The sequence below is a fragment of the Monodelphis domestica genome, chromosome 4 (genome assembly GCF_027887165.1).
Source record: "Monodelphis domestica isolate mMonDom1 chromosome 4, mMonDom1.pri, whole genome shotgun sequence".
NCBI classification, from domain to species: Eukaryota; Metazoa; Chordata; class Mammalia; order Didelphimorphia; family Didelphidae; genus Monodelphis; species Monodelphis domestica.
In genome coordinates, this window is record NC_077230.1 from 18164263 (window position 1) to 18296919 (window position 132657).

Sequence of the window (132657 nt, forward strand, 5' to 3'; positions counted from 1 at the left end):
TTGGAGTCACTCCAGATAAATTTAGGAGAAAACAATGTATAGACATAATTAGATAGATATAGCTATAGATGTCTGTGTCACCTCTACACAAAGTACTATATAATATATATATATATATATAATATGCACATATATGTAATGTGAGATTATGATTTTTCTATGGACATGAGATATTGTAAAAATTAAAATTAAATCTCAATAGTAAAAAATATTATATTTTAAGAGGTTTATTAATGATCATTAGAAATCAAGGAATAAAGAGGATACAAAATAAAAACCACATGTCCATCACTGATTAGCCCATTTAAAATACTAGCTCTTAGTTTAGCACCATGCTTGCTGCATCATGCTAAAGAGAGAGAGCAGGACTGCCCACTGAATATTTATTCCCTGTCAACAGGAAGTACATAATGACAGGAAGTCAGGGCTTCTGGGAAATGTAGTTCTTTTTTAGGGTAGCAGATTTTCAATTATACAATATTAAGTGGCATGCCTGGGATTTAGATCATGGGCTTCTGTCTTCAAAGCCAGGGTTCTTAAAATGTTTTACATTGCCTCATTATACTGGCTATTATAAAAAAAAAATACTCATTAATTCCAGCAAGTAGATTTGGAATTTGAGAGATAGCATAGGGAAATGAGACAAGGTTTTAGCCATGTTGAAAATGGGCACTGGAGGTTGTTCCAATCCCCATGGAATTCCTCCACTTTATTATTCCTTTGAGCACAATAGTATTCCATCACCAACATATACCACAATTTGTTCAGCCATTCCCCAATTGAAGGGCATCCCCTCATTTTCCAATTTTTTGCCACCACAAAGAGGGAATAGTGATCTATTTAGAGGTGACTCTGTACAAGAAAATTGTTGTTCTGTGGTGTCCAACTCTTCATGACCCCACAGACCAGAGCATACCAGGCCCTTCCATCCCCCACTATTTCCCAAAGTTTGTCAATCTCATTTACTGATTCGAGGGCACTATCTATCTCATGTACAAGAAAATACAGACCAAAAAGGTTCATTGAATTACTCTTGAGATAGCAATGAATTAAAAATATATCGATATCCTCAAGTCATGTTTTAAAATCTTTTATTTGTTTGAGGAAATGCACTATAAAATTAGATTTTCTTTTGGGAGCAGATATAGGGAATGAATAATCTAGCACCCAACAGCACTAAGATGTTAGACTTAAATGCAGAAAGGGACCTTAGAGATCATCTAGAAGTCAAGACCTTTCTTTCTATATATAGGCATCCCTCACTTCCTAGCCAGGGCTACTTCCCTTGTTCCTACTTAAATTAACTGGCTGGATCTTCAGAGTTTGTTTGATTATTACTTTCTTTAGGGATCTAAATGTAACCCAGAGGGATTATTTTTATGGATTTTTTTAATATTGCTGCTCACAATCCCTGACAAATATGGTAACCATCAATTATAAGGCAGTCACCTCTACTAGCTATTAGTAAAGGTATTTACTAAGATGTTATAATAACAATTGGCACAAAACATTCCTCCCAGACTAAGATCATACATATTCTCTTCATCAACATACAAAATCTCCAATTAAACTAAATATCAAGTTAAATTTAAGTATAAAGGTATTGAGGTTCAACTTGCATATATGGCAAAGGTTAACTCATTGGGAATCTTTTTTCCCCTTTATAGAAGCCTCTTGATGTTCCCTCTTAGTATGAGAAGCTCTGAGCTCTATAGAGTTCTAAGACTCAGTGACTATGGAGATTACATGGCTGACGCTTCTCTTCTGGAATAATGGGAGTTAGTCTTTGAGGCTACTTCCTCCATTCCATGACTATCTGCATGTCTATTCCTGGCTGAATATGTTCTCTGATACTGGTCCAGTCTCTCTATAATGCGATCAATGAGATTGGGTGGCCATTCTCTGCTCTTGTGCCTCCTCAGAGTGTTCCTGAACCTGAAGCCCTCCGTTGCTTGAATAATCCAATGTTGAAATGAACAAGTGCTAAAATTTCTATCATTACTCAGGAATATACTTAGTTCAGTTAGTTAACTAATCACTCAGTTCCCTTCTTAACCCAACTGTAGAGAAATTCACACCTTATAAAGAGTTTAGATAATCTTATTTCCACATTTTTAAAAAGCCTATTCACTTTGTTGAATGATTGATGATTGATTGATTGATTGAGGTAGGGGGGTCTAGCCCAGTCCTATCCTTATATAGAAGATCCAGTGAAGTTAGGAATTTTCTAAGGTCCTACTGATATTAAGTAGCATATCTGGGATTCAGATCTTAGGTTTCTGGCTTCAAATCCAGTGTTCTTCATGATGTGTCACTTTGCCTCAGTTTACTGGGTATTAGAAAAATTATTTATTTATTATTAATTCCAGAAAATAGGTTAGGATTATGAGAGGTTGCATAGGGAAATGAGACAAGGTTGTAGCCATGTTGAAAATGGGCACTGATAAGAATGACAGCAGGAGAAGAAGAAATCCAGATCCCAAATGGTACTTGACATTGGACATAAAATACCCCTAACATGTTGTACCTGTTAGTGGGCAACAATTCTACTTGCAAGAAGAATGCAAATAAAAAGTCTCTAGGTTAATAATATTAGGAATAATTTTTACAAGTGAGCCAAAGAGGCAGTTCCATTGAACGTAACCTCAGTTGTAACTTCTTTGTATAATTTCTGAATTTTATCAGTCTCTCCAGAAGCAAACTGTTTCCATATTTATTAGTCCTTTAAACAAGTCCTAAAAGTCACATGTGTGCATTAAAATGTACAAAAGGATCAGAAGACTCAAATTATAGTATTAAACCTTAAATTACATATCAGAATCACAATCTCCCTGGAGCAAATTTTCACAGCTTTATTATGATTACTTTTTAAAAGTTTCCTTTATAGCTAATAAAAATGCCTTTCATAACATGATGAAAAGACAGATGCTAGTATGGGCCAATATAGAAAACCAAATGGATTTTTTGAATCTTACAAGTAAGCACACACATACACAAACACACATATATAGCTAGATGGTCACAATCATATAATGATAGAGTTTGAGAGAACTTTTAGAGACTTGTCTTGCCTGTTCATTGAACACATCAACAAATCAGTTAACCAATAAGTATTTCTTAAGTGCCAACTTTGCCCCAAGCATTATTATTCTAGATTCTGGGAATGCAAAGACAAAAATGAAATATTTCCTGCCCTTAAGGAACTTTTATTCTGTTAGGGAGACAACATGTACTCATATAACACACAGAATAAATACAAGATACATTCGTGGGGGAAGGGAGAATCTTACTGAAAAGATCAGGAAAGGCTTTCAATATATGGTGACATACAGAGCACTGGAAGAAATTTGGGATTCTATGAGTAAAGGTAAAAAGGGAGTGCATTCTAAGAACAGGATATGAAAACATAGAGGTGGGAAATGGGATATCATGTGGGAGGAGCAGTGAGCAGACTGGTTTGACTAAATTGTAGAATTTGTGAGGGGAAGTAATATATCAAGCTAGAAAGTTATGTTGGAGCCAGATTTTAATAGGTCTCAAATGCCAGTCAAAGGATATTGGATTTAATTCTGGAGGGAATAGATAGTCACTGGAGTTGACTGAGCAGGTGAGTGACATTTTGACCTGTGCTTTAGGACAGTTCACTTTGTTGTTGTTGTTTTAATTTTATCTTTACTTTATTCCATTAACAAACTTACACATAAATTTTCCAGAGTTCCATGATTCATGTTGTCTCCCTCCCTTTTTTCCTTTCCCCTCCTGAAGCAATTCCACTGGGTTATATATGTATTATCGCTCAAAACCCATTTCCATATTATTCATTTTAGGATAGTTCACTTAGGCAGTTGAGGGAAGGGGATGGATGGAAGGATGGATGGATTGAAGAGAGGAAGGATATGAAGCAGGGATACCAATTAGGAGGTTTGGGCAATGGTCCAAGCAAGAGGTGATAATGACCAGAAACAGAGTTGTGGCTATGTGAGTGAAATGAAGAGAATGGAAATGAGAGACACAATGGAAACAGAATCAACAAGAGTTGTCAAGCATTCAGAAACATGGCGTGGAAGGAGAGTTAATACTTGAAACTGATTCTGAGGTTGTGAATCTGGATGAATGGAAGGATGATGGTGTCCTCCCCAGAAAGGAGAAAAGTTAGAAGAGGGAGTTCTTCAGTGAGGAAAATGAGGACCAAAGAGTCCATAAGAATGAAACTGAGAAATTAAATTTTCCTGAGAAAGAACCTCAGACCCAAACATACTTTCCTATAACATTAAACTAGTATGACTAACTTTATATAGTATAACCAATATACTATGTATAGCATATACTACAGCAGACCTAGTGTAACCAGGACCAGAATCCAGAATCCTCATTGTAAGATTAATAATTTAATGGATAACTCCTGGATTATCAGCTGCCCCACTTTTCCACATACCAGTACAATCCAGGTGGTAGATTGTTTGGTCCCAGAGGTACCATTTTCCCATCTTTGGGCACTGAAGCTTTGGTTCTCTTGGTACAATGGAGATTAAAAAATGTGAAACAGAGGTCTCCAGGAATTCTAGGAGTGATTATTTCAAAGCTCCTTTTCCCCTCTATTAAGGACTGTGACACCACTGGTATATTCCTCTGAGGGATATGGGAGGGTAGCTGCAGTTCTGTCTTGTCTGAGGCAGTTGTAGTCAGGATATTACTGACTTGTTTTTCCACTGGTTACTGAGAGAAGTGATTAAAGTGATCCACTCTTCTTGTGGTCAGATCATATCTGCAGTACCATGTTTGTGTTCAGTAGTGGGCCCCACAGATTAGGAAGGCCATTCCTGAAGAGTATTTAGAAAGAGATGAACAGAATGGGGAAAGGGTTTGATTAAATGTTGTATTTGGAAAATTGAAGTAACTAAGGCTGTTCAGCCTGGAGAAGACTCAAAGGAGACAGGGAGAATTATCTTTAAGTACTTAAAAAGAGTCACTGGAAAAGAAATTAGATTGATTTTGCTTAGCTACCAAGAGCAGAGGGATAATAGGTGGAAAATGCAAGAAGAAAAATTTAGGTTTGACAAGGAAAAGCTTTATAGCAATTAGGCATATCCAAAAGTGGAATTGTTGTATATGGGGAGACAGTGGATTTATTCTCCATTTGAGTTATTCCATCAAAGGCTAGATAACTTCCTGTAGGGTGTGCCATAAGGGGATTTCCAGAATGAATTGCTCTGAGTGACTGTTGAAGTCCTTTCTAACTCTCAAATTCAGAATGCAATAACATCCTCTAGATGCCCCATAAAACTCAGATTTTGCATCATTCTGCCATTTAGAGTTACTGTGGAATCCTCCAAAAGACTATTCTTTCTTATAGCCTAACTGCCAAATGAATTGAATGTGAAAGTTTTAATTAAAAGTGATTAAATGACTAGAAATTAGGACTGGAAAAGACCTTCTATATCATTTAGCTGAACGTCCTTATTTTACAGATGAGAAAACTGAGGCCAAGAAAAGGGAAGTGATTTGCCTGAGATTATGCAACTGGTATGACACCTGGGATTTGATTAAATTTTTCATGGGTGGAGAAATATCTAAGGTTATGGGTCAGTTATCAAATCCATGATGTAAATATAGCAAAGGAGACCTTTCCTTGGATGTACTATTTAAAGTAGAAAGGGGTGCATACCAGTGATAATTTTGCAATGATGTTATTTTTGATGATAATTTAAGTAGATGATTTAAATAGATTAAATAAATAAATGATGATAATTTAAATAGAATTAAATATTTAATTCCATGCTATTGCTTAAGCTTCTAGATGGTAGCTCTTCTGCAAAGTTAATTTAAAAAATATTTCCATGTAAATGTCAAGTTTACACAAGAGACGCTGACAATTTCTGAATACTGTGAAATTTTACAACTTGAAAAAATAAGAAATGACAGAAAAATCTATTCTGTAGCAAGAGGAATATTTTAAATCTAAGTTCAACTATAACTAAAATTGTTAGGTTTTCATTTTTTTAAGAAAAATGTTTACTCTTTTGAACTTGCCACAAGTTTCAAATGACCATAATACTTGAGATCCTTTCACTGCCTAATTGATCATGATTTCCACTATTGACTTCTATAAGGAACCATGTCCTTAGGCTGAATAACCACAAGGTGAATTTGATTTAAAAGCCAAATTCATTTAAAAATGTTTAGTAACTAATACATGGTCAATCTGTCTTAGAATGAAATAGAAAAGGGAAAATAGAATAATCATTTAGAGAAAAGAAACCATGAATTTAATTTTTCAGTCTTATTAGCTTTTATTGGTGACTTTTAAAAAACCATATTTTATTCCAAACTTGACAAACCTCAAACAAAACAAGCACTTTTAACTATATAAACAGAAAAAAGAAGATTGCATATAAAGTTGTAGATTCTCACTATGTACATCTTGCTTTTAAATACATAACAAGTTCAACATGAAGTTTTCAAAGCTGTTTTGCTTTCTCTGTGCTTTTTTTGGGGGGGGGGCATTTCTTCTGTTCTCTACTCAGAAAAATTTTTTAAAAGATGCCCCAATAATACTTTTTTCTCTATCCCTTCCTCCCTCCCTCCCTTCCTTTCTTCTTTTTTCCTTCCTTTCTTTCCCTTCCTTCCTTTCCTTTTTCCCTTCCCTCCTTCCATCCCTTCTTTCCTTCTTCCCTTGCTTTCTCCCCCTCCCTCCCTCCTTCTTTCCTTTCCTTCTTTCCTGTTTTCCTTCCTTCCTTCCTTCCTTCCTTCCTTCCTTCCTTCCTTCCTTCCTTCCTTCCTTCCTTCCTTCCTTCCTTCCTTCCTTCCTTCCTTCCTTCCTTCCTTCCTTCCTTTCCTTCTTTCCTTCCTTCCCCTCTTCTCTTTCCCTCCCTCCTATAATCCTCCACCTCTCTTTCTTTTTTCCTCCCCACCATTATTTCTTTAAAGTCCCTCCCCTCTCTTTTGTTTTTTTGCACCCTAGACATTTCCTGATCTGCACTATTCCCATCAAACCCTCACATGGAACAAAAGAAAATCAGTTCAACACAACCCACTGATGTATCTTCTGCACCTCTCTACCAAAAGGAGATTCGTTTTGTTAGTAGTTTAATAATAACAATAATAAACATTTTATGTAGTCATCCTTCAAAATGGTTTATGTATATAAAGTTAACCAAAAGAAAACCAGTACCAGGAAAATGATGGAGCAGCTGGCTCCCAAAGCCTATTTTAAAATTTTCAGTATGAGCATTTACACCTGAGAAACTGACAAACACTACATATCTGGACTTGGTTTATTGCTTTGTTGATTGTCTAGATTTAAGTAAGTCACGGGGAAAGGTTAACAATGCAGATTAAATTTAAAAGTGTACCATGAAAAAAATTGTCTCTCCAGGCACTAGTTGTTAAACAATTACCAATATAACACTGGTTCAATATCCCTTGTTGGTGGTTGACTATTTTGACTATTTAGTATCTCAAGTATTGGTCAAAATAGCTATGAATATAACAAAGTTTAGGTTGAGCTACCAGAGTAAAACTTTATAATTTGGACCTTAGTAATTGGGAATTTGTAATACTTCTGATATAAAAAAAGCAAAAACTCTTTTTTGGAAGTGTTTTGTAGGCAAAAAACAGAATAAAAATATGGTTAAAATATTTTTATAATGTTAGAGTAGAAACTGATTTCAAGGTTACTCAGGTATTTTTGGTTTAACATTATAATATATGATATGATTATTTGAGAGTCCAGTTTTATGTTTAGCTCATTTTGAGACATGGATTTAATGGCCATCAAAAGTGGCCATTCCTCAGAAAGATACATACATACATCGAAATGTAAAAAAAAAATGCATTCACTCACTAAATCATGATACTAATTTTTTCAATCTGGTCTACTAATTTTTCTGAAGTTTTTGTTTTAAGGTTTAAGCTCAGCTAGCTAATATCTATCTTCCTTGTTGTTAATCAGTTGTTTTTATAAACTAATCAGAAAATGTTGCATCTTTATATTTTTAGCAAATGGATTCAAAACTCACTGAACTTCTTATTTTGAAAGTTTTAAAGTGTTAGAATATTCTCCTCTCACTATGTTTTTAAAGTGTCTAGATATGAGAGTTTTTATAGGTAACACAACATTTGCAATACCAAAAGTTTAATTTTAAAATATCTGATTTATGGTGATAGATATATCATTAGCAAATATCTCAAGGTACAACATTGTTATATTTGGGGTATTTCAGATGGTAGAAACAAATGCATATTTAAATAACTCTCTTTATAATTTCAATTTTTTGGCCAAAATCTTTTCAGAGCTGAGTTAAGAGTTATTATAAGAATGAAATGAGATATGTAAAAAGCTTTGCAGACTTTAAAGTGCTATAAAATGTCACCCTTTCTTCTCCTTACTGAATTGTCTTTTTTACCCTTCTTCAAAAAATGACTGATGGAGAGTTTATCTTAGGTATACAAGAAATGTAAATTCTGCCATTTTGTTGTTTGCTTATGTTCATATTATTAGTGTTATCTTCAATTCATGATTTTTTACAGGAATTCTTTGAAATGATTTGTCCATTTTGTCAGGGTTAGTCTAGTTAAATAATATAATCTATAAATCTACTTGAGCAAGAGTATGCAAATTGCAATATTCTGAAAACATGAATAAAGGAGCTGGCAATGACATTTCTCCTGCACTATAGAAGTCTCACTCTTGCCTCAGAATAGTTCACTGTACAAGAAGGGAAGCTGTGGAAGAGTTTATAGAGTAAGACAAGTGAGCAAAGAATCTCTCTTGATCCTACTTGTAATAGTGACCATTGTCTTATTCAATACAAAACTGACATCCATGGCCATACATTCTCAGCTAGGAAGGTCAGATTCACAATCTGACCAAATGAACTTCCTTATCAGTAGTGCAATGTAGAAAGCTGGAACTGGCCCTTGCGAGACCATTGCTCAATTTCTAGTGTGAATATTTATACCTTGTTGTTGTACAATTGTTATTGACTCATCATGATCCTGTGGTTTTCTTGGCATAGATACTGGAGTGATCTGCCATTTTCTTCTCCAATGGATTAAGGCTAATAGGCTAAGTGCTTGACCAGTGTCACATAGCTAGTAAGTGTCTGAGGACAAATTTGAACTCAGGTCTTCTTGATTCCATGTCCAACATTCTATCCACTGAGCCATCCAACAGCCTTATTTATACCTTAGAAATCAGTAAATTGGGTCTTGATTTGTTGATGGTCTTGACTTAAGAAAGTGATGAAGAAAATGTTAATAAGAAACCTAAAAAATGTCACATACATGTATGTGTGTGTATGTATGAGCTTTGTGTTAAAATTTACCAACATGTAAATATCTGGAGACCTCGGTTCTATGACTCACTAGGTTGCATACCCACTTACTAGTTGTATACCCTTAGGTAGTCTGAATAAAAGGAATTGCTCTAATTAGGTTCCTCAAAGTCTCTATCTGGATCTAGCCACTGATGCTGGGAGGCTACACTATAGGCCATTGTTTTACAGGTTCCTTAGGTGGGTTTCCCTCTGTTGATGAAAATGTGAACTAATTGCCATTCCATAAAAAAATTCTTTTTGCTATCACATTATGGCTCTGTTTGTCCCAGTGAGCTTGTGATTTGAACCCTAGTCCTTGGGGATATTATTGGTGTTCTCATGGCAGAATTATGGGATATGCAGACTGAAGCTATGCCAATGTTTGGACCAAAATAAGGGGAAAGAGAGAAACTGAAAAAGGAGATAATAACAAACTAGTTAGCCATAGTGGCTGCCTACTTATAGAAGACCTTTTGCATCCTAGGTGGATGATGTAGAACCCTGTGGTTAAGACCATACTTGCACTAGAGGAAGCTTTAGTACCATAAAAAGATCATAGGAATGAGTTTATTTGACTTTGCATAACTGACCCCATATTTGTCTTAAGCCTCCATTTTGTGATGGACCTGCTTTGAGCAAATCGCTTAATTTTAAGTTTTTATTCATGAATTAAAAACACACATGAATTAAAATTAACATGAATTAAAAGCAAAATATGATGTAGTAACGTGTGTGTATTCCTGAATAGCTGATAAACACATGTAGATCCTTTGATTAGACAGGTGGTCTCAGGGGGAAAAATAATGGAATCACTTTATTTGTAATTAGAAAGTAAAGTACCAGTCAAATTGTGTGGTAAACAACTTTAGTTAAAAGTATAAAAATGCACCTGATAGTCCAGCTTTCAGCCGGGTTCTAGGGTGTGACTAGGACTGGTTTCTAACCTTCCCTACCCTTGAGACTCAAGCAGCCTGTGTTGGCTTGAGGGCGATGATGATTGATGGAGAAATGCCAGATGACCAGCTTGAAGGGAGATAAAGGGCATCTAGCTGGGCAGAGAGGGAATTCTGTTGCTTGGTATGGAAAGGCATAATTACCAGAACTTCTAAGACTCAGGTTGGCATTTTTGTTCTTAGAAGGTATTGTGTTGCTTTGATTCATAAGGTTATTATTAATTAAATTATTATTATAATATAACATTACATTGTATGTAAATATAAGGAATTAAATATTAATAATAATAATTAGATGTATTGATAAGTGTAAGTCTAATTCATTTCTCATTGCACTGGTTAGCATATTTAGATCGAATCTATGTGTGTGCCATACCAAGAAATAGTGGGAGTGATGCAGGACTTGGGCCAGAAGAAAGACATTGGGCTGAACCCAAGTCAGAAAGGGGTTTTGGATGGATCCTGCTTATTGTACTCTCCTCCCACACGAATAAGTACTTTTCCCCAAGAAAAGGCTTCAGGCTAGCAGCAGAAGGAAGATGCTGAGACTTCAAAGATCAACCAATTGTGTCTAGAAAGGCTATAGAAAATGCCCCTTTGAGAGCTGAATAGTGGGAGGATGAAAAGACCCAAAGTTGCTAAAGCACAGAGATTCCTTAGAGGTCATCTCAGAACACCAGAACTATCAGAAATTATACACAGGCTGAAACAGGGATGCTGTGGGTGTGAGGTAGGGGAAAAGATTTGCTTTCCCCACTCTCTACAAGAAGTTGGAAAGGGCTGGAAAGATCTTTGCAGTAGTTCTTTCAAAATAACTTTGGTCACTGAGTGGTGCAGAAAACTTTATCAACTCAAACTTCAAATCAGCCTTAGATACTTATAAGCTGTGTGACCTTGGGCTAGTCACTTAACTTTGTTTGCCTCATTTTCCTCAACTGTAAAATGAGTTGAAGAAGAAAATGGCAAACCACTTTAGTATCTTTGTCAAGAAAACTTCAAAATGGGTCACAGTTGGACACACCATTAAATAAACAACAACAAACCAACTGTTTGTTGTTTGTTTTGAGTAGCTGCTTAGTTTTCATCTAATAATTACCCTTAATAAGTCAGTACCTGGGTGGGGAAATGGTCCTATTTATTTCCCCATTATTTCCTCCATACCAAAAGATCCTTTTCAATCAAGGGAGGAGGCTAGGATGGCAAACTGATGCTGGCCGTGCCTAAAGAGACAATTTGAAAAACCCCAGCATTGGAGGACATTCTGCAAAAACCACAACTTAGGACATCTCCAATTCGTCAAAAAGTAACTCTTGTTATTTTTGCTGCTTTTGCATTTGTAACTATCGACCCCCCCTTTATATTAGGGAAGATGATTCACTGGGCATAGCATCAGGAAGACCCCTGTTCTTGAGTTCAAATCTGACCTCCGTAATTTACTAGCTGTTTGACCCTGAATAAGTAGCTTAACTTTGTTTGCCTCAGTTTGTCATCTGTAAAATGAACTGGAAAAGGAAATGGCAAACCACTCTAGTATATATATCAAGAAAACCCCAAAAGGGGTCACAGAGATTCAGACACAACTCAACAACGCCCCAGATTCTTCTTGAGAGCCCATAAACTCTTTAGGTTACTTTTGTTCACGAAAAGGACCATAACTAGGGATTCACAGAAGATTTTATGTGGAAAGAAAAGGTAAACAAAGTGTTTCTCTTAATTCCAGCTCTAATGGTATCCACTGCCTGACTCTCTCCCACCTCTGTTAGACAGCAAAAATATACACCATATCTGCTCATCCAGGAGTAAACAACTGATCAGGTGAATTTCCTTTGTTGTAACTACCTAGAGACTTATTTATCTTATTCTCTAAGGTTTATACCTAGGGGATATTTGGAATAAAAATATCTGCCCTAATTAGCCTGATTAAGCCTCTCTTTTTAGATCAAACCAGTGATGCTACGAAGCTGCTCCATATGTTGTGGTTTTGAGGGTCCTTATCTGGGTTCTAGAAACAGTTTACTGCCTCCCCCATTTAATCAATTATTTTTCTAGCATGCTGTGGGTTCTTGCCATACTGATATTTTCACCATTCAAACCCAGACCCTCTTTGAGCTATAGTTCTATTCTGAATGTAATAAGTGATTATAAAACATAATGAGAAATTAAGGCAAGCAATATCAATTATTAATTAAAAATTAATAAAATAATTTTAGATTAAAAAATAGAAATACTAATTCTAATATTTTCTCAAATGACCGATAGGATATATGTACTTCAATTTGGATAACACTGGTTTATTGTGCCACAGTCCATCACAGATACTTTAATCAGAACTAAGAGATACAGAAAATAAAGACAGAAGGATCCATAGATGTTGAAAGCAACATGCTTATAATTTGTTCATTCTAATTCACATAAGGGAAAGCAATTAACTTGAAACCCCATAAAGAGGTGGGGAAGGGAAGAGGGAACAAGGATCCATTCCACAACAAGAATACCATGACATCTCTGAAGACCTAGGATACCACTACAATTGAGCCAGTTGGAGGAGTCCTGGTTGAGAATCCAGTTGAGGGCTCTGGTGAGATGATCTTCAGGATGTGCTTAGAAAAGGAAAAGGACCCATTGAGAGACACCTTCTAGAACCCATGTCCAAGGTATTCCAGGCGCCTATCACTCATCCTAGTTTTCACTTCATATAACAAGTAACTATATACTATAACAATTATATATGAAGTTTCACTTCATATAACAAGTAACAAGTAACAGCTTCTTGATACTCTTTTTTTTTTTTTGGAAGGGATGGGATCTCCAGAAGGCATGACTGATTGGTTTCCCACCTCTGGTGTTATAGACAAGCAAATTTAAAAGGAAGTTAGGGAGTTGCCATTTGAAAAATTTCAAGTACATGAGATTACAATAAAGTGGCATAGTTGGCAGGAGGAGGGTTCAGGGTCCTTCTGAAGAGCTTCTATGGCAAGGAAAGCTACATTGAACAAAAGAGAATGGTTTTTTGAAGTTTGACTTATATGAAGGTGAGTATGGAATAGGTCATTCAGGTGATGGGTAATTTTCTATTTGAAGTTGGGTAGATTTGAGTTCAAATCCCACTTCAAACACTAGTTGGGTATCCTTGGAACTATCCATTAATTCTGTGAGCCTAAATATTGCATAGGATTGTGAGGATGCAATAAGATAATGTCATACTCTGTAAACCCTAAATCTCAAAAAAAAATGATCTGCCATTATTATCATATTTAATTGAAGATAACAAAATTAAAAGTTTTAAAGTTTTTTTAATATAAATTGTATGTTTGACTAATTCAGATTAGTTCCCTTAAGTTGGTTCAAATTCTTATAACTGTTGTAGGAGTTTTTTGTTGTTGTTATTGTTGTTGTTGTTGTTGTTGTTGTTGTTGGGATGGGGCAGAGAAGAGGTAGTTAAACAGATACTTGTTGAAGTATACTTTCTAGAATTTTACCTCTTCTTATCCTGCATAGAATCCCCAGTTTCAGGAAATGATCCCATATGGTTTTGATCCCTAGGACATTGTAAGAAGTCAAAATACCATGCAACCCAGCAAAAGTGCTGCCTACCCAATAATATTCAAAGGAGAATAAGTATTTTGCAGGATACAATTTCAGACAGTTTCCTTTCTAGTTTGAAATGACCAGGAAGGAAAATAATAATAAAAAAATAATAAGGAAACTTTTTAGATTTTCTAAATATTTCTTCTCTGGGCTTCCTCTGGGTTTTTATATTTCTAATTTCATATTCAAGACCTTTTTCTTCCTCATCTTTATGAAGTAACTCATAGAATGAGGAATTTATTTCAAAAAATAAAAAGTAATGATAAAATCTTTCATTTCTTCATACAGAAACAACTTTGTTCTTAAAGTGGTTCCCCCACATCTCTGAGTTCAAAAGGTACTTCGATTTATAGCTAAGTTTTTTTTTTTTGTGCTTTTCAAAGATTGTTCCTGATTTATGCCTTTGGTGAGACGTACAGTATGTTGTAAGAAAAGACATCCTCTTGTTGCTTTGAAGAAACTCATAAAATGTCAGACAGGCTGCCAAAGTGTTACTCACTAAAATAAAGCATATATCTAGTAAGTCGTTAACTTCGGTTGAGGGAATGGGCTCATGCATCCAGCTGATTGTCTAAAGCCTTTGAAATTATCTGAAAATCCTGTTGTCCTTTCTGAGGTTTTCACCAGCATGACCTCATTTGGTGGTTTCAAAATAACAACTACTTGTTTTAAAATCAATATTCTTTGTTTTTTATAGCTTTTATCTTATTGGTTTTGTTTTTTATAGTTTGACCTTTGAACTTAAAACTTAAATTTAATCCTTTTTAATATGTCCAGTTTATAATGGCCCTATTACCTTCAGGCTTTCTACATCTACAATCATTTTCTGTTTATTACTGTTTTTTACTCCCACTGACTTCATTTACCAGATTCTCTACTTACCTGGAATTGTCTTCCCATGTCCAATTTAATCAGAGTAGAAATTGCTGACTCTTAGGGTAGCTTGCAAACTCGTACACCATTGTGAGATGAGGATTCTCCAAAAGGGAATCTAAGTGATGAGTAAACTTGCTATTCAGAATGTGCATGTTTTGTGCACCGTTCCTGATCCAAATTTTCTTTTTCCCTTTTGATTAAGGTTTTTTCAGTACTAGCTCTTGCTCTGTCTCCTTGAATATTTATGTGACTATGTTATGTCTATTTCTATACCAAGGAAACATTTTCACCATTTAAAAATGTGTATTTATTTTACAAACTTAGCAACAAACATAAATATTTCAGTACAGAAAGAGAATTGGATAAAAGACTATAAACTTCTGTTATATAAAATTTTCCCATCATATAACATCTTGGGATTTTTTTCTATAAAATTCAAATTAAACATAGTAGTTCTAACACCTCCACTTCTGAATTTTTCTACCATTGTCTGTTTTTGATGATGCATTTACTGGCTTTTCATTCTTTTTTTCCTTTTTTAGTATTATCACTCTTCCTATCCTGCTAATTCTCATTCCTCAAATTAAAGTCTTATCTTACATGTTGGCTATGCTTTAAAATATGTTTCATACTATAACTCCAGTTTGTTAACTCTCTGCCAAAAGGTGGGATGTATGATTCATCATCTGTCTTCTTGAGCTCTTAAGTCTTTTTTTTCACAACTGCTTTTCTTTATAATGTTGTAATCATTGTAAAACAGTTCTCCGGGGTCTGCATCAGTTCAAGCAAGTCTTCTCAGGATTCCCTGAATCTTTTCCTCTTGGTTTTGTAGTGAGAGAATGATCAGGATGTTTATCCCTACATGTTTTTTTTAATATAAATAATACTTTTCTTCTCAGAAAAGTATTAACAATGGAACTGTAATTCTCTTTATCTACTTGTTAGCTCTAAGTTCTCACCAGGGATGATATTTCTAGCAAAATACCTCATGTTACTGTTAAATTTATCTGACTCTTCCCTGGAAATATTTTTCCCTCAGTTGACTTCTTCCAACTGTATTCCTATTGTAAGGGTTAAAAATTAAAGGTTGGCATTCTGGAGGGCAATTTGGAACTATGCCCAAAGGGCGACAAAAGAATATCTACCCTTTGACCCAGCCATAGCACTGCTGGGTCTGTACCCCAAAGAGATAATGGACACAAAGACTTGTACAAAAATATTCATAGCTGCGCTCTTTGTGGTGGCCCAAAACTGGAAAATGAGGGGATGCCCATCAATTGGGGAATGGCTGAACAAACTGTGGTATATGTTGGTGATGGAGTACTATTGTGCTAAAAGGAATAATAAAGTGGAGAAGTTCCATGGAGACTGGAACAACCTCCAGGAAGTGATGCAGAGCGAGAGGAGCAGAACCAGGAGAACATTGTACACAGAGACAAACACACTGTGGTATCATCGAACGTAATGGACTTCTCCATTAGTGGTGGTGTAATGTCCCTGAACAACTTGCAGGGACCCAGGAGAAAAAAACACCATTCATAAGCAAAGGATAAACTATGGGAGTGGAAACACCGAGAAAAAGCAACTGCCTGAATACAAAGATTGAGGGGACATGACAGAGGATAGACTCTAAATGAACACTCTAATGCAAATACTATCAACAAAGCAATGGGTTCAAATCAAGAAAACATCTAATGCCCAGTGGACTTACGCGTCGGCTATGGGGGGTTGGGGGGGGGGAGGAAAAGAAAATGATCTATGTCTTTAACGAATAATGCTTGGAAATGACCAAATAAAATATATTAAATAAAAAAAAAAATTAAAGGTTGGACTAAATATACAAAAATGAGGTTGCCAAAATTATTACTCAAGTCAGAATGACATTTTTTGTAGTTTATTTACAAAATGGAGAGAGATTTAGATAGAGGAAAGAGAAAGAGGGTAGAATGAGAAATCTAGTTAACACACTAGACTATTTGACTTAACTCTGGCAGGACTCCAAAAAGCCCCAGCCAGAGAGCCTAGGGTTACATCAAGCAAAGGTTTGAGCCACACTGCCTCCTCCTCCAAGATGGTGGGGGGGAGGGGCTCTGTGGATGCCAGTCCTTCCAAGAGTCAGGAAAGGAATCAGCCTTTTCATTCACCCAGGTGGGAGTCCTAAGGGAAAAATCCAAGAGCAGTCCAAGGTCCCAAGCCAGAGCTCCTTCAAGGTCAAGTTTGAAGGAGAAAGAGTTGGTCACAGGAAGTTTTTCCCACTTTTAAAGACCATTCCTTTCCTCACTTCCTGTGCCTTCCTTCTACTTTATTTGGGTCAATTCCAGCTATAGCTTTGCTTAGGACTGCCCAGGGGGCAGTCAGTCAATTTTAATTTGTCACCCATTATAGCACACATGGGTTACAAACCTCCCCATACTTAAAGATAAGTGGAATGTATACACTTCTGGTGATTAAATATAAAAATAGTCAGGGTAGAGTTAATCCCATCTTCACACCATTAAGTATGCCTTGAGTCAAAAGTGTCATTGGTTAACGCTATTTATGTAAAGAAAATAAGCATTTATTTAGAAAAAGAAAAGTAAAGAGCCTTCCTTGTATTCCAAGAAAAGACTTCAGATTTACATGAAGGGGTTCAAGGAGCAAAAGGAGATATAATACTGCCTTTGGGTTCATACTATTTCTCACACTGAACTGCCAAGCATTTAAATTCTACTGCAGAGAGCACAAGTCCAATGAGCTAGTATTTATGGTTTAAGGATTTTGAAGTACTTTATGAAAATTCTATTCTCACAACAACCCTAGAAGAAAGGTGCTATTACCATTGTTTTTTCAGATAAAGAAACTGAGGCAGACAAATATTAAATGACTTGACCAGGGTTACCCATTTAATATATATGTACGGTCAGATTTTAATTCAGACCTAGTGATTTATCCACTGTTCTACCTACCTAGTGTTAGGATGGGTCAAGAGAGGTTTGGAATTCTGAGGATGACTGACAGGAGTGGAGTGGCAATTTGAAGAGCAGAGAGTCTCTTGTGAGACAAGAACAGTGGGATGAGAGGGTTCTAGAGAGGCTCTTGGTCTTCTGCCTTGAGACCTGGAGCTGGAAAGTCTGGTTTCCTGAAAGGCTGAAAGATTTTTGAATCCACAAGAGAAGACCCTGTTTCTTTCTCAACCTAGTATCTGTACTCTCACCAGATATTCAACACTGATTCCCTTCACCTGAAGCAAACATCTCAGATTCCTGAAGGGGAGCTGAGTGGACTCACTAACCAGAGCTTGGTTCTCCAGACCCTCCTTGCCACCCAGAACTGTTCCTTAAATGTTTATTTAGGACATATTTGTATTTAAGTCTGTAGAAGGGACTATTAGCTGGAAAGGGGGCAAAGACGTTTGTGGGCACAGTTGCTGGCCCACTGGATCAAGGACTACATAGGAATTGGGCAGGGCTACCTCCACCCTCTCTCCCTCAACCCTAACCTTGTTAATAAATCCCTTAATAGCAGTCAGATCTCTGTTTTGACTTTAAACCTTAAAGGAAGGGAGTTTCAAGTAACTGGGGCCAGGTCTCAAGCTTGAGGCCAGTCCCCCAGTGGTAAGGCTTTGACAAGGCCTGCCACAAACTCCTTAGGGAAAGGGTTATAGCATCCTACCTCTAGGGTGCTGACTGGGGAGAATGTCATCTCCCTAGCCATTACATCAAGGGGGTTCAAGTGATAACTGGCTGCTTGATATCACTTGGGGGGGGGCTTGCATTTCACTCTCTCATAGACTTTACCTCAATCCCTGTTCCTGCTCACATAATCCACCCAATACCTCACTGGTATAACATATTAACCAGTGAGGCAACCCATTTATTATTTGAACAAGAAGATCCCCTATCTTACACTAGTAGAGGTAGTGTACTCACCTGGGAGTCAGTTTCTTCTATAAATATAATAATGGGTCCATTGTCTAATATGTTCTTAAGACATTTAACATCTAGGTCTTTTATACATTTGAAACTTATTACAGTATTTGATATGAGATGTTGGTCTGAATTAGGAATTCTTAACGTGGGATCTATGAACTTTTTAGAATGCATTTTGTTGACATTTAGAATACATTTTGTAGAATATAATAAAAATATGTATATATATATATGTATTTTTGTACATTTTACTTTGTATGTTTTAAACCATCATTTAGAAAGGGGTTCATAGGCTTCATCAGGCTTCCAAAAGGGTACATAATAAGATAATATTTTAAATCTCTAAACTAAATATGATTTTTTTCCCCAAATTATTTTCTAGGTTTCCTAGAATTTTATTATAGAATCACAGAATTTGAAAAGAATCTGGGTGCAACCTATTAGGAAGAATATCCAGAGTACTCTACTCAACAAGTGATATCTTTTGCTTGAAAATCTCCATGATAGAAGGATCCCTGTAATTTTCAGGGCATTCAATTCCACTTTTGGACAAATGAGTTAGGAATATTTATTTGATATAAAGGCTAAATGACTTCTTTGCAAATTCTTCCAAATGAAAATTTTCCCCTCTGAAGCAATCAGAACAAATCTGCTCCATCATAAATTGTCCTTCAAGTGTTTTAAGCATAGTAATTGCTCCCCATCCCATCTCATTTCATTTTTCTTTAGGCTAAATGTACCCATTTACTTCAACCAAATCTTCAATGCTATTGATTCAAGACCCTTCAGTATCCTTTTGTCCCTCTTCTGAACACTCTCCAAATTATGAAATGATTTCTTAAATTGTGGTGCTCAGAACTGAGTAGAATACACCAGATGATGTCTAATAAGGACAGAGTACATTTGATTTATTTCCTTGTTCCTATAACCTATGCTTCTCTTTGCAGTCAACAGGTATCTATTATTAAATTCTAAGGATATTCTGTGCACTAAGGATTGTTACAGTTAAAAGAGTGGAGGTCTTAAACTGTGACCACAAAAATATGGTTTCAAATAAAAAATATAGTGGTCGCCATGGGAAAATTCCCAAATATTAAATATACCCAAGTCAGCTGGGTTTTATAGAGATTTTAATTAATACAAATTAAGGAATTAATGAAAGGGAGAGAGAGAGTAAGAGGAAATAATGAGAAAAGGGCTAGGCCAGCCTAGGCTTAAGCCTTAAGAGAGAGATCAGTCAGTCTTTAATCCACTTACCACAAGATTTGTCCCAAGCAAGATTCTAGTGTTCAGAGAGACCCACCAGTTCAGCCCCTCAGCTCAACTAAGCTCAGCCACCGAGCCCTCCAATTCAGCTTCGGCAAACTGAACCCTTCAGAGGCCTTTCTGACCTCCTTTTAAAGAGAAATTTCTCCTATGTCACCTCCCCTAAGTTTTCACATCTACCAATCACAGTAGACGTTTTCACAGGACTGATCATTCTTAATTCACACCTGAGTAGACTAATCTTGTCCCTTGCAAGTTTGCAAGTTGCCTGACCTTTTTAGTGATTAATTTGACCTTCATAGGTACTTAGCACCCTTTTGTATTAGATGTAAAAATAGACCTAGTTTAAGGGCTTGGCTTCACTATAAGTATGGATTAAGTACCTTTCCATTGTTCAGTAAGGAGTTCACAACTTTATCTTCCCATAAAGTATGCTTAAGTATGGGTGGAGTAATGTTAGAGTTCTCACATTCCTGATCAAGTACCTTCATTGTTTAAAATGGGGAATGGTCTTAACTAAATGTTCTAAGGTAGAGTCTGAGAATTTTTAACATTCACAAGTCTGAGAAATTTTAAGATTCACAGGATACAACAAAAGGCAAAATAAACTCAAAGATCATTTTATCTTTGTTGGCCACCACAACATATTGCTCTCCTAAATTCTTGCATTTCACTAAAATTCCCAAGTTATTTTTTCCAGATAATTGCTGTCTTTCCATCCCTCTCCAATCTTGTACTTGTGAAGCTGACTTTTTGTACGCAAATGCAAGACTTCACAGTTATTCTTTTCAAATCCAAAAGGATGCTGACTAAACTTCAGCATTATGTCATTAGCAGATTTGATGATCATAGCATTTATGCTTTAATGTACCATGAACAAAAATAATTAACAGTATAGGAACATGCACATATTACGTGCTTGTTGATATTAAGCCTTTAACAACTCTCCATTGAGTTGGGTCATACAACTAGTTCTGAATTAGTATGTTATTGTTTAACTCTTTTATTGTCTAATCATGTGGAGAAGATAGAGGATATGGATTTCTGACTTCAGCCCCAGCATTCTATTCACTGTACTAAATGGCTTCCCCAATGTATGCCATTAACAAAAGCCAATAGGAAGAGATAGAGCAATATAATTCAAAATAAGTAATCAATGCATAATATATCTAAGAGTCTAGCTACCAAGAAATAGACAGGAATTAGAAATGATGGTTCACCAAAATATATTGATAAATGTTGATTCTTTACAGGAATAGTATGAATTACCTTATTGAAAGATCTGCTAAAATCTAGATAAACTATATCTGTACATTATTTTGTAAAACCATTGAAGTTCATTAGGCTGTTATCAATAAATTTTCAGTCTGTGTTACTTAATTTCCATTAATCAACTTTTCTATTTTTTTTACCATGATTTTTAGGATATACATTTTTAGTACAAATTTGAATTTTGTTATTTCCAGGCCCTTTCTCTTCCCAGTTTTCTACATTGTATCCCCCAAGAATCTTGACCTTGTGCTTCTATCTAGGTGAATTTTGCTATTTTTTTCCCTTGGTTGTATAAATAAACTTTTTGGTAATTTGATCAGTATCCCAGTGAATATAGTATTATGTGAGATAGTACAACAATATTTATTATGTTAGCAAAGACTAACCATGACCACTTAGCATCTCTCCAGTTATTTAAGGTTCTAGTTTTTTTCTTTTTAAAAAAATCCTTAACCTTAATCTTGGAACCAATACTGGCTCTTGCCATAGCCACCTTCTTTCTTACCTTGTTCAACCTTTCCCTGCCCACTACCCAAACCCACCCATTACCCCCCAGCCCATACCACTCATCCTTCCTCCTCTGCCCCAGCCCCTTCTCTCCCAAATATTGAGCCAAGCATCAGAAACCAAAAATAATTCAGTTAAAATTCTATTCCCCTTAAGGAAAGTAACCATTTACAATAAAAGTGGAGATTTAGTGTCCTTTAGGCATCATGTACCCTTCACCCCACACCAGGATATTGAGAGATTCAAGGAAAATACTCCTTCCATTGAATAGGAGCCCATTGTGGTTATAAAAAAGCTAGAGAGCATTTATCATACTTATAATTCCATGTGGATGGATGTGGAAAATTTTCTCCAAGATTTTTTAGTGGAAAGAGAGAAAAATAAAATCATCTCTCTTGCCAATCAGGTGCAGGGAAGGAGAGCAATTCAGTGGCCACAGCAAGACCCAAAATGGAATGTTAATAATGATCAAGACTACTAAAAATTATGCCAGGCTAAAAATGTATCACTGACAGAAATAAGATCTTATTCTGATAGGTCTGGTTCATGGGAAAAGTTCAAAAATTTAAAGCAAAATAATGAGGAACATCCTTCCCAGTTTATGGATAGCCTTATTGAGCTGGGAGGTAGCTATATAGACCTGGAACTTTCCAGAGAAAGGGATATCAGATAGATAAAAAGACAGTTTGTAGAGAATTGTTGTAAAGTGGTCAATGATTATTTTTAAACCATTGCCCAAATTGGGCTAGTAGGGACCTTGAAGAATTGAGAAGGGTAGCGATGTATGACTGTAACAGTCACAAAAAGAAAGATAAAAATAACAGTGACTCGGGGAGGCATTAAGGAAAGAAATAAAAATTTTAAAGGAGAAAATTATAAAAGAAAAAGCATATCAAGGAGTGGCCATAGCCCCTTTGCAGAAATATACAAATCAACCATTAATGTGTTACTTTTGTGGAAAACGGGATAACGTAATGATGAACTGTAGGAAATGGAATCAGGCAAATAGAAATAATAATATCTTTAGAAATAATAACAATTACAGAAATAATAATCCAAATGAGGCAACCAATAGCTCACAGCAATATTCAAAATGAGGCTTGCCCATGCTATACTCAGAGTGGAAATCCTCCTCAATGTGGAGAACCCCAGAGAAACAGCCAGGGATCTTTATGAAGGTGTGAAAGGAGGGGGAAGGACTCTGGAATCAGAGAGAGAAACCTTTGATTTCCCAGAGCCTGATATCTTAATACCAGTTATCCCAATCCATTCTCTACTCCCTGTCATAGTAATGAACCACATGTGACCCTGAAAGTTGGGAACATGTATTATGATTTCCTCTTAGACACTGGAGCTTCCAGATCAGTTTTGGTTAATAAACCACATTCTGAATGCAGTTCTATTGGCTCTCTAAATGTAGTAGGCATATCAGGAACACTTCTAAAGTTACCAAAGCTTTCACCTCCAATGGTATCTGTGGGAACCCTATAAGCAGAACATTGTTTTCTTTTAATAACTGGTTCCCCTATAAATTTATTAGGGAGAGACCTTTTTATGTAAACTTAGAGCCACAATAAAATGCTCTCAAGATGATGCTATATTGCTAGAATTTCTTGAGGAATCTTAAAAATTTTCTCCCTGTACTTCTTTCAGACAGTCAGGAGTTGAAGGAGTCTCCCACCTTTGAAATGCCAACTGATATACCTGAGTCTCTCTGGGCCATATCTTCTTCCAATGTAGGCCTACTTAAATCAGCTGTTCCTGTACAAATTAAGACAAAAGGTGGCCCACTCCCTTCCATTGCTCAGTATCCCTCATCAAAAGAGGCAATTGAGGAAATTATCCCAGTAATAAATTAACTAATTGAGCAAGGAATAATAATTTCATGCAACTCCGTATATAACACACCCATTCTACCTGTAAAAAGAACCAAAATTAGGCATAGATGGAAAACCTATCTATAGATTTGTACATGATTTAAGGGCTGTAAATAATCATGTAAATAATCATCCTGTGGTTCTAAGTCCATCCACAATTATCTCCTCTATTCCTAGCACAGCCACATATTTTATTGTAGTAGATCTGTGCTCAGCATTCTTTTCAATAGCAATTCATGAAAATTCCAGGAATATAGTTGCCTTCACCTGGAAAGGGTCTTAGTAGACCTGGTTCAGGCTACCAAAAGGGTTCATGGACAGTCCCATATTGTTCTCACAAATTCTAAATTGGAATTTAGAAAATATTAAATATCAGAATACCTGTGTGATATAATTTGTAGATGATTTACTCTTAGCTTTACCAAATGCCAGAGTATGCCAAGAAGATAGCAAACATCTTCTTTTAGAAATACATAAGAGAGGCCACTAGGTCTCAGAGGCAAAGGTTCAGTGGTGTCTCCCCAAAGTAGAATATTTAGGGTTCATTTTAACTGCTGGTGGCTGCTCCATTTCCCCTAAGCACATGAAGATATTAAAAAATTGAGGGCCCCCTCCATTAAGAAACAATTGAGAGAATTTTTTTATTCTCCTAAAATTTAGGAGTAATAGGATTTTGTAGAGAGTGAATCCCTTGCTATGGGGAAATCACTAAACCCCTATAGTTCTGACAAAAAAAAATTCAGTTCTTGAGCCACTTAGATTAGAGGCAGAACACCTGTCAGCTCATTCAAAATTAAAACAGGCTAGCCTATCTGCCCCTGCTCTAGGTATCCCAGATTATGAAAAGCCATTTACTTTGTATGTACATGAACAGAGAGGGGTAGCTTCAGGTGTTTTAACTCAAATTTTAGGACCTGTTCAATATCCAGTTGCTTACTATCTGGTCCAGTTGGACCCAGTAGCTTCAGGGGTACTACCATGTTTTAGGAGCATAGCTGCCACAGCTTTATTAATGACTAAATCTGCTGATTTAGTATTGGGATGCCCATTAACAATAATGTGCCCACATGAAGTTGAAGCATTGTTGTTAAGGCAAAGAACAAGGGCATTTTCTAATCAAAGACTTGCAAGATATGCGGTAACCTTGTTGGTCAATGAACATATTACCTTAAAACACTGTACAACTCTTAACTATGCCATTTGCTTCTAGATTTACCAGTTTCAGGAGATCCATTACATAGTTGTGAATCTTTAGTATTTATGGCTGAAAAGCCTCAAGGTAATCTCCTAGACACTCCTTTAGATAGTCTAGCCTTAGTCTTATTCACTGATGGTTCTTCTTTCATAAGGGATAGCATATGCTACACTGGAGCTGCTGTAGTCACAGAATTTGCCACTGTGTGGTAAGCTTCACTGCCCTCAAATATAAGTACTCAAGGGACAGAACTAATAGCTCTAAGACATACCTGTATAATTGCCAAAGATAAGAAGGCAACAATTTACACAGATCCTAGATATACATTTGGAATATGTCATGAAGTAGGTATGCTATGGATCCAAAAGGGATTTTTAACCTCAGCTGGAAAATTTATCACAAATGCAGAAATCATTAATGAAGTCCTTTCTGCTCTTTAGCTCCCTTAAGCCCTTGCTTTAGTTTATTGCTCTGCCCATACAGGTCGAACTGACCCTATCTCTAGAGGAAACCACTAGGCAGATATTGCCTCAACACTCATTGTCTTAGAAGGGCATGAGTTAATTTTAACTTCAGCAACTAGTAATGATTCAAATTTATCCCTTTCTTACAATGAACAGGAAGTAGAAAAATAGAAACAAGGTTCAAAGCAAAACAGATAGAATATGGATGTCATCCGTGAGTTTTAAAATTAATAATCAATAACTAAGTATTATATTTTGTAAAGTTTTATTAATAATAATTAAAACAAAAGAACTGCCTGACTTCAGCCTGGTCACAGGTCCAAGAGAGGGTTTTTGGCTTACCACGACATGATTATGAATTCTCAAAAAATTTTTGAGCATATAGCCTTACAGTAAAGATAGTAAGTTTGCTTGGTCACTGGCCACCACGACGGTCTGTGCCTATGCTCCTGCCCCACCCTGCTGTGTGCTGCTTCCTGCTGTTTCTGCTGTCCATCTTCTTGGTCAGGATTCCTCACCACTCTCCACCCAGCTTGGAGTCTCCTCTTGTCGAAACCAGACCCGCCACAAGAACCTGCCCATCCCAGCCATTTTTTTTTCCCCACAGAGGGCGATGTATAAAAATCTTTCCACCCCAATCCCTTTCCATACTCCACATGTGTGTTTCTACCCTGCCATAGCCATTTTTAGTATGGAGAAAAGAACCTACACATATGAAGAAAAACCTCTACTCCCTAGAAGATTTTTATCACTAAATATGTTTATCCATTCATAGACATGGTCACTTTAGTACCCAGGACATTATATATCTGTTAAAAGAGTATGGATGACCTCTGGTATAACTACCATAGCCTCTAAAGTATGTGTAACCTGCCCCAACTGTCAAGCATATAACCAATATGCCTTTTGTGGAAAAGCTTTTGGTGGGCACCCTCTGGATTACACACCTTTTGAACATCTTCAAATCAACTTTATCCCTATGCCAAAGGCTGGACATTATAAATTTTGTCTAGTCATAGTGGATCAGTGGAAGCATTTCCTAGTGCTCAAGTCATAGCAGCTTTTGTTGCCAAGGTACTCTTAAAAGAGATCATTCCTCACTTTGGCCTGATAGTACAAATTGATTCAGACAGGGGAACTCATTTTACCAATTCAGTTCTGTCCCAAATTTATTCATGTTTGGAAATCACTCCTAAATTCCCTGTACAATATCATCCCCAGAGCTCAGGCCAAGTTGAGAGAATGAATAGAGATTTAAAACTATGATTGGAAAATTGTGCACAGAGACTCACTTAAAATGGCCTGAAATTCTAACTTTAGCTCTATTTTATCTCTGAAGCAGGCTCAGGGAAGATCTACACATCTCACCATTTGAGATGCTTTTTGGGTATCCTCCTATACAGGCTAAGCCTTTTTCTCCTACATACACATCATTGCTGGGGGAAGGGGGCACTTCTATTGCTTCCTATATACAAGACTTCCTGATCAAATTTCAAGAACTCCATGAATCCAGAGCTTCAGTACAAGTAGGAATTAAGTCTTCTCACTTCATGACCTAAACCCAGGAGACAAGGTGTACTTAAAGAACTTTCAGTGCACTGGAGCAACTCAGCCTGCCTTGAAGATCCATTTTAAGTATTGTTAACCACTCCAACAGCTATCAAAATTGGAGAAAAGGACTCTTGGATTCATTGCTCACCTGTAAAATGATTACCTTCTATGGACACTGATTGATTGTATCCTGTCATATGTATTGGAGATAAAAGTCCATAGACAAGTAGACACTATTTTGGCTGATACATTGAATTCCTGAATTGTTAAAAAATAATATTATTGCTTTTCTTTTTACTTGCAATAGAATATTTTATTTTTTTCCTTTCTTACTTCTTTTATTTGCAGTACATGTAATCAGTATTAATGCTTTTGATTTTGAAGGATACATTTATAATATCCATTAGCTCCAATATCAATACATACCCCAAAGCTTTAGACTATGGAAACCTGACATTGATTATAAATATTGTGGGACTGTGATTAATAATTGAGTCTGACTCCAGAAGAAGGGATCACAAAAGAGCCACTGCACAGTGCCAAAAAGCACAGGGTCAAGGAGACCAACAATCCTTGTGGAATTAATGAGAACTGCACCAAGACAGAGGACTTGTTTGAGGTTCAAAGTAGTGGCTGTTTGATGTACATACACAGGTCTTCTCCATGCCACATTCCAAGAAGTACCTTAGTTTGGCTGTCCTTTTGGCTCCCCTATCTCTGAGAGTAAAAATAAAAACAGACCAGGATATGACATTTCCCTTTTACTTCAAAATCTAGTCTGTTTTCTCTCTTTATAGTATGGCAACTTTCTGTAATCCTGGCTACCAATTGGATAAGTGCCATATTACTGCATTTATTCTACAGACTTGTGGGATATAAATCACTTTAGTTGGTCCCTAATACAAGGACTTGTTATGGATTATTCTTTTTCACTAAGAAATTTTTATATACATAGAATTTGATATTTTGATTTTGATTTTTTCCTTCCAAATTTAATTTTTACATCTATTTGTTTTTCTTTTTTATGTTTTTGGTTTTTCTTTTTATACTTCTTACCCCATAACTCAATCATAATTCTTAAGTTGATTCGGGTATTGGTCAATTCGGGGATTGTATAATTTTCATAATATCCAACATTTAAAATTTTTTGAGGGAAATTTCAGGAAAAGAAGCTTGTTAACTCCCTAAATCAAGAAAATGAACTAAGTGTCACAAAGAGACCTACACTGCATCAAAAGATTGAGAATGAACAAAAAAATCTACACTGAATCAAAAGATCCAGAATGAACTTTGGGACATATTTAAGTGAACTTTAAGGGGGGTGAACATATTTATTGTGAATGTAAACTCTTATGCCAAATGGGACTGCCCCCCCACATTGGCTTTTTGTCAATGTGCCTAGCAAACATTGGTTTGTTAAACCTCTATTCTATTTCTGTCTTATCTCCAACTATTGTAGTTTCCTCTTAGAAATTGTAATGTTGTATGCACCTTTAGCTAGAAGATCTTTAGAGGTATAAGCTAGTTATGTTAAATGATTCATTGGGGAGACTAATCTTCCAAAGAATCACAGGGGGAATTGTGAAGATGAAATTAACTCTCCCCTTGTCTGTTTTTAATCAAATCAAGAACTTAAAGTGTCCCTACTTACCATTAAGTATGAGAGTTCACAAGTCACTTATTAGAGTAATCTCACACCTCCAATGGCCACTGCCCCCACCCCCTTGGACAGTGCTAGGCAAATTGAAAAGCTGCAATGGTTTCTTTGAAGAGGAGGAGAGACAGGAAGTGATTCAGAAAAAAGGGATATAAAAAGAGACAGATATGGTATGGAATTTCATTCCTTTCCTGGCATTTGGAGTGAGTAACTGATATTCTTTTCCTGGTGTTTGGAGGAGACTTTCCCCCTAGATCCTGTATTGGTTTTCTGGGTTTTCTGGAATCTCTGACTGAGATTCCTACCTTGGCTTTGGGGAGGCTACACAGGAGGACTTCTACCTGAAGGCTCCATGTGAAAAGCAGATTTGGAGAATCCCCTGCCAGGGGCTGAGCTGGATCTCTCTGGAGAAGGACTGGTAGGCTTGTTAAGACTTTGTCTCTTTTCTACATTTCCACTTTCATTCTTTCCAACTCTTTGTAAATAAAAGCTACCAGAAGTCATTTTGACTTAATTTATAATATTTTAAAATTGCTGACCACAATATTACTGTATAACTCTCTTATTTAGTATAAAACCTAACTTTAAACCTTACAAAATAAAGGAATATTTTATATTGTCAAAAGTTTTTTTGACATCTGTGGATAGAATGAGAATTTTTCATTGTTCTTTATATAGTCTATGATGTTTATAGATTTCCTACTACTCAAGTTCATTGTGGGTATAAATTAATGTTATATAATCTATTAAATATGTTACTATGACCTTTTTGTAATTTTAATCAGTATTATTAAACTGATTTTCATTTGTGATATTGTTCTATGTTTTTCTTTCTATGGTTTAGATGTCCACACTATATTTGCCTCATAGATGACATTTGTAAGGATCTTTCTTGCTATGTTTTCCAAACAACTTATACAATATTATAATTATTTTTTTTATTTTTTTGATGTATTTATAATTTCAACTGATTTGGAGTATTTTAATTTAAAGTTCTTTAGAATTAACACATTTTCTTTTTCTAAAATTGGGTTATTTAATTTTCTATTTTTTGTTTTGTTAATTTAGTTTTGTATGTATTCTTTTAGTTTTGTGTATGTTCATTTCCTTTATAATTTCCAGTTCTTTGGTAGGTAATTGCAAACTATTTCTGACAATTTAATTTATTTACCTTCATTTGTTGTGAATTTTACTTTATCTTTTTTATATTTGCAAATTGCCTTTTCTTTTTAAATATTTGGATAGATAATTTTCTTGAGGTTTTTAAAAATTCCTTTTATTCATCAATTCAATTTTTAAATTTTGTTTTCAACTTTGCTTTCATCCCAAAAGATTTTGGTATATTCTCTTCGTTGTTTTCTTCATGAAATTATTGTCTCTATGATTTGTTCTTTGTCACACAATATATTTTGAAATAAACCATTTGAATGCTTCCTTCCTATATTTGAATTATTTGTTCAAATGTCCTTCCCTGACTATAATTTACATTACTTTGTGGCCAGAAAGGGATGCTCTCAACTTTTCTGCAGCTATTTATAAAGTTTTTAGTACCCTAGTATATTGTCAAATTTTATTTGACATAACTTCTTAGAAATAGACATATTTCTTTCTTTTATCATTACATAATACATAATTTTTCTAAAATTCTATTCATATACTAACCTTTTTTGTTTACTTTTAAATTTGAATTGTCTAGATCTAGAACAGATACATCAAGATCTGTAAATATTAGAGTTATGTTGTCTATTTCTCCCTATAATGTGATTAACTTTTTCTTCAATTATTTAAATATTATTCAGAGCATATATATTAAGTATTGATATAGTTTCATTAAATATCGTGCCTTTTAGCATAATATATTTTCCCTGCTAATTTTTGTAACATTCACCCCAACTTGGATAGGAACACCCTGTGCTACGCTCAGCATATAGAGGGTGATGTGACTCCCAATTGACTGAGACAATGCTGAATATGATGTTGAATACCTGATTTAAAGGCTTATTTCAGTTAATTATGTTTAGTTCTCTTAAGAGAGAACTTCCTGAGAGGTGGTTGGGAGAAATTTTAATTTTTAAATTTATTTATTTTTATTGCAAATTTTACAAAACTAAATAAAAGAGGCATTTCTATATACAAAGGAGAAAAAATATTATACATGAATGAAATCACAAATCTCTTATATGTTTAGCTTACTTTTCTTCATAATTACATAATAAATTCCATCCACAAGTGTCACAGCCCTTCCCCACCCTTCATGCATCACAGAATGAATCATCTGGGAGAATGACATGTTCATGAAAATTAAGTCTTTCGTGTTTTCACCTTTTAGTTCATTCTCTGGATGTAACATTCACAATTTATTCTTCCAGCCTTCAATCTGTAGCTATGTAAAATCTTCTCTTGGTTCTACTCATTTCAGTGTTCATTATCCCATGTAATTCTTTCAGAGCTTAAAAAATTATTCTGGTCATCACTTCTTATGATGCAGTCATAGTCCATCATAATTATATGTCATAACTTGCTTAGCCATTCTCTAATTGACTGGCCTTTCTTCAATGTCCAATTCTTTACCACCACAAAGAGAACTGCTATAAATATTTTGGAACATATGGAGAAATTTTTGAATAGTGTAAACTTTTGAATGGCAGGTTTGGAGGCACAGGTATGTCTGTTTTTGAAACTGGTTTTGACTTCTAGGGTTTATAACTCTAGAAACTTCTAAGAGTAGATTTTCCTTGGGTGAAATCATTCTTTCCTCATTCGGGCTGAAATCTTGACCTCAACTGAAGAACTCATTTATTCTCATGTTTTCTTTGGTATATTCTAATTGTTAGAACTTTCCCACTCTCTGGTGTTGTCTTGGATAAATAGGTTTTCTCAATATTTTATTTTTCTAATCTCTTATGAAACTGTTTGAGGAGGAGGAGATAAGCAGATGAATATAAATTAAGGGCTATACACATATACATACTTATGAACAATTAGATAATCAAATTTGCTTCTGAACTTCTAAAATCATATTCAAAAGTAGAAATATTTGAAGGGTGGTAGATGGATATAATTCTAGTCCAATATCTCTGGTCCTGATCTTATTTGTCCAGTTCCCCAGTAAGGCTATTAGCTATGGCACTCTTTTTACTTTCTGAAGAGTAGGTAAGGTCTTAGAATCTATCTATCTATGCCAACCTTGAACTATACCTCTATATATTTGGCAGGTGCCAAATGACAAATGACTCTGTTATGACAAAACTCTGTTAAATATGTTTATTTTTATTATGTCAATTCATCCTGATTTAAAATTTCCCTTGTTATATGGTAAATTTAGTTTGGTTCTTCATTTTAATTCTGTATGAATATTTATGTTTCATAAATATTTCTAGTAAACATATTGTTAAATTGTGCTCTAAAAATTCCTCCTTCTTGTTTTCATGAGTTAATTTATCTCAATCACATTCACAATTACAATTTTAATTGTGTTTTTTCCCTCTATCATAACTTATGGATTTTTACCCTCTTTCTCCACCCTCACATATTTTACAAAATAAAAGACCTAGAAAAAGAGAAGGAATCTGATAAACACTACACATTTATAATTGATGTGTTTTTCTCCTATTTTTCTTTTGCAATCTCAGATCACAATCTTTGGTTCTTTTACTTTATTACTTTCCTATTAATCACCCTAATAATCAACCATGTGGAGCTGACATTTGTTTTGCTTATGATTATTCCCTTTTTGCCTCAATTCTACCTTTTATGCTTTCCATCCCCGTTTCTTTTCCTCATCTGTATTCTTACTAATTTAAAGTATTTCTGCTTTAAACTCTATGTGTTTGTCTGTGTATGTGTGTATGCATGAGAGACAGAGAGAAGAGGGAGAAGGAGAGAGTGTCTTTTATATAGTTCAAATCAGAAATTGAAACTGAAATAAAAATTCCTTGAAATTCCTATTTCTCTCATTCCTTCCTTCATACTTCTACAGGCTTCTTCTCATGTATTTTTTCATTAGTATATTCCTTTTTTATCCTTTTCTTTCCTCTCCTATAACTGACAAAACAGAATAAAACCAAATCTTGTTCTTGCTTTTTTTTTTAAACTACTCCTTGCATAATCCTTGAAAATATTAGGATTCTGAAGAATTTGTTCTCCCTTCTCACTCATTAGGTTATGAGCTCTTTGTCATCTTTTAGTTTTTTGTAGCTGATGAAAGGTATTTACCTCAATAGACTTGCTGTTATTCTTATGCTCACTTTTGAAGTTTATGGTGAGCTCTGGTTTTTTCATTAGGAATCTCAGTTTTATTTTCTATTCAAATCTAGTGTTTTTCCTCTCTAGGACTATACTTGGTTTTGCGTGGCAAATTATGCTTGGTTATAAGTCTTGAATTTTTGCCTTTTGGAAAATTGTATTCCAAGATTTTCTCCCTTTTATAGATGTTACAGAATAAACTTTTGCAAGCCTAACTGTGCATTGGTGCTTGAATTATTTCTGCTCATTACTTGCAGTACTTTTTTCTTTGGCTTGGAAGCTCTGGATTTTAGCTATGAGATTTCTGCATCTTTTAAGTTTGGATTACTTTTAGGTAGATTGACCAATGGATTCTATTTTCATTTTGCCTTTTGGTTATAATACAGGGTATGTCTTGGTATATTTTAAAGCTATTTTTAAAAATTAAAGACTTTACAGATATCTCAAAGATCTTGGCAATTTTCTTTTGTGGTTTTTTGATTTTTTTGAAATATACTACCCCAATTTTGGGGGGGGGATTGGTCTTGCTTTTTTTAAGGAGAGTAATGATGTTTAAGTTCTATCTCAACCTGTTTTCTAACTTAGTTCTTTTTCACAGTAGATGTCTTATGTTTTCTTCATTATATTAATCATTTAACTTTCTCCTATTTTTTTTGTTTGTTATGGAATCACCGAGTTCTGCTCCATCTATTGTGATTTTCAAGAAGTTTACTATTTGGATAAGTTTCTCTACCTTTTGTTCTGAACTGTTTATTCTCCTTTTTCTTTCTTCCAAATTGTCACTTCATTTATCATTTCCTTTTGTATTACTTGTTTTATTTCTTCCAGTCATTCTTATATCCAAACCATTTTTCCCTATGAGGTTCTGTTTATAGTTATTATGGAGTTACTCTTCAAAGGTTTATCTTATTTAGACTTTGTTTATTTATTTAGACCCATTTATTTAGACCCATTAATTGGATAAAAACAGAGGAAATGAAACAAAAGATGAGGATATTTCAGGTGTAAATGAAACATTCCACACCTGGAAAAGGATTCTGATGTTCTGAATGACTCAATTACTTGTGAAAAGAACAGAAAAATAAATAAGTCAATACACCCCCAGGTACAGACTTCCCAAACACGAGTAAGACTTAACAGGACTTTTAAAAACATAACTGATGACAGTCATAGATTAGGGTAGAGGAACCTTATTACTAAGGGAACCCAGCTCTGAACCAGAAAAAATTATAGAATAGAGTAGGTTCTATCATATTGTGAATATAGAATAGAATACCTCTCTCTCTCCCTAGCTCCCAACCAGGTGGCACAGTGGATAGAGTGCTGGACGTGGAATTAGGAGAATTTATCTTCACATGATCAAATTCTTCCTGGATTTGGATTTGAACTGGAAAAGGAAATGACAAACAACTCCAGGATTTTTGACAAGAAAAATCACAAAATGGGGTCAGAAACAGTCAGGCATGATAGAAACAATTGAACAACATTCCACTCCCCACACGGGAGATGAACAATCTCAAAGCTAAGGTCATACGGGAGCCGTATTAGAGAAATCCAAGGCCAAGGCTATCTGCCATCTGACTTTCTGAAGCACCATAGTAGTAGTCTAATGAAAAAGGGAATTCCATCCCCTTATCCCTATATCCGATATGAAACACTCAGTTGATTCTGAATCTGGAAGTGATGTAACTACAGTTGCTCATCAAGTTTCCCAAGTGTAGTAGATGAGCGTATCCACCACAGACCCCATTCCTTGAGAGGTGCCAACATAGCAACTAAGCAATCTGCCAGGACCCTCCCCCTATCAAATAAACCCACCCAGTTGAGATCCTGTGCTCACCCAGACGAGAAACAGATTAACTCATTTGTCACCAACAATGACACCAGCACCTCACCCTACAGTAAACTTCTTGTTGTATAAATGGAGATTTTGAGCCTTTGGACTTCATCTCCCAGAATTTCCTTAGTTTTTTCCCAGGGTTCCATTTTCCTGTGTCCACACTTTCTTGTGATTGTATTTAAATGGCTATAACTCTTCCCTTGTCCTCTTTTGAACCTGCAACCAGGCTAAAGTCAGGCAGTTCTTCTGCTTTAGTTATTATTAATAAAACTTTATAAAATATAATATTTAGTTATTGAATATTAATTTTAGAACCCACCGTTTGGCTTACCACGAAGGGATTACGAATTCTCAAAAAAAAAAATTTTAAGCAGTTAGCTATACAGTAAAGATTGTAAATTTGCCTGGTTGCTGCCCACCACCACGAGGTCTGGTGACAGGGTGTGCCTGTACTCCTGCCCCGCCCTGCTGCCTGCTGTTTCTCCCATCCAGTCCATCTGCTTGGCCAGGGATTCCTCAACACTCCACCCAGCTTGGAGCCTCCTCTTGTAGAGACCAGACCCGCCACAAAAGCCTGCCAGTCCCAGCTGTTTAATTTCCACAGAGGGTGACGTATAATAATCTTTCTGCCCCAATCCCTTTCCACACTCCATGTGTGTGTTTCTAGTCTGCCCTAGCCATTTTTTCAGCGTGGGGAAAAAATAACCCCATTCAGCGTCTTTCAGGAAAAACGCTACTGCAAAGCATGCTTGAAACTCTGAAAGAACAGTTTGAGTTGGTAGAGCTAAAAAGTGCAGTTTGGATCTGCTTAATTCTATTCCTGGGCTTTTTGTTTTCTTTGGAGATTTCTTTCCCACTTTATTTCCTTCTCCTCAAGAAGATGCCACAAGCCAGGCTGCTTATGCTATAAAACAACCTGGCATACTTTGACAAAGTTCTAAAAAATCAACAACACGCAGAGTGGAGATTCTGCCCTGTGCTTCTATGAGGAAATTCAGAGCGCTGACAAATGAAATCTACTGGGGGAGGGGAAGGAAACTTTAAAAGAGATCTGGAAGCTTATTGCTAACTATTTTGAGTTTATTCTCCCCCATAATAGTGAACAAGACTATCGGGATTGGTGAAAAGGATTTTGACTTCCCTGCCTGTCTACACCTCCTCATTGGTTTATATTATTGTATTTATTGATTGCTTTAAGGTTTAAATTTTTGTGAGTTTATCTGTTTTAATTTAATCAATATCTTTCTGTTATACTGAATCATTTTAAGCTACATGTTTTGCCTATATTGATCTTTACTTTGAACCTTTACCTCTGCTGAAGAACAAAATAACACTGTATAAGCCCACGAATATCTTGCCTAAAACCCTTGTCACTAGATCCATTGAAGATCACGTGTAGCCTTTGTTAATTGTCACATAGATGATGATGGATGGATTTCAACAAAACTGGTTAAAAGTTATATACAACCTTTAGAGAATTTAAAAAGCTAAGAATTTAATTGTAATTTTAAGGGGTCTTCAGAAATAATTTTACATAACTAGTGGTTTCTGAATGGATGATATTTTATATAGATATAGATATATTATAAAGAATAATGTATTAAAGGTAGCGAAACAAAAAAATGTTCCTACCAAGGTGTTTATATGTATCAGGAAGCCAGAAAAAAGAGCTCCTACAAAACTCTACATTTTAATTTACTTTCACCAGAACAATCTGGATTTCTTGGTGATGTTCTAGACCCAAAAAAGTTTTACTTTGTATAAAAATGTTTGCCAAGGTTGAAAGATTTGCTACATTTGTAAAAATTGTGACAAATATCCATCAGTTAGTAGGTTTTTTTAATGTCATACAACAACTTATCTGAAATATGAGAGTGGGTTTGTTTGCTATTGTAATTAACTGGGCTATTGTGAATTTTGGGGACTTTGGTACTTCTTTAAATGTTCATTATCTACTGTGTTACTGTTTTATTCTGAAAATCATTTTGTACTCACATGGTTGACACAGTGTGTCACTGATTTTAAGCTATATATTTTTTATTTTTAAAACTTTTTAAAAAATAACCTTTGATTTTTTTTATTGCATGTGCAATATAGTATCTGAGTTTTATTCTTTCTCTTCTTTTTGTATTTGAAGCACATGTCATCAGTATTGAGAAGATTTTTCTTTATTATTTTTTTATTTTGCAGTAATATGTTTTAAATACATTTGTTCTAATATTAATACATGCCCCAAAAGCTTTAGACTATAAAAATGATGCTCTTGATTCTTTAAAAAAAATTATGCGTCTTTGCTTAATGATTCTGTCTAATTCTAGGACAAGAGAATACAAAAAACAGCCATTGTACAGTGGCAAAGAAGCACAAAGCTAAACTGCATATTGCCAATCTAGCACAAGGTCAAAGAGACCAACCAATCCCCATGGGGTAGATGTAATTTTGAGCCAAGACAAGAGGACTTGAACATGTTTGGGGTTCGAGGTTGCAGCTGTTTAACATGTGTTAAAGGAAGGTCTTCCTTGTCCCACATTCTACCAAGTATCTCAAATTTGTCTCCTACCTGGCTCCTATAATCTAGTTCCTTTTCTGTCTTTCATGGTGTGGCAAACTTTCTGTAGTCCTGGCTACTGATTGGGTAAATGCATAATTGCTCAAATTATTTTAACTGGGCCCTGATTCAAAGACCTGTTATAGATTTGTTTTTCCTTTACTTAGATTTTTTAGACATAAGACTTTTACATTTTGTATTTCATCTACAAGTTATTTTTCTCTTTTATTTGCATTTTTCATGTTTTTTATTCTCTTTTGCAAATTGACTCATATACTTCATAACTCAGCCATGCATCCATGAGTGATCCCTGTGTTTGTTATTATTCACCTCAGGGGGGCCAAGTTATTGTTGTGAACTTTTATTTAAATTTGAGCAATTTTAGGATAAGAAACTTGCAACCTCCCAGAATCCAGAATGCGCCATGAAGATAGATGCCTGCAGAGACCACATGCTGTACCAGAAGATCTAGAGTGAACTTTGGGATGTCAATTGAAGTATGGGGAGTTGAAATGCCTTTGTTTTGAATGTATACTCTTATGCCAAAGGGGACTGCCCCCAAATTGGCTTTTTGTCAACCAAGTAATCATTGGTTTAGTTCTATTTTCCTCTTATTCACAAATTATTGCAATTTTTAAGTTATGTTTCCATGATCCTTTTAGGGAAACTGGTTTCCCCAATAGGATCACAGGGGTGATATGTATAAATGGAGATTTTGAGCCTTTGGACTTCATCTCCCAGAAGTCCCTTAGTTTTTTCCCAGGGTTTCATTTTTCCTATGTCCCCAAGTTTTGCGTGATTGTATTTAAGTGGCTGTAACTCTTCCCTTGTCCTCTTTTGAACCTGCAACCGGGCTGAAGTCAGGCAGTTCTTTTGCTTTAGTTATTATTAATACAACTTTATAAAATATAATATTTAGTTATTATTAATTTTAAAACCCACAGTTTACTCTGAAGAATGAAAGTACTTTTTTGAGAGACCCTGTTCTGTAAATTAATTTAGACTTGTGTTCTCTACACATTTACTTTAGTACTATTATAATTTAACTATGTATCCACTATCTTCAACACAGGCTCTGTTTTCCTTTGTGGGCGTGTCTTCCTCAGTAGGCCTTTTTATTTTTGATGGGGTGGAGGAAGAGGAATGCTTTATAATAATAATAATAATAAATATTATTTTGTCATCGAAGTAAATGTCTTTTCTAAATGTTAAATGAGTCTACTAGTTTATTGATAATAGGAAGCATGCTAGAGGAGTCTCATGTACTATAATGTTAGAAGTGGTCATTTCAAGAATTTGAGGAAACAATCATTACTCTGGTGATTCAATCTATCATTATGAGTGTGGGTTATATGGGGCAAAAACAGAGGGGAACCTAAACTCTCTTCTGGGATTTAAATCTCTGGGTTTCTCTTAACTCATTGTATTTCTTCATTGTCTCTGGTATTTTCTTCTGTTGATTCATATTTTTAGGCTCAGTTCTTGGTTTGGGGTTTTGTGCTCAAGCGAATTTCCTTTAGTTCAATGGAATGGATTGAGTAGTCTTTATTTGGTCCTGTTCTCTCTATAATATTGATGCTACTGCCAATACCTATCCATGTATGACTATTAAGAACCAACTATCGCCTATCTCAATGTCTGATTTCTACTTGTTACTAACTAGTGGTCATTGTGTGTTCTAGCCTCAACCAAACTGTCTTATTTCACAGTCCCCAGATAGAAATTATTTCTGTGCTTTGCTGTAGTCCTGACAGGTTCTAGTAGCATGCTGAAGACCATTCTTATCAATCCAGAATGTAGTATTCATGGGATCTTCATAAATTCACCGACTTGGAGAGTTCCTAACTGCATTTTTATGGCTTTGGGTGACCAAGAAGCTGAGCTGCATGAGCAAGGCCAATTGAATCCTGGGAATAGCTTTGTCTCCTTTTAGAAAAGTTAATCCCTGTTGAAGGTGGGAGGAAGAAGAGGAAGAGGAGGAAGTCTTGAGCTTACCCCATTTGTAGGTAGGGATAAAGAAACTGTTTTGGCTGAATACTAGTAAATATTAGTGAGTTCAACTCCTCACTCTCCATCATCCCAAATATCTAAATACTTGCCAAGTTTCCTCAATATCTTTCATAACCATCTCCATCTCTACTCATTCATCCACCAGGTCCAGGTCCTTATTACCTCTTGCCTAAACTACTTCAACAGTATCTTAATTACTTTTGTCCTAAGTCTCTGTTCTCCATTGATTTCATGGGATCAAAGTTTTAGAGCTGGAAGGATCCTTGGAGGCCATCTAATACAATAACCTGAATTTATGGTGGAGGAAACTGAGACCCAGAAAGTTTAAGTGAATTGCCTAAGGACATGGAAGTAATGTCTTAGAGGTGAGAGTTAAATTCAGATCCTTAGACCCTGGAGCCAATGCTCTTTTACCTGTTCTGTGGGGCTGCCAAAAATATTTTCCCAAAGTAGCAATCTGACTATGTCACTTCCCTATTTACCTACTCTTTAAAGATAAAATATAAGGTTTTTTTTTCCTGTTTGAACCTTCATATCCTGGCTCCAAATTGCCCTTTCAAGCTTTATTATATATTACTCTCCTTTCTGAACTCCCTAGTTCAGTTTAAATTGGCCTTTTTGATGCACACATTTCATTTTCCATTTTAATACCTTGAAAAATGATGATGTTTTCTAAAATGCTTTCCTTATTCTTTTCACTTAGAATTCCTTTTTTTCATCAAAATTCTGCTCAATTGCCACGTTTTCCATGAAGCCTTTCAAGGTTTTTCCTAAGTGCTAATTCGTCACCCCAAATTATATTACATTTATTTGAAATTGAATGGTACTAAACTACTCCCAATGCCTTTCTTTATAGAAGGCAGAAACCAAGTTTTGCTCACTCCGCTCTGTATCTGCTGCTTTTCCATGAACAAGACTCCTCCTGGTCCCCTTTTTCTCCCCGTTTCCTGCTTCCTTTCATGTGAAATCTCTTCTCCTGTCTCATTAGATAGTGAACATCTTAAAGGCAGGAACTGTTGTTCTTTTTAAAATCATTTCCCTAGAACTTGGCACAGTGCCTGGCATGTAGTAGGTGCTGAATAAATGTTTATTGGATTGGTTGATATACATTTTTGCATATTTGGTATATCACCCTACTCCTTAGTTCACCACTGATATATCAGATTCAAGGGATATCCCTGTTAGTCTGTACTTCTAACAAAACTCATTATAGCTCACACCACTGGTGGGATTCTCATTAGCAATCAGCCACTAGATTTAATTAGCTCTTAGCAAAGGCATTTATAACATAGCAAGAATCATAATTCTAAAACATTCCTTCCATATATCTGGGGCACACTTTTCCACAAATAAACAGGGTTTGTGAGCAAAATGGATTCAGACTTGGGGTACAATGGTGGCAAAGCCTATGTACAAGGAGCACATGTAATTCCTGGTACTCTAGGACTTCAAAGTCCTTTTTCTCAATTTTGAGTTCTCATACTGGGTTCCCAAGATTGGCTACTTTCCACAACTAAGGACCATGCAATTTAAAGCTTCCTTTCTTGGATCTCTTTGTATCCATATCTATCTGGAATTTGTGTCTTCTTACTTGATGGATTCAAATTCCCTCCCTCCCTTTCCTGCTCTATGGTATAAGCATAGGATCTCTTCCAGAAATGCCTCCAACTGTCTTTTAAAAAAATAACCCTTATGTTTCATCTTAGAATCAATTGATTCTAAGACAGAAGAATGGTAAAGGCTAGGAAACAGGGGTTAAGTGACTTACCCAGGGTCATACAGTTAGGAAATCTCTGAGGTCAAATTTGAACCCAGAACCTCCTATCTCCAGGCCTGGCTCACGCCCCCAAATGCTTCCAGCTCTTGAACTTTGAAACTCATATTAGGTTCAACTTTTTAAAGCTCACAAGAAGAGCTCACTTGTTTGCTCGGGACAATCATCTTCTTCCCTTTTGTTTCGGAGATTGTTTGCATCTCAAAATGCACAGTATCTTGTTTTCATGTTAAAATGTTGTTATGTGTGACTATTTTCTTTGATTACATCAACTGAGATGGGGACAACTACTTCCTGATTTATGCATTTTCATTTTGTTTCCCCTGATAGAATGTAACTCCTTGAGGGCAGGACTGTGCCCTTTTAACTTTATCTCCAGTGCCTTGTATATTTTCTAGCACATGGCAGGTGTTTGATAAATGCTTATTGACTGATTGATTTCTGGAACTGACAAATTTATCATTGTGCAGTTCATCTTGTAATGAACTTTTCTGCTTTAAATGACAAACATTGAATCAGCCCTATGGTCAAAAACCTTTGTGTCTTGGTGGGACTCTCCCAAGCATGTACTCTGTTGACTTAGCTTACTAGAACTCAGTGTTATCTTCAGACCACAATAGGGAATCAGAGTAAGACTTTAGCAGAGGATTAGTTGATAATAAGTTGACTAAAATATTTTGTATGAGACATGATTTCCTGGATGTAGGGAACTCTCCAGAGAGGTCATTCCTTAGATCATTGTACTTAGTGCCTGTTGTACAGTTTATAGCCCCAAAGAATTGACTGAAAGCACTAAGAAGTTGGAGTAGTTAAGGGGCACAGTGGGTAAAGTGTGGGGCCTGGAGTCAGGAAGCCTCATTTTCCTGAATTCTTATCTGGCCTCAGATACTTACTGCTTTGTGGCCCTGGACAAGTCACTTAACCTTGCTTGCCTCTGTTTCCTCATCTATCAAATGAACTAGAGAAGGAATCCAGTAAGTTTGCCAAGGAAACCCCAAATGGGGCCAGGAAGAGTCAGACAAGACTGAAAAATGAGCAGCAAAAACAACTAAGAAGTTAAATGAGTTGCCTAGAATCATACTCCAGGACTTTATCCCAGGGCTTCCTGATTCAAGCTTCCTGAGCCTAGCTCTCCAATCACTGTGCCACATTGCCTCTACAATTACACATATATTCAGTATAAAATACAACTGCCATGTTTCAGCAGAGATGGGGGAAGGCACTGGGAATCTGAGATGGTTTAACCTTAAACCTATTTCTTCATACTGCTAGCTCGTACTTATAAAGTCCTTTAAGATTTACAAAGTGTTTTCTTCACGATAGTCCTGGAAGGTTGTTGGTACAAGTATTAACACTCTCATGATTACAAGATTTCAATATAGGGCTCCTCCATCTAAGTGAAGCAATGTTATGGAATTAAGCCCAGGTTTGGATCTTTCCAAGAGGCAACATGGTATTCTAGTCAAATATTCAAGATCAAACTATAAAGGACAGAGCAGCAACTGTAACCACCCATTGAAAGGGAACAATCTGGGGAGGAGGAGAAATGAAGAAAGGTCAGGATTATTTAGCAAAATAAAACAGAGATCCCACATATAGATAGGAATAATAATAAATTATTATTCATTTTATTAATTATTAATATAATTAATAATTTTTAAGAAGCATATTGACTATGATATACAATTGTGGCAGTAGTGCTAGAGGAAAGGATTAGGAATCTCAGTTGGGGAATAAGCTTTCAAGAACATGATCTCTGGCAAATGAAAAAAAAATCTCAGAAAGATTAAGTGATTTGCACAAGGTCCCATAGGTAATAGCAAATTAGAATACAAATCTTTTAACAATAATGCTAATACTCATTCCCCTCCATCATTACACTGCTACTTACCTTTATGAGGAACTGTACAATAGTATATTGGTAAATGTTTAATAACTGACTGAGAAAAAATACATGCATGAAATACTTTTAAAAATAATATTTTATGAATAATGTGGAAATAGATATCAAATGATAACATTTGTACAATCTAGTAGAATTGTTTGTTGGCTCTGGGAGGGGGGAGTGAAAGAAAATAAATCATGTAAACATGGAAAAATATTTTTAAAAAATAAAATGTCTTAAATAAAAATATTTTATTTTCCCTCAATTACATGTAAAACACTTTTAAACATTCATTTAACAAAAGTTTTGAGCTCCAAACTCTCTCTCTCCTTCCCACCCTTCTTCCTTCCTTCTCACCTCTCCCCACTCCCTGAAATGGTAAGTAATCTAATAAAGATTTTATATATGCAAGGCATGAAACATTTTAAAATTTAATCTACACCATTAACATTTTATCATACATTTAAGCACTTTAAGTCTAGACCAGTGATGGCAAACCTATGGCATAAGTGCCAAAGATGGAAGGCAGAATGCTCTCTGTGGGCATGGGCCACCTCCCTTGCACCCCCCAGCATTCACTACTAGAAAAGCAGAGGGACTCCAGCAGAGCTGCTCCCCTCCCACTCTCTACAATGCCTGACTACATTTTTTTTCACATCACCCACCCCTTTGCCCAGCAGCCAATGGGAGCACCTAGGGGTAAGGTGGGCGGGTCACAGGTGGCAGAGGTAGAAGGGAGCAAGGGGTTTGGGCCACACCCCTCCCCCTCTCTACACTCACTGAGGACATTCCTTACATCACCTGCCCACCAGTCCACCAGCCCAATGAGAGTGCCTCCTCCCTTCCCTCTAGGGGAGGAAGGCATACCTGTCACCCAGTCTCTGGAGGGATGGGGCATGGCACTTGGTCTCTGGGAGGGAGGACATGGCGCTCAGTCCAGGGGGTGAGGTGGGATGGGATTTGGCACTCCATATCTAAAAGGTTTGCCAAGATCGGTCTAGACCATCAACAAAATAATTAATCAAGCTCTGATTTGTAGCATTTGCCAATTTCTGAGGTATAAATACTCACACTAAAAAAAATTAATAATCACTTCTTGAAAGCTAGTTTAAGATGAGTTCAATTCCTCCCTATATAAACACCATCACTCTCGGACTTTTAGTTAAGATTTAACTGAAAGATGTTATCCTTTGTTCATATGTACATATGGTTGTAGAAATCTAGATGCTATGCTAAAATTAATGGTAAGTATGGATCCAGTTATCTGATTTCATGTGATAGTTGTGGAACCTAGTAGATTTAAACATTTGGAACTTTGTGAATCCAAAGCAAGAGACATATAATGATTCCGGGGGGGAAATCGATCTGAAATATTGTTGGATATTACTAGGTGAAGGGCTGGAGAATCACACATTTGAATAAACTGGTGGAACAAGCTATCTTTTCCCCCTGAAGTAGTAAAAAGGATCTTAGAAGAGATCACATTTATATAGCTAAAAAGGCATACAATTTGAGCTGAGTCTGAGAATAAGAAGTTCCTAAATGGAGCCTCTCTCATCTTGAAGCATTATTTGCTCAGGTAATAGATGAAATGCATTTTTCTTGCATTCTTCATTTTGAAACAAGAAATATCAGATGGAAAGTTTTTGGTTTTTTTCCCTGAAAAAGGAAAATAAAAGGTAGTTCCTTTTTATGGACAATGGTATTAAGAACTATAGTATTGACAGCTCATAGCAAAGATATATGTAGACATCATATTATATATGTGATATATATTCAGTCACTTTTTAAAGTCATGTTCAGCTCTTCATGACCCCATTTGGTGTTTTCTTGGCAAAGATACTGGAGTAGTTTGCCATTTTATTTCCCAGTTCACTTTACAGATGGGGAAACTGAGGCCAACAAGGTTAAGTGATTTGCTCCAAGTTACTAACTGGTAGTATTTGTGGCTGGATTTGACCCCATGAAGATGAATTTTACTGAATTTCAGGCCTGACACCCTATCCAATGTGCCACCTAGTTATGTGTGTGTGTGTCTGCGTCCGTGTGGAGGTGTATGGTTATTGTTTGGGGAAATTTTTTTCTTGTTAACTGCCACAGACTTAGAAATGGATAGGCTGTTGCCCAGTGGGGAGAAGGCAAAGTGGCAGCAGATGATGCCCTTCCCTATGCTGGCTGAACAATGGAAGGCACTGCTGGAATTACATTCAGGAGAGAGCCTGTTCTCACAAGCCAGATGCTAGCACATTGCCAAATACACAAGTGTTTGTCATTTTTACACATTCCTTAAAGCTTTTTTTTTTTTCCTGAAGAACCTAGTCCTGTTGAACTAGAGAAGCCAGACCATTGCTTAGGAAGATTGAATGTCCTTCCTTTCCTGTCTTTCCACCTGAACAAGAAATGAGGAAAGGAAGATGGAGTTTTAGCCAAATGTAGAGTAAGAAAGTGACTTTTGAACTGAGATAAATGGAAATCATGTCATTGTAATGTATTACATGTTTGCAGGGCAGCTAAGTGATATAGTGGATAGAGAGCTAGACCTAAATTCAGGAAGACTTGAGTTCAAATGTGACCTAAGACACTTTACTAGTTGTGCAACCATGGGCACATCCTGTTTGCCTCAGTTTCTTCATTTGTAAAATGAACTTGAGAAAAAAATAGCAAAACATTCCAGTGTCTTTCTCAAAAAAACTCCCAATTGTCCATAAAGAGTTGGACATGACTGAAAATGACTCATCATCAAGAACAATGTATAAGAAGAAGAATAGAAAGATGTTAGAGTTAGGTTGTCAAAGGTTTTAAAATCTAAGTCAGAGAACATTATATTTTTTTATCCAAAAGGCAATGGGTCTCTATTGTGAATGAGTAAATTGAAACTTATTGAGGAGAATGTGTGTGTGTGTGTGTGTGTGTGTGTGTGTGTGTGTGTGACAGTCAGATTTGAAATGACAGAAAATCACTTAGGCAGCTGTGAGGATTACTATGAAGAGAGATGAAGGTATCAAGACCAATTGAGAAACCAGTGCAATAGTTCAGGTAAGAGGTGAACAGGGCTTGAACAAAGATGGTGACGATGCGAGCGGAGAGAAAACAGATGGAGGAGATGTTGTCAATGAGTTATAAACAGCAAGATTTGGCAACTACGTGGAATGAAGGAAATTGAATTGAGGATAAAAGCTAGGTTACTAATCTTAGAGCCTGGAATATGCCCTTGACAGAAATAGAGGCTCCAAGGAGGGTTGAGTTATGGGAGAGGAGTGATATTGAGCTTTATTTTGGATCTATTGACTTTGAGATATATAATTTGAAATGTCTAATATGAGGGACAACTCAGGCCTATGAATGGGAGATCCAGGGTTCAAATTTGGCTTCAGACACTTCCTACCTGGGCCAGTCACTTAACCCTCATTACGTAGCCCTTACCATTCTTCTGCCTTGAAACCAATCCATAGTATTGGTTTTAAGATGGAAAGTAAGATTTGTTTGTTTTGAAAGAATGTCTAACATGCTGTTAGGCGACACAAACTGGATTTCAGGAGAGAAACTAGGATGGATATAGAAATCTCTAAATCTTATCTACATAGAGAGAATCATTAAACCCTGGGGAGCTGATAGTCTCTAAAAGAGATAATGTAGAGACACAAGAGACAATAGCTTAGGACAAAACCCAGCAGCTGTGCCCCCAGTTAGTGGGGCATGATAAAGATCATAAGCCAGAGAAAGAAAGTGAGGAGAACAAGGAAAGAGCAGCACCTCACATACATGTGCATACACACAAAAACAGAGACGAGAGAATATTCAGAGAAATCAGCAATGCCAAATCCTGCAGAGAAGCCAAAGAAGGATGAATAACTCAGTAGAGAGATCTTTGAGAAGTGCTGAGGAGCAAAGAGATGTCAAGTAAGTTTCCATGATGACAGAACTAGTGTGTGTCAGGGATAGGACTTGAACCCTGACCCTACAGTTATTGCTCTACCCATTACACCATACTGCCTTTTATTAGAAATTAAATCTGGATATTTGACAGCGGCAATGTCCACTAAATTTATCCTACTAAATAAGGTCTTAAAATCAAGCCAGAGAGTGCGTTCATTGTTTCCATAGTGTTTACTCAATGACAAGTCATTTCCTTAATTCTGAACACTCTGTTTTAAGGCCCAGTTTCCATCCGATTTTTGATCTGCCTCATTAGACATTTAGCCAATATCATCATTTATCAAGTGCCAAGTTTCCTTTAAACCCTTTTAAGCTAGGACTTTATCCATCTAGTGCAGTGGAAGCAGCTCATGACTAAACAGCATAATCCCACCAAGCCAGCACTGTCCTAATAGATGGGGCAGGGGATGCTCCTTGAGGTAACATCATGAAGTTCAAAGCCTTAAAAAAGTCTTTTATGAAATGTCTGTTTTCTTGAAGGGATTCATGATCACATGGAAAAGGGACCGTGTGACCATTATCATTGCTGGATAATAGTAACATTCAGTATAATTGAATTCAAATCCAAATAATTTTATAATCTGTAACGAATAATAACTGATCATTTTGACAAATAATGAATCTAATAAAATAGAGACTAGATGGCACTTTTAGGAGCCAGCATGGTTGATTTTTAAAAACGTGAATTTAAACATTGCCTCTGGTCTATGCTAGCTCTTGACCTTAATTTCTCAGGATCCCAGGTAACTCTATAAATAGTCTGTAAATTGCAAAGTTGTTGCTAATCTATAACAGTGGACGGAACTTTCATGGGGAGTTCCCTATAGAATTGAAATGAATCATACACACACAAAAGCACTGAGAAAGAATTCTTTTTAATTTTTTTTTAAATTTTTAAACCCTTACCTTCCGTCTTGGACTGTGTATTGGCTCTAAGGCAGAAGAGTGGTAAGGGCTAGGCAATGGGGGTTAAGTGACTTGCCCAGGGTCACACAGCTGGGAAGTATCTGAGGCCACATTTGAACCTAGGACCTCCCATATCTAGACCTGACTCTCAATCCACTGAGCCACCCAACTGCCCGCAAGAATTTTTTTCATCAGTTTCTTGGCATAATTACTATCCTCTAAAAGATACAATCTTCACATCAAAACTTCTATCTTTCAGAAGTGCTAAGAAGTAGATTTTGCTCTGAGCTTCTTTCCATCTGACATTAGAAAGAATCAGCTCAGTCAGAATAAATAAGTAAGCATTGGTATGCATCTATGTGAAAATTGATTATCACATTTTTTCAACATTTAATTCTAGATTTAAATTATGTAATTAGATATGATATTGACACACATATAATACATATGTATTATGTGTCTCTTTACATATACATATGCATACATAGAAACATTTCAAGTATATGGATTCAAAGATGCTCATTTTACAATAAAAACAATTAATTTGGAAAGTAATAAGCAGTAGAGAAGAGTTGATTCATTTACTGAAAAGAATATTTTTAGAACTGAACGTTTATAGCCATATCATAAATGTTATTTGAATATATAATTTTTAAGTTTCTGTACATGATGGCATGTATTTGAGTAACTATGCAGTGTATCATTTTCCTAATTAGACTTGAAGTTTCTATGTGAGTTGCAGACATGTATTCTATCTCTCTGTACCTACCAAGACTTATAAGATATATCTGTTAAGTTAATTAATTTTCTATTGATTAGTTGGGGCACTGATTTTGTGCATTGCCTGTATATCTGTGGCTATGTATGTCTCTAGATCAGAAACATGTGGATAGGTTTTAAGAAGATGGGTTTAAAATAGGTTTAAGAAGGTTGTGAATTTGGGTAGAGGAAAAATACATCTCTCCACTCCCCTTTAGCAGTTCCTAAATTATAAATGTAGACAACAAACCATAGAACTCCATTGGATCTACCAGACTGTCAAAGGAGTTTATGACACAGAAGAGGTTAAAATCCCCAGAGTAGTCACGATAAATGATATTGGCCAAATGTCTAATGAAGCAGAACCCCTAGATCAAGGGTTCTTAACCTTATTTGTGCCATGGACCCTTCTGGCATTTTTTTGAACCTGTGGACCTCTTCTGAGAATAATGTTTCTAAATGCATAAAACAAAGTACATAGGATTACAAGAAAAGCCAATTATATAGATGTGCAATTATTTTTAAAAGTTCGCAGATGCCAGATTAAGTAATACCACTACAAACAGACCACAAATCTTAAAAAATTTAATTCCAAGAAATCATTAAATATTAATTAAATATACTACACAAGAAGATTCTGGTTATTTTGGCCATATATCTCCATTTATGTGTTCTTCCAATTATTCAGGGTATGATTCTATAAAAGTAGTAATATAAGAAACTTGTTCAATGGAGGCATATTCATTGCTAAATAAAAATATTTTGCTGCCTACATAGATCTTAATAATATGGGTCAGAGTTTTGCTGCTGCTACTTAAGTATGCATTAATTGCCTGAATAGTGCCTCTGGTTCCAATTTCTTTTTGTCTTCTTAGAATTCCAATTCCATTTCATTCAGAAGCTGAAATAGTCTTCACTCTTCTACCTCTTCTTATTTCATTTTTTTCAGTCATTTTTCTTTTCTTAATTATTTTTTATTTCTATTTTTTTCTGTTTCAAGCTTCTTGTTTCTTAAATTGCGTGCAGAAAGCATTTTTCTTTCAGTGCACTGACTTTTTAAAAGTTTCCTTTTCATATATATGTATGTAAATATATATTTAAAGAGAAACATATTTTTTTGGTTCTGCAATAAAATGCTCCTTCAGAAAGAGTGTTAGAACAGTGTATAGTGATTTCTCTTGATAATAAGAGCTTCTCCGTTTCTGAAGAGTTTCCATTTGCCAGTGAGCTGCTGCTGCCGTGAGCCTGATTGATATATGACTGCAATGGCACTTTTCCATTTGACATTCTCTTCCCTCCCTTGCGCTCTCTCGCTCTCTCTCTCTCTCTCTCTCTCTCTCTCTCTCTCTCTCTCTCTCTCTCTCTCTCTCTCTCTCTCTCTCCCTACAACCACCATCCCCCCCACCCCCCCGCCTGGCTTAAACAACAGCCCTAACTTTTGTGTGTTGCAAATATAAAAGGAAAGCCATGTGACAGAGGGACAGAAGAACAAAAGCATTTGGAAGTAACAGGACCTCTTTCTAGCTCTCAGAAAAGTCTGAGAAGAAACGAGCTCCGCATTTGCCCCAAGGTAAGCAGGAAAATAAGAGCTTACTACTTTCCTAGCAAGTTCCTTATTTCCAAACTGAGCGTTTCATCTTCTTCTTAAATAAACACTTGGGCTTTAAATACCATGTAAATTTGCATTCCTTGAATTTGTATTCATTGGAGGTACTTTAGCGGAATTGCGGTGCCTTTGAAGCCGGTGACAGATCCAGGGAAGACACACTAAGTGTTCCTTAACTCTAAAAAGCAGCCTAGCTTTTACTCGGTGTGTTTTAAGAGATTTCCCTTGAAAACGGTCTCTATTTGAATGTGTAATTTTGTAATGGTTCCTATCATGTGATCAGCTGAAAGGGGTCTAGAAGGCACCACTCCTCCAGTCTTAATTCATAGGCATCTTCTGCACTGCTTTTGTCCCATTACAATGGGGGCACTATTAATGCTAGACCCAAGTCCCGCTAGTTTAAGAGAGCTGTTTACTTTTATTGCTACTTATGTATGCTGCTGATCTCTTGCCAGTCATCTGCTGGAGTGCTTAGAATAATTGCAAACAATAGGCAATATTTATTTCTAGCTTCGTGTGTCATGCTTTGTAGGAACACTGGGAATCTGCACATTTCCTGATTCTGGCTTGGGCTACTTGGCCGGGAAGGGCACAGCACTCATTAGAATTGGGGATGGATTCATGCAGAGTTCCAATTGCAGAAAAACACCCAGGAAATTCCCAGAGCCCTTCTTGGCCATATCACTGAATGTTGGTTATATTTAGTAGCTGGCTTACCCCGGAGGGGTGACAATGAGCACAATGGGGAGGTCCAAGGAATAACTAGGCAAGGATGCTCAGACCTAGCAACAGCATCGGGAATGATAGGGGGAAGTTCCCCAACACTTCTTGGGAAGATGAGGGTCCCTTCCATTTTCTGAAAGCATTGTTTTCCAGGAGAAAAGTTCTCTCTTTAAATGGGATTCTCACTGTCGGAAGCATGAGCGGAACTCTTTTCTTGTTTGGGGAAAAAGAAGCGTTTGACTGTGAACAGAATGTTAATGTGTCAGAGTAGAGTGGAACTGGGGCTCATTGTAGTGGGTGAAGTGCAATAAAACTTAATTTAAAAAGACAGGCTGCGATGTAACTAAAACACAGGTAAATGAATGAAAGATGGCAGCTCGCAGAAGCTGACATTCTTGAGTCCAGCCTTCAGAATTCAAATAATTCTTGAATTTGTCCATTATTTGAAGGACAAAAAGGAACCCAATAGTGATGAATTGCTCCAGAGAATGGGTATAGAATGAATACCAGGCTTATGTATAAATCTATAACTGCCTCAAATGTGCACATTATATGGGTGTCATTAAAGCACAAGCATGTTGACATAGAGCTTCTGCAGAGACCATTGAAAGCAACTTTAAAAACACCAAAAGGTTCCATTAACCCCTATTTTGCATGTTAAAATGATCTCCTGCAATAGAAATACATTGCTTAGAAAGAAGGCTAAATGTGTGTTTTAGAGGGATGCTTAGTCATTTTCCTTCTAAAAGGGCTTATCAGGGAATTTTATAATTTCTCTTATAATTGCCTGAACATTGAAATATATATTTGAAATATATGGGATATATATATGTGGCTTTTGATGTGGGTGCCTTGGGACATTAGAGGGGTGTGTGTGTGTGTGGTGGGGAGATATTCAATATTTTGGAATCACTATAAAAATCATGAATTTCATTGCCTTAAGATTACACGGTGATTCTTAATCAAAAACGAGGCCACCCCTCCCAATTATTAGCTATGACGTTTAACTATTTCTGACTAGTCTTGTAAAACCATCGGTCCGATTTTGCGTGATTTCTTCACCAATACAGTTGGTACAGGTAAAGAGCATTAGGAGAGACTTCCATCAGGAGTACAGAGTGTATAATATATTCAGAGATGGAAGCATGCTTGTAGAACTCTCATTTGTAATTCAAGTTTAAAAGTCACTGCCAAGAGCCCATCAGGCAATTTTCAATAATACTTAACAGTTTCCAACTCATTCAGGCACTTGATCTCCTGAAAAATGTGACTTTTACTGAGGACATTCCCAGTATTTTCCCAACTGTTTTCTCCAAGGGGCTTAGGTGCCTTTAAACATCACAGCCTCGTTTTCCCTTCTGTAATGGCACCAGTTATATTTTCATTCTAGGATAAGGAGGTGACCCTTGGAAATGGAGAGATCCCTAATCAGTGTAATCTGGCAGCTCTCTCTCTTCCTACCTGCAGTGCTGGGATTCCCTCCCTTCTGACACCTCTCCTTCGATCCATCCTTTTTACAACTCTGCTAGTCCGGAAGCTTTCAGAAGGGTTGGAAGAAATCTGGGAGCATACCAACTTGTCCTTTTTCTCCTCCCACCCTCACCAGCCCCCTGCCAAGATCTTGAAAACAACCACACTCTTTCTCTATCTGGGATGGATATGAGTCACCTTCTCTGAGGCTGACATCAGTGGCACTAGATGAATCATTCAACTCCAATCATTCATGGAGGGAGATGCAGTTACTATCTCCCACCACCAGTCCCACCCCCAAGGTCAAAACATATGACCCCTGGGCCTGGCCTAAATTCAAAAGGTCCCTGGGAATGAGAAGCTGGAGGTTGTTCCCAAATCCCAGGTCTCCCTCAGAGCCACACACAGTGCTGCTTTCAAATCAACTGGTCTCATCTCTTCTTCTCTGTAGCTGATTAGGTTATTTGTAAGCATCCCCAAGCCCAGAATCGCCAGGGTCCACTGGATTGGTGCTTATCAGGAGATAATCAATTTCAGTGAGTTTCAAATGCTTCTAACTTCCCAAGGGGGCTTAACTCATAGACCAGACCTAGCTGTGCTGTTCGCCAGCTGCACCCCACTTCCAATTTCTCCCCATGGCAGTGGGCTTGCATCACTTCTCTAAAACTAACTCGCTGCGTATGTTGGGGGGGGCATTGGTGCATATAAGGGAAAGGGGAAATGGGGGGGTGCTTACTGTTGACATCCCTAGACATGATCAGCTGTTATTTCCTTTTTATGTATGACAGTGTGGAACATATTAAAATTTCTCTAGGATGGTATGTTTGGAATCTCTCTGATGCCCCACCTCACCAAGTTACCCGAACAATAAAAGCAAGGTTGTAAGCCTTTGAACAGATGGCAGGCTATATATTCACCCCTCTTTCTTTTACATAATCTAATTGTAAAAAGAATCTGGGCACCCTTGGCACTGCCATGTCTCTGAACTTCCCACATGTGTCTGTCCTCTGCAACCTCCTCCTTCCCTCCAGATAATCCTGGCATCTCTTTCTGTCTGTCTGTCTGTCTCTGTTTGTCTGCCTTCCTCATTTCTGCATGTCTGTCTCTGTCTTTCCCTTTCTTTGTTTCTGTCTGTCTGTCTGTCTGCTGCTTTCTCTCTGATGATATTTCTTTGCTTCTTCACCCCCTACACTATTATTCCTTCAATTGAGCCCCTTCTATTTGTGTCTTCTCTTTAACATACTTCTTGTTCTTTTTAAAATTATGAACTTGACATATATCAACAAATACAAGCGTTTTCTTATACAAAGGACAGGAAAGAGGACTCTGAATGTGATGCAAAACTATCACAGCTGTTTTTTTAAAGTATGTATTAAATTTAACATAGTAACTCCAACATTGCCTTGTTTATGCCCCCTTCCTTCTGCCTTCTGCCCTGTTTTTTTTAAATATTTAACTAATGTTCACCTCTTTCTTTTCCTTTTTTTTTGGGGGGGGAATAGTATTACCATTACTCCAATCATATTATCCCTCTTTCCCCAACATTTATATTTAAGCAAAAGAAAAGACATGCTTTGGGCTTCTACTTGTTTTCAAGACTGCTTAAGTATAGATTACTATAAGCCACTAAAAAGATTTTTCCTATCTCTGTATTATTCCATTCATGTCATTCTGGCATCGGTCATTGTTTTGATAATACAATTTGGAGGCTTTTTAAAATCAAAGCTTGAACCCACTTCAAAGCATGCAGATGCAGTGTGTCTCTGTTGTCCATTAGGACAAGCAAATTGGAGTTAATCAGGCCCTGAATTGGTCAAGTTTAGCCATACCAAAGCCTATACTGAATGCATCTCAATCCAAGGGCTGAGGTGGGAGTTGGGTGGGAAGGGAGGAGTGTTCTTCTTTCGATATATTTTTATTGATATCTTTTTTGACATCACCAGAACTTCTCACAGTATCCCTGACATTCTCCACTCTCAGAAAGTCATACCACATAAAGAATATATTTTAAAGAAAAAAGAGGAAGAGGAGAAAAAAATCACCAAGTTGATCAATTAATTGAAAAAGTCTGAAAATATATGCAATGTAAGATACTCATGGATCTCCCACCTCTGCAAAGGAGATGAGATAGGCTCTCTTCTCATTTCTTTTCTTTGGGGCTATGCCAATTCTTTATAATTTTCTAACATTCACTTTAAAAAAACCCAAATCCTTATCTTCTGTCTTAGAACCATGTGATTGGTTCTAAGAGAAGAAGAGTAGTAAGGGCTAGGCAATGGGGTTAAGTGACTTTCCTAGCATCACACAGCTAGGAATTGTCTGAAACCAGATATGTACCAAGGACCTCTCATCTCCAGCCCGGCTCTCAGTCCACTGAGTCACCTAGATGCCCCTGTAACATTCACTTTTTTCCCCCCATAGCAATCACTTTTGATGACATGGGTGTTGACAAGGTTAATCTCATAGTTGCTTATTCTTAGGCAAAATTGGAAGGAAAAGAAAAGAAAATTCCTTGAGTTAAATTGGATTTCTAGTCCAAACTTTTTATTTTACAGATGAGGAAACTGAGACCAAGAGGAGTTGACTGACTTGCTTAAAGTCATCCCAGTTATAAGTGGCAGAGCTAATATCCAAATCCAGGTCCTCTGACCACAAATCCAGACTTCTTGTCACTAAACCAAAAAACTAGTTCTTTGGTCTTGGCTCTGTCCCTTTTTTCATCTTTACCCTGGGCCACTCATCCTTTAAGAGAGATCTGGATGGCTCACATTCTGGTCTATAAATTGGATTGTCATCACTGAGTCAATCTGGTGAAAACCAAATTGGGAATGGGCCTTAGCATGAACCAAGCTGAAAGTTCATGGAGCTTTGAGAATGGAAACTTGCTGTTTGTTTGCTTTATCACAAAGCAACTGTTGGGTTCATAAGATGCAAATGGAAAGAATTAGACATCCCAATTAGATTTCCCCAATCTAGAGTCTGTGCTGCATTCATAAATGCATATAATATCCTCTGAATAGAAATGGAATCTATGGCACTGTTACCCATGCCTTTTCTTTTCCTGGGGGCTTCCATACTCTACTGAATTAGGAAAAGTTCATTAAAAAGCCCCAAAGAAGAGAATTTAACCCAGCTGAATTAAAATGCGCTTTTTCCTTCCAGCTCTCCCAAGAAAGAAACAACACCCTCCTCCTTTGCCACTTCTTGGGTTTTCATATGAATTATTCCATACAAGTCCCTCGAGGTTCTATTTAAAGACTCCTGGCAGCATGAAGGGAGAGGGTAAAAATACAGCCATTCTTTTGTCCACCAATGGTTTTCTTTGGGAGTGCATTAAGAACATTCCTATTTTCCTGTCTACCCCTGCCAGTGGCAACATTCCAGCTAGTAGTACCCACTTCTTACCAGTCAAGGCAGCAGCCATGAACTTCTATATTTGATTTCCACAGAAGACAAAGATAGGGAATCCTTTGGAAACCTACGAGGGGCCTCTGGGGAGGGAAACATCATGCTGCAAATGTGCTCCCATCCCCCACCTCAATATTTGGGAGGGTGTACTTTAAGGTGCCAGCTTTACTGACCATCCACAGGGGCTGCCTTTTACCATCCATACACTCCCACCCTGCCCCTGTGCCTCTGGCTCACTGGGGCTCGCAGCCAAGGGCTAACAGGTGTCAGAGTTTATTTTATTATCACAGACAGTACACCCACGTCAGGTAACCCAGGCTTCAAGCACCAGATGGGATTTACATTCTGGAACAAGCGTTTGCTTATCCAAAAGAGTGCTGAGTTGGAGAGATTCCATGAATGGGAAAACCCTTCTCATTATCCCCCTCCCCCCATTGCCTTTTTCTTTTTCTTTTTTAAATTAAAATTCTTACCTTCTGTCTTAAAATCAGTGCTATCAGTTCCAAGGTAGGAGAATGGTAAGAGCTAGGCAATGGGGGTTCAGTGACTTGCCCAGAGCCACAGCTAAGAAGTGTCTGAGGTCAGATTTGACCCCAGGAACTCCTGTCTCCAGGCTTGGCTAGCTATCCACTGGGCAACCATAGCTACCTTACCCATTGCCTTTTGGGGGGATTAGGAGAGGGCAGTTCGAACCATCACAGGTCTTTCAGTGTAGAAACTCCCTTAAAGATAGATAACACATCTATGATTTATAGCTTTAAAAATGCTAGAATAATCAATAGTGATTTCCATAAATAATTTTATTGGCCTATCTCTAGTATTTAAACACCAGATACTAAAAGAAATTATTTTTTGAAAAGCATAAAAAATGACAGAAATACCAACTTGTCTTCAAAAAATCTCCCAGTGTGGAAACACTCAATTGTTACACATGGGCAATTCTTCTAAAATATATGGCTTTAAAATGCTGTCCAGGGACCCTGAGAAGCTAAATAACTTGCTGATAGTCCCACAGATAGTCTGTGTCAGAAGCAGGGTCTCAATCCGGGTCTTCCTAATTTCAGGGTCAGTCTTCTCTCCATTCTACCTCTCATAGTGCTTTGGAGTCCATTTCCTGTCAAGTTCTGACAAGCTTTTGTGAAAAGGTTTTAGCACCCTTATCTGATTGTAGTTGGAAAAATCTTCTCTTTACATTTTTAGGTTAACAATCTTCCTTCCAAGCCTTGGCCTAACTTCAACCCCTAAAACAAAACAAAAAGCTTTAGTCTGCCCCTAGCACTATTATTTTAAAGTAAATGTGTGGCATGTAACCTTTAAATTAAAAAATGAAAAAAGCTGGTGGTTAAATGTGAACCTTCTCTGTCAAGGAGAGCAGAAGGAAATTTAAGTGAAAAAACTCACCCTTACCAGCTGTGAGGACATAGTAAAAAGTATGAAAAGTCAGAGTAAGTCAAGCTTTAACTGACGTTTGATCCTTTTTTTGAAAATAAGGAAAGATTTCAGGAGTTCATATTTCTGAGATTTTTACTGTGCTTTTTAGAATCTGAATGATTGTTTCTGGTATTTAAAGCCCAGAAATAGCCCAGCAATATTATTTTCAGAAGAATTAGAAATCAGAAATGAGAGTTCTAGTATGTGTTGTTCCAACAGTATTGTAACTTTGGGGTTTTGGCAGCTTGAGGAAATGTTTCCAACACTATTTATTCTGACAGCCTCTGACACAAGCCTTGTGCAGATGTGACTATGCTGACATCAAGAGTGGTGCATTTTGTTACTCATATATCCACTGATTTCCCTACCCCATGGTCTATTTTAATTGTGACTGCAAAGATGGTTTCCGTTGTTTATTGTTATCCATTTCAAGGGTATTATAAAGCTGTTAAGTGAAGCCATTCTGTAAAAAAGTTGCTAGCTGGGGAGAGGGCAGGGAAATCAGTCCATAGAGTAACAACGTCAGTTGATTTTTGTTTGCACTTTGTACCATTACTGCGTGTGGTGCCTCTCTTCCTATGGACATGCTCTCTTGGCCAAAGCAGAGAAACTTTCAGTGTCTTGGAATCTTAGGATGAAAGCATTTATGGTAACTGGTTCTTTTGCATTTTTCTGCATATATGTGTGTTGAACTATCATGCAGAGATGTTGCCACCTGGAATTTTGGAAATCCTTGGATCAGGGATCCCCGAAACCAGCTGGCTGCTTCTCCAAGGATCTTACCAAGTGGAAGCTGGGAAACTGGGGTTGGGTGCTAAAATGACATTCCCTTCCTCACTCCTGGACCCCTCAGAGGTAAACAAGCATTCTGACAAACATATGCAGGCATATTTACTCACATATCTTTCTTCTTTCCTTTCCTTTTTTTTTTAAACCCTTACTTTCCAGCTTAGAATACTTGTTGGTTCCAAGACAGAAGAGCGGTAAGGGGGCTAACTGACTTGCCTAGGGTCACAGAGCTAGGAAGTGTCTGAGGCCAGATTTGAACACAAGACCTCTCATCTCTTGGCCTAGCTCTCAATCCACTGAGCCACCTAGCTGCCCCCACCAAGAATCTTTCTTGAAATGACTGTCAGTGAGTGTTGGTCTGGCAAACAGGAGACATAAAATGTAGCAGTCACTTCGTGATTAGCTGTAAAGATCCAGTATTCTTTCCTTCTGCGGTGCTATATGGAGCATGTTAATACCATCCTTCTTCATAATTATAACAACAATAGCAATAATAATAGTATTGATAAATTAATTATCTCATATACTAATAGATAATAAATTCCTTACCATAGAGACTTCAAATTATCCTAGAGAATTCAATACATGAACTATACAGCAAGTGGAGAAATATCACAGGCAAAACTGTTGTCAATAATCACCCAGAAAAAAAGAACATGAATCCACAAAAACTTAAGAATAGTTTTCTAAACATGTAATGCCCAGTGGATTTACGCGTCGGCTATGGGGGGGTGGGGGGGAGGAAAAGAAAATGATCTATGTCTTTAACGAATAATGCTTGGAAATGATCAAATAAAATATATTTTAAAAAAAAGAATAGTTTTCTAAATAGATGCTGCCAAACCCAGTGTGTGTGTGTGTGTGTGTGTGTGTGTGTGTGTGTGTGTGTGTGTGTGTGTGTGTGTAACCTCCAAGCCATGCAGCAGCAGGAGGAGTTTTCAAAAGCTCGAGAAATGGAGGATGAAATAAAAATGATGCAGGAATAGGATGAGTTCTGATTTTGTGTCATTATGCAGTTTAATTATTCTGCTGATTATGACTTCAAAAGATGAGCTTACATCTCAAGGCCTTATTCTATTACAAAATTACAAAAATTGCCAATTGGCAATGACAAAAACAGTTATTTTATTCACCTGTGCAATAGGCTACAGAATTTATATAATTCTATATAGAAAGAATATATATTATATATATATAATACAAGGTAATATTTATATTATTTATATACCATCTATTAAATAGACATATGTATGTATATATACAGACAGATAGATGGATAGACAGACATACAGATAGATAGGACAGATAGGAAAATAAGACCCTCATTTCAGGACCATTTCTAGCCAAAATCTATTGAAAAAGACAAGAATAAGATGACTAATAATAACAATAATAATATCTCATTAACAATACATTAAGATTTACAAAGCAGTTTACTACACGTTATCTCATTTGATGCTGACAACAACTTTGTGAAGTAGGTGCTATTATTTTCACGACTTTTAAGAAAAGAAAACAGAGGAACAGAGAGGAAAAGTTACTTGCCCAGAAACTCACAGCAAGTTACTATCTGAGATACAATTTAAATCTAGATATTCATGACTCTAACTCCTTCCCTTTCCTTATCTCGATAATATGTTATTACTTCTAAGGCAGAAGAACAGTAAGGGCTACCCAATGGGGGTTGAGTGACTTGTCCAGAGCCACAGCTAGGAAGTGTTTGAGGTTAGATTTGAACCAAGAACCTCCTGTCTCTAGGTCTGGTCTTCAATCCACTGAGCCACCCACATTGCCTCCCACTCTTTTTCTTTCTAGGCAATTAGGCGACACTATTTGTAGGTAGAGCTCTGGGGCAGGAGTCAGGAAGATGAGTTCAAAGCAGACTTTAGACACTAACTAGGTGACCCTGAGCAAGTCACTTAACCTCTATATGTATTAGTTTTCTAATCTGTAAAATGGAGATAATAAAAACGCCTGCCTTCTAAGGTTGTTGTAAGGATCAAATTAGATACTATTTGCAAATATTGTGCAAAACTTAAACAAAGCTAGTTTATATTTATTTTACCTAATGATCAAATATATTTAGTCATTTTTCAGTCATGTCTGACTCTTTATGACCCCTTTTTGGAGTTTTTCTTGGCAATGATACAGACACGCTTTGTTATGTTTCTATTCCAGCTAATTTTACAGATGAGGAAAGTGATACAAATAGGCTTAAATAACTTGCCCAGGGTCACACAGCTAGTGACTGAGGCAAGATTTGAAATCAGGTCTTCCTTACTCCAGGTCTGGCACTCTATCCACTGTATCACCTAGTTGACTAGCCAAATATATATTAAGTTCCTATTGTCTACAAGATACAGTGTTAGATACTGAATAGGCTACAGTGAAAAACAAGACAATATCTATCATCATGAACTTTTCAGCTACCAGATAAAACAAAACAGAAAAGACTATCCTCTTTCCCAGGGCAGAGGGAGGGAAGAATTAATACTGTCCCCAGTCTCTCTTCTTTACACACTTATTTTTTAAAAAGTAAGATGTCTCATCTATTTCCCAAGTTACTGTATTTTTATGCAAATTCAGATGAAAAGAATGGTTCTGTTAAATGGGTATAACCAAGTGAATTTCACAGAATCACAGAATTTCAGAGCTGGAAGGGATATCAACAGCCAGCTGCTATTCCCACCTCCTCCCTCAAACATAAATCCCCATTTTGACTTGACATAGGGTCAACCAGTCCTTTAATGAAAGCCTTCAGTAATGGAGAATCCAATACTTTTCAGAGGCTGCCCATTCTACTTTTACTTATACTTACTTTACTTATGCTTATAGATAATTTCATTGGAGGTCTTCAGCAAAGAGTGAATAATCATTCAATAATTTACTTGAGAACAGTCTTTCTTCTTCAGAAATTACATTATTGGAAAGAAAGGAAGTTGTCAATGAGGAAATTTGAATATTGAAAGCCACCTCTCTGGTTATTTCTTTTATAATTCTTTTACCTTTTTATCCCTCTCTGCAATCAATGGGATTAAGCAAAAGGGAAAGTACTGGTTCTGAATGTTTCTGTGGGTTCTTAGTGTTGTTGGACAATGTCTTTTAAGGCATTTCTAGTAGTCAGTGACATATAAATAAAAGCCTTGTCAACTCTTTCCAAGGTGGCATGAGCAAATAAGGATTGCAATTGATATGGATTGCAGTGCTTTGCTCATGAGGACTTAGATGTGTAGACTATTTCTAAGTGATGAACAATTTGTGTCCCCCAAATGCATTTGTACACTTAATTTTTTTAAACCCTTACCTTCCATCTTGGAGTCAATACTGTGTATTGGCTCCAAAGTGGAAGAGTGGTAAAGGCTAGGCAATGGGGGTTAAATGACTTGCCCAGGGTCACACAACTAGGAAGTGGCTGAGGCCAGATTTGAACCTAGGACCTCTGATCTCTAGGCCTAGCTCTCGATCTGCTGAGCCACCCAGCTGCCCCCTCACTTATTTTTTAAATTCAATTCAATATATATTTATTGAGTCTTCTATATATAAAACACTTATCTGGATTCTAGGCAGGGGTATGCTAGATTGTTTTTTTTTTTTAATAGTTAAATTTTCAGTGTTAACATTCCTATTTCAAAAATCAGAAAATGCTACAAATCAAAATATCACTTATTATTTGGTTGAATATCTATTAAGAAACTGATGGAGGAAATGTTAATAATACAAATTGAACATGAAAGTTATATGTATACATTCCCCACACCAAAGCTAGCTGTTAAACATTTACTAGCACATGTAATTACTTATTCCAGGGATGCAGAGAAAAATGAAATAACTCCTAATCTTTATTATTTACTAAGGAGATAATTTATATATGTGTGTATATACATACATACATATATATATATATATATATATATATATATATATATATATATATATAGAGAGAGAGAGAGAGAGAGAGAGAGAGAGAGAGAGAGAGAGAGAGTGATCAGGATAATCCAAGGTAATTTAAAGAGGGAAAGAAGACTACTACTCTGGCAATCCAAGTGGAAGAGTAAGAGATCAGAGAGAGTATCACAGAAGGGGTAGTCTCTGAGAAGATCAGAGGGAGGATCATCAGTCATAGAGGGGATAGCCTTAAAGGATCAGTGTTAAATTGAGCAACGTCCAAGAAAGAACTTCAAGCTTCACATACTTAAGGCACTTTGTATGTGACCTTGCTGTAGGGGTTAATGTGTGAGTTAAGCAAATTGACAATGTGAACCAGTAGGTGGAGCAAATTGGTGAAACATACAGGAGACTGGTTCAAGACAAAAGGGAAGATGAGCATGGCTGTGGCTATAAAGTTATTGTTGATACAAAGAAAAGAATTTGAGAGACTAAGTTATTCAGAAGTTATAATTGACTAATAATGATTTTTAGCCATGTGATTAAATTTGAGGTATATCCATAAATAATTTGAAGACACAACATTGTAAATTCTCAACCAATATGTTGAAAAGGGGAACTGTGTGTGACTTGCATGTAGGTTGCTATGTCTGTATCTCTGCACCCTAGGTTGTTAGGAAGAAAGAAGGGATCATAAAGGAAGCAGATGAAAAGCTTCAATGGAGGAAAAGTGATCTGAATTGGAGAAGGAGGGAAGATGACTTTTGTAAAGATAATGTAGCATGGAAGACTGTCACACAGAGGAGAAAAGAGGGTAAGAGGACAGCTGTTCAATTAAAGTTTAAAAACACATTCAAAACTCTTCCTGAAGAAGAGAGATCTGGATGCTCTCAAGGGTAGGAAACTGCTTATTATAAGAGAATTCCAGTTCCTCATTCAGTAAAGGAAAGAAGAAGAAAAGGAAAAGAGTAGCACTAGTTGGTGATTCCCTGCTTAGAGGTACTGAGTCAGTTATTTTCCAACCTGACAACCATAGAAATAGCTACTGTATTCCTGGGAACACACACTTAAAGAAAAATAAAAGGAAATCTTACAAATTCAATGCATGACAATTACTCCCTTTGAGTGATTTGCTTAGATTTAAATGACACTACCAGAAGGAATCTAAAGTGTTCTGGCAATGATTATGAAGTTGGAGACCATCATGGCAGAAGTTGTGTTTTATTCATTGTTGCCCATCCCTATGCCCACAGGATGCATAAGAGGAAAAATAGAGAAGGGAACAGCTGGATCAGTAAATATTATGCATCTACTGCATGCCACTGAAATATTCACATGTTCTGCTAAGCATAAGAGATACAAAGGGATATAAAGAAGAGAAAAAGACAGTCTCTGCCTCAAGGAGCTTACAATCTTATGGGGGAGATATAAGCAAATATATATATATATATATATATATATATATATATATATATATATATATATATATATATATATAAAACAAGGCTTATGTACAGTATATATACAGGAAATAATTACCAGAGTTAAGACACTGGAATTAAGAGGAGTTGGAAAATATTTTCCACAAAAGATGAAATATTAGTTACTACTTAAAGTAAGTCAGTAGGTAGAATTGAGGAGGGAAAGCTTTCCAGGGAGCAAGGACAGCCAGAGTGCCCAGTCTAAGAGATGAAATATCTTCTAGGAATGGGAAGGAGCCTCATTTCACTGGATTGAAAAGTACATGGAGGGGAGTAAGTTGTAAGACTGGAAAAGTAGGAGAGAGCTAAGTTATAAAGGGCTTTGAATGCCAAATTTTATATTTGATCATGGAGATAATTGGGGTTTACTAGAGTTTATCAAGTAGGGGAGGGACATGGTGAAGGACATATACTTTGGATGGCTAAATGGAGGATAGATTGGAATGGAGAGAGATGTGAAGCAGGTATAACCAATAGCAAGTTATTGCAATATTCCAGGTGCCAGGTAAAGATGGACTACACCAGCATGTTAGTTTTCAGAGGAGAGAAGGGAGCTTATGTGGGTGATATTGCAGAGCTAAATTGATAGATGTTGACAACAGCTTGGATATGGTACATGGGAAAGAATGAGGAGTTGAAGATTATTTGTAGGTTATAATCCTAAGAGATGGGGGGAGGAGGATAGGGAATGTAGAGAGGGAGGGGAAAGATTAGGGGGAAAGATAATGAATTTTGACTTGGACTGTTTATTTTAAGATGTCCACTGCTCAGTATGTTTGAGGTGTCTGAAAGACAGTTGGAAATGTTAGCTTACAGGCGATCAGAGAGGTCAGGATTGATAGGTAGACCTGAGAGTCATTGGTATAGAAATAACAGTCCATGGGAGCTGGTGAAATCACCAAGTGAAGTAATGTAGAATGACAAGAAAAGGGCCCACCACAGAAGCCCGAGGGACACCTACAATTAGAAAGTGTGATCTCGATGAGCAGAAGTAGTCAACTAGATAGGAGGAGGACCAGGAAAGTAGTGTCCCAAAAACCTAGAGAGAAGAATGTATCATGGAGGAAAAGGTGATCCACAGTGTCAAAGGCTGTAGAAAGGTCAAGAAGAATGGGGATTGAAAAAGGGCCTTTGAATTAGGCAATCAAGAGATCACTGGTAAATTTGAAGAAAGCTATTTCAGTGGAATGATAAGATTGGAAACAGGATTGTAAAGGGTTAAGAAGAGAACCAGAAGAGAGGGAGTGGAGGTGCCTATTGTACTTAATCTTTTGAGTAGTTTAGGTATAAAAGGCAGAAGAGATATAAGACAATAATTACCAGACTTGGAAGGATCAAATTGGGGGTTTTCAGAATGGGAGGTACATGGATATGTGTGTAGGCTTTAGGAAATGAGTGAGAAGAGAGGAAGAAATTAAAGATAAGTGAAAGGCCAGCTCGCCAAAGCATGGAGGTATTGGGTTGAGCCGTCTAGTTGACTCAGAAGATGATGTTTGAGAATTGGATTTATGTTTCTATGTAGTATTGATAGATTTTAGCCAATGACAACAACAATGATAAAAATGTATTTGACAAAAGTTTTGCAAATCTAATTGAGAAACTTTCAGATAAAAAGAATGGAGGAAAAGAATGCCTTTTTTATCCCAAGATATATACATATATATATATGTATATATATATATATATATATATATATATATATATATATATGAGAGTATTAGATACCATAGAGGGTCCCCTCAAATAAGGAAGAAGAGTAGCTTCTAAGACATTCAGAAACTCACAGTAGATAAAATCTAAGAATCAGTAGTGAAAACTATGGTCTCAAATGTCTTAAAATTTAGGTAACAAGCAGGTGAAACTAGAGGTTTTATTACAAAGAAGAATTTTGACCTCATATTTATCATTGAGGCTTAGTGAAGTGAAGCACATGTCTAGACCATGATACTGGATGGATGTATCTTAGTTCAGAAAATAAGTTAGGAAAATGGATTGTATATTAAGAAGGTATAGTCATGTGAAGAAAAATCAGGAAGGGAAGCATGATAGAGAGTATCTGGGTGAAGATTAAAGGAGGGAGAAGTAGAAGTGATTTTGTCACTGAAGTAGACTACAGACCACTTGGACAACAAGAAGAAACATGAGTTTTGGAAATAAATCAAAAGCCTAGTGCATAAGTATGATATTTTAGAGAAAGGGGGGTCTTCAGTTGTCCAGATATTTGCTGGAGCTTTCTCTCTGCCAAGACAATGAGAGTGGGGGCACCTATTGTAACTAGTCTTTTGAATAGTTTAGCTACAGAAGACAGAAGAGATGTAAGACAACACTCCTCAACTTGGTGATAACTTAATTCCTCAAAAAGGAGAAAAGCCAATAAGAAGAAATTCTGTTCTGGATCTGATTCTGACTATCAGCAACTACCAGTTGCTGTGGTAGAAATGATAGGAATCTTGACAGGAACTGACAGTTCTATCCTAGAATTTTGGGAGAAAAAAAAGAGGAAAACTGGGCATAGGATAATAAGCACTCTAGATTTTGGGGGGAAAAACAGATTTCAAAGGGTTTAGGAAAAACAGGTGGGTTCTCATGGAGTAAAATATTTTGGGGAATCAGCCCAAAATGTATGGGAGATGTTCAAGAATAGAAGTCTAAAGACGCAAAAGAAAATGAGGAGGTGGAAAAATGGGATTGATGTGAAGAGTTAGATAGAGATAGAAAGACGAGTTACCAAATTAGTTTATCTTTAAAAAGAAATGTACAAAAGATGGAAGCAAGATCAGGTAACAGAAGATGATTGTAAGAGAGTAACACAACCCTATAAAATGACATTATGAAGTCTAAATATCAGAATGAGTTAAGGTGTGTAAAAGAAACTAAAGATAACAAAAAGAGCTTTTTAATTTATATTGGTAGAAGGAGGATCAAAGAAAGCATAGGACCTTTGCTTAAGGTGAAAGGGACATTGATGACTGACAACAAAAATGAGGCAGAGTTGCTTAATTTTCCTTTTATTTTGTTTTGTTTTTTGCTCAAAGTACAGAAAAAAAAAGTCAGCAAAGTCTTGAAAGTAAGCCAGCATGGGTTCCACATTATCAAGTAATGACAGATTTTCTCCCCCAGATTACCAAATTAATAGTTGAAGGGAATGCTGTAGATAGAGTTTACTTAGATATCAGCAAAGCTTTGGACAAAATAAATCTCATTGTTTTTGTGGAAAAGATCAAGATTTAAGGATTAGGCCAGAATTTCCCCAACTTTCTCCATTCTTGGTGCGTTTAGTGTCTTAGTAATTTTTTCATGGTATTGCTAGGCAAAAAAAGAAATATCCATATTTCTATTTATTAAGTAGTTAGACCCAAACAACTTAGTTAGTTTTTATGTTCTAATGATTTAGTAGCCATTTGAAAACAACATACAAATTGAAATTAAAAAAAATTTAAATTCTTAAGTAACCACAGTTACTAACGAGATGTGTGCTTTTGATGGGCACTGCACAGCTTCTGAAACCGTGGAAAAGGATGGACACTCTCACTCTCATTCTGTTCCAAATCATTTCTCATATGGGACTTGATTTTATAACAACAACCATCAAAACCCAGCTTTGCTAAGATATGATTTCATGAATAAGAAGTTACTGGTAAAACTGAAATAAAATGAAAACAAAGATGAATTTCAAACATTTGAGAATATCATCAATAAGAATGTAGCATGATCTAATAATGGAATTGTGTATTACCTTGCCTTCTGTGCAATGCCTGATAGATGTAGAGCATCACTATGTTTCCCTTAAAAGGTCAAGAATTATAGGATTAGATGGTATCAATTGGATAGATTGAGAAATGGGCAAAAAGTAGTTAGCATCATTCTGGTAAAATTATCACTAGTGGAGTACCTCTACTGATCTCTTTTGCCAAAATGTTTAACATTTTGTTCAATGACTTCGATAAAAGTTCACATAATACACTCCTCAGATTTGCAGATGATACAAAGTTAAGAGGGATAACCAATAGACTGACCAATAGAGTGAGGATCCGAAAGGATCTTGATAGGCTAATGCTGTGGGCTGTTTCTAAAAAAACAAAACTCAGTAAGTAAATAAGTCTTGCCTACAGGTATAAAAATCAGCTTCACAAATAGAATATGGGGAGACAAGGATAAAGAAGCAGCCTCTTTCAAAAGTATCTAAAGCTTTCAGTGAACTGTAACCTTATTTGTCATTAGACATTTGAGTTGACAGCCAAAAAAGTCAATGCAATCTTGGGCTGAATTAGGAGAAACATAATTTCCAGGAACATGGAAGTGATAATCCCACTGTACGTTCCCTTTTTTCATATCACTGGAGTGTGTCCAAAGATCAGTTAGGAAAAAGGTTTTAAGTCTATGCCATATGAGGACTGGTTAAAGGAAATAGATATGTTCAGCATAGAGAAAAAGAGACTAGGGGAGGGAGGAGGACCTTAATAGTTGTGTTCATGTATTTGGAAGGCTTGGGAAGGGAATAAGTTTTAGACTTTTTGGTCTCCAAGAGCAGAAACAGGAGCAAAGCTTGAAGCTAAACTATCATAACAGGAGCAAAGAAGTCAATTTTGGCATGATGATGTCAGAAAAAATTTCCTAACAACCAATGCTGCCCATACCTCTGGAGTTGGTAGGTTACTTCTCCTTGGAAGTTTTTAAATAGAGACTTGGTGATTCTTTGTGCATAAGCTGGACCAGATGGCCACTGAGATCCATTCTAATTTTTAAATTCTATAATTGTCTATCTCTAAATCATTGTGCGGAGCACTTTGCGACAGAATATTAGAGGTATAGGATGTTAGAGACTGTCTAGTACACTTTTTCATTATACAAATGTTGGAATAGAACCCTAGAGCAATTAAGTGACTTACCCATCATCACACATAGTAGCCGTCCTAGGACTAGAATTTTATTCCAGATTCAATGACCTTTCAATTACAGAATCAAGAAAGGTCTTAGGTTATTGAGTCTAACTTATTAACATAGGGGTGGTAATGTTCCTGACTGGTCTCAGTCACGTTTGGCTTTTAGTGATCACATTTGGTATTTTCTTGGCAAAAATAATGGAATTGTTTGCCATTTCCTTCTTCAGCTTATTTTACAGATGAGGAAACTCAGACCAACAGTATTAATGGACTTGCCCAAAGTCACACAGCTAATAGGTGCCTGAGGTCTGATTTGAATTCAGGTTTTCCTGACTCTGGGTCCAATGCTCTATCCACTGTGCCACCTAGCTGCCCTATAACCACAGTAAGGATCTTTTTCACAATGCCTAAGACACAACTGAGAGCCTCACATATCCCAAAGTAACCTCTTCCATTTGGAGATAGCTATAAATATTGTAAATATTTTCCTTATGTTTCTCTCATATTTCCTTGAAATTTACCTCCTTTCAACTTTTATCTATTATTCCGAGCTTTGTCCTTTAGGGTTAAGGAAAATAAACTTAATCCCTTTTCTGCATGGTGGTCTTTCAAATATATATTGTCTACTCCTCTGTTCCTCCTTCCCCCACCCTGCTTCCACCATGTTGTCCTTTCTTAAAGCTAAACATTTCCAATTCCTTCAACTGATGTAGTACCTAAGCGGACATCAAGCAGACATTGTGAACACTAAATTTCTCTATATGCCTTTAGTCTAGTATCAAACTACACGCATGCACAGTATTATTAGGATATTTACCTAGTTATGACAAGTAAGCATAAGTTGGAATGAATAATATGGGTTATTAAATAGGACTAGAGAGAAAAAGCCATAAATTCCCAGAAAACAGTGACCTGTGATAATGAAAATAAGGTGCATCATCACACATTGTATATATTTATGAACTATTAGACTCCAACCAGGAGTTTAGATTTGACAATTTCCTTCCACCTGTGCTAATTACTTTTAACACTGGCCAAAGAGGGGATGTGTAGGTGATGGATGCTCAAAGCACTTAAAATAACTTCCTCTTCATAGTCTCTTTTTCAGGATCAAAAATTGTAAAAAGAATTATTCATTATGATTTTTCCCAACTATCTTCCTCTTTAGCTTAGTCTTCCCTCATCTTTGCCCTCCTTGCCTCATTTCTTTGCTTGGGGGCAGACAGCAGTAATTGAAGGTACCAATTATGGTGAGACACCTTTGAGAAGACACATAGCCAACTCTATCATAAGACAGAATATTATTTTAAATCCCATCATTTTTTTTGCATTTTCTATGCAGAGCAGTTACATACTGACAGTATTTTTCTTCCTCCAAATGAAATACATATAATAATACAATGTATTATATAATAGAATATATAATTATGTCATAATACTATATATAATTAATATGATGTATTATATAAGTACAATACAATATATAATATACTGTGATAATACAATATCAGGAAGGATATTGATAAATTGGAAAGAATCGAGAGGCAAACCACCTGGAAAGCAAAGGGCTGAGATCATACTGTAAGAAGATAGTTGAAAGAACTGAGGGAATTTAGCAAACACAAAGGGAGAAAATAGGGGGAGGGAATAAAATATGATAGTTATTTTAAAATATTTGAATGGCTGTTCATAGCCGACGGATTTTAATTATTTTGCTTGCTCCCAGAGGTCAAAGCTAGAATTACAGCTGAGTCCCAATTAGTGTGAATAATGAATCCTCTGCAGTACTTGAATGTATTCAGACATTCAGACACTATTGGAAGTTGTAATTATGTAAAATGTGGTAATTAGTTCCAGTCCAATGGAAATTTGCTATATGAATTCAAATAATGTGACTGCTTCAGGGAGAAATCTATTGTTTGCACAAATTGGGACGTAGGTATAATTGGTGGGAGAAGAAAATGTAGGTGTGATGTCAGTAAAAACTTCCTAACAATTAGAATTATCCCAAAATAGACCTCGCTTTTTCTTGAGATGGTAAGTATTCTCTCGTTTCAGATGTTCAAGTAAAAGCCTAGCTATTAATTTTCCAGGTATGTTGTAGAGGGGATCCTTGTTCAGGTATGAGTTTGACTGTATGGACACTACGGTCTCTCCCAAATCTGGGATTCTGAGAAAGAATGGCTGTGGGAAAGGGAGCCACAGTGTCTTTCAAGGGGACAGCAGGGTCTAGTTTGAAATAATGACCACAGCTGCTGCTGCCTAATGGGCCTGCCATTGTTCAGAGCCAGGCCCCTTTGGCTTGTGAAGCATTGTGTTACCATTCAGCCCTGTCTTGGCTGCTTTACTAAACATGTAGCCCAATAGGAATAATATTAAAAAACATTCACTGAGTGTGCTAAATGCTTTACACAATCCAATATGCTGTTTGCAGTTTATAAATTAAGCCACATAGGAGAATGTATTCCATTTATTTCTTGAGCCATTTGATGAGTCAAATCCAACTAGAAGGCTCTAGGAAGGGGATGGCTAGCAATTTACACTCTTAAATTTCACTTTTCCTTGATTTTCTGATCTTATTGTAAAAATTGTTTACAAATATTCACCTTTTTGCACCAAAATTTTAAGTAGTTTATTTAGTTGAAGAGAAAACTGGAGTATAAATGAATTTGAGAATTGGAAACACCTCGATGACTATCCAGCCCAACAAATATTTGAAAATATTCTGACTACAGCATAGCTGACAAGAGTCATAGTGTTTGCATGAAGATCTCTAGTAAGGAGGATACTACCCCCTCCTAAGGCAATTTGTTCCATTTATAGAAAGTTCTTTCTTTTTTAATTAAAATTTTTATTTTTAGATCCAAATTCTCTATATCCCTCTTGCCCCTCCTCCAGTCACTAAGAAGGCAAGCAATACAATTCCTATTATATGTGTGAAGTCATGCAAAATGTATTTCCATGTTAGCCATGTTGAAAAAAAAACAGCAAGGAAAATAAAGTGGAAAAAATAAGCTTTAATATGAATTCAGAATGTATCCGTTTTTTCTTTGGAGATGGATAGCATTTTTCTTCAGGCATCCTTTATAGGGAATTCTGATAGTTGGGAAGTTTTTCTTGCCCTCAAACTTAAACCTATTTCTTTGTATCTTCTATTCACTGTGTCTGGTCTGGAGCCAACCAGAGCCTGTCTAATTCTTCTCCTTTACATGACATGAAGACAATGATTTTGTTCTTCCTCTCACGAGTCTTCCCTTCTCTAAGTTAAACATTTCCAGTTCATAACATTTTCCTTTATAAACATACATTCAAGTAGCAGATAAGACTGAATTGAAAGTCAGGAGATTATGACATTTAGAGTATCCATGGGCAAATCATTTAACCTCAATGTGCCTTAAACAACTGACTCCCTAGGATTAATCTCTTACTCACAGAGGCTGTAATCTGCCTTGATAGAGGGAGCTACCACACTGGACACTACATACACTGAAGACCACAGTATAATGTTTGAGTATTCAGGAGGAAGAAGAAGTATAATCTTTGATTAAAATAAAGAAATAAAACTATATATCAGTTATATCAGAATAAACATTGAATTTTTTCTGGTGCCATAGTTTTGTCATCTTATTTGTTCAACAAAGAAATTGGTCCAGGAAATTAAAAATGAATTGATCATTTGAAACTTATTTCAAGTTATGAAAAGATCTTGGCTGATAGAATAAGAGAATGAGTAGCAAGTCCTATTTCCCCTCACCTCCATGAAGATGTGCATCCTATACTTGCAATGAAAAATTCAGAGACTTTAGTTTTTCCCCAAGACTTTTTTTTTTGAAAATTTTATTTAATTAGTCAATTTAGAACATTTTTCCTTGGTTACAAGAATCATATTCTTTCCTTCTCCCCCTCCCCCTGGTCTGTAGCCAACTCTCAATTCCACTGGGTTTTACATGTGTCAGTGATCAAGGCCTATTTCCATATTATTGATAATTGCATTAGGGTTATCATTTAGAGTCTACATCCCCAATCATATCCCTCTCGACCCATGTAATCAAGCAGTTGTTTTTCTTTGGTGTTTCTACTCCCACGGTTTTTCCTCTGAATGTGAATAGTGTTCTTTCTCATAGATTCCTCCAAATTGTTCAGGATCACTGCATTGCCACTAAAGGAGAAGCCCATTGCATTAGATTGTACCACAGTGTATCAGTCTCTGTGCACAATGTTCTCCTGGTTCTGCTCCTCTCACTCTGCATCACTTTCTGGAGGTTGTTCCAATCTCCATGGAATTCCTCCACTTTATTATTCATTTTAGCTCAATAGTATTCCATCACCAACAGATACCACAATTCATCCAGCCATTCCCCAATTAAAGGCCATTCCCTCATTTTCCAATTTTTGGCCATCACAAAGAGTGCAGCTATGAATATTCTTGTACAAGTCTTTTTCCTTAATATCTCTTTGGGGTACAAACCCAGCAGTGCTATGGCTGGATCAAAGGGCAGACAGTCTTTTATCACCCTTTGGGCATAGTTCCAAATTGCCCTCCAGAATGGCTGGATCAATTCACAACTCCACCACCAATGCATTAATGTCCTAACTTTGCCACATCCCCTCCAGCATTCATTACTTTCCAATGCTAGCCAATCTGCTAGGTGTGAGGTGATACCTCAGAGTTGTTTTGATTTGCATCTCTCTGATTATAAGAGATTTAGAGCACTTTTTCATGTGCTTATTAATAGTTTTTATTTCTTTATATGAAAATTGCCTATTCATGTCTCTTGCCCATTTATCAATTGGAGAATGGCTTGATTTTTCGTACAATTGATTTAGCTCTTCATAAATTTGAGTAATTAGACCTTTGTCAGAGGTTTTTGTTATGAAGATTGTTTCCCAATTGTTTGCTTCCCTTCTGATTTTGGTTATATTGGTTTTGTTTGTACAAAACCTTTTTAATTTAGTGTAATCAAATTTATTTTACATTTTGTGATTTTTTTCTAACTCTTGCTTGGTTTTAAAGTCTTTCCCTTCCCAAAGGTCTGACATGTATATTATTCTGTGTTCACCTAATTTACTTATAGTTTCCTTCTTTATATTTAAGTCATTCACCCATTCTGAGTTTATCTTGGTGTAGGGTGTGAGGTGTTCATCCATACCTAATTTCTCCCATACTGCCTTCCAATTTTCCCATTAGTTTTTCATCATATAGTAGATTTTTGTCCCCAAAGCTGGGATCTTTGGGTTTTTCATAGACTGTCTTGCTGACATCACTTACCCGAAGTCTATTCCACTGATTCTCCTTTCTGTCTCTTAGTCAATACCATATTGTTTGGTGATCACTGCTTTATAGTATAGTTTGAGATCTGGTATTGCTAAGTCTACTTCCTTCACATTTTTTCATCATTTCCCTAGATAGTCTTGATATTTTGTCCTTCCAAATGAACTTTGTTATGATTTTTTTATAATTCAGTAAAAAAATTTTTGGTAGTTCAATGAGTATGGCACTAAATAAGTAAGTTAGTTTGGGTAGGATTGTCATTTTCATTATCTTAGCTCATCCTATCTATGAGTAATTAAAGTTTTTCCAATTATTTAGATCTAGTTTTATTTGTATTGAGAGTGTTTTGTAGTTGTGTTCATATAGCTCCTGTGTTTGTCTTGGCAGATTGATGCCCAAGTATTTTATATTGTCTAGGGTGATCTTAAATAGAATTTCTTTCTATTTTTTGCTGCTGAGATGTGTTGGAAATATATAGAAATGCTGATGACTTACAGGTTTATTTTGTATACTGCAACTTTGCTAAAGTTGTTGATTATTTCAATTAACTTTTTAATTGATACTCTAGGATTCTTTAAGTAAACCATCATATCTCTTCATTGCCTATTTTAATACTTTCAATTTCTTTTTCTTCTCTAATTGCTACAGCTAGTATTTCTAGTATAATGTTAAATAATAGAAGTGAGAATGGGCATCCTCGTTTCACTCCTGATTTTATTGGGAAGGGTTCTAGTTTGTCCCCATTGCAGATGATGTTTGCTGATGGTTTTAGATCTATACTGTTTATTATTTTTAGGAAAGGCCCTTCTATTTCTATACTTTTTAGTGTTTTCAATAGGAATGAGTATTGTATTTTGTTAAAGGCTTTTTATGTATCTATTGAGATAATCATGTGATTTTTGTTGGTTTTCTTGTTGATATGGTCAATTATGTGCATGGCTTTCCTAATATTGAACCATCCTTGCATTCCTTGTATAAATCCTACCTGATCCTAATAAATAACCCTTGTAATCACTTGCTGGAGTCTTTGCTAGTATTCTATTCCCTCTAAGTATACTTCTTCTAGCTACCCAAGTGATAATAACATTTTTTAAGAGTTACCAATATCCTCTTTTCTTGTAGGGATACCAATCATTTTAACTTATTAGGTCTCTTTTAAAAAGTTGTTTTTTCCCCTTTCTTAATTACCTTTTGGTGATTCTATTGAGTTCTATGTTTGGGCATCAAATTTTCTGTTCAAGTCCAGTCTTTTCTTTATTAATGGTTGAAAGTCTTCTATTTTATTAAATGACCATACTTTCCCCTGCAAGAATATAGTCAGTTTTGCTGGGTAGTTGATTCTTCTTTGTATACCTAGTTCTCTTGCTTTCTGGAATATCATATTCTATGCTTTTTGGCCCTTCAATGTAGATGCAGGAAGAACCTGTGCTATTCTCACTGTGGTTCCATGGTATCTGAATGACTTCTTATTAGCGACTTGTAATATTTTTTCCTTGGTCTGGAAGTTCTTCAATTTGGCTATGACATTTCTGGGTGTTGTCAGTTGAGGATTAAGTATGGGAGGTGATCTGTGGATTTTTTCAATCCCCACTTTTCCCTCTTGCTCTAGAATGTTGGGGCAATTTTATTGGATAATTTCCTGTAGAATGATGTCCATGCTTTTTCTTTTGTCATGATCTTCCAGTAGACCAATAATTCTTAAGTTGTCTCTCCTGGACCTGTTTTCAAAATCTTCTGTTTTGTGAATGAAGTGTTTCATATTTTCCTCAATTTTTTTTTATTCTTTTGGTTTTGTTTTATAGTTTCCTGTTGTCTTGTGAAGTTGTTTGCTTCTAGTTGTTGGATTCTAGTTTTTAAAGACTGAATTTCATCCCTGGCTTTTTGGTCATCCTTCTCCTTCTGGTATGATTTTCTTTGGAGGTCATCTTTCATCTTCTTTGTCTCATCTTTCATCTCTTCCTCATTTTCAAGCTGCTTAATTTTGACTTTCAAGACACTATATTATATTACCAGATGATTTATTTTGCTTTTTAAGTTTTTTTTTCCCAGTTGTCTTTAGACTCTCTTAATTTTTTTCTTGTATTGTATTTTGAGTTCTTCCAAAGTGTATGTCCAATTTGCTGTAGTTTCTGTGTTTTTGCTTGGTGTTCCTTGATCTTTCTCTGTTCCATTTGCTCTTTGTTCATTGCCTGGGTAGAAGCTGTTGATTGTAATTTCTTTTTCTTTTTCTGTTGTTTACTCATATTTCCCTCTTCTTTTCCCCCTTTAGTTGCCTGTAGTCTTGCTCCTTTCATTATATGCTGGATCTGTGGGTTTGGCTTGTTATTTCCTGAAGGGGGTTCTTCTCTGTTCTGACGATTGGTCAGGTTAGTCAAATCTTCCCCAGCTGTCAGCAGAAGCTGAAAAGGAGTTGATTTTCCCCACCCTTTTCTCAAGGTTGTTGCCTTTAGTTTGTTGCAGTTTTTGTCCTTTGATCTTAGTCAGTAAGGCTCTCAGATCAGTCTGTGGGGGAGGGGTGTTGGAGATTGAGCTTCCCTGCCCTCTGAAGGCTTCTTATCTGTCCTACTGATGAGAATGAGCCAGGGTGGCGGAGTTGATCTGCAGAGCTGGATGTGCCCTGAGGCCAAAACCTCCAGAAGAGAGGGGAAAGATGGAGCATCTTGGCTGGGCTCCAGCTTCCTATACACCACCTATGTTCTACTCCCTGAGTTTGGCACAGCTTTGCCAGCAAGGTACTCCCTCTAGACTAGTGCCTTTGCCTTTCCAGAGATTCCAGCCACTGCTGGTGGCTCAGTACTGTAGGTGTTGGAGGGATCCTCGAAACTTCCTTCTTCCTTCCCCTTAAACTGCCATGTTCTAGAATTCAGGCTTTTGGGAGCATGCTTTTTAAGTTGGGTCCAGGAGGAGGGCTCCCTAGCTCTGTCCTGTTGTCAGATTTGGTTCTTAGTCCTCTTGAAGTCTTGTGTTTTTGATTGGTGGGGAAGGGTTTACAGAGGTCTGAACTGTTGCTATCTCTAAGCCACCATGTTGACTCTGCCTCCTTGCAGTTTTACTTCCCCCAAGACATTTTTTAGAGGCAACAGAGAAAACTTAAGTATTACTAAACTTGATGGTCAGCTTTATCTATTGGCTTTGAATGACTTGATTTAATTCAGAAAATATGAAATAAGTACCTTCAGTATATTTGTATTATATGTTTATATATACATACATATATAAAAGATACTTACATATATATACATATGCATTTGTTGTTGTTGTTTAATCATTTCAGTCATGTTTGTCTCTTTTTGTTCCTATTTGGGGTTTTCTTGGCAAAGGTCCTGGAGTTTGTCATTTCCTTCTCCAGCTCATTTTACAGATAAGGAAACTGAAGCCAACAAGGTTAAGGAATTTTCCCAAAGGCATACAGTCTCATAGCTACTGTCTAAAACCAGATTTGAACTCATGATTTTCTAACTTCAGTCCCAGCATACTATTGTGCCAACCAGCAGTGCACTCTCTCTCTCTGTGCATCTCCCTTTTAAAAATATATAATATAATTTCACTATTATTATATATTATTATTTATATTATTTTATCATATATTTCATTATATATTTTTATCTATTTTTAAAGATGTATGGTCATCTATCTTCTTTTAAAATATGTATTATTTATTATTTGGATAGAATACATATTCAATGTATACATAATATAAAATATATAATATTTATTGGTGTATATAATATAAAATAACACATATAATAAATATTAATTACTTATAATTTATTATGTTAACATATATTAAAAAGGGAGGGAGAGACAGCATACATCTTTTAAAAAACAAACAGACTTTATGGAGCAACTGGGTGGCTCAGTGGATGGAGATCCAGGCCTAGAGATGGGAGGTCCTAGGTTCACATCTAGCCTTAGACACTTCCTAGCTGTGTGACTCAGGGCAAGTCACTTAACCCCCATTGCCTAACCCTCATCACTCTTCTGCCTTGGAACCAATTCACAGTATTGATTCTAAAGGTAAGGGTTAGAAAAACTATTTTTAATTAAAAATTAAAAAAAAAACTTTAAAAATTCAGCATCTAGAATAATTCTTTCTTTGTGGTAGGCATTAATTAAATTGAATTAAATCAGCTTTTCCCAAAAATCGCATGCACTGTTGCCACCATTAAGAAGAGCCAAAATGATGGGCAACAGGTTCTAAAGGCAATTCTGAATAAGCTCCTAAACTCAAAATTTCCAAAAGAGCAGCCTACATTCATTAGTGCTAAAAGCAACTTGTGCAGAAGATGTGAATTCCAAGTCTTCTCTTTCTATTGCCAGGTGAGTTGGAGCCAGGATGAGGCCAGCTTTGGCACTCTTTGCCCCTGTAGTTTGCTTAGCCTGTCACTGAAATAAATTATGTGAGTACAGCGTGGTATCATCTGCCAGTTTGGAAGGTCAACATACATGAAAGCAAGCCTGCGGGCATAAAACAGACTCTTACCCGAGAGATGGGCCTCTTTGTGAACTCTGTTATGCTATATCATTCATGGAAAACAGGTGGGTGATCTGGGCACCAGTTGTTTGTGTGTTTGTTTTTTTTTTCCATCAGTATAACTTGGAGAGTAATTCTAAAAAAATGGGCACTACCTTTAACAACAGTGGATCCCCGTTAGAGATGTTAAAATATGATCTCGATGGATATTTGCAACACATCATCTTATCTCCTATGTGGACGTCTGCAAATACAAACATAGAGAACTAATACCATAAATGACAATTTCCTGTTTCTAATTAGGATGGGGATACCCAACACTTCTGGGTTGGACAGCTTGCTGTCACTTGTTTTTATAATATATAGCATTAAAAGCATTTTTAAACTATAATAGATTTACTTTTTCCAATCTTTCAGACAGCTATGATTTACTCAAAATGGGTTTCCTTTTCAACAGTGCAGATCATCATCTCTATAGTATATGATCTTTTAAAATCTCTAGGGTCAAAAAAGTCATTATCCTATGACCATCATCCTATGGTGAGGAGTCTTCACTGAACTGATCTCAGTTGGTCCTCATTATCAGTAATACTTAAGAAGGCAAAACCTACCAGTTTGATCTCTTTTGGCATGAGCTTCAAGAATCCAGGATTGCCTCCATGCCATGATGAAGTATGGGAGCAGGATTTGAGTTTTCCTTGAACCTTCTTTGGAGAATTTCATAGTAACATTCAGGATAATCAGATATCCCCAAGACTATCACATAATCAGGATTTGAAATCACAGAATCTCAAGTCAAATGAAACCTGGGGTCGTCTGGTCTAATCCATAACTGAACAGAACAATATCTCTGGCAAGTAACCATTCAGATTCTACTTAAAGACGCCCATTGGTAGAAAACATACTGCTTTCCAAGGCAACCATTCTGCTTTGGAAGGCTGTACAGTGTTTTTGCTTACATTTGCTTAAAATTCTCTTTGATCTGTACTGGCATCTGGTTTCTTGCTCACTTTGGCTAATTTTGCTCTGGCCCCTTTACTGGCCCTTCTAACCTGCATAAATGGATAACAAGAGTAATAAAAAAAAAATAAAGATTCATAAATTGTTAGAGCTGGAATGGGCCTTAGATATCATATGACTTATTTCATACTAAGCTGTTTCTGTGAACTTCTATCCTTCCATTCCTTGTCCCACTTTAGCATTTGCTTCACTCTGAATCTCCTCATTTCTTTTTTTTTTTTTAAAGCAAGGGTGCAGGGGGCAGCTGAGTAGCTCAGTGGATTGAGTGCCAGGTCCTAGGTTCAAACCTGACCTCAGACAGAGAGGGAGGGGGGAAGAGAGAGAAAGAGAGAGAGAGAGAGAAAGAGAGAGAGAGAGACAGAGAGAGAGACACACACACAGAGAGAGAGACAGACAGACAGACAGACAGACAGAGAGAGCAATGAAGAAAGAAAAGAAGCAAGGAAGGAAGGAAGGAAGGAAGGAAGGAAGGAAGGAAGGAAGGAAGGAAGGAAGGAAGGAAGGAAGGAAGGAAGGAAGGAAGGAAGGAAGGAAGAGTACTAGTGCTTTACATTTGACTCCTTAGAGCAAGAAAGACCAATGATAATTACCTTGGATTCTTACCTTTTCTCTTTAACACAGCCTTCTATCTTGGGATATGCTTTTTATTTGTCAGTCACTTTCACATGGTTGTAGAGTGCTCCTGTTTCAAGTATTAAAGTAAAGCCAGAACTAAAATGCCAAGGCTTTGTAATTTTAAAGAAAAACTGACTCCTAATTGGTAGGGAAGCAGTCTTGCCTCAGATTGGAGTATTGATTGGACACTGATTGCAGCTAAAGATCTCAAACTGTACTATCTTCCCTTTACTCCCTCTTCATGAACACATCTAGGTTTATTCTCCTATCTCTGAAGTAGAAAAACATTGAGAAGTTTTATTTGAGTCTATGGACAATTTTCAAAAATTTCTGGCTATGGTTTTATTGGTAGAAAACTTATACTGAGGAAATTCCCAGGACCTCCCAACCCTAGGCTTGACTCTCAATCCTCTCAGCTGCTCCTCAGCTACTTTTTAATGTGTTACCTTCCCCAGTTAGATCGTAAACTCCTCAAGGAGGTGGGGGGGGCTGTCTTTTGCCTTTCTTAGTATCCCCAGAATTTAGCACAGAGCCTGGTACATAGAAGGTACTTAATGAACATTTATCCACTGAATGACTCATGCTTCCAACTTTGGTGTCAACCCTCCTTAGTCTAATTCACCCTATAAACAGTTGTAAAACCTTATTCCATCTCTATTCACAGAGTTGATAGCAAACCTAAATCAAGAAAGATTGACAGATATAGACCAGAAGGTATACAAAGTCAATAAGATCCACTACTGGGAGCAAGTTATTTCAGTTTAACCAAGAATCTTAGGGCTCACTTAGGAGAAATTCCTCCCCATTTCTAGTGTAATTAGCTAGACATGGGACACAATCAAGGTCTTCTTGGCACTTGTACTTTTATATGTAATATATATGCATGAGTATGGATGTGTATATTATTGTATATATACATATGCACATATGTATATACATATTTATTCATATATAAATTGGCTTCCTTATTGATGGGGAATATATTAGGATGAATATATATATAAATATTTTATATATAATATAATATATAACTAATGCATATTTATACATAATATAACTATATGGATTAATATTTATGTATTATTCTTTGTATGGAATCCCCCCCCCAGTGTGAAAACCACACCTACTGTTTCCAATTAGCAACCAGTCTATAATTGGTTTATGATTTTAGAAAGTTTTCTGGGGCACTAAGTAGTTAAGTATGATCACATCACCACTATGTAGCAGAAGTACTACTGGATCACACATCTTTCTGATCTCAAGACCAGGATTTTTTCAACTCTGCTAAGCTATCTATCCATGGATTCCCTGTATGATTCTGTAAAGTATCTTTAAAAAATAACTAGCATAAAGCTTCACAGTTATCCCTATTAAATTTCATCTCATTGTATTTGACCTAATGAAAAGATCTGACCTGTAAAGATCTTTCTGTTTCTTGACTCTTTTGTCCACTGTGTTAACTAACCTCCCAGCTCTGGGTCATGTGGAAGTGTAATCATAATTATGCCATTGGTTGTTCATTTGTGTCCAACTCTTTGTGATGCCATTTGGGGTTTTCTTGGCAAAGATACTGGAGTGGTTTGCCATTTCCTTTTCCAGCTCATTTTACAGACAATAGGGTCAAGGGACTTGCCCAGAGTCACATAGCTAGTAAGAGTCTGAGGCCAGATTTGAAATCAGGTCATCTTGAATCCATGTCTAGCACTGCTTACTGATAAAAACCTTTAAAAAACTCATGGTCAAGCACAGATCCACTGGGAAACAGATCTAAGGGACAATCCACTCAAACAACTCTGAATCCACTGATTTCACTATCCCATCTTCCCAATTTTTTTCACAAGAATAACATGAGATAATAGCACAAATGTAATCTATATAAAATTATTTGCCACCTCTGGAAAGGGAGATGGGAGGAAGGGAGAAAATTTGGAATGCAAAATATCAGAATAAAACAAATGGTAAATATTGTTTCCACATGTAATTGGGGGAAATGCAATAAAATATTACTGGGAAATTCCAAAAAGGGTAGCATGAGAGACTTTATCAAATGCTTTGATAAAATCTAGATAGATTGCATTTGCACCATTCCTTTAACCTCTGAGTCTAATATCCTTGTCCAAAACCAAAATGAGGTAAGTCTGACAACTGTCCTTGTTGATGCCATGATGGTTCTTTATCACTCCTTTTATTTGCTATATATTCACAAATTCTCCTTTTACTAATAGCAATCAGGACTGCATCTGAAATTTCACTGATATAGACAATACCCATGTGAATTCAATTGCACCTTCTCCGGAACTTTCCTAGAGCACTGAGAGTGCTTTTATTAAGTGTCATCCAAATGTTCAAACATTCAAGGTCAGTTATCTACTATGCCACATTGTCTCCCATTAACAATATGCTCCAAAAGCTTTACTGGGACTAAACTTAAGTTCATTAGCTCATAACTTGTAAATTTTATTCTCTTCCACTTTTTGAAAAGCAAGATGCTATTTTCCCCCTTCCAATCCTGAAGTACTTGTTTCAATCTCCACACTAATTCAAATCTTACTTAAAGTTGCTCCATAGTCACATCTATCTAGGATGTAAGTCATCTAGGGCAGATGGCACAAATACGTCAAGAGCAATTAGACACTCTTTTACAATCCTTTTACTTATCTTCTAGAGTAACACCCTATTTGCCATTTTTGTTCCAGATTTTTTAAATTTAAAAACTTTTTCTAATTTTGTTATCATTGTCCCAAACAAATGGGACAGTTCTCTCTTTTGCCCTTCTCTTTCCTATCCCCACATGACTTTTTATACAAGGTATTCTAAAAGTCTTACTGTACTTGTCAGCTTTAATAACTAGACATTTTTGGAATATTCTCCATATACAGCTAACATAACAAAATATAAATTTATATACATATTATGAATATCCTTTTTGGCTCTCCTTAGCCTGTCTCACCAACCACACCTTAATCTAAACTTCGGCTATGATCTGAGCAATGTGAAAGCATTAAAAACTGGGAGGCATCAGGAAATACTTTTGTAGTAGCTGAGTTAAGCTTTTAAGGAAATAGCAAACCTAAGAGGTAGAGTTGGAAATGGAGAATCTTCTAGGCAGAGAAGACAGCCTGTGCAAAGACTTGGAGCTAGGGTACCATGTTAGGTTCCCCAATTGACTAGTCTGGTTAGAATTTAAGTGTATGAAGAAGAGCGATGTAATATTGTTTTGGAAAGGAAGGCGGTAGTGAGATTGTAGAGCCCTTTAAGCATCAGATTGACATTTTATTTTACCCTAGAGGTAATAGAGAGGCACTGAAGATCTTTTCATAGGGGAGTGACATGTTAGGGCCTGTGCTTTTAGGAAGATACTTGGCAGTTGTGGAAAGGGAGGAGTCCAGATAAGTAGGTTCTTAACTAGGAAAGTAGCTGTGTGATGGGGAATGGGTATAAGTGGAGAGGTGTGAAAAAAAATCTTGGAATAAAAAAAAGACCTAGCAACTGATTGGATATAGGGGATAAAGGAGAAGATGATTCTATAGTTAGAAGCCAACCTAATCTTCTAATCCTTCTAGATGGTGGTACCTCCAACAGGAAAAATTAATTAAAAAAAATTTCCCCTCCAATCTCCCCTAGAAGTGAGGTAATAGGATATTGGTTGTACATATACTTTCCTATCATACATATTGCCCTGTTCATCATGTTGCAAAATAAGACATGTATTGCTTACCCTAGAGAAAAATCCATTGAGTTTTTGAGGAGTAGTGGCTTTAGTGGGGAAGATAATATGTTCTTTTTTTTTTCTTTTTTGGGCCATTTGAGCTGCCATCTAAGTAGAAGTTGTTCAGCAGGAAGTTGTTACTGAGACTGGATGAGAGTTAAAAGAGATTAATGAATGATTTTGGGAGTCATCTGTGTGGTGATAATAAGTTAATCCATGAGATGAGATAATCAAGAAAGATAAGGAGAGGACCTGGTAAGAGGAGACTAGAGAGAACAGTATCAGGAAAACCCATGGAAGAAAGAGTAATCAAGTAGTTAAAAATTCCAATAGCTGTAGGTAGACCAAATAGAACAATCCTGAAAAGAGATCACTGAAATTCACAGTTGTCAAATCATTGGTAATCATGGAAAGAAGAAATTTTGATTCACTGGTGGACACAATGCAAAGGGTTGAGAAGTGAATGGGAGATAAGAATAAAGAAGCAAAGAATACATGTGACTTTCAGAGTTCGGTTTAGAAAGGGAAGAATGATAAAGATGATAATTTCAGAGAGGAGCAGGATAAAACCATAGTTTGTTGTTGCTTTGAGAACGGACAGGGAAGGAGAGAATGGATTAGGAGAGACTGAAGGTAATCAGACTCCTTGAGGTTGCAGGAGGGAGTAGAATGAAAGAGAGACAAGGGAAAAGAGGTTGACTTTGGAAAGGAGAAAGGAGAAAGAAATCTTCCTCAGAAACTGGCACCAAGGAAGCAAAAATAGGAGATTTTGTAAAGAGGTTCTGAGTTATGGAGTAGTAAAAGAAAGAGAGCTCATTGGAGATGGCTCTTATTTTTTTCAGTAAAATCATTTATATAGGCTTTGATTATACTACTCCTTGTTGTATTTACCTTTCATGATGTGTTTGAATAGCCCTAAAACAATTTATTTCTCCATTCTTTCACTTATTCATTCAATAAATGTATATGTAAGACAAGCTTAGTGTCAAAGTTTCTGTAATTTCTTATAGAGGAGAAAGAAACAAGTTTTTTCTTGCTTATATTGTCCATGTTTTCCTCATATAGTTCCTGTAATTCTTTCCTTTGATAAGAAAGCCCTCAAGGCAATTTGGAAGTATGCCCAAAGGGCACTAAAAGACTGTCTGCCCTCTGATCTAGCCATAGCACTGCTGGGTTTGTACCCCAAAAAGACAATAAGTAAAAAGACTTGTACAAGAATATTCATAGCTGCACTCTTTGTGGTGGCAAAAAATTGGAAAATGAGAGGATGCCCTCCAATTGAGGAATGGCTGAACAAATTGTGGTATATGTTGGTGATGGAATACTATTGTGCTCAAAGGAATAATAAAGTGGAGGAATTCCATGGGAAAAGGAACAACCTCCAGGAATTGATGCAGAGTGAGAGGAGCAGAACCAGGAGAACATTGTACACAGAGACTGATACACTGTGGTACAATTGAACATAATGGACTTTTCCGTTAGTGTCAATGCAATGTCCCTGAACAACCTGGAAGGATCTATGAGAAAGAACACTATCACATTCAGAGGAAAAACTGTGGGAGTAGAAACACAGAAGAAAAACAAATGCTTGGTTACATGGGTCGAGGGGATATGGCTGAGTATGCAGACTCTAAATGAACATCCTAATGCAAATACCAACAACATGAAAATAGGTTCTAATCAAGGACATGTGTAATACCCAATGAAATTGCATGTCTTCGGCTGCAGGATGGAGGAGGGGGGAGCGAGGGAAATAATGTGATTCTTGTAATCAAGGAGTAATGTTCTAAATTGACTAAATGAATTAATTTTTAAAAAAAGAAAGCCCTCAAGAGAAAAACAAAAACAAAAACAACCTGTTGTTACTTTTTACAAGTTAAAGGATTTGTTACTTTACAGTGGAATAATACATTTAAAATAATTTTCAGTTTTATTTAAGTCTATTTTCTATCTCATTTTCTGTATAAACACCACTACCAAGTAAACATATACCACACCCATAATCACACCCCAACTCCACACAAAGAGTAAACCTTCCCTTACAACCAAAAAATGAGGTAAGGAAAACATGCTGAAACAGCAACCATGTCTGACATGCAATATCACTTGTGCACAATCTCCATCTCTATAATTAGGTAAAGTAAAATGATACATTTCCTCTTCTCTTTTATGAGTTCAAGACCATTCATTAAAATTATGTAGCAGAATGCTACATTTTAAAAATCATCTCCTAATTTTATTTATCAATTATTTTTTCATTTTCACTTTTATTGAAATATTTACATTTTTCAGAGATTTTGTAGTTGGGGTTTTTGATTCATTGCTTTTCTGTTTTTGTTTTTTGTGGGGTCTTTTTGTGTTGTTTTTTTTTGGAGTTTCATACCCAATTTGTTTCATATTCTTTCTCTCATGTTGATAAAAGTGCTTAGACACAAAAATTTCACCCTAATAGTTTCTTTGGCTGCATTTCAAAAAGTTTGGCTTATCATTTCACTGTCAGAATTTCTTTGATGAAAATATCTCTTGTTTCTATGTTCTCTGACCCACATTTTTTTTATTATATCATTTAGACTCCATTTAAATTTGAAGATTTTTTTAGATAACCTTTCTTTTTTATGCTTGTTGCTTTGTAATGGATATGCTTAAAATTTCTACTCTTTTATATTTGCTAATGAGATTTTTATGCCCTAAGACAAGGTCAGTATTTCTGGTGGGGTTATGCATAAATATAGGTATATTTATTTTCTCTTTAGTAGATTACTAAATCCAGTGGATTAGATCTGTGGAGATTGATCATATCTAACTTTTTCTAAAATTTTTATTCTAGACCTTCATTTCTTTTTTTTTTCTCAAGCCATTACTTTCTGTCTTGGAATCATTATTGTATTGGTTCTAAGGCAGAAGAGTGGTAAGGGCTAGACAATGGCAGTTAAGTGACTTGCCCAGGATCACATAGCTGGGAAGTATCTGAGGCCAGATTTGAATTTCCCATCTCTAAGTCTAGTTCTCAGTCCACTGAGCCACTCAGCTGCCCCCATTTATTTCTTTTTTATTTTTTATGTTAGACTTGTCTAGATCCGAAAGAGGGATATTGACATCCTTACCAATCATAGTTTTTGGTCTATTTCAACTCACATATATATATTGCTTCATATAGGTTTATTATGAATTGCATATTGAATTTTGCTCTCTAATTCATTCTGATACTATCCTTCATTTTATGGGTGAATTCATTCCATTTAGATGATTATTGTGTTTTCTCTCCATCATTTTCTTTTATAGTTTTTCCCATCTCACTATTTTAAAAAGTGTTATCAAAACAAAAAGAAAATTACCAGCATTAGTAAGTCATAATTAAAATGGTCTAATCTTACTTTACTGTCTTTCTTCTCTTCACCCTAGCTTGGATGCCAATCATAGTTTCTTACTTTTTGTTTCTCATTCTTATGACTATTCGCATGAAAACTCAGATTTATCTCTTTTTTAGATCCTTAGAGGATTCTTTTATGAGAGAGCTGGAATTGTTTAGGTCCTCTGATGTCATTATCTTAACTGAAAGAAAAGAATATATTCTAAATAGAAATATTGAACTTCCAGTTTTATCCCATTATGCATTACTATTCATCTCTTAATGCCTCTAGACAATGAGCTGAAACTGATATCCTTGGATCCTTGTTTGCCACACATAATTTTTGAAATAGGTCTAGTTAAGGTTGTGATGAGTTATTATTTTTAAATATTTTATTTATTTTCCTAATTCCATGTAAAATATTTTTAACATTTGTTTTTAAAAATGTTAAGTTCAAAATTTGATCCTTCCCTCCCTTCTCCCTGAAAAGGCAAGAAATATAATATAGGTTATAAAAGTTCAGCCATACAAAGCATATTTCTTTATTAGTTATCTTATCAAAGAAACACAGACCAAAAAACAAAAAAATATTAAAAAAGTTTTAAAAAGTATGCTTTAATATGGATTCAGACTCCATCAATTCTTTCTTAGGAGATAGCATTTTTTCATCATAAGTCCTTCAGGATCATCTTAGATCATTGTATTACTGAGAATAGCTAAGATATCCACAATTGATCATCATTACAACAATGTTGTTACTGTGGAAAAGTTCTCATGGTTCTGCTCACTTCACTTTGCATCAATTCATGTAAGTCTTACTGAGGTTTTTTGAAAACATCCTGCTCATCAGTTTTATAGCACAATAGATTTCCATCACAATCACATACCACAACTTGTTCAGTCATTCCATAATTAATGGACTTCCCCTTAATTTTCAATTCTTCATCACCACAAAAAGAGGTGCTATGTTTTTCTACATTTAGATCCTTTACCTTTTTAAAAACAATTCTTTGAGAAACAAACCTAGCAATGGTATTGCTGAGTCAAAGGATATGCACAATTTTATAATCTTTTGGGCATATTTCTAATTGTACTTCAGAATGATTGCATCAGTTCCCAATTCCATTGACAATACTTTAGTGTCTCAGTTTTCCCATATCATTTTCAATATTTGTAATTTTTCTTTTCTGTCATATTAACCAATCTGATAAGTGTGTGAAAGTAATGCCTCATATTTGTTTTAATTTTTGTCCCTCTAATTGATAGTGATTTAGAGCATTTTTTGTATAACTGTTAATAGCTTTGATTTCTTCATCTGAAAAATACCTGCTCATATCCTTTGATGATTTATCTATTGAGCAATGATTTGTATTTTCATAAATTTGACTCAGTTTTCTATGTATATTTAAAATTAAGTCTTTATCAGAGAAAAATACTGTAAAAACTAATTTTGCAATTAGGATTACTATGTATTCTCTCCATCAAATTTTCCCCTGTTTATCCTTTTCTCTCTCTCCCTCTCTCCCTCTCTCCCCCCCCCCTTTCTCCACCCTGTCCCTCTTCAAAAGTATTTTGCTTCTAAATCCAAAATTTCCAAATTTTCCCTCCCTTCTATTAACCCCACCCTTTCTCTGATCCCTATTCCCCTCCTAATTTCCTATAGGGTAAGATATATTTTTATACCCAATTTAGTGAATGTATTATTCCTTCTGTGAGCCAATTCTGATGAGAGTAAAGTTCAAGTGTTGTCTGCCACCCCACCCCCACATCTTCCCCTCCACTCTAAAAGTTCTTTTGTGCCTCTTTTATGTGAGATATTTTAACTCATCCTACCTCTCCCCCTTTCTTTTAGTGCATTCCTCTTTATTATCCCATAATTTTATATTTTTACATAGGGATGAGTTATTATTTTAAAAAAGATAAGGGTTCTGGAGCAGGAACAAGCAAGATATCTTACTTCTGCATCTTCTTTCCACTCCTATTGTCAATCATAGCTGAAGGACAATGTCCATAGTTCTTATGAAAAACAGTAAATTGATGCCTTCTTTTCCTGAGTGATGAAAAACCAAGGGATTTGGGTAGTTATTATGGAAATGTCAGTAGGACTTAAATCTGTGTGAAGGTCAATAAGAGTACATTCCTTTAACAGAAAAAGAAGGCAAACCTTCATCATTTAAGTAAGAAAATCCTTGAACCCTGCTTCTCCAGTAGAATATAAGCTCCTTAAGGACAGGAACTATTTGTATTTTCACCTCTGTATCCCCAGTGCCTAGCACAGAATCTTAACATATGCTTGTTGCACTAAAAACTTAATTCAATATAATCCATGAGGGGAAATTCTAAGTAGGTAAGGAAATGAAGCCTGACTTCTTCAGAGCTCCCAAAACTTGCACCAGGTAACTATTATGTTTTAATTCCATGGAATTTATGGAAACATAAACTGCTGTTTATTTGAATAAAATATACTCTCCAAACTTTAATGCTGAATTGTGCGTTGTTCTTCTGTACATAAAGATTACACTGAAAAGAAACACCTCAATGCCAAAGTCTTTGGCACCATCAAGTAGTTTAACACTATGAACTAATATGTACTATTAGTGTAAATTATACTTAAAAAATACATTATCATTTGTTTTCCCATACTCTAAGGACTACTTGCTTCCTCCATGTGTCTTGTATCTGAAACCTCCTTGGTTTATTGTCTTCCCTTATTAGAATGTGAGGTCCTCCTCCAGAGGACACAATGTTTTACACATGGTTAGCACTTAAATTCTTTTTTTCATGCATTTATCCTATATATGAATTTCCCAACAGTAGGAGGATACTCAAATATTCCAATCAATATGACTCATCATTTAAGGAGTGCCCTCCAATTAACAGGTTTCAATTTATCTGTGCCTGTATGTCCTGTTTGACTCTTGTTGGGCTCTTATTCCTATAGTTCCCAAAATTTACCCCTGAGGGTACCCCAATATGTTAGAGACTTTCTATGATTCTCAAGACATCACAAAGATCGCAGTGGTATACTCTGGCTGTCTACTTGACATCCCTTGTTATTGGACATGATGGTCAGACATTTTCTCTTCCTGACACATAATTCCTTGGTGATATCTTTTACTCCTGTTCCTTAAGCATTAAATATTGCAGTCTGCTCACACCCGCCATGTATTTCTCCAATGCTTTTAATGTGATATTCATTTTTAAATCTTCAGAACGAGTGCTGTTCCTCACTTCATTATCATGTAGCAACAACAGCAGTAAAATGTTAGGTAATATAGGTGTGACCTATAAGATGTTGATTAACCATACCTACCAACTTTTCTCTCCACTCTCCTAGTCTGCCCAACTTGTATTCATATTGGCAGTCAAACAGCCACAATTCACTCTCTCAGGGTACTCAGAATAATTACTGTGTAGCTGGTGTGTCTGCTACTCATGACTGTAGCTCCTGAGTTTTTGTCAGTATGATTCCCATTTAGACAAAGCAGGTGATACGATAACATTAAATATTTTTAAAATAACATTTTATTTCCCTTCTATTATAGGTAAAATAATTTTTAAGAATACATTTTTGAAAAATTTGAGTTTCAGATTCTCTTCCTTTTTCTGATCATCTCTCACTCTTCCCTTCTTTCCCCCCTCCCCTCTCCCTGAGATGGCAAGCAATCTGATAGAGATTTTATGTGTGTAATCATGACAGCACTAAATCTTAGTCACAAAATATTTATTAAATAGGAGGTAAAGGAAAGGAAGTCATAATACAGTCATGTATCCTTCTATTAAACTTCTGTCCCACTCTGTCACCAATATGTAAAGTGGGTAAGGAGAGAGTGGGCACAAACTTGCATATATCAAGGAGGCAGGGAAAGTCAAGTCCTCTGGTCAACTCATGACTGTACTTCAGACTTCAGGGTCCTTGGTTTCCTTGGGGAATAGATACTATAACCCAAGTCTCTGCCTTTCTCCACTGAACATTTGATTCAAATCTCTACTTGCTGGACTCTAGGGTGGTACTACATTCTTTTAGCCAAGAAGTGATTTTAAGCCTGATGTCTACAGAACTATTTGGTCTGTTCTTTTGTCTGGGGTATGAAAATTGTTTTTGTTTTCTTTCTCAAACCATTGGAAACAGCAAAGGGCAAAGAAAAGAAAACTCAATTCATAGGAGTCAGTGAAAGGAAATCCCTTCTTTTCCCCAGTCATCTCCATTAAGGAGTAGAAATTCTTGTTCCTCCAGTCAGCAACCAGTAGCAAAGCTTTTCTTCCAACCAGTTTTTTTTTTCAGTCAACAGAGCTGTCTTTCTAATCAGCTCAGATTCTTCCCTTCTTCTATCCTCCCAGCAGATGCAAAGCTTATCTTGCTCTAGACATCGCAGCAAGGGCCTTTTTAAGCTTTCATTTTGATTGCTTTTCTATGAAAACGACCCACTCTACTGGGTGCAAATTCCTTTAAAATAACAGGGGGAAATTTTTCAGTTCTGAGTTTTCACTTATCAAGGCTCAGCTGGGCTTAGCTCTCCCCCACTCCCCTTTTTTCAAGCGGAAGGATACAGTCTCTGCTTTGTTTTTGTCTTATTCCTCTCCTTTTTTCTCTTTACTCATCTGTTCTTCTCCTGGCTCAAAGCAGTTCTCTCTTTGTGAGATGACTCACTTCCATTTTAGGGTGAGAACTCCAAATTCATATTTCTTTCAGATAAGCCACAAATAGGCAATACAGAGTTGTCCTATATTTACCAAAAGTTCCATTATCAGTTTCCCATTTGCCAACTTAAAATTCTCATGATGGTTAGATGTTAACTGCTGAGAAACAAGATACTTTGGAGCTTCTTGCCTTCAGTAAAGATTTGTCATTTGAGGACAACTGTTTTTTCCCCTTAGATCTTGTTAACACTGTCTGTGTTTCTCTCTTAAGTACTTTTCTCTAAGGGGCTACTATCTCAGAAATTCTCCCAAAGCTGAATTTCTTCCAGTCTCTACAAATAATATTTTCCAAATCCAAGAAGAGAAATTCCTTATATTAGCATTAAAAATATGAGCCTTTGGTTTCATTGGAAGCCCAAGTGTCAGTCAGTAAAAGAGAGCAGCAATTTCCCCAAAGCAAGCCAGCCTACTCCCCTTCACATTTTCAATTCTAAGCCCAATTCATGATCTATCTGTACTGTTTGAACCAGAGAAGTGTACTTTTGGACAAGATATGTAGGGTTTCCATCCAAATTCATACTGAAGTTTTGACAATAGACTGTCCTCAATCCATCAATCAACCCATCAATCATTCATTAAGCACCCGGCCTTATGTGCTAGACACCACTAAATGTTTTATCTCCTTGGTCTGTCCTGTATTTGTAGACAGATCAAATTTCTTTTCATAATTACTGATCTTTGCTTGAAGGCTCTACAATGTTATCCTTAAACATAGAAACATAGAATCACAAAATCTGAGTGGATACAGTCAGATCTAAGATAGGGCAACAAGGACTCTGCAAAGAGTACTAACACTCCAAAGATGCATTTGTTTCTCATGATAGTACCTGTACAACCTACATCATAATTGGCTCCTTGCATCCTCATCTCAAACAATCCTACTTTCTTGCTCAGCCCTGGACTACTAATCTTGAGGAACCCATTATTGTACCAACCCTCTCTCAAATTCCACCTCTCCCAACTCCCTCCTTCCAAAATCTGAGAGAAAGATGTGGCTACACATAACTGGGATCATATTGTCAATGGCTGAACTCCTTCCTTTCCTTCAGTTGAATTTGCTCTAGTTTACCAGAATTTCTAGTGGAGTGGAAAAGGTCTGAAGAGCATGATTTTTACACAAGTCATTATACACCTGATAACAGGCTTTCCAGTACTGAAGATTCAATTCCATATATTCAATATCATTTTGTTACACTGTCATTGATCTTCATATGAGAGAGATGACTGGTTAGAGCTAGGATTTGTTATCCCCAACCAGGGGAGTCCTTCGTAAAGCAAAGTTAACTAGCTAAACAAAGGATGGAACCTTATCATCTGGGCCTCATTGGTACTCTTCCTTGATAATTTTTGCTATTCATAAAGTGAGAAATATGTTCCACCTTTAATAACAAAATTAGAATTAGATGTCTCAAGTGTTTTATAAAGTCCTTCACTTAGAGCATAATATCAAAGCCCCTAATTTTTCCAAAGTTTCCAAAATGTTTGGAGCATCTGATCTGTAATTTGACTTCTTTTTGTTTTGTGGCACTTATACTACCCATGCAGCATGAGATGTTAGAGTGAAATCATTCTAAGAGACTTCTGTTTTCTTCCCCTTATGATAGCTGAACTTGTAATGACATCAATAAGGAGTCCCTACGCCACTGACCATTTGCCCTTCTAAATTCCTACATGCATTCAGAATACAGGAAATTTTCAGAAATATGTGATTTTCCTCACAAACAACATATGTGTTTTCCTTTAGGAATTTTAAGATGCACTGGAGGGCAACATGGAGCAAAATATATATTTCAGATGGAGTTTCTTGTGCAAAGGGATGGCATATAGCTTAGGGACAATAATAGAAGTGAAAAATTAGGTGGGTAGGTACACATACACATAGATGGAAAAAATGAAGCCTCAAATTGATAGAGAATGAGAGCTGTGATTCTACCCTCAAGAGATTGCTCATTACTCTTGACCCTGAATCCGCCTTGTTTTCTCAGGGTTCTTGGAGCCAGGTCTCTGGTGGGTTGAGGCTGTCACTGATGGCTTAGTGAGAAACTGGACAGACATCCAAAATGGAAAGAAATGAGACCACCCAACTCACTCACATTTATGGCTACAAAAGAAATTTCGTCTTTCACATGGAGAACAAATTATGTTCATTTTTAAGAATGTGCTTTTAACCAATTAAAGCAACCACATGCTCCCATTTAATCAGAATGTGCCACTGGGTTGGGAGGAATATACTTAGTGAATTACTAACTGGGAGTGCAATTTGCCCTCATCGCTAAAGTAACTTGAATGAAAAGTAGCTTGAGATGAACTTCTTAGGATCTTCTGTGGTCCCCTAAAATATTTTTAGATGATCAGCATCCTATTACTATTGTCATCATGGTTGCTATTGTTGTTCAAGACAATAATTTACTAGATGAACTCCTTTAAAATGGTAAGAATGAGGGAATAGTAGTAATAATACAAATAATAAGAATAGACTGTCTTTCAAGTCTGAGGTTCTATCATTTCCTGTGTGTGTCCAGGGGTGAATAATTTCATTCTCTTGCTCTCAATTTCCTCATCTGTAAAATAAAGGGGTTGGACTAATTGGCCTCCAATGTCTCTTCAAGTTTTAAATCTAAAATCCTCTAACCCTATTGGTTTCTCCAAAAATTTATGTCTGAAACAGAATTCCTATTTTCATTCTAGCTGTGCAGGCGTTGTCGTGAAGGATTACAAGCAGCAAACCTTTTTGCCTCCTCCTGGTGCCAAAGAACGAGGCATCCAAAGGACAATGACAGCCCAGTGGCCTCAGCCAGATTTTGCATTTTGCCTGAAAAGAACTAGGTCCTAAGATTCAAAGGCTTTTTTTTTTCTTTTAATACTCTACCTCCCTCTGCTGTTATTACCAGGAATTTTTTTTCTTACAACAATGAGAAATCATGTACTAGCAGCGTCAATTTCAATGCTCTCCCTGCTGGCAATGATGGGAGATACAGACAGCAAAATGGACAGCGCCTTCCTGATGGACTCAGACCCTGGGCGCTGCATGAGGCATCACTATGTGGATTCTATCAGTCACCCTTTGTACAAATGCAGCTCAAAGGTAAGTGGGTCTCTGGGAAGATGGCTATGCCTCATCTCCAGGAACAGGAGGAGAAGACTGATAGTGGTTTTTTGGTTTTGTTTTTGGTTTATTATCTAGGAAATCACAGTCTTTGAGTTAGTTTGGCAGGGTGCTCACTTCATGAGAAAATCACCTTTTTAGGGGTTCCTGTTATGAGTTTGACATTCTTTGAGAAAGATGGTAACCGTGATTATTCAGTCCCCTCAAGATGGTGTCATAGAGGGCTGGTTTTGGAAGAAAAGGAGCTTGGTTCAAATCCTGGCCCAGTTTCTACTACCTGTGTGTCTTTTGTCTCATCACTTCATCTCTCTGGGCCTCAGCTTCCTCATCTGTAAAATGGAAAGCTGAACCATGTGATTGTTAAGGTCCTTTCTAGCTCTAAGATCCCAAGGATTTCTAATTCATCTGCATGCTTTAGCACCTGATCTTCTGGAAGCTTTGTCCATTACTCCAAGATTTTTGTTTGCCTTGAGGTGGTGATTTTAAAGATACTAGATTCTTCTGTTTAGAAGTCAAACAAACAATGACCTAGTAAATAGTGCTTATTTACATTTACTAGTATGAAAGAACAAATAACAGTGAAGACAAAATAAGGGAACAAATAACAAATAGAGGCAGCCAGGCTCCTGTTCAGTGGTTTCAGTCATGTCTGAAACTTCATGATCCCATTTGGGATTTTCTTGGCAAAGATACTGGAGTGATTTGGTATTTCCTTCTCCAGCTCATTTTAAAAATTAGGAAACTGTAGTCAACAGGATTAAAGCTAACAGTGTCTGAGGTCAGATTTAAACTCATGAAGATGGGTTTTATTGAATCCATTCTATCTATTGCTTCACCTTACTGCCCCAACTAGGATCAGGGGGACCCTTGTTTGAAACCACACTTGGATATTTACTGGCTACATAGTCCGGGGCAAGTCATTTAACTATTTGCCTCATTTTTCTCAGCTGCAAAATGGGTAGAATAACAGGACCTGCCTCCCAAAGTTGCTGTGAGAATCAAATGAGTTAATATTGTAAAGTACTGTCTATTATTATTATTATTGTAACAGCAGTGAGCTCTAACATTTTAGCTCCTAGACCCCTGAATAATAATAATAAAATGATGTCATTTTCTAACTGTATCTATGGGTATGCCACTTAAATTCTCTGGCCCTCAGTTTTCTCATCTGTAAAATGAAGGGGTTGGACTAGTTGGCCTGTAATGTCATCCCATGTTCTAAATCTACAATTCTCTAAATCCAATTAGTTTCTTGGAAAGTTTATGTCTGGAACATAATATATATTTTGATTCTCTCTGTGGAGGGGTTGCTGTGAAGTAGTAGAAGCAGCTAACCCTTTTGGTGGCATGATCTGGATTGGGAGAGTTCACTTATTTAGATAAAGTTTCCATGCTTTTGAGTTATTATGTTGTCAGAGGTGTATATAGCTAGCAAAACTCCCCAATGGGGACTGAATCAGCCTAAAATGTAATTGAGAAACATTAAACAAAAGTTAAAAATATAATACACATGCATAATGTTAATTAGCAAGTTTTAAGTATACATATCTAGCAGGAGTCTGTTTCTATTTGAGTTTGACCTGGATCAAACAACTGATGTTTTGGGTATATCATGACAAAAAGGCAGGTATTTTCAAAGAACTGATTATGTATTTCACTGATCATTTTTGCTGCTTCATCTATTCACTCGTGCACTCGACAGCTTACTAACTGCAAAACATTATACTAGGCACTGAGAACTGTTATGAACATTACAAAGGCAACATGGTGTAATGGAAACCATATTATGTGGAACCCAGAAACCTGGCTTCAAGACTTGACTGACAGTTAATAACTCCATGATCAAGAGCTCATCCCAAGTTCTTTGAGTCCCATGTTTTAGAGCAGCAGTAACCATATTTGTATTTCTCTTCCTCACAGATCAGGGGAAAGGAAATGCTTTGCCACTTCAAGCTTCTATATTGATGTGATTACAGATTATATCATCTCCCGAGTGAATCTGTTTTAAATATTTCTATATATATTTATTTAAATATTAATTATCTATATTTTAATATTTCTATATTGGGCTTTTGGATTAGAGACTCTAATTAGTCCCTCAGCCTCTGTATTCATTCCTTTATGGCCCATCCAAAGAATTCCTCCCACTATAAAATAGAAAGGAGAGTGAGCTTATGGGAAAGACTGTGAGATTTGCCTTACTCTGTAAATAGAACTAGTCTATGCTAGTACTCACCCATAGCTCCAATGAGCCTTCCAACCTCTCACTGCAAATTGTTACAAGAGTCAATTTTAACTGGGCAGAACTGGATTGCTCTTTGGGATAATTGGGGAACTCGAGACCTATCTGTGACTAACCTGTCATCACCAGGGGATGGGGAGGAGTTGAGAGTCTTGATGGACCACATCCTCATTGACTATTCACCAATTAGAGATGTCTTAGATGTCCAAGGGAGTAACAGACTCTTCAAATTATCTATTTATGGATCTAAGCAAAGGCACTTCAGTGTCTTTGATCACTGAGAAAGATCTCTGGCCAATTAATTAATTTATTGGTTAATGCTCGATTTATCAATAAATTGATATTCTCACCCAGAAGTCAGAATTCTTAATTGTCACACTTCTTTTGGAGACTTAGTCTATTATATGTCTTCCTTTACTCAATCTCATGGAAAAGTTTGTGCAAGGGAAGGCCTTAATCAAGAAAGCCTTGGCACCTGGGAAGTTGACATTTGCTGTACAAAAGGAAGAAATGGTGAGGAAGAAAAAGGCACAGTGATTAAAACTTGGCCCTTAGAACCTGCGACCTTGATTTTGTTTCAGGATCTCTGCTACTAAACTTAAATGGTTGTATCTCCATTTTTCCAATCATAAATTTAAGAGTGATTCTGACTGGCCTTGAAAATGTTCATTTTTAGCCATAGTCAACCACATAAACATCCTGCAATAAATATGGAAAATATTTTAGAAATTACCACTATAATTATAATATAGGGATAACAACCACTAAAAGCAAGGTTGAACTGGTTTCTGTTAAGCATTCATATTTTTAATTGCTTATCACTTTCTTCTGTGATTAGCATTTAAGCCTCCCAAATGATTTTAGCCCAATAAGATGACGTTTATTTTTATTTTTAGTGAGGCCAGATTTTGATCTAAGTCACTTTGGTCCCTGTTATTGGGTTATATGGCTGTGGGAAAGGACACATTTTCCACTCTAAGAAAAGCTCTCTGACTTTTATTTGTATTTGAAAAACTCAAAAACAGTGCTTGGCATAACAAAATTTAAAATTTTGCAGGGCCACATTCCTTGTTAGGAAAATCTAACTAAAACAAATTGACAATAAGATAGAAAGGCATTTTTATAACTGTAATGATTCAGAAATGGCTGGCCTGAGTATGTCACTGGAGAATTTATTTGTTACTTTTCCCCATCACCCTCATTGAGGCAGACAGCCAAACTAGTTAAACTTTTTCTTATGCCTAAATTATTTTGATGAGATCATTGAGGGAAGACTATGCTTTATTTATCTTGAAAATAGCAGGTCTCCATTAGGAACTGAATCATACCTGGGAAACTCTTTGTCCTATGGAGGCCCCAGAAAAGCTGCCATAGGTTTGAAATATCCAATAGGTCAACATCCACTATAGCTCAAAAGCCTCCACCAATGAATCTACTTTTAGCAGCCAGCTATCAGACACATTAACTCAAAACAAGACATTTGGTTAAATAGCATACCTAAAATTACAATTTAAAAAATCCTTCCATGCACGTGTGGGGTACACTATCTCACAAATAAAGGAAAATACATGCAGAGAGCATGACCAAAGATGGCACCCGTACCCACATATACATATATCTGTACACAAACATAAATATTCATAAAACATACACATGAATATATTCCATTTTGAATTAGGTAGCTAGATTAAATTTCCCTCCTCCCCAGAGTTCTCAGGTGCCATTTCCTGGTACTGGCAAGTCTAGGTAATGGCACCAATCCTCACTAATGGCGTTTGCCCCAAATATAGGGGTTTGTGTCCTGTACTGCAGTTCCATTTAACTACAGAATAGTTTCTACAAAAGAATGTTTATTTTAGAGGTATAATGAAAACAAATACAAACTTTCCACAACACCTAGAGCTCAATTCTCCCCCTTTCCAACCGTAGGCTCTAGGGAAGGGAAGGAGAATAGGTCTGTGGCTTAGTTCAGTGTCTATAGAGCACAATCCTAAGTTCTAAGGGCAAGACCCTCTTCAGGACCAAGTTGCCGCTTATATCTAAAATCAAATAGGAAAAATTAAACAGAAAAGAAACCCCTAACCCATTTCTCAGAGCCAGGGTAAAGGCAGAAGGGAAGGATCTGCCCCTCCCCTAGCTCAGTTTGTGGTGTTCATTGAATTGTGTATGTTCTTCACACTCCAGATGTGGTGAGAAGGGGACTCTCCTACTCTGACAGTTATTGAAGATACCCACCAAATTTGTAGTCAATGGAAGACAAATTAATGGCCTTCAGCCCCCTACCTGGTCAGTATATAAGTATGAGAGTCTATGTAGGAAAATACAGAAGAAAGGTTCCTCACATGCTAGATAATCTGGGCAGGTTATTGGACTCCATAACATGTAAAGTGCTTTGCAAATCCTTAAACACTTTATAAAATGTATTCTGTTGTTCTTATTGATTCTCTACTGAATGTGGATAGTGTTCTTTCTCATAGATCCCCCCAAGTTGTTCAGGATCACTGCAATGCCACTAATGGAGAAGTCCATTACATTCTATTGTACCACAGTGTGTCAGTCTCTGTATACAATGTTCTCCTGGTTCTGCTCCTTTCGCTCTACATCACTTCCTGGAGGTTGTTCCAGTCTCCATGGAATTCCTCCACTTTATTATTCCTTTTAGCACAGTAGTATTCCATCACCAACATATACCACAATTTGTTCAGCCATTCCTCAATTGAAGGACATCCCCTCATTTTCCAACTTTTTGCCAACAAAAAGAGTGCAGCTAAGGAAATTCTTGTACATGTCTTTTTCTTCATGATTTCTTTTGGGTACAAACCCAGCAGTGCTATGGCTGGATCAAAAAGCAGACAGTCTTTTAGTGCCCTTTGGACATAGATCCATATTTCCCTCCAGAATGGTTGGATCAATTCACAACTCCACTGGCAACACATTAATGTCCTGACTTTGCCACATCCCCTCCAGCATTCATTATTTTCCATTGCTGTCATGTTAGCCAATCTTCTGGGTATGAGGTGATACCTCAGAGTTGTTTTGATTTGCATCTCTCTGATTATAAGAGATTTAGAACACTTTTTCATGTGCTTGTTAATAGTTTTGATTTCTTTGACTGAAAATCACCTATCCATGTCCCTTGCCCATTTATCAATTGGAGAATGGCTTGATTTTTTGTACAATTGATTTAACTTTATTTAAATTTGAGTAATTAGACCTTTGTCAGAGGTTTTTGTTATGAAGATTGTTTCCCGATTTGTTACTTTCCTTCTAATTTTGGTTACATTGGTTTTGTTTGTGCAAAAACTTTTTAATTTGATGCAATCAAAATTATTTATTTTATATTTTGTGACTTTGCTTGGTTTTAAAATCTTTCTTTTCCCAAAGGTCTGACATGTATACTATTCTGTGTTCACCTAATTTACTTATAGTTTCTTTCTTTATGTTAAAGTCATTCATCCATTCTGAGTTTATCTTGGTGTAGGGTATGAGGTGTTCATCCATACCTAATTTCTCCCATACTGTCTTCCAATTTTCCCAGCAGTTTTTATCAAATAGTGGATTTTTGTCCCAAAAGCTGGGATCTTTGGGCTTGTCATAGACTGTCTTGCTGATGTCACTTACTCCAAGTCTATTCCACTGATCCTCCTTTCTGTCTCTTAGCCAGTACCATATTGTTCTGATGACCACTACTTTATATTATAGTTTGAGATCTGGTACTGCAAGGCCACTTTCCTTTGCATTTTTTTTTCATTATTATCATGGATATCCTTGATCTTTTGTTCTTCCAAATGAACATTGTTATGTTTTGTTTTTTTTTCTAATTCAGTAAAAAGTTTTTTTGGTAGTTCGTTGGGTGTGGCACTAAATAAATACATAAGTTTGGGTATCATGGCCATTTTTATTATGTGAGCTTGTCCTACCCATGAGCACTCTATGTTTTTCCAATTGCTTAGATCTAGTTTTAATTGTGTGGAAAGTATTTTGTAGTTGTGTTCATATAGTTTCTGTGTTTGTCTTGGCAGAGATTTCTAAGTATTTTATATTGTCTAGGGTGATTTAAATGGAATTTCTCTTCCTCATTCTTGCTGCTGAGATGGGTTGGAGATATATAGAAATGCTCATGAGTTATGTGGGTTTATTTTGTATCCTGCAACTTTGCTAAAGTTCTTGATTATTTCCACTAGCTTTTTAGTTGATTCTGTAGGATTCTTTAGGTAGACCATCATATCATCCACAAAGAGTGATAACTTGGTCTCCTCATTGCCAATTTTAATACCTTCAAGTTCTTTTTCTTCTCTAATTGCTACTGCTAGTGTTTCTAATACAAATTTAAATAATAACAGTGATATGGGCATCCTTGTTTCACTCCTAATATTACTGGGAATGCATCGAATTTATCACCATTGCAGATAGTGTTGACTGATGATTTTAGATATATACTGTTTATTATTTTTAGGAAAGACCCTTCTTTTCCTGTGCTTTCTAGTGTTTTCAATAGGAATGAGTGTTGTATTTTGTCAAAGGCTTTTTCTGCATCTATTGAGCTAATCATGTGATATTTGTTGGTTTGCTTGTTGATATAGTCAATTATGTGGATGGTTTTCCTCATATTGAACCATCCTTTCATTCCTGGTATAAATCACACCAGATCACAATGAATAACCCTCTTGTTCACTTGCTGGAGTCTTTTTATAAGTATTATATTTAAGATTTTTGCATCTATGTTCATTAAGGGGATTGGTCTATAGTTTTTTTTTTTCCTCTGTTTTTGACCTGCCTGGCTTTGGAATCAGTACCATGTTTGTGTCCTAAAAAGAATTTGGTATAACTCCTTCTTGGCTTATTCTGTCAAATAGTTTGCATAATATTGGTATTACTTGTTCTTTGAATGTTGGATAGAATTCATTTGTGAATCCATCTGGACCTGGGGATATTTTCTTATGGAGTTCTTTGATGGCTTGTTCAATGTCTTTTTCTGATATGGGGTTGTTTAGGTAATCTATTTCTTCTGTTAGTCTATACAATTTATATTTTTGTAAATATTCATCCATATCACCTAGATTGCCATATTTATTGCCATGTAATTGGGCATAAAAATTTTTAATGATTGCCTTAATTTCCTCTTCATTAGAGGTGAGATCACCTTTTTCATCTTGGATACTATCAATTTGGTTTTCTTCTTTCCTTTTTTAATTAGATTGACCAGTACTTTGATTATTTTATTTTGTTTTTTTCAAAATTCCAGCTTGTAGTCTCATTTATTAAATCAATAGTTCTTTGACTTTCCATTTTATTATTGCTCCTTTGATTTTTGTGATCTCTAATTTAGTCTTCATCTGAGAATTTTTAATTTGTTCACTTTCTAGTTTTTTAATCTGCATGCCCAATTCATTGACATCTTCCCTATCTAATTTGTTAATATATGAGCTCAAGATTATAAATTTTCCCTTGAGTACTTCTTTGGATGCATCCCATAGATTTTGAAAGGATGTTTCAACATTGTCATTTTCTTCAATGAAATTATTAATTGTTTCTATGATTTGTTCTCTAACTAACCAACTTTGGAGAATCACTTTAATTTTCAATTAATTTTGGATTTGCCTCTCCAGGTACCCTTACAAATTATTATTTTCATTGAATTGTGATCTGAGAAGTTTGCATTTATCACTTCTGCTCTTTTGTACTTGTTTGCAAAGTTTTTATGCCCTAATGCATGGTCAATCTTTGTGAATGTACCATGTGCTGCTGAAAAGAAGGTGTATTCCTTCTTGTTCCTATTTATTTTTCTCCACATATCTACTAATTCTAATTTTTCTAAGATTTCATTCACTTCTCTTACCTCTTTCTTATTTATTTTTTGGTTTGGTTTATCTAGTTAGAATGGAAGAAGCTTCAGGTTTCCCATTGGTATAGTTTTTCTATCTATTTTATCCTTGAGCTCCCCTAGGACTCCTAGTCCTGCCTTTTCTTCTTTAACTATTTCCTTATACACCACCTTCTACACTGGTTTTAATCAGTCCCCCAAATTCCCACCCTTATTTTACTTCCCTTTCTACCCCCCTCCCTTCTTATTCTCCCCTGATTTTCTTTATAGTCTTTTAAAAATATCCTCCCACCCTATCCCTCCCTTCTACTGCTTCCCTCCCCACCAGTTCATTTTTTACCCTTCTACTTCCCTTTAGGGTGCAAATCAATTCTATGCCCCAATGGATTGGATTGTTCTTCCCTCTTTGAGTCAATTTCAATGCATGTAAGAGTTGAATATTTCCTATCTCCATCCTCTTTACCCTTCTGGTGTATTGATATTCTCCCCCCTCCTGCCATGAGCTTCTTTGTGATATATAAATTTACTCCTGTTTGTTTCTTTTCCCATTTCTTTTTGTATTCAGTTCTTTTTAAGCTCTAGTTGTGTGTGTAGATAGATAGATAGATAGATAGATAGATAGATAGATAGATAGATAGATTTATGTCTGTCTTGGTATTTCATCCTATACAGTTTGTCACTGTTCCCTCTAAGTATAATTCTTCTAACTGTCCAGGTGATGATAACAATTTTTAAGAGTTACCAATGACCTCTTTACTTATGGGGATACATAGCATTTTAATTTATTGGGTCTCTTAAAAAAAGTTTTTGTTTTATTTTGTTTTGTTTTTCTTTTTTCCATCTTTTTAATTACCTTTTGATGATTCTCTTGAGTTCTGTGCTTGGGCATCAATTTTTTTCTGTTCAGGTCTGGTCTTTTCTTTACAAATGCTTGGAATTCTTCTATTTTGTTAAATGACCATACTTTCCTCTGTAAGAATATAGTCAGTTTTGCTGAGTAGTTGATTCTTGGTTGTAGACCTACTTCCCTTGCTTCCTGGAATATCATATTCCATGCCTTTTCAGTTCTTCAGTGTAGATGCAGCCAGATCCCGTGTTATCCTCACTGTGGTTCCATGGTATCTGAATGACTTCTTCTTACTTCTTAGCATCCTGTAATATTTTTTCCTTCTTCTGATAGTTCTTGAATTTGGCCATAACATTCCTGGCTGTTGTCCATTGAGGATTAAGTACAGGCGATGATCTGTGGATTCTTTCAATCTCCACTTTTCCCTCTTGTTCCAAAATATTGGGGCAGTTTTCTTGGATAATTTCCTGTAGTATGGTGTCCAGGCTTTTTCTTTTGTCATGGTCTTCTGGTAGACCAATGATTCTTAAATTGTCTCTACTAGAATGATTTTCTAAATCTTCTGTTTTGTGAATGAGATACTTCATACTTTGCTCAATTTTTTCATTCTTTTGGTTTAGTTTTATAGTGTCCTGCTGTCTTGTGAAGTCACTTGCTTCTAATTTTTGTATTCTGGTTCTTAAAGACTAGATTTCCTCCCTGGCTTCTTGGTCATCTTTCTTCTTCTGGTCAGATTTTCTTTGGAGGTCATCTTTCATCTCCTTTGCCTCATTTTGAAGCTGATTAATTTTGGCTTTCAAGACATTGTTTTCTGTTTCCAGATGGCTTATCTTGCAGTTGTCTTCAGCCTCTCTTAATTGCGTTTTGAATTATATTTGGAGTTCTTCCAGAGCCTGTATCCAATTCACTGGTTTTGTTTTTTTTGTTTGTTTGTTTTGTTTTGTTTTGTTTGGAGTTTCCTCATCCTTCTCTTATCTCTCTGCTATTTGTTCATTGCCTGTATAGAAGCTGTCAATTGTAATTTCTTTTTTCTTTTTCTGTTGTTTGCTCATATTTACTTCTTTTTTACTCCTCATTGTTGCCTGAGCTTTTGCTCCTCTCATTTTTTTTTTTGTTTTGGGCTGTTCTTTCCACCTTCACCCTTGGAGTTTTTTCAGTAAATCTCTCAGTATTGTCTGGGGGAGGGGTGTTGGAGCTTGAGCTACTCTGCCCTCTGGAAGCTTTGATGAGATTAAGTCTAGCAGTCTGTAGGGGTAGGGTTTTGGTGCTTTTGCTTCCTTGTCCTCTGGAGGCTTTGATGGGATTAGATCCAGCTGGGTTGCTGGATGTGCCTTGAGGCCAAAACCTCAGGAAGGAGGGTGGGGATATGAAGTGTCTTCACTGCTACAACTGCTGCCTGCCCACTCTGGGCTCTGTGTTTCTTCTCTATCTGCTTCCCCACTTCCTGTGTTGGACTCTCTGAGCCTGGCACAGCTTTGCCCACAATGTATTCCCTCCAATCCAGTGCCTTTTCCTGCCCAGAGGTGTCAAGTACCTCAGGAGGCTTAGAGCTCTAGGTGGGGGAGGGGTCCCAGGATTTTCCTTCTTCCTTCCCCTTAAATAGGAGTGTTTTTGAATTCCTTCTTTTGGGGGTGTATGCTGAGTCCAGCAGGAGGGTTCCTTGGCTCTGTCTTATTGTTTGGTTTGATTTTCAGTCCCCTAGGAGCATTTAATTTGTAATCGGTAAGGGAGGGTTGTCAGAGGTCTGAATGTTTGCTGCCTCTATTCCTCCATCTTGACTCTGCCTCTGTCATAGTCATCTTGCCCCTTTTTAACATATATTAAAATCACATCAAATCTTTTAACAAAATTTATCTGGGGCAGGAAATGGCAAACCACTCCTTCAGTATCTTTGCCACAAAACTCCCACAGGATCACAAAGAATCAGGCATGACTGAAAGAACAAACTATATATATATATATATATATATATATATATATGACCAGATCAGTCTCTGCCTTTATACTTCTAAGCCAAATTAGGCTTGATTTTTCTTTTGTTTGTCCTAGTTTTTACCATGTACTTGTCCTTGTTGAATTTCATGTTAAGTTACAATGACCAATATATTCTCCCTTTCTTATACCCAAAATGTTGCTAAATCATTGAAAACTAGCCATCCCTTGATACTATTAATGGGGCTAATAATTTTTCCAACAATTATTGAAAACAATTTGGAATTATGCTAAGGATGTGACTTTGAGCCAGAGATCCCTCAAGGAAGTCAAAGATAGAAAGAATGGTTCTATATGTCCTAAAATTTTAGAACATGAATATAATGACCAAATAAGTGGTGGTACATAAATGCAATGTCAAATGACTTTACTATGAGAAATGAGGACCAGAAATAACTCAAAGAAGCAAGGGAAGACTACTATGAAGTGAAAAATAATATAGTAAGCAGATCCAGGAAAATACATACATATATATATATATATGTACATATATAGCATATCTATACATATATATGAATGTATATTTTGCATAGAAATGCATAGAAAAACACACACAATGGTTACTACAACATGTAACCAGCAGGTCAACCAATGCTTTTCTCCTCAGAGATCATGATAGTGAAAACAAAGCTTCTTTCCTTTATGAAAGTCCAAAAGACAGTTTTGTGAGAGAACCACTATAGCAGGAGAAAACAGTCAGAGATAGAGACAGAGACAAAGACAAGGAAACACTACAGGTTTGCTACTGATTTATAAAAAGCCCGGTGTCTAGGCTGTTGCAAGGCAGGGAAATTATAGTCTCAAGGGCAGGTAAGCACCTCTGCCAGAACCTTCTTAGCCAACAGCTTCAATTTTAAGGATGGTTGTAGTCTAAAGAAGGAGGACAGGAATTCAGTGCATTTCTGTTGCTGCTGCTGCTACCCCCCGGTGACCTGATTAGAGATCAATAGAAAAGACTGAAGCTGAGTAATGGGGAAATAGCAGTAACCCAAATAGAAGGCTGGTTTGCCAAGAACCTCAGTGTTGACTCTTCCCTACCTTTATCTTACATCTATCTCTTTTATCCTATAGTATGTTCACTTTCTTTCTTTCTGTCTGTCTTTCCGTCTGTCTGTCTGTCTTCCTTCCTTCCTTCCTTCCTTCCTTCCTTCCTTCCTTCCTTCCTTCCTTCCTTCCTTCCTTCCTTTCTTTCTTCCTTCCTTTCCTTCCTTCCTTCCTTCCTTTCTTTCTTTCTTTCTTTCTTTCTTTCTTTCTTTCTTTCTTTCTTTCTTTCTTTCTTTCTTTCTTTCTTTCTTCTTTCTTTCTTTCTTTCTTTCTTTCTTTCTTTCTTTCTTTCTTTCTTTCTTTCTTTCTTTCTTTCTTTCTTTCTTTCTTTCTTTCTTTCTTTCTTTCTTTCTTTCTTTCTTTCTTTCTTTCTTTCTTCATCTTCTGTCTTAGAATCAATCCTATCAGATCCAAGGCAGAAGATCAGTAAAGGCTAAGGCATTGGAGTTAAGTGATTTGTCCAGCTAGGAAATGTCTGAGGACAAATTTGAACCCAGGACCTCTCCTCTCTAGGCCTGGCTCTCTTATTATTTGAGCTGTCTAACTGCCTTTGGTCTGTTTACTTTACAAATTTATATTTCCAATATATATTCTGAAGAGAAGCTAGTATCTTTAAGGGAAAGTAAATTTTATTAAGAACATCTGTACACAGAGAAGGAGGCTCTTCCTTCCCTGAAAAAATTCTGAAAAAAATAGCTGAGGGCTCCAAAGAAATTTAATTGAATGTTATTAAATCCTCCTGCCTCCATCCTCCACCAAAAATGGGGGAAATATTGAATCTAAACCAATGATTCTAGGCCAAGCTTGAGTCTTAAGAAAATTTTCAAAAGGAGCTGAAGACGACATATTCTTTCAACATTCTTCCATTTCTCCTTTTCTCCTGCCACTTTCCTCTGACTGTTTAAAAGTCTTCATCCCTCCTCTACCTCAAGAGTAGAATGGAGAACTGGGACGAAGGGAAAAGTCAATTCAAAAGATACCTGAAGGGAAGATTTATGAAAGAGTGAGTTTTGTCTACATAAGAGTAGGGACCAGGGAGCAAACATTCCCTAATCCCCATCCATTATTACAAATGTAAATCAAACCACTAGCAATAAAATCTTGAAACTGAACATTGATTATAATGCCCTAGGTCATTCTGAAGAAGAGAGATAACAAAATCCACATTCTTCTCTTTGCAAAGACAGAGGTCTATGGGTATAAAATATTGCATATGACATCACTCAGTTGAATATTAGTTAAATCTGATGAATCCATTTTTTCCTCTTTCTTTCTTATTCTTTATTATAATACAGCATGGCTCCCTTAGTAGGAGAGAGGGGAAGGATATATTTGGAAATGAAAGTGATATAAAGATAAAAAATGATAAACTGTTTTTCTAAGTAAATAAAATAATCCCTTAGGTGTAAGACTATAAATCTAGCTTTTTATTAAACTAAAAAGACAGTCTTCCAAATGTAATATTGCCTTTAGTCGCCTCTGTTCTGTCATATCAGAGATGATAGAAACTGGGGTCATAATCTAACATTGACTCTTCTGAGCAAGTTTTGGGGAGGAAGAACCATGCCAGTCTCTCTAGGAGAGGGTAATGGAAGCCCATGATTCTCATAAGTATTAATGTGTGTATCTATAACCAGTGCATGTCTGCCATCTTTGGCACAACTATTGACAACCTCTAGATGTATTGGGAACTATTAAATGGGCTTCACAGAAGAATCAGATGAGTTGGTGAATGCCCAGAGCATGTATTTGGTCCTTCATTTGGTCCAGCATTTAGAAAGGGAAGGACAAGAGGAAAGCACAAAGGGGCAAGGAAGATACACAATTTTGCTGTCAGTATCACAGGAGAAAAGAATCCATAAAAGTTCTTTGACAGGCTTCCCCCAGAGCTTGGTATATTATTACAAAAAAGTTGTCCCTGTTCCTCCTTGGATGTTTGGGTAGGATAACTCCCAACATCCCACCAGCTTAGCATTGGTAAGGCTTGGTGTTGTATGGGGACTTTGCTCAGATATGATTGATTTTCTGCTCTAGAAGTCACAGGCAGGTCAGTGTTTGTCATTAAGGTTGCTTAGGAAATAGAAGTTCCTATCCCAAAATATTCCAGAAAAGAAATTGGATACTTGGGAAAAAGTGACTTGACTAAGGTGGAAGCAGCAGAATGGAGAATGACCAAGCCTGAAAAACCAATATCGTACTTTCCTAAGTTGTAAGATAGAACTGAGTAAAAATCCTTGTTTAAATGAAGATAGTTTACATATCTTATTTTTCCTGTTATTATGACATGCTCCTGTATAGGAAAAATAAACCAAAGGGGTCTGTCATTATTTGCTCTTCAACAAAGTCATTGTGTTTGGGTACTAGGATCTTCTGGTTTTTTATGTGGTTGCTAAGCGATTGCTTGATTCTTTGTGCCCAGATAATGGTGTTAATGTTCTGCAATTACTTTGGTTCTAGTGTTGAGCAGATGAAATATAAAGGGGGAGGACAGTTGAAAGGGGTCATTAAAGGCTTTGACCAGACATTGTGCTTGGTACTGGGTACACAAAGGCAAAAATGAAAAGGGTCCCTGCTTAGAAGGAATTTACATTCTTCTGGGGGAGGGGAACAATGTGTTCACAGAGAAGAATATTTAAAGTATATAAGTGGGAGAGGATAGGAATGGAAGAAAAGACAGGAGCAGGAAATGACTAGAGTAGACCTGAATCTTAAATGGAGATAGGGATTCCAGGAAGCAAAGGGGAGAGAACTTTTCAGGAATGAGAGGTGTATGAAAATAAGTTATTTCAATTTGCTTGGTTGGTGAACTTCAATGGGCGGCCAGTCCAGTCTACCATTGTTTCTGAAGTCCTTTCACCTGGAGAGCTCCTGCCAGGATTGCCACCCTCTCTGGCATGTTCAAGTACACATGCCATCTGCCAGAGGATACCTCTCCATTTTTAAGAGGAGTATGTTGTTATCCCTTTTCCAGTTCTGTAGGACTAATCTTATTCTCTGTTTTTAAAATAGTAGTTTAAAAGGTAACAATGTGGGCAACTCGTTGGCTCAGTGTATAGAGTCAGGAAGACATCTTCCTAAGTTCAAATCTGGCCTCAGACACTTACGAGCTGTGGGACTCTGGACAAGTCTCTTTAACCCCATTTAACTCAGTTTCTTCATCTATAAAATGAGGCGGAGAAGGAAATAGCAAACCACTCCAGTATCTTTGCCAAGAAAACCCCAAATGGAGTAATGAACAGTGTAGAGAGGATTGAATAACAAAATTCCATTCATACTCTTCAACCTAAAGCTCCCAATGCTAGACCTTAAGAAGAAAAACAAGACATTGAAGAAACACTTCCACATACACCAAAGTATTTGAGGCAGCACTTTTTGTGGTAGGAAAGAATTGGAAACAAAGTGAGCACCCCTTAGGTGGTTAGGGAATGGCTATACAAACTGGGGAGCATGAATGTAGTGGGATTTTATTATAGTATAAGAAACAATGAATATGGAAATTTCAGAGAAGCATGGGAAGATTTATATGAAGACACAAGATCAAGTAAGCAGAACCAGGACGCAATATATATGATGACAATATAAACTATAGGAACAAAAATACAAAGCTGATCACTGTACAGTTGTAAGAACTAAGACTAGCCTGGAAGTAGAACTGTGGAAAGGCACCACTCTCTGTTCATGGTAGAGGGAGGAGTCCATAAATATGAAATGTTGCCTCTGCTGTCAGATTAGGAGTTGTTTGGTTTTGTGGAACTCTTTCCCCTCCCTCCTACTTTGAATGGCTCTCAGAATAGAAAACAAAGGAGAGGGACCGAATGTCTTAACAAAAAGCATTAGTAAAAAATGTTCAAATCAAATAGAACAGTTACTGACTTGAAGTGGACTTAATTACCTTAGGTGGGGATCCTTAATGTCATACTGAGATAGACACTTCCACTTTTGTCCAAATTCTCTCTTCTTCTGTCTGGTTAGAAACACTACAGAGTGTGTCTTTGGGGAAATGAATTCTTAGGTGGCCCGTCTTATTATTGTGTTGTTGTCCCATCATTTTCATTTATATCTGACTCTTTGTGACCCCGTTTGGGGTTTTCTTGGCAACGATACTACAGTGGTTTGCCATTTCCTTCTCTAGCTCATTTGACAGTTGAGGAAGTGAGGCAAAGACTCTTAAGTGACTTGTCCAGGGTCACATAGCTAACATGTGTTGGTGTTTCAAAACCACTCTGCAGCTCTTCCTTTTGACCTGATTACCACACGCATATAGACAAAAAGATGGGCATTTTGGCCAAATGAGCTGACTATTTTCTTTTCTCCCTTTCAGATGGTGCTGTTGGCTAGGTGCGAGGGGCATTGCAGTCAGCCCTCCCGTTCTGAGCCTCTCGTCTCCTTCAGCACAGTCCTGAAGCAACCCTTCCGCTCTACCTGCCACTGCTGCCGGCCCCAGACCTCCAAACTGAAGGCTCTGCGGCTTCGCTGCTCTGGGGGAATGAGGCTCACAGCCACCTACCGGTACATCCTCTCCTGCCACTGTGAAGAGTGCAGTTCCTAAGACTTGCCCACTGCAGGCACGATGTAGGACTGGCTGGCATCGTGCATGTAGCTGTGGAGTTCTTGAGCCCTAGAAGATAACTGGCGCCATAACCCAACAGGACAATTTCTCCCAGTTGAGGCATTGGGAGTAGAAAGTAAATGGCTAGAGGCAGACAAGAAGCAACACTTACTTTCTGACCTGTCCTATCGGGTTTTACTAACAGACGTTACATGTTTGTTCATAAAGAGGAAAACACTGGGGATTGGTTTGGGCATCTTCCTTGTTTCCTCCTCTTTTCCCTACTCTACCTCCCCTTGGACCAAGTTCTTTCAGTAGTTCTAAAAAGTCATCTTTTCTCCACTTGGCTCTGAATGCTCTTTGTGTTTTCTACCCCTGAGTGCCAGTGGGGGAAAGAAGGCAAACCATGAGCTGCCATGCATCGGAAGACGCCGTGGAGGAAATGGTAGTGGCCAGAAGGAGACCCAAGCCTTGTCCGTGGAGTCTCCTCATGTTGTTTTCATCTCCATGTTCCATTGATCTTGATTCCGATTACTGCTGCTGCTGCTGCTGCTGCTGCTGCTAAAAGTTGTCACTTGTCTATTGCAAACACGGAGTATGTGGACATGCTTGACCAAGTTTAGCTGGCATTAAAAATAACTAACAAGAAAACTCAGGCTCTCTTTTGGGAAGCTGGAACGTGTAGACCTTGACAACTACCTGGCTCATTTAGGAATGGCTTGGGGCAAACATAATGATTTTAATATATATATGTATATACATATGTGTGTATATATATGCATATATATGTGCATTTATCTGTAGGAAATCATAAATAAATTATGGCTGTCATCAGCCATTTATGTGTAAGGGCAGAATTTCAAAAACCTGCACAGATGCATGTGGAATAGTTATAGTCATGTATACAGATGCCACTTCAGATATCAACCAATATGTATGTGCTCTATGGCTTAAGCAGCTCTATTTGTATGTTCTCGAATCTTCCCCTCGTCTTTATGAGACTTAGGGGCCCTACCGGGTGCCATATTGGTAGACTAACTCAGCTCCCATTTCAGTTTTCAAACACTTGACCAACAGATGCTTTGATGTTTGAGGTAATTATTACAGCCAATTGGAGCTGTCATCAGATCTGTTAAATCAGAAATCCTTCATTTTAAGGAAAAATAAACTCTCCCAGGATGGATAACTGGAAAGAACGTTTTTCCGTAATCTCGTCCAAATCACTTATTTTACTAATGAAGAAGCTGAGGCCAAGAAACTCTAAGTGATTTGCCCAAGGCCATGCAATCAGTGACTAGCTAAATCTGAATTCAAACCCAGATCATCTGACTAGCTATGTGGTGTTCTTTCTCTATAACACTGTATCCCACAATGGATTCTTTACTCAGAGTATTACAGACTTAGCCCATCATTCAAGTTTGAGGTTTAAAATTCAATAAGTCCTTGGTGGACCATAAAATCCACTTTAAAATACTTTACTAATTTAATAATTAAAATAACACACTTGAAAAGAATACAAGGTTAAAATAAAACACGATTTGTTTCTCCTGCAAAATCAACAACAAATAGGCAAAGGCATTTCCAGAGGACTTCAAACCCCCACAGGGAGCATCCTCTCAGCACCCTCCACCCCACCCTGCTAGGAAAGGCCTTTTATTGTTTTCAAACTGCAGAAAACCCAGATCTCCCTAAGAGACCAGCCTAATTCACCTGACTGCAGAGGTTCTTAACCTTTCGTTGCATCATGGAATGTTTTGAAATGTATAAAATAAATACATAGGATTACAAACCAAACCAAAGGTACTAAAGTAAAGGTGAAAATAAAGGTGTCTTCTTTCCCATTCAAATTCCCAGAGCCCTTGAAGTCTCTATGGATTCCTTAGTAGGTCTGTGAACTCTAGGGTAAGAAGCCCAGAAAGAATAACTGACTAGGTGGGACAGCCAGGGGAAGGGAAACAGAAAAAGAAGGGGGGGTCCCCCAAAACAGTCCCACAAGCTGCACACAGAGGTACAAGCCCACCCTCAGAAAACCCTGGGTAGAGCAAGCTCCTCACCTTCCCTCAAAGATAATCCTCTAGCCTAGAGCCACCCTTCACTCCAGATGTCCACTTAGAAACATTACAAGCTCCATTACTCAAATATTCTTCACTTTTCTATTGTGAAAGTGTTTCATTTCCCACCTAAGGATCTATCCAGATATTCACCATGACATTCAATGCCATTAATAGCATAGATACTGCCCAAGAATCTCTGGAGAAAAGGGAGAAATGGGTGGGCTAGGACACACACTAGTTATTTCTGCGATTAATAGATTGGGGGGGGGAGTGCTTTTGTTTTCTTTTAATGAGGGGCTGAGTTGATAGGCTTACAAAAGTTTGCTTTGGCACTAAGAATGAAAACCACTGAAGGTAATTTTCAAAATGGAAGGCGTCTTAGAATATTCAAGAATAGTAGTGAAGTTCTTTCAGTTTACTACAGTGCATAAATCTTGAACCCTTTAAGCTTTTTCAAAGTGATTTCTTCACAATAGGCTTGTGAGTGTCCTCCCTCTACAGATTAGGGGGCAGATCAAGGACTGGAATCTTGGTTTCCTGGCTTTGACAGCAATACTCCTATCATTACAATAAAAGATAAGTTTATATTTATAAAATATTTGAAGATTTTTCAAATAATCTCTTTACACACATTTCCTTTGATCTTCACAACAACTCTTTGAGATAGATACTATTAGTATTCCAGTTTTAGGGGAGCACAGTGAATCTCAGAGAAGTTAAGGGACTCAGTCATCCCACTGATAGTATCTAAGACAGAATTTGGAACCAAGGCTTCTCAACTTCAACTGCAGGATGCTATCAATGATGTCATTCTACCTGTATATCACTTATCACCCTATCTCTCAATTCCTGTCCATTCAAGGATGTATGTTCAAGAAATACCTGAAGAACCACTAGGGCATTTGGGGATTCAGTGGTATTTCTCAGGATTATGAAAAGTAGCCATATTCAACAAGATTAGTAAAAGCACTAACTCCTCCTTGATAAATGACTTGTCAACTAAATTCCAAAGTATACTATATCACACATACAGAGATGTATTTTATATAGAGATATCACATACAGAGTTAAAATATTAAAAAGGAAATATTCCTATTTTAAACTAAAAAATTCCAGTTGTAAATCAGTGAAATGAATATTCTTTCCCCCTTGGGCAGGTCCCAGTATGATCTGCTAGCAGTTGTGACTGTGTGAACAGGAGAGAAGGACAGGAAAGAAGTTTCAAATGAAAAATTCAGGAATAAACCATGGGAAGAAGAAGAATTTGAAAAAGCAAGATTTTGCTACTTTATGAATTATTAAAATATTAAATTAATATTAAAAGCTCCTTTGAGAAGGAAAGAACCTTCCATATTAAACTATCTGATTTCAGGATGTCTTAGATGAAGACATCCTAATACCAGATAGGTTGATTTGGGTTGAATCAGTCATAAGGTACTTTTAAAATATTTGTATGAAGCATTAATGAGCATGGGACCCTAGCCCTTTCTAAGGTATTAATTGGGATCCTTTTGAAGAAGATCCCAGATAAATAATCATAAACAAACAGTTTTTATGATCTTACTATGTGCCAGGAACTGGGCAATTTAAGGTCTGGGGTTAGTCAAAAGTCAAAAGATGGTCTCTTCCCTCAAGGAACTCACAATCTAATGGGGGAAGACAATTCAAAAAAAGAAGAAGAAGAAGAAGCTGACATGGAAGAAGGAAAGGGAGAGGAAGGGTACATGGTCCTAGGCATGATGAAGTTATTCAGCTATAGGAAAATTATGAGCTGCCTGCTCTTTGTTCCCTTCTTAAATGCAAGATCTGGACAGAACTCTCCATGTCCACCCTCCACCCCCTGCCTCAAGAACAGGAAAGAAAACACAAACATGAACAGCAGTAGGTTATATGGAAAAATAAAACTTGGATTTGGGGTCAGGGGAATAGGGTTCAAATGATAGTTTTGTTGAGAGCTAACTTTGTGACTCTGGGTATAGTTTTACCTTTCTGGGTGTCAGTTTACTCATCAGTAAAAAGAGAGTGGTGAACTGAATTACCTCCAGGATTCCTTCCAGCTCTAAACATATAATATGCTTGGAAACATTGTACAAGTAAGAAAAGCACTGATCTTATATTCAAAATCTCTAGTTTCATTACTGGCTTTCCCACTGTTCCCATTGGCTCTCCATTTTGTTGTTCAGTCTGACTTCATGTGAGCCATGGTTTCTTTTCTTATTTTTTTACTTTCCTCATTTTATTTATGTATTATGACTAACTTTAATTTCAGAATCACATATCCATACACTTATTTCTTTGCTTTTTTTCTCTTAAACTTAAATTCATGGATTATCAGAACAGACTCTAAATAAATATTTACCATGTCTGTGACATGAAACACACAGGAGATGTTTTTTAAAAAATATATCCATCTCTTTCCCTTATTCTCTCCCTCCTTTTCATAAATGCAGGTATCAAAACAATGTGGAACATCCTCTTCTTGTTACTAGTAGTAGTTGGTACCCAAACCTCTTCAAATCTTAAACAAAATTAGCAACAGTATTTATTGTAACTGCTACTTTAAACAATTTAAATTGCAGCTCTTTCACTAAGCGAGATGGACCCAGCTTGCCATTTATAATTTCCTTCTTGAGAAATTAGATGTCTAAAACATACATTACTCCACTGATACTTCTTGCCATGCGTTCATCTTGTAAAAGCTGAATTCCAATTGGAGCTTTCCAGGTTTATGCATAAATGATAGTGTCTTGATCAGAGGAAAAAAACATTGTGCGGCATTTTTCTTCCCATTGTGCCTGAAAACATAATGGGTGTACATATATTAAATATATTCTTACAGCAGTCCAGATCATGTGTACCACCTGGAATTCTTTTAATGTGTAGGTTGAGCCATAGTTTCTTGGCTCTTGAGATACTGGACTGGTTTGCTATTTCCTTTTTCAGGTCATTTTTCACAGGAGGAAATGGAGGCAAAAAGGATTGAGTGACCTGGCCAGGGTCACCCAGCTAGTTAGTGTCTGAGACGAGCTTTGAACGCCTATCTTCCTGACTCCAAGTCTGGTATTTTATACATTGTGCCACCTGTCTGTCCCTGAAAATTATTTGAGAAAAAGAATAAACATTTACACAGCACCTACTATACACCAGGCACTCTGCTAAACACTTTAAGTACATGTCATCTGATATTTGCAATACCCCTGCAAGGTAGGTATTGTTATTTTCCTCATTTTATGGTTGAGGAAACAGAGGTAAATAGAGCTTAAGTGACATACCGAGAATCAGACAATTTGAACTCAAGTCTTCCTGACTTCAGGCCCAGTGCTTTATCCATTGTTCCATTTAGCTGCCTCCAATATTAATGATTTATACTGAAGCACCATCAAAGAGCCGTAGATTATTTCTGTCAGATTAAGAAGAGGTGAGCTGTGACAAGGCTTTATCAAATTGAATTCCAAATAGAGCAAGTATTTATTTGAGAAAACTATTTTTAAAGTTGTTTTATTACACCTCAAATTTGCAAACACCCCACCTTTTCCTTTATTTTCATCTTCCTCCTTCACTCTTTTTCCTATTTGCGAATTTCCCAAATAACAGATGGACCAGGCAGGCGTCTTTGTTGTTGCAGGTAAGTGGATGAAAGACCTTTCTTTTGTTATCTACCCTGAAACGTTGTCTTCAGCTCAGAGGTATATGAAGCACCTGCTGAGTAAACCCTCCTATACACATGGTCAATCTCAAATCAAACTGCTTTGTTTTTGTTCCAGTAAAGAGAGAATCACAAATCCCACCTGCAAAGGAAATGCAGAGATTCTACTGCTGAAGTCAGATTCGGGCTTCTTATCTTGGCCAAAGATGCAGCCAGTTACTTTAGCAGCATCCGACATAGTTGAAAAAAGCAAAGTATTTTGAGAAGAAAAGGATCAGTCACTTCTGGTTGTTAGAGGTGCCTAGAAGGAAAAATACACAGAGACCCATGATTATTCTACTCCACAAGCACCTTCTCCTCCCTGTCTTTGGTAGCTTGCATCTTCTCCCATCCTGCTATCTCACTTTTCAGCTCTGGAACTATAAACAAATCAATACTGATATTTCTTCTAGACAAGATGACAATATTTTTCTTTATGGTTCCATACAAGTTTCCAAACTAAAAGACCTCACCAAGGTTCTACCCATAATTCCATCAAACCTCCTATACCTATTGACTCATTGAGAGCAGGCACATTTTTTTTAGTATCCCACGTACACCTTTTGGCACATAATAAGCATCCAATGAATGCTTTTTCCATTCATTTATCCTGAGTCTATCAACAGGAGCCAATCAAAGATGGGAGAGTACCTTAGAGGTTAATGTGTATTGTTATTGTTGTTGTTTTTAAAAACCATTACCTTCTATCTTAAAATCAATACTGTGAATTAATTCCAGGCAGAAGAGGGGTAAGGGCTAGGTAATATGATTTGTAACTTACCCAGAGTCACACACCTTGGGAAGTATTTGAAGCCATACTTGAACCCAAGTTCTCCATCCACTGAACTACCTAGTGTGTTTTATTAATTATTAATAATGTATTTTATTGATGATGCATCAATAGATCTTGTCTCTAAGATAAGAAAATAGGAAAGAAAGGAAGAATGGGGATCTAAGGATGATCATACCACTCAAAGCAATTGGAATCTCTCCCTCTCCTCTAATTCTCCAGGATAATCAAATCCTTTCTAACCTACCCAATTTAATTCAATCTCATTTCAATATAATTTAATTGAATCCTGTGGGGAACATAAAATCCTTATTAGGATTCAAGACTCTAAGCTCTCCATTGTTGTCTGTCATAGAGTGGCCATACTTCCAAGGGGTGCTGACTGTGGACCAAGACATTGCTGCATGTATGACTCATACAGCCATATTTTTTAACTTTTGGGACCTATGATTTTACCGTGATAAAGAACACTAAAAGAAAGACACTCTCTCTATCTATACTGATTCCATAATTCTTCTGAAACTGAGTCTTAAAGAGTCACTCAAGGTACTTGGAGGAAGCCCAGGGACTTGTCCAGGATCATAGCATGTCGCCAAACCCAGGTTTTCCAGGGTTCTTTATTCAATGCTGGCTTTCTGTACAACCTGGTCTTAATAAGGAACACATATGATAAGAAAAGGGAGGAAGTCAGAATTCATCCCTGACTAGAGACCTGTAGGAAGGAGGTAGACTTGGAGTCAGAAAGACTTGAGTTCAAATTTGATCTAGACACTTACTGGCCATGTTCCCTCTGGAAAATCATGTGGGGGGATCAAACTCTTTTCAATATACCAAAACACACGACCAAATACCAGTCCAGGGATAGAAAAAACTTAACTTGTTTCTCAGTAGCTGTATAAAAAATAGGGAAGCACAAACCTGGCTAATAACTACGTTTCACTAAATAAGAAAGGAAGATGGCAGCATAGGAAGTATCAAGAGGTGCTAAACAGGGTCCATACAATTTTGGCTTAAAATACTTTGATAACTGTCTTTCCATATAACTGATTTCTTTTCTGTTTTTTCCTAAATTTTCTTGCCTCTGACTTATAAACAGAAGTGTTATCTCTTGCCAGCCTATCTCTGTCCCAATGATAAGACAAACTTCAGTCCTCATATGTTCAAGTAATCTATTACACAAGAATGAGGAAGATGCCCATACAAAGAAATATCCAACGCAGCTTCTAGAGGACAAAGACCTTTGGACAGCCATTTTACAATGGACTCCTGAGACTAAGAAGCTAGTAAACAAGAAAGAAATGCCTGCTTCTTTGGGGAAAGCATTACACAAGTACTTAAGAGGATCTGCTCCTCAATTTTAATAGCAAGGGAGGGCACAGCTGGCTAGCAAGATATCAATTGCTGGTCAATTCCTATCACTCCAGCAAGACTGCATTGCATCAGTCTGCACTCATGGAGATGGAGCCTTTAGGTGGTGCTAATGTATCACTGAATTGTAGAACAGCTTTGCTGCAATAAATACAGAGTATGCATGAAAACCTTAGCTTAAAGGGGCCTCAAGTCTCTATCTACTAAATCCTTTGAATTAAAAATATGCCATATCTCCCAAGATCCTTGCACATACGTCTCTCTCTACACACACACACACACACACACACACACACACACACAATCGTTCAAGAAATACTCTTTTGATGCTGTGCAGTAGCCATGGCCATCTGTTTTGGTAATGATGAAATAACAAATAACCCCAGGGGGCAGTTTTCTTGCCAGCAATACTGTTCTTATGAATGTAAATGATCAGAATTCTAAATGACCTCCTCCTTTCAGACACCAGCTATAGACTGCCTTGAATCTGTTTTGCAATTAGCCTATGTGAAGCTGCTGCTGTTTATTTGGAAAGGCAGGATGATACAGCCAAGTTGTTTTTTTTTTCCACTTACTGCACCTGGGGAGCCATACATGGAGGGAGGGTTTATTTTTTAAAGAAAGACATGTTTAATTCCAGCATCTCCAGACTCTTCCCTCTCCTGACTTCTCCTCTTATTCTTGACCTTCAAATAGTTCTGGATATGGCTGCAAAAGGAAAGACTGGGTACCTCCCTCCCCCCAAAAATGCCTCCCATCAGGTGCTTTTGTGATTGTGATCCGGTGGTGGTGGTAGATAGATGGAGATGATCTCACTGGCATTTTTCTCTTGGGGTGTGTTGGTCACGTGCTTCATTTGGTGCTATTTTCCATCATTTCCAAAGTGGTTCCCTTTGGATCAGGGCACTACTGACCACCATTGCTGATATCAACTTCTTCCCAATTACATGGAACATCCTGTCCATGGATAAAATGAGTGAAACCACATAAAGCATAAAAGCTTTTGCTGCTAATAAGCCGTCATCTTGGCTCTGCCCAGAACATAAAGCCTAAAAGGAGGGAGGGAGAAACCATGCCAATCCTCCTGGCCTTCCTGATTTATTCCCCAAATAATCAAATATGCCAAATACAAGTCCAGCGATAGAAAATCTTTATTTCTCTGTAGCTATACAAAAAATAAGGAAGCACAGATCCAATTGATATACATGTTTCACTAAATACGAAAGGAAGGTGGGGACATAAGAAATACCAAAGATACTAGAGTCCATAAAACAGGTTTAAAAATACTTTGATAATTATTTCAATACAATTGGATTCTTTTATATTCATATGAATTTATTTTATTCATTTAAAACCTTACACTGAGAAGAGTCCATAGGCTTCCTCAACTGCCAAAGGGTTCCATAGCTAAAAAAATTTTGTTAAGAAATCCTGCCTAAGCAGAAGTAAGTTAGATAACCTCAATGGGACACGAGACATAGGTCTACAGCATAAGCTGAACTTGTACAAAGACTCAAGAGGTCAAGAGTATCTTTTTCCTATGGAAATACCACCCAATGGTCTTGGGCTCATGAAAATGTACCAAGTCTTTGTGGTACAAGTTGTTCCATACAATAAAAGGAAACACTAATATCTTTCAGTGGTCCAAAGGGAGAAAAATGAGGACAAATAATGAATGTTATTATTAAAATAAAATTGATCTCTGAAAGTAATTCATTCTCTCATCCTTTCAAGGTAACCAGCTATGTCAGAAGATTGGGGTTTTGATTTCGTGTGTTCAGCTGTAAAAGGAAGTGAACAAGTATGCGTTAGGCATTTATTATGTGCTATGTGCTGTGCTAAACACTTAACATTATCTCATTTGTTCCTCAGGACAACCTTCAAAGGTAGATACTATTGTTATTCCCATTTTACCCGTTCATTAGAGGTGAAATAACTTGGGAAAGGGTTCACTGCCAGTAAGTGTTCGATGTCAGGTTTGAACACAAGTTTTCCTGACTGCAGGCATAGTCCTCTATCCACTGTAGCATCTAACTGCCTAGCCAGATTAAATGGATGAAATTACTCCTTGCCTTTAAGCAAAGGGAAAAATCATATCTGTAACTCATTCTGAAGGCAAAAATAAATGAGCCTTGGATAAAATATTGTGGAAAACCTCATATCTCTTCCCAATAGGAATATCAAATGCCTCCTTAACCCATAAATTACCTGTGATTAAGTCAAAGTTTTTCTTTGGGGTTGCTCTTGAGGTATACCCTTTCACAATAATGAAGGATTTAATAAATTTAAAGTTGTTTTGAGAGGGAGTGGAGATTAAATAAATGTAACCGCAGGGATACCATTCCCTAATCCCCAACCAGAATAATTTTTTTCTCATCCAATATTGTAAAAAAAAAATCTCTATTGTTTAGGTTTGCATTCTAATGCTGATAGCTTTTCACCAAGAAAATTTATTTATTGAATACTGAAAATTTAGGTGTCAGTACTTTCAAGAATCCCCGACCTTTGATTTCTTTTTTTTTTTGGTCAATTTCGAACATTATTCCCTGGTTACAAAAATCATTTTCTATTTCGCCCTCCCCTCCCATAGTCGACACAACATTCCACTGGGTATTACATGTGTCTAATCAGAATCCATTTCCATATTGTTGGTATTTGCACTAAAATGTTCATTCAGAGTCTACATCCCCAAACGTATCCCCCTTGACCCATGCAATCAAGCAGTTGTTTTTTCTTTGGTGTTTTTACTCCCACAGGGTTTCCTCTGAATGTGGATAGTGTTTTTTCTCCTGTAACCCTCTGAGTTGTTCAGGATCACTGCATTACCACCAATGGGGGAGTCCATTACCTTCAATTGTACCACAGTGTATAAGTCTCTGTGTACAATGTTCTCCTGGTTCTGCTCCTCTCGCTCTGCATCACTTCCTGGAGGTCATTCCAGTCTCCATGGAATTCCTCCACTTTATTATTCCTTTTAGCACAATAGTACTCCATCACCAACATATACCACAGTTTGTTCAGCCATTCCCCAATTGATGGGCATCCCCTCGTTTAACAATTTTTGGCCACCACAAAGAGCACAGCTATGAATATTTTTGTACAAGACTTTTTCTCCATTATCTCTTTGGGGTACAGACACAGCAGTGCTATGGCTGGATCAAAGGGTAAACATTCTTTTATCGCCCTTTGTGCATAGTTCCAAATTGCCCTCCAGAATGGTTGGATCAGTTCACAACTCCACCAGCAATGAATTAATGTCCCTACTTTGCCACATCCCCTCCAGCATTCATTACTTTCCTTTGCTATCATGTTAGCCAATCTGCTAGGTGTGAGGTGATACCTCAGAGTTGTTTTGATTTGCATCTCTCTGATTATAAGAGATTTAGAACACTTCTTCATGTGCCTATTAATAGTTTTGATTTCTTTATCTGAGAACTGCCTATCCATGTCCCTTGCCCATTTATCAATTGGGGAATGGCTTGATTTTTTGTACAATTGATTTAGCTCTTTATAAATTTGAGTAATTAAACCTTTGTCAGAGGTTTCAATGAAGATTTTTTCCCAATTTGTTGTTTCCCTTCTGATTTTAGTTACATTGGTTTTGTTTGTACAAAATCTTTTTAATTTGATGTAGTCAAAATTATTTATTTTACAAATTTATGATTCTTTCTATGTCTTGCTTGGTTTTAAATTCTTTTCCCTCCCAAAGGTCTGACATGTATACTATTCTGTGTTTACCCAATTTACTTATGGTTTCCTTCTTTATGTTTAAGTTATTCACCCATTTTGAATTTATCTTGGTATACGGTGTGAGGTGTTGATCAATTCCTAATGTCTTCCAATTTTCCCAGCAGTTTTTATCGAATAGTGGATTTTAGTCCCAAAAGCTGGGATCTTTGGGTTTATCATATACTGTCTTGCTGAGGTCACTTTCCCCAAGTCTATTCCACTGATCCTCCTTTCTGTCTCTTAGCCAGTACCAAATTGTTTTGATGACTGCTGCTCTGTAATATAGTTTTAGGTCTGGGACTGCAAGGCCCCCATCATATGTGGTTTTTTTTCATTATTTCCCTGGATATCCTTGATCTTCTGTTACTCCAAATGAACTTTGTTATGGCTTTTTCTAAATCAGTAAAGAAATTTTTGGGGAGTTCAATGGGTATGGCACTAAATAGATAAATAAGTTTGGGTAGGATGGTCATTTTTATTATATTGGCTCGTCCTATCCATGAGCAGTTAATGTTTTTCCATTTGCTCAAGTCTAGTTTTAGTTGTGTGGCGAGTGTTTTGTAGTTGTGTTCATATAGTTCCTGTGTTTGTCTTGGGAGGTAGATTCCTAGGTATTTTATTTTGTCTAAGGTGATTTTGAATGGGATTTCTCTTTCTAGTTTTTGCTGCTGAGCTGTGTTGGAGATATATAGAAATGCTGATGACTTATGTGGGTTTATTTTGTATCCTGCAACTTTACTAAAGTTGTTGATTATTTCAATTAGCTTTTTGGTTGAATCTCTAGGATTCTTTAAGTAGACCATCATGTCATCCACAAAGAGTGATAACTTGGTCTCCTCCTTGCCTATTTTGATGCCTTCAATTCCTTTATCTTCTCTAATTGCTACTGCTAGTGATTCTAGTACAATGTCAAATAGTAGAGGTGATAATGGGCATCCTTGTTTCACTCCTGATCTTATTGGGAATGCATCTAGTTTATCCCCATTGCAGATGATATTAGCTGATGGTTTTAGATATATACTGTTTATTATTTTTAGGAACGACCCTTCTATTCCTATGCTTTCTAGTTTTTTTAATAGGAATGGGTGTTGTATTTTATCAAAGGCCTTTTCTGCATCTATTGAGATAATCATGTGATTCTTGTTGGTTTGCTTGTTGATGTGGTCAAATATGTGGATGGTTTTCCTAATATTGAACCAGCCCTGCATCCCTGGTATAAATCCTACTTGATCATGGTGGATGACCCCTCTGATCACTTGCTGGAGTCTTTTTGCTAGTATCCTATTTAAGATTTTTGCATCTATATTCATTAGGGAGATTGTTCTATAGTTTTCTTTCTCTGTTTTTGACCTGCCTGGTTTTGGAATCAGTACCATGTTTGTGTCATAAAAGGAGTTTGGTGGAATTTCCTCTTTGCTTATTATGTCAAATAGTTTATATAGTATTGGGATTAACTGTTCTCTGAATGTTTGATAGAATTCACTGGTGAATCCGTCAGGCCCTGGGGATTTTTTCTTAGGAAGTTCTTTGATGGCTTGTTGGATTTCATTTTCTGAAATGGGATTATTTAAGAAATCTATTTCTTCTTGTGTTAGTCTAGGCAGTTTGTATTTTTGTATATATTCATCCATATAACCTAAATTGGTGTATTTATTGCCATATAATTGGGCAAAGTAATTTTTAATGATTGCCTTAATTTCCTCTTCATCAGAGGTGATGTCCCCCTTTTCATGTTTGATGCTGTTAATTTGCTTTTCTTCCTTCCTTTTTTTAATTCGATTGACCAGTACTTTATTTTGTTTGTTTTTTCAAATTACCAGCTTCTTGTCTTATTTATTAAATCAATAGTTCTATCACTTTTGATTTTATTAATTTCTCCCTTAATTTTTAGGATTTCTAGTTTGATTTTCTGCTGGGGGTTTTAATTTGATCGCTTTTGAGTTTTTTTATTTGCATTTCCAATTGATTGATCTCTGGTCTCCCTAGTTTGTTAATATATGCACTCAGGGATATGAATTTACCTCTGATTACCACTTTGGCTGCATCCCAAAAGGTTTGAAAGGATGTCTCGCCATTGTCATTTTCCTCGATGAAATTGTTAATTGTTTCTATGATTTCTTCTCTAACTAAAGGATTTTGGAGTATCATATTGTTTAGCTTCCAATTAGCTTTTGATTTTGTTTTCCATGTGCCATTACTGATCATTATTTTTATTGCCTTGTGGTCTGAAAAGGCTGCATTTATTATTTCTGCTTTTCTGCATTTGTGTGCCATGTTTCTGTGACCTAATGTATGGTCAATCTTTGTGATTGTGCCATGTGGTGCTGAGAAGAAGGTGTACTCCTTTTTATCCCTATTTATTTTTCTCCATGTCTAGTAATTCTAATTTTTCTAAGATTTCATTCACTTCTTTTACCTCTTTCTTATTTATTTTTTTATTTGATTTATCTAAATTTGATAATGGTTGGTTCAAGTCTCCCACTAATATGGTTTTACTGTCTATTTCTTCCTTCAATTCTCCTAGTTTCTCCATTAGAAATTTGGGTGCTATATTATTTGGTGCATACATGTTGATTAGTGATATTTCCTCATTATCTAAAGTCCCTTTTAACAAAATATAATTACCTTTCCTATCCCTTTTGATCAGGTCTATTTTTGCTTTGGCTTTATCAGATATCATGATTGCCACTCCTGCCTTCTTTCTGTCAGTTGAGGCCCAGAAGGTCTTACTCCATCCTTTAATTCTGACCTTGTGGGTGTCTATCCTCCTCATGTGTGTTTCTTGAAGACAACATATGGTAGGGTTTTGGATTCTAATCCATTCTGCTATTCATCTGCTTTTTATGGGTGAGTTCATCCCATTCACGTTCAAAGTTATGACTGTCACTTGTGGACTCCCTGGCATTTTGATACCCTTCCCTAATTCTAACCTTTCTTCTTCAGCTCTACCTTTTAGTCCAGTGATTTGCTTTAAATCAGTCCCCCTTGTCCCCTCCCCTGATATGTTTCCCTTTCTAGTCCCTCCCTTTTTGTTCCCTCCCCTCCCCCCTCTTCTTCCCTCCCTTTTTTTGTGTTCCCTCCCCCCTAACCCCTTTGGATTTCCCTTATCCCTACCCTTGTTGGGTAAGATAGAATTCAATATCCCAATGGATCTGGATATTCTTCCCTCTCAGAGTTGATTTCCCTGAGAGTGAGGTTTAAGTAAAAACTCTTCCTCTCCTTCTTATAGGAATTTTCTTCCCCTCCCCTCCTGTGTGAATCTTTGTGTGAGAAAGATTATTCTATTTGGTCTTTCTTTTCCCCCTATTTACACATTACATTTTCCCACATGGTAGTATACATAGATTGATATAAATGTAGTCCTTATAGAAGAGAGTTTGAATAAATGAAAAGATAACATTTTTCTCCTTTTCCCTTTCCTTCATATTTACCTTTTCAGGTATTCCATGCTCTTTGTTTTTCAATATCGAACTTTCTACAGAGCTCTGATCTTTTCTTTGCAAAAACTTGGAAATCTTCTATTTTGTTGAATGCCCATACTTTCCCTTGGAAGTATATAGTCAGTTTTGCTGGGTAGCTGATTCTTGGTTGAAGGCCCAGCTCTCTTGCCTTTCTGAAGATCATGTTCCATGCCTTACGATCATTCAGAGTAGAACTTGCAAGGTCTTATGTGACCCTGATTGGCATTCCTTTATATCTAAATTGTCTTTTTCTGGCTTCCTGTAGGATTTTTTCTTTGTTTGAGAGCTTTGGAATTTGGCAATTACATTCCTGGGAGTTGTTTTTTGGGGGTTTAGTGTAGAAGGTGTTCTGTGAGCTCTGTCAGTGGCTGTATTTCCCCCTTGTTCTAGAATCTCTGGGCAATTTTCTTTGATTATATCTTGTATCACGATGTCGAGTTTGGTGTTTATTTCTGGCTTTTCTGGGAGTCCAATTATTCTTAAATTATCCCTTCTCTCTCTATTTTCCAGATCTGTCACCTTGTCGGTGAGATATTTTATGCTCTCTTCTAATTTCTTGGTATTTTGGCTTTGCTTTATTAATTCTTGCTCATTGTCTTCGAGTTGCCTAATTCTGACCTTTAAAGCCTGGTTTTCCTTTTCACTTTTGTCAAACTGGTTTTGTAGATATGTGAATTTCTTTTGCATTATTTCGCATTTTTCCTCCCAGAAGGCTTTCATCTTTTTGATCCTTCCCGATTCAAATTCTTCATGGGTTTGTGGAGAGTTTCCATTTCCTTTGGAAGGTTTCGGGGCATTTGCTTGTGTTTCCTCTTCTATCTCCTCTGTATTTTGTATTTTTGCTCCATAAAATGTGTCCAAAGTCTCCCCCTTCTTCTTGTTTTTCTTGGAATTTTCAGGCTTTTGTGCTTCTGTGGAGTTTGCCATCTCTATCTGAGTGGGGAGGTCTAGCTTTTCTTATCTCTGTCTGGTGTTCAGAGCCTTTAGCCCTAGGCAAATTGTCCGTTCTCCTCAGCTGTTGTGTCTTCCCAGGGAGGCCAGGAATTGCTGGTGTTTCTGTGTTACTTCCATCCTCAGTTCCCTCCCGATGCTTCTCCGCTGCCCCACTTCCATGTTCTGAGCCTGGCTCGGCACTCTTCGAGGGGTGTTTTAATGCCTTTTCTGGCCAGAAGAGCCTGCACTCTGAGTGGGGAGGGGCCGCGACTTCCCGGAGCTCTGAGGGCTCCTGATAGGATTAACTTTCACTGGGTTGAACTGAGTATGGCCTGGGGCAGGGACCTTCTGTGAGACTCGGATGGAAGGATCCAGCCAGGGGGTTACAGGCTCCCCCGTCTCTCTCTGTTTCCCTGCTATCTGTGTTGGGTGCCCCCTCGACTGAGTCAGGTTGTTTTCAGGAAGAGGCCTTCAGAATAGCCGGCCCTGAGGCTCTGAGGTTCCCTCTGCTGCCTCGGACTCAGTGCTCTGGGTTGGGAGGGATGGGTCCTGAGACCTTCCTTCTGCCTACCCCTTAGGTCCGAGTGATCTCGGATTCTGGCTTTTGGGGGGGTGGCGTACCTTTTGATCCAGGTCCAGGAGGAGAATTCCCGGGGTCTATGCTATTGTTTGTTTTGAATTTTGGTGCCCTAGGAGCATATAATTTGAGTTTGGTAGGGAAGGGTTTCTGGAGATCTGAACTTCAGCTTTCTCTAAGCCGCCATCTTGACCGGAAGTCCCGGCTTCCATCTTTTTGATAAGCTCCAATTTAAATTCTTCCAGAGCTTGTGGATAATTTTCATTTTTTTTAGAAGGTTTTGTTTTTGTTTGAATTTCCTCCTGTATATCCTGTATAGACTAGGTTTTTTTTCCTCTGTAAAAATTTTCGAGGATCTCTGCCTTTTTTTTTTTTGCTTTTTTTTTTGGAAGGAGTTTCGGGCTCCTATGCACAATTAGCCATCACTGTGGAACATTTACCTTCCCTTTTTAGTCAGAAATCTGAGTGAGCTGGGTAGGTTCTCTGTGTGTGGAGTTAAGAAGCAAGGGTTTTGCCTGAGGCAAGCTCTCGAATCTCCACAGCTGTGTTACCTTCCCTGGTGTGTCTCTGGTCTGTGCTCCCCCGCCTTCTGGAATTTTGGGTGTAACTGCTCTCAGGGGTAGGTCCTTGGTGGTATTAGTCAGCTCCCAGGACCTAGAGGTGCCTCTTGCTCACTCCAGAGGTGCCCCCTCGCTCACTTGCTGATTCTGGTATGGGCTGGCTCTAAACCTCCATGGTTTGAGCTCCCCTGCCACCCTGCCAGGGTTTAGGGTGTAACTGCTCTCAGGGGTAGGTCTTTGGTGTTCCTAGTCAGCTCCCAATGTCCTAGAGGTGCCTCTTGCTCACTCCAGAGGTGCCCTTTGTTCACTTGGTGATTCTGGCACACTGGCTCTGACTTTGCTTCCTTAGGTGGGGTGGCAGAGGTTAGATCAGCTCATGTTTGGGTGGGAGCTTTTTCACCCCCTTATAGTGTGGAAATGCCCAAATCCTATGTACCTTCAATGCTGCACCCTACTGTAGATTCCCTTCATTCTTATGAAAAAAATTTTGGGGTCTTTTGAGGTAGTCTATATCGGTAGGTCTGAGGAGAGGAAGTGTCCCACGTCTACACTGCCGCCATGCTTACCCGGAAGTCCGACCTTTGGTTTCTTGATCAGCCAGTGGACACATATCTGTTAAGTCCCTGTTGTGTACTTAGTGTTCCACAAAAGTCTCCCAGTGATGTATTATTATGGCAAAGAAGAGAATGGATATTTGCCAACGCTACATCAGTGGAATATCAGCTCTGATGGGTTCTTCCAAGTTGGAAAGAAAGACTTTGGAGATGGTCCAGAGAACACACCATATATCTTCTGTTTAAGATTGTGAGTCAGTGAAAACTTATTTGACCAGTAGAGCCCCATCCTCCAGGATGCATGTATGCCAAGGTTCAACTGATCAAAATACCAGACATTAATTATCTCCTCCCCAGCCACTTGCTTGCTGTGACACAGAGCTAAGTTTCCTGAGGCCCTGCTCCTCATTCTCATTCCTTAGTAGACAATTCATAAAATACCATGTTTTCAGTGGTCTAGACTGCTTTCCCCTCTGGATGAGGAAACAGTCTTGTAATAAAGTCATGTCAGTTCTTTTTTCTAAAACTCAAATATAATCTTGATCTCTGATTGGCTTGGGGCCTGGGATCAAAATGTTGAGAATGATGCATGTTCAAGAAACTAGTCTGTCTGTGGACTAAGGGATCATCAGGGGTATTCCCTCTGCTATTTCCTCCTGGCATGTGTCCCCTCCCATGGCTGCCATCCCAGTGTAGTGATGTTGATTTTCTGGGAAAAGTTCTCTCTACTTTTGACCTGCAAAGGCTCGGGGTAGCCAAGTACAGAAAAGGCTCATCAGTAGAAAATAGGTCACCAGGGGATGTTTTTCTTTTTCCCTAGCCATCATAAACCAGGAAACGGACAAAAAGGCAATATGGTTCTCTGTTCTGTATAGCTCCCTCTGTTTTCATTGTTATGGCAGTAGAATAGCTGGTGTCAAGAATTAAATGGCTCTTAAAATATCTATGAGCACTAATTTAATGGTCAATATTCTAAATAAGTCATCTTCATGCCCTACGTAATAATAAACTGACATTGCAGGAGGAATTAAATCACATTCATGTTAATGTCCTGATTGTATATTATTAATCTAGAAAGCACAAAAAGATTCAATTAAAATATGGCAATTTGGTTCTCTTCTGAGAGGCATGTTAAAGTGTGGGTGGAATTAACTGTATCCTGTTCCAGGAAACAATAAACAATATTTCCTGAGGCATCATATTCACACAATAATCAAAATATTATAAAAATAAGTCAGAACTCCAATCAGTCATCAAACATTTATTAGGTATTTGCCATGTATTGGATACCATAGTCAGTATTGGGAATGCAAAGAAATGCAAAATATTGTCCCTATTCCCCAAAATCTTGTGTTCTAATGGGGGAAACATAAATAACATTATGGTCTTATAAGATAAGAATAGAGCAGATGGAAGTTGATTTCAAAGGAAAGCATTAGCAAGAAGGAAAGGCCTCTGGGAGATGGTAAAATACCACAAAGATAACCATAGTTTGGTCACCAACATAGTTTGCAGAGGATGGAAAAAATTAAAAACAAACCCCAAAATTTATCAATAGAATCTTCCAGGAACTTCCAAACCAAGTCAGCACATACTTGTCTTTTTTTTTTTAATGTTTTTATGGAGTTCTCTGTTTAGAGAACTCTTGGGAATAGTTGTTAACAGTTTGTTCTTATTTTTGATGGCTAATAAATAAGTTCTATTAGCAAATATCTATTAGCAAATAACTTGGACACATACAAATAAATGAAATATATGTGTATACATGCATACAATGAAAGTATTTATATAAAATAGATCTATAAGTTCATTTATGTGCATGCATCTAGAAGTCATTACCTAATAGATATGTTAGCTTCACTGTTTAAGCACATCCCATTCACATTCCCAATAGTGATTACTGTGTATTTTTCTCCATGTTTCTCCTTTTCTCTCTCATTTCACCGTGTTCTTTCTCAAAAATCTGTTTTGCTTCTGACCACTGTCTCCCTTAATTTGCCCTCCCTTCTATCAGCCCTACTCTTTCTTTTATCCCCTTCTCTTCCTACTTCTCATTTAAGGAAGATAAAATTCTATACCTAACTGAGTCTGGATGTTATTCCCTCTTTGAAGCAATTCTGATGAGAGTAAGGTTCAAACATTCCATCCCATTTCCGTCATCTGCCCCTCTGCCATAAAAACTCTTCATTTTGTGCCCTGCTTTCCTGCAATGGTCTCCTTTCTGCCTTGGAACTATGGTTAGGACCCCTGTTTCACTTGAGCATCAATGCTCTATTTCTCCTTGGAGAAACTCCTCAGAGCTGCATGTGCACAGCGCATCAGGATCCTGAACATGGTGCCAGGAAAGAGTCTCTGTCATCTCTTCCTGATCAAGTTTTTTGATCCCCTTCCAAGATCGGAACTGAGAACTCTCAAAGTTGCTCCTGCCACTGTCACAGTCACCTCCAAGGCATGCTACTGGTATCTACACTCTGGGCTAGCTCCCAATTCCTGATGCCATAGACTTCTTCTGAAGATCTCTTAAGTTGTGTTGGACTAGAAAAATGTCTCACTATAAACTTCATTGTCTCTGTCGCTACAGAATTCAATTTGAGGCTCTATTTTAAAGATTTTTAGAGAACAATGTTGGAAAAGTTTATCTGTACTCCACTATCTTGTTTTCTGAACTCCTTATTTTGTTCACATATGTTTGTAGGGATACAATTTTTCTCTGAGCTGTGTATTAGTTGCCTCCCAGAAATTTTGCTATGCTTTTTTTTTATCATTGTCATTTTCTTCCATATAATTCTTAGTTGTTTTTATCATTTATTATTTCATTGTTAAGATTTCATTAAGTCTATGTCTTTTATTTGTTCTCCCCATAGTGATTAATATTTTTTGTATTATGATCTGTAAGGATGCATTTACTATTTCTTTCTTTTTATTTTTTTAAATAAAGTTCCACATGGGGCTCCAAAATATGCCTATTCTTTAGAAGATAGCCAAAGATTATTGCCTCTAGTTTCTCTGGACATATGTTGAATTCTATAATTTTCCTTTTGTTTCTTTTTCTGTTAGATTTATCCCAAACTGAGAGAAGGACATTGAAATCTCATGCCAGTATTATCAGATTTCTTTCCAGAAATCTCTTGGCATGACATTTATATCTTCTTGTAATTAATTTAATTTTCCTTTCTATAAGTATATGCTAAGAATTTTTGCATTGTGTAAATTTAACGCTGATATTAGCCCAGTCCCTGGCATATATCTTTGCTCTTCTTGCACACATGATGTCAGAGACACCTCAACCTTTTCTACTCGAAACTCATACCTTGCATTCTCAACATAGTGTCCTCATTTATATTTCCATTTTCAGGGTGCTTAGTGCTACAAGCATGAAATGGATGAAGGGGAGAAGGGAGGGAAAAGAATAAGCATTTCAACAGTGCCCTATGATGTATCAGGCTCTATTAAGTTCCTTCTCCCCCTTTTACAAATATCTCATTTGATGAAGACAGTTGGATTGCAACAGTTATCAACTTGAGTCTGGTTTCTCACACTTATTTTGTTCTGTGTGGGTAACTAAGAGATAGAGCCCCAAAAGAATCCAAGTACATGCAAGAATAAATTTTGGAACCTCAAAGGTAAGACTTTCAAATTCTACCAGTTTCCAAGGTGAAGGAATAGACTTGGAATAAGATTCAATTTGCTTTTTAAAGAGAAAGGGAAGGAGAAAATATCCAATTTCAGCATAGATATTATTTTTACAACTTTTTACTAAAAGTTACTTCTTGGCCCTAATAGATTTTCTTTCTCATTATCCTTTAATCTCAGAAATATTTTAATAAATACTTGCTAAATTAAAACAACAAGAATTTATAAAATACCATTTGTGTTCACAGAACTATTCTGGAACTAACAAGAATACAAAGAAAATAGAGCCAAAATATATTTCTCAATAGATAAGATGTCAAATGATATGATTGTTTTTTTAAATAATTGCTAATTATAAATAGCCTTAATTACTACCTAAAGAAATACAAATGAAAATAAATCTAAGGCTTGTCCTTTCACCCTGAAAATTGATCAAGATAACAAAAATGGGAATATTCAATGATGGAGGATTATGGGGGGGGGAACTCTCCTACACTCCAGCTTTTATAGAACAACTAAATCTGCTATATGAATATAATGAATATTTTTTGCACAATAT

General features: G+C 36.8%; 1 protein-coding gene and 1 long non-coding RNA gene across 2 annotated transcripts; one reads left to right on the forward strand and one right to left on the reverse strand.

Annotated features, from left to right (window-relative positions):
• The first annotated feature begins 49616 nt into the window (after positions 1-49616).
• NDP (norrin cystine knot growth factor NDP) lies at positions 49617-111405 on the forward strand. The gene is made up of 3 exons (XM_001366456.4): positions 49617-49904; positions 93839-94235; positions 110527-111405. The coding sequence occupies exons 2-3, from the start codon at positions 94062-94064 to the stop codon at positions 110752-110754; spliced, it is 402 nt and encodes a 133-aa protein (XP_001366493.1). The 5' UTR covers positions 49617-49904; positions 93839-94061; the 3' UTR covers positions 110755-111405.
• Positions 111406-112770: 1365 nt separating this feature from the next.
• Positions 112771-117262, reverse strand: LOC103102792 (uncharacterized). Its single transcript, XR_008918295.1, has 3 exons — positions 116597-117262; positions 116081-116208; positions 112771-115603 (listed from the first exon to the last, which is right to left on the reverse strand). It is a non-coding gene; the product is annotated as an uncharacterized LOC103102792 (long non-coding RNA).
• Positions 117263-132657: the final 15395 nt, after the last annotated feature.

What these genes read in the sequence shown, in the direction of transcription:
- NDP (XM_001366456.4), top strand. Translation starts at nt 94,062, where the DNA reads ATGAGAAATCATGTACTAGCAGCGTCAATTTCAATGCTCTCCCTGCTG. An exon ending in TGTACAAATGCAGCTCAAAG is followed by an intron (nt 94,236 to 110,526) that starts GTAAGTGGGTCT and finishes TCTCCCTTTCAG; the next exon opens with ATGGTGCTGTTGGCTAGGTG.